The sequence below is a fragment of the Cornus florida genome, unplaced genomic scaffold (assembly GCF_030987335.1).
Source record: "Cornus florida cultivar Cherokee Brave unplaced genomic scaffold, ASM3098733v1 CherokeeBrave_3.0.0_Hap2_Chr11, whole genome shotgun sequence".
NCBI lineage: Eukaryota > Viridiplantae > Streptophyta > Magnoliopsida > Cornales > Cornaceae > Cornus > Cornus florida.
This window is the reverse complement of record NW_026775581.1, coordinates 101,556,965-101,701,143: the sequence shown is the minus strand read 5'-3', so window position 1 is coordinate 101,701,143 and position 144,179 is coordinate 101,556,965. Positions and strand designations below refer to the sequence as shown.

Here is a 144,179-nt window from a genome sequence, read left to right as displayed (position 1 = left end):
ACCAATAAACAATTCAAAACCAGAAATTCAATTAAAATAAATAAAAATACTCTTAAATAACCTCACTAAACAAACCACCCAATTTAAATACAATAATTAAAACAAAATTTTAATTTAAACAAATTAGTTAAACACACCTTTAATTAAATTCAACACAAACTATAAAATCATCTAAACACCTAACCACATAAGCACCTCAAATTCAAAAATATAAAAATTAAATCCCAATTATATCCTTTTGAAACTAGGGGTATTACAGCACTGATCCCATACACCCACCCATTGTTAAGCCTACAACTGGTAGACCTAAAAAGGTAAGGAAGAAGACAGTTGGTGAGGTTAGTAAATCTAATATACTTAGCAAAAAAGGGTAACATGTTAGATGTACCAAGTGTGGGGAAACAAGACACAACATTCGTACTTGCAAAGTAACTGGGGTAACACCTAAACCTAGGGTCAAGTAAAAGGTAAATGAGGTAGACCTAGATTGCCTCCTACTTTTGGTATACCAGGTGTGTTGCCAGACATTGATGGGACTGCAAATGGTCCTAGAGAAAGAGTTGAACTTGGGGCTGCTAGTGGAAAAAATGATAGAAGTGTTGCAAGAGGAAGAGGTGATAGTGCTGTAATAGAAGGGCTATTGGCAGTGCTATAAGAGGAGATACTGCCAGTGCTGCTGTAAGAGGAGATGTTGTTGGTGTTAAAAGAGGAAGAGTTATTGGTAGTGATATAAGAGGAAAAGGAAGAGAATGTGGAAGTAATGAAAGACAACTGCAAGAGGTATGCACAATGCTAATGCTAATGTCATTGTATTTATCCTTAAATTATGAGTCATTTAAACAAAATGCTAATGACATTGTATTTTTTTTTATCTACCATAGGTGATTTCCATACCATCAAGGTATGGAAATATGTTGAACAGCTTATCTCAGTCTTCTTCTGTGGATTTGAATGTTTTGTGGAGTAGTCAGACTTCATCCTCAAGGTATAAAATATTATTGGCTAGTAATTGTGAGGCCCCAATTATAAAATATAGTGTATTAGTCATAGTAGTTCTGAAATGGAGCATTTAATTGTGTTGTCACTTGAATAATAGTTTTTGTTTAATATTATTCTTTATTGCAAGCCCAATACACTGGACCTATCATTTTAGACAACAACAGATTACAACATATTTTATTTTTTGGTGTAAGAAAAGGAAAGGAAAGATGTAAATTGTCTTTAGACAACAACAGATTGCAGGAAACACTTTTTGTTTTTTGGTGTTTCCTATTTTTTGGGTTTTGTTGAAATGTTTAGACAATATCAACTATTTTTTGTCTTTAAACATCTCTTTACACGTGTTTGGTGTAAGGACTTGTTGAACTTGGTTGTTGGTTGCTATATGTGGATATTATGTTGTTGTTGAAAGGCAATAATATTATGGCCTAATGGCTGTTTATGTTTTGATGAAGTGACACTTGGTATATAACTGTGTATGTTATTGGGATTGCAGAGTTATAATGATTATGGTGTAATGGTATTTTATGTTGCTGTTGAAGGGTTATAATGATTGTGGTATAATGGTAGTTTATGTTTTTTATGATGATTTAGTTATAATGCTACGCTATTAGGTTTTTAGTGCATTATTTTTATGTTTTTATTTACAATCCAAATTTGATTCATGTATGCATGCACAATCTTATGATAGCTAAGAAATAGGTACTTCCATTACATTAATTTACCATTACATTGGTTTAAATAACCACACAATCAACATTGCAACAACACATGAAAAAAAAAACCAACATGAATACAACAATGTAACTTGTTCCACCATTCATGGTCCTCATAGTTGTGACAGGTTATGCGCCAACATAGTTGATACTGTCATCATTGTGCAAAGGTTCCAACTCAGCACTTCTCATAGCAACTTGAGCTCTCAAAGTTGAAATGGTCTGCATTGTCATCTCTCTCTCCATACGGTTCCAATGAAGTTCTCTTTGAACTTTATTGTGTTGGGGATCAATCCATCTAAAAAATTTACAATATCTCATAGGATAACTTCCACATCCATAAAATTTGCGCCCTAGATTTTCATGTGTTGTTGTTGTTCTCAAAGGTGATTTCAATCCACAATAGCAATGCAAATTATTATATCTACCATGATGTGATACATTAACAGAGTTTCTTGATGTCATTGAGGGCTTCATATTCCTACAACAACAATAGAGAGAGAAAATAATAATAATAATAAAGATATATAATAATAGCATGCACATGTCATACACTATATAAAATACTATATACCAATATATAACAATGCAATATATATATATATATATATATATATATATATATATATAGCAATACAAATAAATATACTGACCTGAGAGAACAAGGGTAGAGAGAGAGCAGAGGGAATAAATGGGGCTGAAATGGGTTTGGTATGGGGAGAGGCCAAACATTTATAAACAACATTGAAGGGCATAATGGTCATCATGGAGGGCAGTTTTGGCATTCTAATAAAGTAATCAATCACGTGCATCACTTGCTTACCAGAAAGAGGAATCAAGCGTCTACAGGAGAGCAATATGCTCCATTTCAGAACTACTATAACTGAATTGCTCATTTTTTTGCTTTAGGGGGGTATTTTGCACTTTTGCCTTATGAAAATTATGACTCTTAATTGGTAATTAAGAGATTTCGTAAATCTTGATTTCCATCTGTCTTGGTTAAGTGACAATGGTTTCAAATAAGAGTAATTAAGAAAAATTACATGTCAATTCTAAGATTGATCACGGATCGGATCGATTCGATTTGGAGGTAAAATTCAATTCAATCCGATTCTCATAGATTGATGAAATTTGAAACTGAACCGATCTGTGAAGACCTTCAATCCGATCCAAACTGATCTGTGAAATAACGGATCGGATCGTTTCGGTTTCTATAGATTGGGCTTTTCAAACAGCCCAATATGATTACACTCTATGGCCATTAAAATTTCAAATTAGTAATTAAAAAACTATAATGACTAATGACTTTGGTGACTTAGTGTTAATTTTTAAAGTCATAAATAATGAATTAAAAAAAATAGAAATACAGTAAGTATATATATAGTTATATATATATATAGATAACATATTAATATATAATTAAGGTAACGAATCGGATCGATTTTTTCAGGACCCAATCCGTTAACCGAACCGCGAATAGTGGATTACTATTTTTCTAAACTATCACCGAATTATGAGATCTGAAAACTAAACCAAATCACACGGATCAAATTGGTTCGGACCGGATTGACAGAATATTTGCTCACCCCTAGGGAATTCCATTATTTGAAAAGAACATAATTAATTTGTTTTGGAAAAATATTTAGTAAACATTTTACAAACAATAATTTTTGGAGAATTTCAAATATTCAAAAAAGGCACATTTTGATGACTTAAGAAATTTTTAACAAAACTTTAATGCTGCGTTGGAATAAAAATCCATTCCACAACTAAACCTATTGAATGGCCATTCCATTCCCAAATAATTTTTTTAAAAAAATCAATTTCCCAAAAAACACTTATGTTAAGCCTAAAAACCATCACTACTTTCCACCACAACCACCTCCGCTTTTCAGCACCACCACCACCGACTTCCACCACTACTACCGCCTTCCACCACCACCACCACCGCCATCGACTTTCTCCACCGCCTTTCACCACGCCACCACCACCACATTCCACCACTACCACCGCTATCGCCTTCCACCGCTACCACTTTCCATCACCACCACCACTGCCTCCTTTCATCACCACCACAGCCTTCCGTTGCTACCACCTTCCATCACCTCCTTTCACCACCGTCATTGCCTTCCACCGCCATTACTTTCCACCGCCATCACTGCCTTCCACCACCACCACCATCATTGCCTTCCATCACCACCACCACCACCACCACCACCACCGTCACCGCATTCCACCATCACCATCGCCACTGTCTTTCACCACCACCACCGTCAACACCTTCTACCACCTCCATTGCCTTTCACCACTACTATCACCGCCACTGCCTTCTATAACCACCACCACCTCCACTACCTTCCACCACCACCACATTCACCTCTATTGGCTTTCACCACCTTCACCTACACCACTATCTCCTTCCACCACCACCATCACCACATTACTGCCACTACCTTCCACCATTGCCACCACCGCCACCTTCCAACACCACCAATTACACCACTACCGCTTTCCACCTCCACCACCGCCACTGCCACCATTTATTTTTAAAAAAATTATAAAAGAATGTCATTTTGTTAATTTAATTTATTTGATCCTAAGAGAGATATTTTGAAGAACTCAAATTAAAAATTATTCCATTTTAAATTTTAAATTGGTCCAACCAAACACTATAATGGTTATTATCATTTCATTCCGACACATTTCATATTTACAACCAAACAATAAAATGAGAATGGTCATTTCATTCCATTCCATTCCTGTACAATTATGTATAATTATGTATTGTACTATTTTTTCACTTATGTATAATTATGTATTGTACTATTTTTTTCTCGTTCTTATTTCTTTTTATCGATGACACTTGTGATTGTATTTAATTAAAATATTATTAATTAATATTTTGATTCTTATATTTGTAAAGTTGTAAAGTATATATTTTTTTCACCGTACTTATTTAGCATATTATTTTACAATTTTTTTTTCTTTGCCTTTTAATTTTAAAAAGTTATATTTGTTATACTTGTAATTTTTTTTTTTTTTTTCTTCAATAAGTGCACTGTGCCCCTCTTAAATAAAATCATGACTTCGCCTTTAAATGTTGTTCTCACGCTTTTGGGTATACCCTCGCTTTAATTTTTATTCGGTGTTAACTTAAATTTTTTTTTTACGCTCTTGCTCTCAAATCCCTCGGGCTTCGTGTGACTTAAAATACGACCAAAACCTAGCATGTGACTCAAAATAAAAAATGACTATAATTATGTTCCGGGACGAAATCAATGAACAATGCAATGACGGCTCTAAACCTCTTCCACATGCATGGTATGCATGATTACTAGCTCCCAGTTGGTATTTATTGTGGGTTTTCTTGTTTGCCTCGTGTTAAATTTGTTTCATTTTTTGTCTGCCTCTATTTGTTGTATAGTTATTTTTTATTTACCGAAAAAATAATCATAAAACAAAAAAATACTACTTGAAAAAAAAACTATTTAATCACAAAAGTGACACTTCTCAAAAAGGTTTTTGCGATTTCTAGGGAAAAAAAAAAAAAGAAAAGAAAAAGAAAAAGAAAAGGGAAAAATTATTAATGAACAAAGTGAAAAATAAATACACACTTATCTTGATAGATGTGTGAGATGTATTAAGGGAGTTTGGACAAAAGTCATTTAAGTAACGCCATGCTCCACCTTTATTACTTGCTTATCTCTCTCCATCTCTATATCTCTGGCTTCAGATCACAACGTCTTTAACCCAAGCTAAGCAAGCATGTTTTTTTCCCGGTGGCCAAACAGCCGGAAAATGCCGCTAAGGAGGCGGAGATTGCTAATACTCCGCCTGGGAGGGAAGAAGTCCGGCCGAGGACTCTTTGGGGTAAGGCTGTTCCGGCGAGTCCTACCACCGTGGCTGAAATTGAAGCTGTCGTGCATGCTCATGAAAAAGCTCAAGAAATACTATCAATCGGTGGTGAATGACATGGTGGAAACAGGTGGGACGATTGAACGCTACCACAATTTGATTTTAATGGAGGCTTCCTTCGCCATTCCGGTCATGGCTGTTCCTTTCTCTAGTAATTGGCCTAGGTAACGCCTTTGATGTGTAACGAACATATAGCAAAAGTAAGTTCATTATTATATGTGTGTGATTGTAATTAATCTTATGAAATAATATAAATAAGTCTTCTCTGCTGGCTATATATTATATATATATGGGTTTATGTATGTGTTCTTGTATATGTTGCTCTAAATGGATGGATGCGACTGTTTGTTGCCATGGGAAAAATCTAATAGTATAAAAACATTCATATATATACACATTTTTATATGCATGTATATTTATTTATTTGTGTCTGTGTGTAGTTATTTGCGTCCTCAAATGGACCAGATGCAAACCAGCATCCTTAATTTGTTTGCAATAAGGATCGCAATTTCGTAAAAGAGGCAATTTTTTTTTTTCTTAGGATAGAGGAATGGATTATTTGTTTGCAATATGCAATACGTAGAATAATCATTGTTGGGCTTTAGGATTATCAAACCCAACTTTTAGGCGTACACATCAGGCCCATTTTTTAGTCCAACCCATGCTTCTTTAGACCTTCGCGAATCCACAGCTTTTCGGCAAGTTGTTTTACACTCACTGTGTTTCGAACGAGACTTAATGCCATAGAGAGCTATGAAAGATTTCAAATTTCCAATAGGTTACTAGTCTGAATGGTTGGCCCAGTCCAATACGTAGAAAGGTTGGCCCAGAGATTTTTAGGCCCAATCTAGACACGAGGCCTTTTGGATTTTAGAAGGACCTATTGGAACATTTCTTCCAGATTAGAGAGTACGGAATGGCTAAAGAGTTGTAGAGACGGAGAGTCTGAAAGCGGTTTATTAATGGTTTGATTATGTCACAATTTTTGAAACTGTACAAATATGATTTGATCATGGTTTAAAGTCCTTTAAAATCAAACCGAACCGTTAAGATATACATATAATATAATATAATTTTACAATAGCTAAATGTTGTTGATTTTCTGAATTGTGGTGTTTGTTGTTGAATTTGTAGTTCTACATGTATTAGGCTATTAGCAATTCTGAACATACTCACTAATTCTCTTCAGTTTCAGAAGTGACAGAGAATGATGAATATATTATTAATTTTGAATGTATTGACTTATGTTCTAGAAGTATTAAGGAAAAAAAAACTTATGTTTTAGAAGTGAATGTATTAACAATTCTGAATGTGTTGATTAACTTGTTTTATAGTTGTACATTTGAATTTTAAAATATGACTAATTTCTGTAATACAAAAAAATAATAATAATTAATTAATTAATTAATTAATTATAAAAAGAGGAATCTTGAAACCGATCCAAATTAAATCGGTGTTTTACGGTTTTGTTTGGTTCGGTTCTTTTGGTCAAATGGTTTGGTTCGATTCAGTTTGATTCTAGATTTTCTAAAATCATTAGGAATGCTTTCATTCAAAAAAAACTTGCAAACCGATCTCAACCGAACCAAGTATACTTTTACAAAATACACCATATGTGAAAGAGGAAAGAAAATTTGAGAAAAAAAGAAGAAGGTAATGTAGAGTTAGAATTTAAAAATTCTAATGAAATTTAAATAATTAATTGATTGATCGCTTTGATGCATTGATGATCAGTGGGATGCCATTTGCCCATATGCGAAATGGCATAGACAAAGCTTTATATATTGGGAAAAATGCAATATGTGCATGCTCCACTAATCCTTGCAAAGAATGTAATTAAGATTGTGTTATATATATATATATAAAAGGAGTAAGAGTACTTGTCTCTTGCTTTTGGTAAAATAAGAAAAAAATTTCGTATTTTTTATAGTGATTATTAGATTAGATCTAATGGTCACATTCCAAACCAATCTATATGCTTTCCTTTTAACACAAAATCAGTACCATTATTTATTATTTTCAAAATTTTCGATACTTTCCTTTTAATATAAAACCACTATCACTCTTCACTTCTGGAAATCACGTCTCATCACTAATAGGATTTTGTTTTCTTTGAAAAAAAAGAATTATAAGTGTTAAAAAATTATTGTATACCTCCATAAATGCATCCTATTTAAAAATTAAAAATTTAATTTATTTTTCTCAGACCCTTTGTTACAAATTGTCTCATCTTCCTTATTATTATTATTATTATTTTCAGATTTTAACTAGTTGTAAACACATTTCAATTACTCATCAATATCATAATAAGTCGCACAATATCCTGTTTCTAATTCTACTATAATAACAAAAATTTATTGACGTAATGAGGAGATTAATTACAAAACATACTATTATTCTATTAAATTTTATATTTCCTTTGTAAATTAGTTTGTTTTCTTTAATATTGTTATTATTATACTATCATTACTATTATTTTTCATTATCATCAAAAATTAATTTTTTTTATTTATCATTATTAAGTGATAGAAACAATTTTCTAACATTTTTTTTTTTTTCAAAGAAAACAAAAATTCGAATTAGTGGTGGTGATACGTGATTTCCAAAGGTAAACAAATTTTTATTTTTATTTTTTTGGTACTTACCTTTTATTATTATAATTAGTAATAGTGGTAAATATTAAATAATGATAAATAATGATAAATATTAAATTTGAAAATTATAAATAATGATAGTAGTTATGTATTAAAAGGAAAATATATAGGTGGGTTTGGAATGTGACCATTAGATCTAATCTAATGGTCAATATAGAAAGTGTGGAAAAAATTTCTTACTCCACAGGGAGCAAGAGATCAGTACTCCACGCAGTAATATACATACATATATACTTTCTCTGCCTTATTATAAATGTCCACATTCAAAATTCACACATTTTAAGACACTAGTTTTTATTACATTGGCTTCTAAATTTATCCCTTTTAAATGTTATTCTTTGATGGGGTCCACCATTTTGACACTTTAATGTATTTTATCTTTTAGGAATAAATTGAAAATGTTAATAAAAATAGTTCAATAATTTTTGAAATGGGACAATTATTATGGGGCAACCAAAAATAAAAAAATAGACTATTAATATAAGAGAGCAGGAGTATATTGATAGCTTTTGATCATTGAGCTTTAGAATTAAGAACTGGATCGAAAGAAGGATTTTCATATTATGTTATTGACAGGAATCAAACAATGAAAACGTGATTCCTTTGATGCTAAATGTTAAAAAGGATATCCAAAAAAATGTTAAAAAGGCACATATCTCTGTGCGCGCGCGCGTGGGGGGTGGGGGAGATTGTGGGGTATATCTAGCTTGAATAAGCCATACGGGTAGTTTAATAACTTCAGTGGTACTCCACGGACCACAATGAATCCTCAGAATCCCATCTAAAAGTTGGTTTTATGGAGTTATTTTATTTATTTTATTTAAAAATATATATATATATACACACATGAGTTCATATACCAGATTCATTTGAGTCGTACATATTATACATATGTTAGTGCGTATTACGCAAATATCATTCGAATGAGCCGGTACACTGTGTCTTTTGTACCAAATATCTATTCATAAATCAAGTGTAATATATTGTAGGACGTTCAGCTTTGATACAAATATCAAACTTGTTTCTACACAATGATACAAAATAATTATAGGGGAGTGACTTTTGAAGGGAGAGCAGGCAAATAAAGGTTGTTCATTGAATGCACTTAGAGGAAACTCATAAATAAAGTACCATTTTTCTAACACAAGTCTCTTTGAGTCGCATGTTGTATAACTATTTTTTTTTTCCTGATTTATATATTTATTCAGAGAAAGATTTCAAATTGTACAAAAATGCTCTTTACAATATGAATAAGTAGGAAAAGGAAGAAGAGAGAATTTACCAAAAAAAAAAAAAAAGAGGAAGAAGAGAAAATAATTATAAAATATTTTAATAATATGTAAATATTATATATTACGAAATTAAATAATATATGTTTGAAATATAATATAATGTATTATGTCGAATCGAATTGACCACAATTCATATTCGTTTTGTTTAGTTAACAAATTTTCATATTCTTATCATCAAGAATTATCGAATTAAATATTTAGTTCATATTCGAGTTATTTAGTTAGCTTTAGATCAAAATATATCTTACCTGTTGACAGGTCAAACCCTAATTGATGGCTTAAAATGCTACATATAAATCATATTGCAATATTTATTATTATTACTTCTTTGGAGTGGGTGGACATTCTCTCTTTGGATAAGGCCATATATTTAGTTTATTCTAAAATTCGTCTGTGTTTGGGGAAAGATTAGCCATCACTCAACAAATACTATTTTGAGTGCAAAAGTTTTTAGAAAGTCATATATGACCTAAGAAGCCTTTGATGACGAACTTATAGATTAATTAGGCAGCAGTTTTGTTGTCGTTTCTACCCTTTCCTAGAGTGATTTATGCTGTGTTTACAAATGGTCTGAAAAAATTATTTTAAAATTTATATAAACAAAGAAACAGAATTAGAGCTAAAAATAATGCTTGGATTATTGTTTTTTTTCTTTATTTTAATGTCAAACCTCCAAAGAAAGGGATGAATCTACTAAATAAACACTAACAATTGTGTTATTAAATCGTTTAACATTAAATACATGTATGTTCTGTACATGTGTATAATATATATAATAAATCTCATACATGAAGTAAAACATTGGGTTCCCAATCTTCCCACTAATAATTTCACACTAAAAAGAGAATTTTTATATTTAAATATAATATATTTTCCGTCCTGCACTAAGCTCTTTGTCTCGAACGATCTGGAAAGCTACTATTGCTTGCCGCTATCAAAAATTGTGAAAAAGTAAACTATGTCCAATCCAAGCACACTGGACTAACGGGACCATAAGTAATTGTCGTTATCAATCCCACTTCCCACGTTGGTTGATGCAAAAAATAATTGTGCCTTCTAGGGATGGCAACGGGGCGAGTTTGGAGCGGGTTCCCCTAAATCCCGCTCCGCCCTTTTTAATTTTTGTCAAGTTTATACCCGCCCCGAGACCCGCGACGGGTTGAATTTTCATATCCAACCCCGCCCCGTTAGGAAATACTGTACCCCCGTGCCCGCCCCACTAACAAATTTTTTTCTCCCACTTTTTAGAACTTAAACTCCTGCTATTTAAATGTGCAAAGCCTAGGAATGACACAACATAAATAAAATTATGTATTCTAACAAAAATAAAAAAAATAACATGCACATAACATAATTCAAAGAACATAATAAACAAAAATAAAAATTTAATACAACCAAATCACAAGAAGTTCTAAGCTCCAACTTCCACCATAACCAAAACAAAAGCAAATTTAATACCAAGTTTACATCCCAAATTAGGATTGTAAGAGATGGGTTGGGTAAGCCGCTAAAATAACTTATTAATATATATATATATATATATATATATATTAAATATAGTTATATGCGGGGCGGGGCGGGGCCCCTAGGATATGTATATTGAACCCTTACCCGCCCCGTGACCCTCGACGGGTACAAAATTTGTATCCATGTCCGCCCCAACGGTATAATAAGTGTTCCCATATCCGTTATTAACGGGGCAGGGCCCCGGCGGGGCGGTAAAAATTGAAATCCCTAGTGCCTCCTCCTATCAACAACATTGTTTCCATACTTTTAAATATAAAAAAAAAAAAAAAAAAAAAAAAAAAAACATTGTCTCTATACGTCCTATCAATTACTTCTCATTAATCACATTTTTCATGCACACCCATTTCATTTCATGAACAGTGTGGACCAAAAACCCTATTCTAGGGCATAAAACGTGATACACGTTGCTGCAATATCTGGATTTTAGGAGGTATGGAAATTACGAGTTCGAAATAAATAAAAAAAATATATCTGTGGTGTATATTTATTCTTCTAAGAACTTGTAATAGTGACAGTCTTGTGCACCAAATTTGTCATTTTTTTAATTACGAACTAACGGTTATATTACGTGCAATGCGTGTACTCTGTTTAAAGCTAGATGCATAATATAGTTCACTATATATCTCTTATAAAAATTCTGAAACTATGCTCATATGGACCATTGGGAAAATATAATAGATTGAACCACGTAATTCTTTCATATATGATACTTACAACACAACAATTTTTTTTTTTTCTTAAGTAAATATATAACACAATTTATTTAATTATGAATTGCTTAAGAATTAATCTCATCCCTTAATGACAAGAGTCTAGATCTTAGACTATTTAGTAGGAGAAAAAAACAAACAAAAGTGTGACTGTAATTCAAAAATGAAAACCGCCACACAATCGAATTGTGGATCTTTAAGTGAAATTTGGACTACCACATAAAGAATGGACCATATCATACAAATATGGCGTGTTGTTGAAGTGGGTCCTACCAACCGATTTTTCTTTTGTTGGCATCCCTTTGATTGATGCCGATCACTGCACAGTGCATCGATCAATCAAAGTGGGTCCAAAAAATCTATTGGGTCCACTTTGTCACTAACCAGAGAAGTGGTTGTAGGTCCAGGGTTAGGACGGTGGACCGTCCCGCTGTATATTATTTATGGTAGACAGAGCAAAGGGTATTTTTCCCGCCATGGACCGTGTTGTGTGCGGGGTTTGGTATATGTTTGACTTTTCTGGTCAGCAAAGCTGAAACGGTCAGTTGTTTTGATTGGTCAGTGAGTGGGTCAATATTTGAACTTTTGAAACATGAGCAAGGAAGATTCGGAAAAGTAGTAGAAGAATAGCTAATCCATCGACAAATCATTTGTTAACCTGTGTTCTAACCCAACGCTGCTCTGAGTTGAAAATTCCCTATATTTTAACTTCAATTGAACTCAGTAACTCAAATTGAATATGCATTTAGACAATTCAAGTGGAAGATGAGCTATATATATATAAGTCTATATATGTGTGTATATATAAATATAATATATTATTAAGTAGACTTTACTTTTTAGCAGCTTGTTTGTGTTTCAACTTTCAAGTGTATATGAATCAAGCCCACTGAATATGAAACTAACCGCTTTAGACCTCTGAATGGATTTCAAAAAAAAAAAAATTGTATTGGACAATTTGAATTCCATGATATATATATATATATATATATATATATACACACACACTTAGTTTGTTAGGTCAACGTTCAAATGAAATTAGTCAGTGCTCAATGGCTAATTAAAACACTCAATGTGAATATTATTGGTGGTCAAAAGTTTAGACTTGTGACAAGTTTCGTGTTTATCGACAGACCATTTTATTCTATGGTCAGACTGGAACAAGCATTCCAATAATCTATTTCGTGTACCTCAATTGAGAGAAGCAAAAATTCAATAACACTACCTTTGGTTAACCTCTATTTGAAGTGAATATTTCAAAATAAAGAAGTTGAATTGATTGTCTCAGACTAATGAACATATATGTTTTTTCTTCTGGGCTAGCTTCGTACACACCTTCACGGCCCAGATTTAATAATGTACTAGTCAAGATCAGGGGAGAAAAAAAAAAAAAAAATTAAGTAGGTGAATGTGTTTGTAGTTTCAAAGAGGACTGAGGAGAGAGAAATTAACGGTGATTACAAATTGGATTAGGGTTCTTATTTATGATAAAGAGAATTAAAAATTAAGATTCACTTCAAATTAAAAAAATATATATATTAATATTATTGAGTTATATTGGGATTTGAATTCTACAAAGAGTTAGCTATTTTTTCCCTTTATCCTATATTCTCTTGAGAAATTTGTTTTTAAAATACAAAGTTGTTAAATAAGTGCCACCTAATTCGAGATATTATATTACAAATTATATTTTTAGAGTTTAGCATTTTTTGGATTTTATGATATGGGCATGCACATGAAAAGAGAGAAAATTTGAATATATATATAAAGATATATATTATAAGAGAAAGTAATTTCACATAATCTCACTGTCCTCAAGTTTTACAAATTAAAAACAATAAAATTTGTAGTCTAACCTCAAAAGAGTGGAATGTTGGTTCAATTTGTCTTACGTAGTAGAAATTAGGGTTTAAAGACCATGGTGGATTTGGTTTCCGGGATCTTGAAGCGTTCAATTTGGCTTTGCTGGCAAATTATGCTTGGAATTTTCAAGTTACTAAGAAGGGTTTGGCATATCAATTACTCAAGTTAAAATACTTTCCAAATTGCTCTTCTTTGGAGGCGAAAGTGAGATCAAATCCGTCATGGGGATTGGGGTAGTATTTGGTCATTCCAAATTCTTTTGCATCAAGGGATACGATGGGCGGTGGGTAATGACAAATCCATTAATATATGGTCTAATAAATGGGTCTCTGGCTTATAATATAATGTAGCCCCAAGGTCTGGTGCAACTTCGTTATATCATGTTGCTGACTTTATTGATGGTAATCATAAAACTTGGCGTATGGATGTTCTCCAACAATGCTTTGCCTCTCATGAAGTACATGTTATTTGTCGCATTACTTTTAGCCATTGGAATAAAGAAGATACACAAATTTGGGCTTTTGAAAAATCAAGGCGATTTTTTGTCAAGTCCGCGTATTATTTGGTATTTTCATTTTCTGGTGATTTAAGGGGCGCGGCAACTTGTATGGTACCTAGTCAATACAATGATAGGACGATTTGGTAGTCGGTGTGGAAATGTACATAATGTTGTATCTAAAATTCAGCATTTTATTTGGCGATGTTGTACAATGCATTACCTACCTCAACAACTCTTTGTCGTAGGGAAAACTTGGAAGATCCATTCTATCCTCGTTGTGGTTTAGTGGAAGAAAACATTATTCATCTTTTTTTCTGTTGTACTTTCTTTATACAAGTTTGGAAGCTTATTCCCCTTCGATTTGATTTCTCTTGTTTTCTATTTTCTTCTTCTGTAGAGTGGCGGTCTCATGTTTCTCACCAGGAGAATTATTCACAAGAAAAAACTTGTTTTTTAAGCTTGGCATCTTTCTACATTTGGGCCATATGGAAGGCTCGAAATAAGAAGATATTTGATAATGTTGTATGGAATCCATTGATTGTTACAAATTGGGCAGTGGAGCATTTTTGGGAGCTTATGGAAGTGCAGTAAAAATGCAAAACTTTTTCCCTAATCTCCAAGGAGTTTTCATCTTCTGATCTTTGGTCTCGCCCTGTGGATGGTCTTATTAATGTAATGTTGATGTCAGTTTCTCTAAAACTTTTATGATGGGAGGAGGAAATGTTGTTTATAGGGATTCGTCCAGCTCAATTCTTTGGGTTGTGGTTTTTAAGCCTTTTCCAACCTCTTGGTTGGCGTCAGCGAAAACTTTTTGCTTTCGAAGTGCAATGTGTTGGGCTTAATCATTCAACTTTCTGACAGTGTGCTTTAAGTATAATGCTAAGATCGTTGTGGATGCTTTGATTGATGATAGGGTCATTACCACGGAGATTTATTGTATAATTTTTTATATTCTTGTTGAACTGCAATCTTTCTCCTGGTTTTCGAATTCTCATGTGCGACGCAACGGTAATAAGGTGGCTTATTGTCACGATCCAATTCCTAACGACGCCATGAGCATAGAAGATACGCATGCTGGTTGGCTAAAAACATTCATTGACTGGGAATGGTTCCAGGGAAGGGGCGTGCAGGACCACAGGATGGTACCTCTTCAGAGTTCAGGCAGGTCGACTCGGTTCAGTTCGAGGTGCTTATCGCTAGTCTTGGACTTGACTATGAAGAAGGGAGTTGGCCATCCCTGCACAAACTGGTCGGGAGCTGGAGCCGTTCCCCTGACGAGGCCATGGCAGGCCGAAACCAGTCAGCATGTATCATTGGGAGGGCAGGTCGTGGTGGCTGACCAGGGCGCTTGCGCGAGCTGAAGCAACGCCTTGGTGCCGCACGGGCCGTGCCGCTGCGCCAAATCTCTAGGCCCGTGACAAATGGTATCAGAGCAGGACTTGGGGAAAAGCATAAAGGTGTGCCCCCTTGTCGATCCGGGGGTCTTGAGAATGAAGACGGTGCACTAAAGCGTCGGTGGGCAATCAATGCTGTTGGAGGAGAGCCTCCATCTCCCCATGAAGACGCGTCCTTTGAAGCCGGAGGGCCGCGGGCATCGGATGGCCGGAGGGCCGCGTGCACCAAAGTTCTTGCAAGTTCAAGAGGCGTGCAAACCGTTGTGAAGGGCGGGTATCAAGTCAGCCGGAGGGCGCTTGTTTGCTCGGGGTGTCGCGGAGGCGACATAACGTGGGGTTGCGTCCCGAAGAAGTGGGCGTCCCTTTAGCCCGAAACCCTATCATTGGGCGAGTGCAGCCAAGGGTTGTACAAGGAAGCGATGGTGGGCAGGCGAGCATACCACTTGGAAGAGAGAGACTTTGGAATGTTGGACGCAGCGGAGTCAGCGCCGCACTGCGACGAGGGCATCGCAGGATTTGGGTGGGGGAGAATGTCACGATCCGATTCCTAACGACGCCATGAACATAGAAGACACGCATGCTGGTTGGCTAAGAACATTCATAGACTGGGAATGGTTCCAGGGAAGGGGCGTGCAGGACCACAGGATGGTACCTCTTCAGAGTTCAGGCAGGTCGACTCGGTTCAGTTCGAGGTGCTTGTCGCTGGTCGTGGACTTGACTATGAAGAAGGGAGTTGGCCATCCCTGCACAAACTGGTCGGGAGTTGAGGCCGTTCCCCTGATGAGGCCATGGCAGGCCGAAACCAGTCGGCATGTATCCTTGGGAGGGCAGGTCGTGGTGGCTGACCAGGGCGCTTGCGCGAGCTGAAGTAACGCCTTGGTGCCGCACGGGCCGTGCCGCTGCGCCAAATCTCTAGGCCCGTGACATTATGCACTTGTTTCTTTCTTGCAGAATGGGTTGAACTTGGATATGGTTTTATCTCATACCCTTTCTTCAGTTTTACAGCTAGCTAGGCAAGAAGGGTGTGCTACTGTGTAGTATGCTTATGTTTTGCCTTTGTAAATCTCAGGAAAAAATTTTCATTATTATATATACATATAAAGCAGTCTACATAATATAAAGAACAAATTATTTGGTGACCTTGTGGGTGGGTATACGTAAGCGTGTGTAGGTAGCACCAGTAGGCTACCACACTAGGCGAGTTACAGATGCACAATTCCACATCGCCTGGGTGTGGATGAGGCAAGTGATATATGTAGATTCAATACCCTTCTTTGACAGAAAGTGTTTTAAAGCTGTGATGGTTATGAACCCACAAAAACTCCAGAGTTAAGTATGTTTAACCTGGAGTAGTACCAAAATGGGTGACCCCTTGAAAAGTCTCTGGTCCGGAAAAGCAAAAAATGGACAATATCGTGTCTGACTAGAGTGAGTGTTGTTACAAAATTAGTTGATATATATTCAAAGAACCACCAACTTTTTCTGCCAATGTACTTTTAAAGTAATGCTATGTTTGGCGACATCGAACTGGCATCTTGAATTTAGAAATAGAAAAAATTTAATACAAAATTTTAACTAAACTTTATTCAATCTCAAATCAAAGACACCAATTCGATACTCCCAAACATAACATAAATATCACACAGGGCCACATTAGAAAGCTTGTCTCCACAACAACAATTAAGGATGAGGCCCACACAACTTTTCTCTAATCATATAACACATTATTTTTTGTGCATCCACAAAAGAAAGGGTAATGTAGCTATTTTCTTCCTCCCAACATGTATACAAACACACAATTCTTCTAGTTCTTGAGTTAGTTCAAAATAACCTTCCTTGAGATTTGGACAAATTTTAGAGAGGTAAATTGTTCAACGTTTATTACTTTAACCTCCCATAAACTTGTTTGTCGGTTATTAAAAGGTGACTTTAAATATAAAAAGTTAATAATAACCTGATTTTAATAGGGGGCAAAATTTCCACACAAGAGAATAGCAAAATTAGCATGTGTAAAAATTTGGTCAATAATTATGTCGAAAAGAAAACAGTAAGAGTGTCGTTGAGCACACCCTATATTTTAGGGGAAATTAAAGTAATAAACGCTCAACAGTTTTACCCGCATGTGATTTGCTCAAATTTTAAAGAAAGTTAATGTAATTTATTCAAATTTTAATGGAGATTGAATATAAACGAAAAGATATTAAATACGTTGGACATGCCACTTCATTTCCTATTTATATTAATTTCCATTAGCTTTGCATACCAATAACATTCTCAATATAAAGGAAGATTAATTTCACTGTTTATATTTGTTATAACTTAATTTTGTACATTTTAAAGAGATGAGTAACTTCTTTTTTTAAGAAACATTACCCGACCACTTACACATATTCAAATTGAATAGAATGATCCTGGAAATTCTTCAGAAGACCAAGATTAAGATATCTTAATCAAGTCTAAGAAATTAAAAACAAGCTTATATGTTGCTGCCAAACTGGCGGCAAGTGAGATACGTAGTCAAACCTAATGCATACCATTAATATCCCTCTCAATAAAGAGAATTCTCTCACGACTTACTTTTTGCTATTTCTTATTACCATTACCATTACAAAAATCGAACCACCCCCCGTACCCTCATCTTTATCTGTATTGGCAATTTCATCCCCATCCCTCCAACGCCAAAGTGAGGATAAAAGAGAGTTTATTAATTGTTACCACAAGTTCGACTTTTACGAACGACATTTGCAGTTACAATAAATTGATGAAAGAATAGGAGTTTCATTTTGAGAGAAGTCACCGTGAGTAAGATTACGTTAGGTACGGACAAATATTCACATATATACGGTGCCCTAGTAATTTATTCATTTATTTGGATTCAAGAAATTTTACTTTATACACTGTAGGTTCGAAGCTGGGAATAATCAAAATTCTTTCTTACACAATAATAAATCGATTCTCTTTAATTAGTGATGTAGTAAAAAAACATTTGAATATAAATTTAACATCACAATAATTTTTTACCATTATAATATTTTCTTAATGTACAACACCAACTTAATTTACTGACGCGTTAATTTTAGTCCGGCAGGAACTAGCTCGGGTAGAGTGGAACTCAACCATTAATTGTACATTAACCCTTGCTGGATCAATCCAACTGTGTCTTGTGACGATTCCACTTGTCAAGTTCAGACTCGATCAGTTTTGTCTTGGCTTCATTGGACAAGATTCCGATCAACTGTTGTATGTCATAATTTTAAAGGGGTACTAATTGGTCTATCATTTCTCGACAAGACAAAAAGGGATTTTATGCTTTAACATTTTCTGTGTGCCAGAGAGACCCATCAACCATTGATTGACAACACAACGTGTTCCCCACTAATTATTATTTTATTATTATCATTTATAAATCAAAAATCAATTCCACCAACACTCGTGCAAATTCCGTCTATTTTCAGATTATTTCCAAATCTCAAATGAATGTGTGAGTTATTGTTACTCATTGTTTGACTATATATTATATCTAAAAGCCATGAATATGAATATAACAAAATACAGAGAGAACTTACAAGACAAATCTTGAAAAAAAAACAAAATGTATACAATAGTTATACAATAAAAAAATAATAGTATAATATATATATATATATATATATTTTAAAAATTATTTATTTTATTCACTTTATAATGAATAAAATGAGCAATTCATATCTGAGTTAGATGAATGTTGTTTGCTGTTTTCAAAAATTTTATATTATTATTTTTTATTAGTCCCTAATATAATTTGAAATCGCATTGAAATCGCATTCTTGTAAGAAGAAAAATCGTAAAAAGTATCGTGTTGTTTCTTAAAGTGTTCCAAAAGTGTCCTCATTAAAATTTTCTAATCATTTTCAACTATAAAAAATATATTTAAAATGTGAAATACTTTTAAATCATATTCGAGTGTCGGTCTGTATCAATGTTTGTGTCTGATATAGACACAATGAGTAATTATTATATAATCCTAAGATCATTTATCATTACCAATTAACATGTAAGCAAAAAGATCAAAAAAAAAAATTTGACACAATTTGTACCTTTACTCACTTGTCGATTGGCATAGAACAGTTCCCGATCATACAATAGTTTCTCAGACACCGCAACCTAAAATAAGTGTCCGGGCTTGCTAGAATGGGTACAATTATATTTGGGTAAGTTTGCTAGCATAAATAACTTGCAGTTGCAGCCATGCAAGATGCAACTTTTACACGAACAGGACTTGATTGCCATTCTTGTAAAAGACAAGGAGATCAAGGACCATTGACAATTAATATTCCCACTTTCGCCATGGCTTCCCCCACAGGACCACACCGCGTCTTTACTCGGAAACCTGAAACTCGTTTTGACTCAGCAGCCTAAAAAAAACGAACATAAATAAAAGGTGCAACACACAGAGACAAGTCGCGAGAACAAAATGTAAAACGTGTGGACGGTAATGAGATCTTATGTTAATACACCTTTTCTCTCTCCTCCTATATATATTCGTACCATCAGATCCACCATACACCATCCCCCACTAGCTTCGTCATCAGCTTTTCTTTCTCTCTTTTCACTCTTCTCTCTCTCCCTCTCTCTCTCTCCCCAACAACAAAGAACAAACACATACATCTACTTCAATATTTAGAGAGAGCTAGTGTGTGGTAAATTAAAGAGATTTGAGATGGCACTGACTAAAGAAATTATGGGTTCTTCTTTGATGGACAGATCTTCATTTCTTGTTTCATCAAGAGTGGTTTTGAAGCATAACCAGTTCTTGATCAACCCAGTTCTGGTTCCTATGGAGAAAAGACGTTTGAGATTGAAGAAAGTTGTGAGAGGGCCTGTGGCGGCTATTAGTGAGAACTTGAGCTTGGTGAAAATTGTGCCTGAAAAGGCAGTCAAATTCAAGGTCAGAGCTGTGGTGACTGTCAGGAACAAGCATAAGGAGGATTTGAAGGAGACATTTGTGAAGCATTTGGATGCTTTCACTGACAAAATCGGAAGGAATGTTGTGTTGGAGCTTCTCAGCACAGAAGTTGATCCAAGTAAGCCAGTCTCTCTTTCTGCTAAAGTTTGCTAATTTCTTGTCCAAACAAGCCAATTTAGTCAAATTTTGATCCAGTAGTCAATTTTTTTAATGGTTTGTTTTGGGTAAGTTTATGATCAAATGTCTAAGTGACTCGTAATAAGGGCTTTTTAGCACTGATTTGATTGAATTAGTTAGTGATCTTTCCTGGGTTTGTTTTTTGTTATGTATTGTATTGAATTGGGTTTTTTTTATTTATGTGATGAAGAAACCAAAGGTCCAAAGAAAAGCAATGGAGCTGTGTTGAAGGATTGGGCAAAGAAATCAAATGTGAAAGCAGAGAGGGTTAATTATATAGCAGAGTTCACAGTGGACTCCAACTTTGGGATTCCCGGAGCAATCACAGTGACCAACAAGCACCAGAAAGAGTTCTTCTTGGAGACTATAACCATTGAAGGGTTTGCTTGTGGTCCAGTCCATTTCCCCTGCAGTTCATGGGTGCAATCTAAGAAAGATCATCCTGGGAAAAGGGTTTTCTTTTCAAATCAGGTATGAATTCTCTTCCTTTCCATTATTTCACCTTTTTTTTCAACTTTCTAGACTTCTAAGAAAATCATACTGGTATTTTTCTTTTTTCCTCCTATTTTATTATTTTAGTCATTCAATTATACATTTTCCCCAAGTCAAACCATACTTTCTTGCTTCAAATTTTGGCAAAGTAAACCTATGTTGACTATTCATAGCACCCTATTTTGAATTGTCATCTCTCTCTCTCTCTCTCTCTCCCGGTGCTTGGTTTATGACAGTTCTCAACTGCTTCTTTTAATGCAATGTCAACACTTCTGCCATTGTTGTACTACAACTGCAATCAATTAATAACTTTGTTAACCATCGCAAGCATTATTTAATGCTTGAAAGTTGAAATAATTAAATTATCATACAAGTGGTTTGGGCCTGAATTGTTGGAGTAAATTACTGAAATATCCAACTAGCTTTGCCTAAATTAGATATTTTTCCTTTTATTGTTGACAAGTTCACTTGCCTGCCTTGGCAATGGTTTTGTTTAGGCATATTGGGAAGCTTGTTAAATTGGTATGATTTATACTGTACTTTTTCTCCAAAAAAACATGTCTTTTACGTAAGGGCTGCCATAGAATCAATTTCATTTCTTTGATGATAATGAGTATTAAAGATAAGGTTCAGATATATCAATTTGGCCTTTTCTTAATTTAAACCAATTGAGGTTTGATTTTCTAATCTTTGTGTCACTAATTAAGATTTACTGTTATGGTCAAATGGACCACATCATGGGCCAGATTGGGTCATGCTCTTTAAAGCCAGTACCAACCAAAACTACTAGTAATCTTAGGCTATTAAAAAGCTTAGTAAAAGACACTGATTTTTTCCAGACTTGTGAAAACTGATCTTTTGATTTTTTTTTTTCATTTGAACAGCCATATCTACCTAATGAGACACCGGCCGGATTGAAAGCACTGAGAGAAAAGGACTTGAGAGATTTGAGGGGTGACGGCAAAGGTGTCAGAAAATTATCGGACGGGATATACGATTTTGATATTTACAATGATCTAGGAAATCCGGATAGAGGAATTGATTTTGCTCGGCCAAAACTTGGAGGTGAAAAAATTCCGTATCCTAGGCGGTGTCGCACCGGTCGTCTTCCAAGTGATACTGGTAAGTCTCCTTTCTCCAATTCTATTCTATTCTGGTGTCCATGGTTTATGATAATTCTGACATTAATGAGACAACAATTTTTTTTTTTTAAGTTGAGACAGAAAGGCATATAGATTTTTGGTTAAATAATTAGTTCATATAACATTGTTCTATAGTTTGATAAACAAGCGTGGGTAAAATTGCTCTTTGCTTCACTAAATGAAGCTGAGATTAAAATGATCATGTTATACTTGAAACGAAGAAGAGGAGTGAGCATGTCGCCAAGTATAGTTTACTTCTTTAGTTTAAGTTGTCTTGTCTCAAATTTATACAAATGTTTGATGAAAAAATCTACTGTCTGTGCTTCAGACATGCATGCAGAGAGTCGTGTGGAGAAGCCACTGCCAATGTACGTTCCAAGGGACGAACAATTCGAGGAGTCCAAACAAAACGCATTCTCATCCGGGAGGCTCAAAGCAGTGCTTCATAACTTGATACCTCAATTGATGGCCAATTTGTCATCAAACAACCATGATTTTAAAGGTTTCTCCGACATCGACAGCCTCTACAGTGAGGGTCTCCTCCTCAAACTAGGGCTGCAGGATGAGCTCTTGAAGAAACTACCATTTCCCAAAACAGTAACCAAAATACAAGAAACAAGCCAGGGTGGTCTTCTCAAATATGACATTCCCAAGATATTATCAAGTGAGTAATCTTGAAACCTCCAGTGCAACTAAAATCGAGTTATTTAGAGTCTGTTTGGTTTTTCATTTAGTAAAGATCTTAAATTTAGAACAAAGATGGACAATTATACCTAATTCACATTTCTCACGTGATAAACTAACATGTAATCGAATCTGACAGAGGACAAGTTTGCATGGCTGAGAGATGACGAATTTGGCCGCCAAGCAGTAGCAGGAGTAAATCCCGTCAACATAGAGAGGCTTGAAGTATTCCCACCAGTGAGCAAGCTTGATCACGAAATCTACGGTCCACAAGAGTCCGCCCTTAAAGAAGAACACATTTTGGGCAATCTCAATGGCATGACTGTACAACAGGTAACCATCGATCTCCTTGAGTTTTTAATCTCAACTCATGATCAAACAACACTATCATGGTCCTTATTCTACTCCATTCCTGCTCTTAACGTCCGTACTTGTACCTTTTTGTAATTTCAACAGGCCTTGGACGAAAATAAGCTATTCATGGTGGATCACCACGACGCGTACCTTCCCTTCCTTGACCGTATAAATGCCCTTGATGGGCGCAAATCATATGCCACTCGGACCATCTTTTTCTTGACACCATTGGGCACTCTCAAGCCCATTGCCATTGAGCTCAGCCTTCCACCGGCCGGACCTAGTTCCCGGTCAAAGAGTGTCATCACGCCGCCAGTCGACGCTACCAACAATTGGAAGTGGCAGCTGGCCAAAGCCCATGTATGCTCCAATGACGCCGGTGTGCATCAACTTGTTAATCACTGGTAAGCATAGCGCCCCTTCCATTCATAAACATTTGGACCCAACTCTTAAAAAATTTAATTCAGGACAATGCTGTTCATTCTCGTTTCTTTATTAAATAAATAAACCAAATTCGAATTTCAATTACTAGTCAAGATTGAAGTACACTAGAATCAACTAAGTTGAGCAAGTTCAATTCAGTTTACAAAAAAAATTCGAGCTGAAACTTTTTGAACTTTGAGTGAATTTACTGAATTATCCTTTTTCATGACAGGTTAAGGACCCACGCGTGCTTGGAACCCTTTATATTAGCAGCGCATAGGCAAATGAGTGCGATGCACCCAATATTCAAGCTTCTGGACCCACACATGAGATACACGCTGGAGATCAATGCCTTGGCTCGCCAGAACTTAATCAACGCTGATGGTGTGATCGAGTCTTGTTTCACTCCTGGTCGCTACTGCATGGAGATCAGTGCTGCTGCGTATAAGAATTTCTGGCGCTTTGATTTAGAGGGCCTCCCAGCAGATCTCATCCGTAGGTAAGAAAATCACCATTTAATTACTAATTCATGATTAATATAAGATGTATGAATTTACGCAACAGTCAGATATTGATTGAATTGAATTAACGGTTCTGATTTAATTTATGCAGAGGTATGGCAGTACCGGACTCCACACAACCACATGGGCTGAAGCTCCTACTTGAGGACTACCCATATGCAGCTGATGGGCTTTTGATCTGGGGCTCTATCGAGAACTGGGTCCGAACCTACGTGACCCATTATTACCCAGATGCGGCCCTAATCCGCAACGACAGAGAGCTCCAAGCCTGGTACTCCGAGTCCATCAACGTGGGCCACGCCGATCTCCGCCACGAGTCCTGGTGGCCCAGTCTATGCAACGGTGACGATCTCGTCTCCATCCTCACCACCATCATCTGGCTTGCCTCTGCGCAGCACGCCGCGCTCAACTTCGGTCAGTACCCCTACGGTGGTTACGTTCCCAACCGACCGCCACTCATGCGCCGATTAATTCCCGAGGAGAACGACCCCGAGTACGCCGTATTCCTCAACGATCCACAGAAGTACTTCCTCTGTGCGTTGCCGAGTTTGTTGCAGTCAACGAAGTTTATGGCTGTGGTCGACACGCTCTCGACTCACTCGCCGGACGAGGAGTACATTGGCGAGCGACACCAGCCGTCGATCTGGTCCGGTGATGCGGAGATGGTGGAAGCGTTTTACGGATTCTCGGCAGAGATCGGACGGATAGAGAAGGAGATAGAGAGAAGGAATGGTGATCCTAGGCTGAAGAATAGGTGTGGGGCTGGAGTGTTACCGTACGAGCTACTTGCTCCGAGTTCAGAACCTGGGGTCACATGTAGAGGTGTTCCCAACAGTGTGTCCATTTGAGCTCAATAGCCCAAGCCCAAACTAGGCCCTACATATAATTTCATGGGCCATTGAGAGTTTGTTTTGAAGTGGGTTCATTTCACTACTACATTAATTAATGTTGTATTATAGGTTGTATATGGAGTATTTACCAAAATAGAGGTTGTATAATGTATATGCAGAGAGGTCATAATTGTAACCATAGTGCAGTATGCATATAAATAATTATTCAGTTAAGAGTTTTTCACCCATCCTAATGTAGTATGTATGAATTCCATTTAATCGGTGTTGAATTTTTATTTACACAAGGTGGTGAAATCTCCAACACATGATATTAATTCGCATAAAATGATTGTTTCTAATTTAAACACTTCGACAAGGAGAAGTCATTCCATTAGGCTAGAGAACGACCCCGGGGAGGGGGGGACAAGTCTAATATGGACATCCATAAATATTAGGGGAGGGGGGGACAAGTCTAATATGGACATCCATAAATATTAGTGTCGGAACTTTGATAGTATAATAGTAAAGCTCTCACTATTTATTAAGCTTAGAGAGTTCGATTTCTTTAAAATGACTTTCAAAAAAAATTTCTCAATAATTGTCTGGTGCAAGTGGAATTATAGTACTTTCTTTAAAGCCCCAAAGCATTTGGTGAATGAGTGGGAACTTATTCCAATAACATCAAACCTAATTTTCTCATTTGCTGCATGAAGAATATCTATAAATTTTGGTTAGTCTCATTTTCCTCATTAATGAATTTTATCCACATATATGCCCATTGATTCTTCCCTTCTAGTAAAGGTTCTCAATAGGGATTCCATTCGGATGAGTGAAATTTTCAACATGATTTGATGTGCTTCTTTTTGTACGGGGAAACAAACTTTCAATTTGTCACTAAGATTCCTCTTGAAACTAAACCAGTGGAGGGCATGTTGTTCACTTAGACAAAAACATTTTGTTTCATGTAAAAGCAACCACGTAGAAAATAATATCACTTTTTTTTTTTTTTTTTTTTTTTTATTATGAAATTTTCAAGCGACTGAATATATATAGAGAATAATTACGAGATAGCCCATTTGACCAAACAGTCCATTAGACTAAGCGTGCAAGCCCAAGAGAGAAGCCCAAAAGAATATACAAAACTAATAACCTACATTAACATTATTGATTGACCGTTAATGAAAGTTGTTAGTGCGCAATTCCGGTGAGGAGCCTCAGCAGGATGCGGTAATTTGCCGGCGTGGGTTAGTCCGGTGGTCTCGGAGGTGGACGGCAGCAAGAGGGAGATAGGTTTCAGTCCGATAGGACTCTTCTTGATGCAGAGCAATCATGTAAGAAGCCCAATTTCAAGATTAAAGAGACAGTGGTGCAAATTCTCTAATGAACGATCCTCTGAGTAGATTTCGCCCAAAAGTTACACATGAATATTCCCCATGGGTCTTAGAAGTTGGCCCGGTGGTACCATCGCTTCGAGGAGTAAATATTCGTTGTGTCCAGTGCAATAGGCACATCATAACCGTGCGTGCATAATATGTTTAGATGAGTGATATGCACGTGCGAGCATGAGCGGTTGTGATGTGCTCGGTACAAATATTTATTCCTCCTTCCCAAAAAAAATGCTTTACCCTAAAAAAAATAATCCAAAACAAATCACAACTAAAAATACAAGAATATACATGGTTTTGATTAGGGGTGGCAAAATAGGTCAAAAACCATCAACTACCCCATATTCGTCCGCTTTTTAATGGTTATGGGTGAACCATATTTAGTTTGAGAATCAAGATGGGTTGGGTAATTTTTAACCACTTTACTTGAGGATCGAGATGGGTTGAATATGGTTAATTATATTCAACCCATCTTTCACCCATCACATAATAAACACACAATACACATTTATTCTATATTACACTCAACTCATTTCTATTTCTAAAATTCTCTCACTCACAAATCTCTCTCTATATTTGTCTCTCATCAATCCCCTCTCTTTAAGTTTCTCTCTCTACAAATTTCTTCTAAAAAAAATAAATAATTAAAACATAATTTTAATAATTAAAAATAATAATTAAAAATAATTTTAAATAATTAAAAAAATTAAAAAATTATTTTAAAATTTTAAAACCTTTTGAAAAAAAAAAATAATTTAAAATTAAAAATACTTAAAAAAAAATTCAAAAAAAATTTAAAACAAATTTAACGGCAACGCGAATGAGGTGCATTTCAGGGGTGTACGTAAGAGGCCGTGGGGGAGATACGCCGCCGAGATTCGAGATCCGGGGAAGAAGAGCCGTGTGTGGTTGGGGACGTTCGACACGGCGCCGGAGGCATAGCTCGATTTGGCTCCGTCGTGAGGTTTCTGTTTTTGCAGCAGCAGTTTCATGTTTCTCCGGTAACCGGAATTTTGCCGCCGGCAAGTCAGGTTGTCTATTTTGACCGGATCCTGCGGCCTGAGACGATGAATCAAGACTATCTCTGTCAGCTTCAGAATCAGCGGCTGATGTTCAATCACACGGCGGCGACTTTCCGAGGCCGACGCACACTGCGGTGGTGGGGTCGAGAGTGACTCCGACTCGTCCTCTGTAATTGACTTGAACCAGAGCGACGTCAAGCCAAACACAGCTCGCGACTTCAATCTCAACTTTCCCCAGCCGGAAAACGCCTGATGCCACCGCCGGTGGAGGCGGGAATTTTTTTTTTTACTGTCTTCTATTTAATTTTTTATTTTTCAATTTTCCCTTTTCTTCTGTTTTTTGAAATAGGGATAAGATGAGGTATTAGAGAAATATTGGAGCTTCGGTGAAAATTTTTTTTAACAAAAAAAATATATATATTTTAAAAAAAAAATTTAAATAATAATTAATGAGTCCACAAATCATAGCGGGTTGATTCTACCCATTTTTAACCCGTTATGAATAAATTGAATATGGATCTTAACCCATATTAACTAACCCATTTTCAACCAAATTTAAACCCGGTCCAATCCGCCCATTTGTCATCCCTTGACATACCTTCTATTCTATATTTAAATTTATGGACTAACAGGCAAGAGATTAGTCTATTATTTTTGACGTGGAAGATTGTTCATCATTCATAAATTTAATCACATTTATATGTGAAATTATTACCCTGACCTCCAAAAGTTTTTGTCCAAAGATCTCTTACATACGTTTGAAACAGTTCCAAAGTTTAGGATCTATTTAATTCAGTTCTCTAAGTTATTTTAACATAATTATAAAAAAACATTTGACTTTTTAAATGAATTTTCAAAAAAAAGTTTTTAAAAAATTTCAACCAAATAATGGCCTTGCATCTGTGTTTTTCAAATTGTATATAAGCTTTCAATTTCTACCCTATTATTCACAAAATGACCCCTTTTTAATCACTTATTGGCGACTCAATTTTCTCTTTCACTCTTTTTTTTTTTTAATTATTTTTTAATAAGAATTTATCTTTCTTTCCACCAGCACCAAATATGTATTTTAAATTTTCTTCATTCTCCATCGTCTTTCAAAATTCCTCAAGGAAGATAACGTATTTACTTATATGACTTAGATTATATGTTTCTATTACTATTTAAAAAGTAATTTATGTATATAAAAAAAATATGCGTTGCGTGAATAATATATAATGTATTCTAATAATTTGGTCAATATTCAAGAAATTCAGAACAGTCAAAACATTTGCTCCTAAAGCAAAAACTTAGTCAAAGTCTAATATATTTAAGGGTAAATTGCACTCATTCTCTCAATTTGGGTAAAAATGTAGTAGTTACAACTTAGATTTTTTTTTTTTGGGGCAATGACATCCCAAAGTTTAATGAATTAAACAATAATATCTCAAATCAAGGTAAAAGTACCTTATTACCTATTGACTTATGAATTGACTTATTTAAATTATGAATTTACCATTTTAACTTTCTCAAAGTATTTTAATGGATAAAATTATCCTTCACAGTATAATTTTATTTTGACAATTATGATCATTGATCTTGGGGAAACTATATATCCACACTCTTTTGATTATTTTGGATTATATGATTTTTATTTGCCAATAAACTCTCATAAGTCCTAGACTATCCATAATAATTAGCCAATAAGTAAAGACATTTTTTTTTTTGGCAAGAAACTTATGCACCTAAATTTTATAACAAATTTATAATGTTATTATAATTAGTATAAATTATATACTAATAAAAGTATTATTATTCACAAAAATATTCATTGTCTATTTTTTATATGGTTTTTGGGTTTGTTACGAATTTGATTTCTGCAATTAAACTAAAGATACAAGAAAAATACTCTCTATTTAGAAAGGATAATTCTATACTTCAATAAATTTTCCAACTCCTTTTTCCTTTATTTTCAGTCTATTTATAGACTGTTACAAATCTTCTAGAAGTTTCTTAACTAACTCCTTGCATTGGGCTGGCCTTCTGGGCTTTTCTTGGTTGTAGGCCCAATTCATTTTATCTGAAATCGGGCTTCCTACATAATTTTCCGGTCCTGGGCTTGACTAGTGAAGACTTGGTTCGGAGCGGTTGCTCTTGCCTGACCCGTTCTTAGCAATCTGGATCGTGCTTGGTCCAATCCATTTTTGGTGTCTTCATCTGCCCCAATAATCTCTCCCTAATTAATTAGGGTGAGATTATCGAAAGGACATAATCATGATGTGACAGCTCGAAATGATGACGTGGGGAAGCGAACGGTTAGTTCAGAGACCGGTGCTTTGAGATTTGCTGCGCCATTATTGTTGTGGTTTCATGGGCATTAAGTCATTTCCTCTTTAAAAGCCTTAACCTCCCATTGCTTATCTTTCTTCCATCTCTCTTGTGATATCCCCGGATTTCCAAATACGGATTGGTCAGGTCCACGCCCAAACACCCGAGGATATCAAAAATAAATGACAATAATCGAACACAGAATACAATTATGATAAATAGGAATAAATAAAATTGTTGAAAGAAAACTAAAACGATAATCCTTTAATGAAAACCTCAGAATAAACTTTTATATATAAGAACTATTCTGCTACATCCAAAACTTCCATGACAAAAACAACTCAGAAATTCATCTAGTGGAACCCTATTCAAAACCCAACTGAAGATAAACTAAATTAAAAAGAAATCCAAAACTAAATATAAATAGCAGTCCTACGCAGTCGGAAGAATGAGTGACCGTCTCTACTCAGCATGAACAAGCTCTAAGACTGGAACCGTCCGATACTTGAAAAATAATAGTGGGTCAGACCCACAAACAAGTTCTATCCTGATTACAATCCAAACAGAGACCCGATACGCAGATACATCCTAGATATCTCAACAATATATATCTAGTCCATACATATATATATCCACACTAAGGGACATTTACTGGACTACATAGGGGGTCTCAACCTGAATAGAAGGAAATATGCAAAATGCACCTGAGTGGGCATGAGTACCTAAGCCTAACAGGGTACACCTCAACCTATCATAGCCAGCTACTGCGTATATGCACCCTAACCATCGACTCTGAGACTCAAGCTCATATTGTGGTACCATAAATATATATTTAAAGTCCGTCCAAAATCAAAGTACATCATTAAATTGTTCATTGATCTAACATAAGATTAACTAATCCAGTTAGCCACTCAACTTATTCAGTTGATCTGACTTAACCACAAATAACCAATCATCCAATAAGTCACTCAACTTTATGCATGTGACACCCCCACATTTTCCATGCATAAGTTGATCAGGCTTATACACGAAAAACGAGGGATATCAAAAACAATTGGCAACATACAAGCATGGAATACAAAATGATAATAATAAAAGAATTTAGACAGGAAAGGAACACTAAATAATACAACATCCATCCATCCTTTACTTAATACAGTACTCCATTACAACTTGGAAATCCTATGTCAAGGATCCCTAAATATAAACCTGAGAGTTCAACGTCAAAAGTAAATAAAAACTGAAACTGAAGTAATACATAAAACTTCTACCATGTACTTGATCGTAAGAGTAGATGAGTTCGGATGGTGGTCCCACACTACTAACCTCAACCTTGGAACGGGTACTGACCGTATCCTGAAATAACAACAATGGTGGGTCAACCCCACGAGTAAGTCCTCTCTACTGTGACTCAAATAAGAGAATCAAATAAATTAATCATTATGAATTGGATGAGTACTATATCTGTATACATCCTAAGGGAACTACCCAATGTATAATATGACCTCAACCAGAATAGACGGTGATCACTTAGACTCACACTAGGTGGTTAAGTGTCGCCTTTCCCTACCCGGGAAATCAGCTATTATACATGGTGCACGGTACTGACAACACAGACTAGAACGAACTACACAGTGATAACACCTCTCAAAGTACTGATGAATATACTGAGCATATAAATTAGGCAACACATGCCAATAATTTTACTAAATATACTGAGTACGTCAATTAGGCAACACATGCCAATAATATTAAACCACATACCCCGACAGCCACACATCTGTCGAATGCATAAGGTATAAATGAATCTAAACTTATTAGCCAGCTCACATGGTTCTATATGGCAACACATCCAAATAATATAAATGCGACATAATTAAACAGTCCATTTATTTCCTGAAATGCACACAGCATAATAATCATGGTTTATATATCATTTAACAGTATAAACATCCCATAAGATATCATGGATAATTTATATGACTAAAACCATGACATTATTTAATTTAACAGTAATGTTTGATACCATTTAATAAGATAATAGCACTATTTATATTTAACAATGTCGTTAAATAAATCACATTCATATCCGTACTGTAAACGAGCCAATAAATGCTTAGAAAAGATTAATCGGCCATAAGAATAATTAACGGGTAATAAAATAATAATTTCGTGGCCCATCAAACCCGTAAATACCAACACAGGCCCTAAAAAATCAAAATTTAAGGTTCTGAAATTCACAAAAATGGCCCTAGGGGTAGTCTGGTAATTTCCAACAGCTGAAAGGGCCCTTCACGCGCCCCCACGCGACGCGCCGCCCTAAGCTTCCCCACGCGCAGCCCAACTTTCCCCACTCTCCCACGCGCCTCCACGCGCGTCTGGCATCAGCCACGCGCGCGCACGCTCTCCCACGCGCGCGTTTAAGTCTCCTGCAGACGTGGCACCTCCTGGTTGGTTGGCTGTATTGACTTGCTGTGGGTGCGCTACACAGGATCACTTCATCTCATCTCACCTAATCCAAGGGTCAATGATCCGGGTGTACCGCGGTAACATGGACCGCGAAGCACCGGATCAATCAGATTCATCTAAGGCCCAGGATGCGCGCGCACGCTACCCTAAAGTACGCCGTATCACACCGGATCACTCCGGTCATCTCCCCCACATTCGGTGGCCGGAAACCTCGCCGGAGTCTCACCGGAAATTGCAGAAAAGCCTCGGAAAAAATCTAGAAAATTCTAAAAAAAATCCCTAAAGACTTATTTAATTATTTTCAGCCTTTAATAATTTCATAGGATAATAAATAAATATATACCATCCCATAAAATTAAAATTTCATTCATTTAATAAACTAAAATTAATAATTTATTAACCTCCTAACTTGGTCTCTATGCATATAAATAAACTAAACAATTAATTTATTAATTCAAAGGGGAAAAGTAGATAATAACTTGCCTTTTGGATTTAAAATAAATCCGCCGGTTGCGCGTAATTGGGTAAATTTCTCCTACACCGATCCAAGCTCCTTTCTTTCTCTCTCTTCCTTTCCACACTTTTACAATGGCTCACTGAAAGCTATAACTTTTTCTAACTCCCGTCCATTACTTCTAAGGTAGGCTAACTAATTTATATACAATTTATATAATATAAATATTACAAATATCTAATTTTACATTTAACTAACCACATTCCCAACCATATGGCTTCAAGTCATGTAACCACATTCTTAACCATATGGCTTCAAGTCTACCCATAAACATTAATGAAATCCTATCATAATCTCTAATTTCATCATGACATTATGATTTAATACTATTATTATTATTATAACTTTTATTATTATTATTACTAATATTATTATTATTATTATTATTATTATTATTATTTTTTATAGTTACATAAGAATACATTACAATCATAATCATACTTTACCATATGAATATACTACTTTAAGTAACTAATACTGCTTAATACAAACCTTACCGATAAATAAAAAATAAAAAATATGAATACATGCACAATTAAATTAATTTAATTTAATACATTAACATACACAATAATAGATGAATAATTATCACATTAAATATACAGAAATAATTTAATTTAATTTAAATAAGCCCTTTTTAAACTACGGGGTATTACAATGCAGCTGATCTGACTTAAATATAAATAATAAGTAATCCAGTAAGTCACTCAACTTTATGCAGCTGATCTGACTTAAGTATAAGTAGGATTTATTTTATAATCCATTCCCTTATTCCAGAATAGGTAGGATTTAGTATTTTGAAACTAATCCGTCCCTAATATGCCACCGTCCCATACCGGTGCATACAATCCATACATCCAGCAGTTAATAATACAGACCATGAATGTAAATATCAACTAATCCATAAACCAACAATTGATAATAAAAATATTAAATATAAACATCAATTGTTCCATAATAAGCATAACAAAGTATATAAGTCAATATGTTTATTTGATACTACTCCAACAATGTCCATATAATTGATAACACATATAAAGTATATAAATATCAATTAATTCCTAATAAGCATAATAGAAATTATATGAATCAACATGCTTATTTTATCTACAAATTCAACCAATAATTGATGAAACAGATAAAGCAGTTCAACAATTAAAATCCAGAATAACATACATTTAATTAACGGAACAGAATTTAATAGTTCATTAATTAAAATCCAACCTAAGTACAAATAAAGTCTAACAGATACATGACCCTATTATGCATCCAATATAGATTTAAAAATCATATATCAGTTATTTAAATTGCTACATCAAATTAAGCAATTAAATTCTCTTTATCCGTTAACAGCATGCAACTTGTTTTAAACTTCTATACTGTTCAAAATCTTTAGCATATAGCTCAAATTATGAATCCTAGGGTTGTAATACATCATGAATTAATATTTAGAACCCTCTTAATCTCCAAAAACAATTCGGGAACCTCAACTTGTCCAAACATTACCCAAATAACTCCAGGACGCACTAAAACAAGAGAATCTACTCTCAAAACTGGAGAGCAGGCTCACAACACACATGGAGCCAGCTCCCTAGACCTTGGAGCCGGCTCTATACAAAGGGAAGCCGGCTCCCCATCACCTAGAGCAGGCTCCCACTTCCATGGAGCCGGCTCTCTCCCACTCTGAGAGCCCTGTCACCCGTTCCTCTTGTTCTACTTCTTCATCCCCGTCTCCGGCATGTATAAACTCCTCTATAAGTTTTTAGTATAGTTCCTAGGAGTTCAATATATGCCCAAATTTATTCTAGAACACTTAAACACAGTATGTTTTATTTACCATAATTCAGAGTAATAAATAATATATCAGTTTATGTGATAACAAATTTCGATTCAAAACAGAGAATAAATTTAAACACTGAATTAAAATCATACAAGTTCCGTTTTAAAGTCTGAATTAGTCTTGGAGATCATCTAAGCATGCAAAGAATACAGATCAAAGAGAAGGAACAAGGAATAGAACTTGCCTCTAGGTTTCGATTTGAAACATTTAACCGTCCTCTGCCTAGACTTTGGGCGATCTCTGATTGTTGTCAAGCCTTTTACTGCTTCGATTCTATTCCACAAATAGACCCTCTTCATTCTTCCTTGGTCCGGCCTTTCAACCCTTGGCCAAAACCCTAGCTTCCTCTCTCTGTTTTTCTTCTCAGACCTCACTGTTCGTGCATAGGGTTTTGTTGCTTCTAAACCCTAAGCAGCCGTAATATTATATTTATCTAAGCTTAATGCAAAACCTAATTCTAATTCAAATTCTAAGAGGAAACAGAAAACAAAAAGAAAATAAAATAAAATATAAAATAAAAATATATAAGTCGGCTACGGAGTAGTCCATGAGACCCAAACGGTTGGTCCATCATTACTGTCCAAGCCCAACTCCATTAACAAATAAAAACATAAATAAATAAATATTTAATTTAACATTTACTTTAAGTTCATTTAAATATCAAATTTGAACTAAACAAATAAATCAATTACTGAAATGTCACATAAGCACACAATTCAATTACAACAATTAATTCAAATCAATAAAAATATGCAACCATATAAACACATAACCACATAAGCACCCAAAACACAATAAAATAAAATACTTAAATTTCAATTATATCCTTTTTAAAAGTAGGGGTATTACATCTCTCACATTTATCCTCAAGCTCCATCTTTTTCGATTATCTCTGTCAACCCCCAGTCTCTTCCGGCGAACTTCCCCTTTGTGATTCTTCAACTTTCAAGGTATACTCTGCAAACTTCTTTTCCAAGGTTAGTTCCTTTCTCTTGCTATTCTCTTTAGAAGAAAGGAATTTTACACTTAAAAAAATTCTTCCCTCTTTTTAATGGCTGCCCTTGATTTGGATGTTATTCGTTCAAGGAACAACATCCCAAATACTGTTTTCCTTCGAGTATACCCTACTGACCTGGATGAGAAGTCCGGGGAGGGTCTCCTTCCTGGCGAGATCCTATTTTTGGTTCTCCATTTAAATGTAATTAGATTTCCCCTACACCCATTTTCTGTTATGTCTTTAGGCGATTAGGGCTTTCCTCTCTTCAAGTCAACCCCAACTTTCTTAAAGTAATATTAATTCTTCTGCTCCTGAACCGTGACTGGAACCTAGATCTAGATATCATAGATCTTCTTCTTTGCTATAGAGTCTCTAAAATCCAAACCAACAAGATGTACTTTCACTTCTTTCCCATTAAGAAACAGTCTATATGTACGGACAAACTCTCATCTGAAAAGGGTTGAAGGAAAAACTTAATCAGGGTCAGTGGAGATTGGCAAACTCCTCTCGGTTTGACTTTCCCTATCCCAACCACTTTCGGAGTGCTCTATCCCTCTGTATAATAAATATAAAAAACATCCGATCGATTGCCCCTATGAAATTTTCCTTCCTCGTTTCTGCACTTTTTTTTGTCATTACCTTCACATCGATCATGACGAATTGGTTTTTAGCATTTGTGTAATACCCCTAATTTTAAAAGGATAGTCTCGGTATTTATTTATTTGTTTTAATTGTATTTTTTAATTATTTGACTAATTGCTTATGTGTTTAATTGAATTAGGTATTACTTGATTATTTGATTATGTGTTTATTTATTATTTGTATTTGTCTATGTGTTAATTGTTTAATTAGATTACGTGCTTAAATGGTGTTTTGATTAATTGTAAATTAAATGTTTTCTTTTCTTTTATTATTTTATTTTATTTTTCTTTTATGGTTATGGTTAGTAGTAATGGGCCAACCAATTGGGTCCCATGGATTACTTGGATAGGAGGTTGGATGTGTATGAATTATTACCCATGGATAATGTATGTATATATATAGATATATATTATATACATATATAAAAAGGAAAGTAATTTATTAATTATTTTTATGGTAACTTGGGTAGTAATATTTAATCTGATGTATATGTTTTATATTTAAATAATAAAAATATACATAGATTTGATACGTGTTATGTTTTAAGTTACTTTATAATATTATGGTAACTTAAGTATTATTGGATAATCCATTAATAAATAATGGAATGTGTATAATTTATTTATTTAATAAACATATACATAAATTATATACGTAACATATTTTACTTACCTTTTTAATATATATATAAAAGAGAAAGTAATTTATTAATTACTTTTATGATAATTTGAGTAGTAATATTTAATCTGATGTATATGTTTATTTAAATAATAAAAATATACATAGATTTGATACGTGTTATGTTTTAAGTTACTTTATAATATTATGGTAACTTAAATATTATTGGATAATCCATTAATAAATAATGGAATGTGTATAATTTATTTATTTAATAAACATATACATAAATTATATACGTAACATATTTTGCTTACCTTTTTAATATTATTATTTTCATTTTTTTTTAGTTGACTTGGATTGGGAAAAGGGTTAGGGTTATTTTATTTAGCCTATAAATATATAGCTATAGGTTGTAAAAAGGGGTTAGAAATATTCACCTGATATATACTGGAGAGATAGTGTTAGAGAGGGAAGGAGGAAAATGAAGGAATGAGGAGAAAAACCCTATTAAGAGAAGATTAAGGAAGAAGAAGTTTAACTTTCGATCCGAAAGTTTAAGGCAAGTTCTTCTTCTATCTCTTTCCCTTTGATTCGTGTTTCTGTACATGCATAGGAAATTCCAAGATTTATTAAACACATAAAATTAAATAATTATGCATGTTTAATTGGGTTAGAACATAGGTTTTATGAAATTGGTTCATATCTGTTCTTGTGTTATGAATTGATAAAATGCATGATTTTGATTTGATTTCTTATGTGAATTTTTACATGTTTAAATTATATATTTTTCATATCTGTGGAATGATGGAACGTAGAAACATGCCTAGGATTCCTGAACATAAAATAGGGACTAGGTTTGGGTTTTAATAAATTTAAATAGACTCAATCATAATGATGCTTGCTATTTGAATGTTTTAAACAAACGAATGGATTTAATCTTTTAAAATATTTTAGCAATTGAGATTAAATGTGTAGGATGAATTGGATATAGAGAATCCTTATTTAACGGTATAATAAAATATCATCATGTATAAGATTCAGTTTGTGTAGGACATATGATATAAGAAGTTTAAAGAAATAATAAGTCATTCCTATTATGTGATAACTTGATATCATATTTATCATAGTTATTTATGGAATGTTTGATGTATTTCCTTAATTGTTGCATCAATTGTTGGATTGTGTGGTTTAATGCACCGATATGGGACGGTGGCATTCTAGGGATGGATTAACTTGTCAGTTAAGTCCTACCTATTTTATATAAGGGAATGGATTAACAAAAATGTTAAGTCCTACTTATATTTAAGTCAGGTCAGCTGAACAAGTTGAATGACTTATGGAGGATTAATTTATTATATAAGGGAATGGATTAACTAAAATGTTAAGTCCTACTTATATTCAAGTCAGATCAGCTGAACAAGTTGAATGACTTATGGATGATTAATTTATACTGGATATGATGGTTACTAGATTTTTTATATATAAGTATGGTGCCATGATATGAGCTTGAGTCTCAGGATCAATGGTTAGGGCGCGTATATCGCCAGGGATGTGTAGCTAGATATAGTGTAGTTGTGTACCCTGGTAGGTTTAGGTACTCATGCCCACTATATGTGCGTTTTGCATGTTGCCTACTATTCAGGTTGAGACAACCCTATAGTCTAGTGAGGTTCCTTTAGTGTGTATATATACATATATACGGACTACTAGTTACTGTTGGATTGATTAGGATGTATACGTGTATCGGATTTCTGCTTGGACTGTAGTAGAGTAGAACTTGTTTGTGGACCTGACCCACCATTATTTTTCAGGTGTTCGTCACGAGTAGAGGTTGTTCGTGCTGAGCGGGGATCAGTTTACTTCATTCTTCCGATGCTATACAGGAGTTTCTTTATGATTCAGTTTCTTGTTTTAGATTACTGTCATTTGTTTAGTTTGGATTTTCTAGGGGTCCACACAGTATGGATTCCCGAGTTGTATTTTGGAGGATCAGTTGTATCAGAAGAGTTTATTAATTAATGGAAATATATTATGAGGTTTATTATTAGATTATCATTTTAGTTTCTTGTCAGCATTTTATTTATTCTTCTTTATTCTTTTGTACTCTGTGTTCGTTTATTATCAATTTATTTTGATATCCTCGAGTATTCGGGCGTGGGCCTGGCCAACCCGCATTCGAAAATTCGGGGGTATCACAGTTGGTATCAGAGCACTCCAGGTTCAAGTGTCCTTAGGAGTGTCTTTCGTTATGTGACTTCCGCGTTGCGTCTCTTATAACTTAGAGCCCATATTAGGATTCGTTGTACTTTATTTACGGTTTGTTAGGAGGAGCTGATGTCAATTATATTCTGTAGTCATAGAATGGTTGGCACTAGAAAAAGGATGGGTTCAAGGCGAAAGTAATAAAGACCCAAATAAGTAGAGGAGTATGTTATCGATTTCATTACCAGAAGGCAGAGTTAAGGATTGACGGTTTAGGTTCGTTTGGCGTTACTTTAAAAGTATAAGCCAATGAAGGATTTAGGTGTACGTGATAGGTCACCGCATATTGGGACCAACACGATTTCAGCTGATCTCAAAAAGGAAACAAGCAAGGAGTAGGAGCCAAAGAGGATCCTAATGAAGGAGATTTATGTGTATCCAATAGAGAGGGTACTAAATTTTGAAGAGGGATGATTGCGTGAGGTGATCTAAATTGCTAGTAGTATAGCGAATGTTATTAGTAGAATTGGGGTTGATCAATCTACAAATAATTAAATCTTTCTTATCATCTCTAAAAGAGGTATAAAAGAAGTATTGTTCAGGAGTTTGGGGATCGGATGTGTTCTTATCAGAACGAAATACATAGTTTTTAAATCACATACAAAAAGGCATTGGTATTATGTTGTGACGTTCTAATTCGATTTATAAACCCAAGTTAGATAGTTTACATTCAGCGTGTAAGGAGGATGAGGGTTAAGCCCTTAATATTTGCTTAGGCAAACATATGTTACTTTTAAGCTCTGTTTAAAAGATATGTTTCGAGGTTAGATGATTACCTACGAAACTATAAATGAAAATTGTGAAACAATTTGGTAGTGTTGATTTCAAATGAGACTTTCTTTTCTAGAAAGAACGATGTCCTAAGTAGGAGTATATTTTATGCTAGTGTGTTTGTCATACGTGTTTTATTTTCGTTGATTATTTCGGTTAATGGTATATGGTTTAGTTGGGGACACAAGTATGTGATCAGCCAACTATTGTTTTTAATAATATGGAGTAATAGCGCTATTTACGCTAGATTTGTGAGCATGCGGTCGTAGGATATGGTAGATACACATAATTCTAACCAATCTATTAGACCTGGACATGCGTCATTCTAGTATATTGTTTGGGATGGGATAGTTAAACCATCACTGTGAGTCAAATAATCTAGTATGATTAGTTTGATTTACTTTACTCTAGGTATGGATTTGTGTCATATTACAACGCCATGATAATGGTGGTTGTTAATATTTTGGGATACGTGAGATGGTAGTAAATAAAGATCACTGTAACACCACGATGATTTATCTGAGGTGCCAGATTTGCTGAACATCTTGAAAAATTTCGGAAGTTGTTGCTAAGTCGAAAGGAGGATTTAGTACGGGTTTAGGTACTTATTAGAATGACACCGATTGAAGATAGTAGTAGACTGAATAAATATTCATCAGTCTATTCTTAATCAAGAATATTATTCGTGAGGATGTGTCATTAGGAGGAATTTGCCGGTGTTGCACATGGAGGAGGAAACTAAGTCTCTTCATTTCCATAAATAATATGGAATTATTTTTTTAGTCACAATTTGCAACAATTAGCTATTACAAGGAAATTGATAACTTATGTAGAGGATGGGAAGATTTCATATTCTTTTGAAGTTAGATAAAGAAGTCGGATTGTCATTAACTTGTCTTAAAGAAGCAGGGTGTGTCAAAGACAAGATGGTGAGACCAAATACTTATATAAAGATGAGGTGCATGGCATGTATGGAAAGGTCGTAGTTTGTTGACTTTTGTTGAGTTAAAGTCATAGTTAACTATTGATAAATTGAATTACCGATTGATTTTTAATATCGGCAAGTTTATCACGGATCAGTGGTGGATAGATTTAGTTACAGAATTCGCTTTTGAAGATGGTCCAATTTAAACAATGGGTACAGACGAAAGCTGGTGGTACCGGACTAACGGTACTTTTTGTAGACAAATTTGATGGAGGATGCAAGGATTGAGTTTCACAACTCTTAGTTCTTTATTCACCCTAGTAGAAACATGATGCTTCACAGTATAAAGCAGATGTTTGGAGGACATGCAGGAAGAGGAATATAGTGTTTTTTTTCTCTAAGTCTAATATTTATTATATAGTAGAGATGGACCATCAGAGATCACTGGATTCTTGCAACTATTTTCTATACTGAAGTGGAAATGACAGAGCATTTTCACAGATTTAGTTGAGGGATTGCTGATTTGATGCAAGGGTCAGGATTCTAGATGGGATATTGGTTGACTGATAAAATTAAATCAGTTTCATTTTGTCTATTTTGATCGAGCTGGTAAGATATCAGTTCATACGAATATAACGGATCACGAGACGGCTTAGATGGATGCAAAGTGTGAATAATAACACTTGTTATTACCAAGGTAGTTCAGGAGGTCAATTTTGAATATCGGAGCTGACCCTAGAGAAGGTGTTACCTTACTCAGATGGAGTTTAAGGTACTGGAGGAGGAGTTAGTAGTTTCTATAAATAGTGATATGACTGTCGGGCGACTGAGATGGAAATTTATAATTTTTCTTGGTACACCCAAACAGTTAGAAGGTACATCACGACATCAAATGTCAGTTTTGGTGAACAGGTACAGATAGGGACGTGTATATAATTGCCCTAAGTGTAAAACCTGCTACAAAGGTGGAAAGTTGATCATTAGATATCATAGGAATCTTTAGCCACTTCCTATAACAAATATGAAAGTTAAACTAAACAGGAGTGATAGTTGGTGGAAAGGATCGACATTGATTTGGAATTTCAATTTTCCATATGGAATCCGAGTGGTGGATTGAGAAAGATCGCTTGAGGACATAAATTTGAGTGATGCTTATTTTAGAACTTCATAGTAGTTATATAGTTCAGTGATAGTGGTGTTATAGCATGTGGATGTCCATATTAGTGGATGCAAAGTGCTATTTCGAAGGAGCTTTATGAAGATTTTAGAGCAGCAGCTCTACTTCATATATATAGACGGAGGAATTAATCGAGAGATTAAATTAGATCATAAAGGATATGTTTGAGGCGTATATCCTAGATTTTCATGGATTGTTGGAAGTGTTTACTTCACTTGTCGGAATTTTGTCTGTGATATTGTTGGCACAAGGAGGTTAGTGTAACAACTTTGGAGGTTTTGTATCTTTCACAATGCATACCTCTCATTTGTTGGTTGGAAATGGAAGTAAGGGTTGTACAATCAGACCTCGACTTCATTTAAAAATATGTCGAAAATAGATACTTCCCTTATATTGAACTGCGCGCGGTTGGGAGGCAACAGTAGGATGTTGTAAATAGTTGAACTCGTATACTAGAGTTTTTCTATCAGGGAGTAGTTTACTCGTTCTGTTTTCTATGTAGGAAGAAAGACGATTTTTGGAGAAAGGTCAATTTTACTTATTACATTGACTTTTAGACGATTGTGTTTCGCAATTGAGGCAGTCACCTCTGAATTAGCGTTACCAAATTATTAGCGCTGGGTGCATAGGAGTTTGTGCGTATATTCTATGGCACTTGGAGGTATGTAGATCATTCCCTTATCGACATAGGAGGATTACGTTGTTATTTGATACAACCTACGCATTGTAAAATTATTGTGTTTCTTAAAATATAGGAACTCTGTATACCACTGGGTATATTGGAGTTAAGTGGAGTCCTTATAGTGAGGTTGCGTTTATTTGGGAATATGAGGATGTTTTTTGCTCACAGTTTCCAAGCATAATGGAAGAAAGTAAGGGCGAATTTCGAGGACGGAATTCCTTTTATTAGGGGAGAAGAATGTAATACCCCTAATTTTAAAAAGATAGTCTCGGTATTTATTTATTTGTTTTAATTGTATTTTTTAATTATTTGACTAATTGCTTATGTGTTTAATTGAATTAGGTATTACTTGATTATTTGATTATGTGTTTATGTATTATTTGTATTTGTCTATGTGTTAATTGTTTAATTAGATTACGTGCTTAAATGGTGTTTTGATTAATTGTAAATTAAATGTTTTCTTTTCTTTTATTATTTTATTTTATATTTCTTTTATGGTTATGGTTAGTAGTAATGGGCCAACCAATTGGGTCCCATGGACTACTTGGATAGGAGGTTGGATGTGTATGGATTATTACCCATGGATAATGTATGTATATATATAGATATATATTATATACATATATAAAAAGGAAAGTAATTTATTAATTATTTTTATGGTAACTTGGGTAGTAATATTTAATCTGATGTATATGTTTTATATTTAAATAATAAAAATATACATAGATTTGATACGTGTTATGTTTTAAGTTACTTTATAATATTATGGTAACTTAAGTATTATTGGATAATCCATTAATAAATAATGGAATGTGTATAATTTATTTATTTAATAAACATATACATAAATTATATACGTAACATATTTTACTTACCTTTTTAATATATATATAAAAGAGAAAGTAATTTATTAATTACTTTTATGGTAATTTGGGTAGTAATATTTAATCTGATGTATATGTTTATTTAAATAATAAAAATATACATAGATTTGATACGTGTTATGTTTTAAGTTACTTTATAATATTATGGTAACTTAAATATTATTGGATAATCCATTAATAAATAATGGAATGTGTATAATTTATTTATTTAATAAACATATACATAAATTATATACGTAACATATTTTGCTTACCTTTTTAATATTTTTATTTTCATTTTTTTTTTAGTTGACTTGGATTGGGAAAAGGGTTAGGGTTATTTTATTTAGCCTATAAATATATAGCTATAGGTTGTAAAAAAGGGTTAGAAATATTCACCTGATATATACTGGAGAGATAGTGTTAGAGAGGGAAGGAGGAAAATGAAGGAATGAGGAGAAAAACCCTATTGAGAGAAGATCAAGGAAGAAGAAGTTTAACTTTCGATCCGAAAGTTTAAGACAAGTTCTTCTTCTATCTCTTTCCCTTTGATTCGTGTTTCTGTACATGCCTAGGAAATTCCAGGATTTATTAAACACATAAAATTAAATAATTATGCATGTTTAATTGGGTTAGAACATAGGTTTTATGAAATTGGTTCATATCTGTTCTTGTGTTATGAATTGATAAAATGCATGATTTTGATTTGATTTCTTATGTGAATTTTTACATGTTTAAATTATGTATTTTTCATATCTGTGGAATGATGGAACGTAGAAACATGCCTAGGATTCCTGAACATTAAATAGGGACTAGGTTTGGGTTTTAATAAATTTAAATAGACTCAATCATAATGATGCTTGCTATTTGAATGTTTTAAACAAACGAATGGATTTAATCTTTTAAAATATTTTAGCAATTGAGATTAAATGTGTAGGATGAATTGGATATAGAGAATCCTTATTTAACGGTATAATAAAATATCATCATGTATAAGATTCAGTTTGTGTAGGACATATGATATAGGAAGTTTAAAGAAATAATAAGTCATTCCTATTATGTGATAACTTGATATCATATTTATCATAGTTATTTATGGAATGTTTGATGTATTTCCTTAATTGTTGCATCAATTGTTGGATTGTGTGGTTTAATGCACCGATATAGGACGGTGGCATTCTAGGGATGGATTAACTTGTCAGTTAAGTCCTACCTATTTTATATAAGGGAATGGATTAACAAAAATGTTAAGTCCTACTTATATTTAAGTCAGGTCAGCTGAACAAGTTGAATGACTTATGGAGGATTAATTTATTATATAAGGGAATGGATTAACTAAAATGTTAAGTCCTACTTATATTCAAGTCAGGTCAGCTGAACAAGTTGAATGGCTTATGGAGGATTAATTTATACTGGATAGGATGGTTACTAGATTTTATATATATAAGTATGGTGCCATGATATGAGCTTTAGTCTCAGGATCAATGGTTAGGGCGCGTATATCGCCAGGGATGTGTAGCTAGATATATTGTAGTTGTGTACCCTGGTAGGTCTAGGTACTCATGCCCACTATATGTGCGTTTTGCATGTTGCCTACTATTCAGGTTGAGACAACCCTATAGTCTAGTGAGGTTCCTTTAGTGTGTATATATATATATACGGACTACTAGTTACTGTTGGATTGACTAGGATGTATACGTGTATCGGATTTCTGCTTGGACTGTAGTAGAGTAGAACTTGTTTGTGAGCCTGACCCACCATTATTTTTCAGGTGTTCGTCACGAGTAGAGGTTGTTCGTGCTGAGTGGGGATCAGTCTACTTCATTCTTCCGATGCTACACAGGAGTTCCTTTATGATTCAGTTTCCTGTTTTAGATTACTGTCATTTGTTTAGTTTGGATTTTCTAGGAGTCCACACAGTATGGATTCCTGAGTTGTATTTTGGAGGATCAGTTGTATCAAAAGAGTTTATTAATTAATGGAAATATATTATGAGGTTTATTATTAGATTATCATTTTAGTTTCTTGTCAGCATTTTATTTATTCTTCTTTATTCTTTTGTACTCTGTATTCGTTTATTATCAATTTATTTTGATATCCTGGGGTATTCGGGCGTGGGCCTGGCCAACCCGCATTCGGAAATTCGGGGGTATCACAATTTGCAGTGCCAGACTTAACCTTCTGGGGGAGAGAGTTCTAAACGACATCCCCTCTGCCACCGACCTGCTCACCTTGGACAACCTTTCTGACCTATCCATTCTCGAAACCACCAAGGAAAATGTCCAGATTCCTTCTTTCAGCAGGAGGAGGCATTCTACAGCCATTCCTGCTGCTGTTCCAACCACTCCTGTGGCCACTTCGACCGTCCCAGTTATGACTCAGAATGATGAGCGGCCTACCACTGAACCTTCGTCATCCACCTTGGCTAAAATTCAACCTGAACTGTCGAGCAATGCACCTTTTGAGCACCCCAATGAAACTTCTCCTAATGATGCTCTGAACGTTGAGGGTTCTTCTCCAAATGTTGTGGGTTCTCCCATTGCCCGAACTCGTGTTTCAGATAAGAGCCTAGGCAAGAGACCTCAGCCTGAGGGTGGCCATGATTAAAGGTGTTCAAAAAATCCGGTAAACCGAAAAATCGGACCGGATCGTACTGAATTGGACGGTTTGGACTAGTTGTATAGCAGTTTGGTCCGGTCCTGGGCTCAAAATTATGGAACCGTAATTTTTCGATTCGGTCCTGGTTTAGGGTCATGCTGGACTGGACCGAACCGAACTGTTATTATGTTATATAATATATATTTATATATGTAAATCATATCCTAAACCCTAAATCAATTAAAGTTCTCACGTACTCCTTTTCTTTTTTTTGTTCTTTAAATTCCTTATAAATTTCTTTTAAAAAAAGTCATATTTCCCTTTTCAAATATATTTCAATTTTCTTTCCTTTCCTTTCAAATATATCTAAATTTTCTTTCCTTTTTTTCTTCTTAAAATTCTTTTTTTTTTTTGTTTGAAACTTTGCCCCCTCAAAATTAAAATAAAATAAAAAGAAAATCAACTGAGATCAGCAAACTGAACTGAACCAAACCGGTTTTTCGTGGTTTGGTTTGGTTTGGTTCCATGAATATTATGGTTCGGTCTGGTTTCAAAAATAGTGAAACCGTTATAAATGGTTTGGTCTTAAAATACTCATAATCCGGTCCAAACCGGACCGTGTGCACCCCTAGCCATGATCAAAGCGCTCTTCCTCGGGCCCAAAGGGCTCGATCTTTCAGGGTCACAACAACTCTTCCTTCCCCCCAGATAACCATTCCAGAGGGTGAAGCTGCCAGAACCTCTACCACTCCATGGCGTCCCTTGCTCAGACGTGAAGACGGGTTAGTCGTTTCCCCCACAAACTCTCTGTTCAAAGACACAGTCACCTCATTTGCTTTTTACAAGGGCATTTGGACCCCTAAGGACATTGAGGTTCAGAACAAAATGACCTTCAATGAGATGTACCAACGCTTTTCAGCGGTTGTTGTTGAGGTAATTATTTCTTCTTATTTTTATTTTTACCTTCTGTACCGTCCTTTCTTTGTTTTTCCTATTATGATTATCTAGCACTTGTATTTTCTTAAACACTTGTGTCTTTGTGCAAACTCTCTTTGGGATGTTCACATTCAGGAAGAGCATTGAACATGCCAATAAGAAAATTAAGTCCTTCTCTGCTAGTCTCAAAAGATCTGTTGACTCAGAAAGGATAACCGAAGCCAAAAACACAGAGCTGCTGGTTAAACTAAACGAGTTAGAGAAGGAAATGGACGCTCTAAAAGCTGAGAGGGATACTCTAAAGGCCAAACGAGATTCTCTTCAAGACGAGGTAGACGTTCTGAAGAAAGAGAAGAACGTTGCTTAGATAGAAAGGGATACTCTGACGGTTGAGAAGGGGGACCTTCAACGCACTCTAATTGCTGAACGGTTGACCCATACTGTTTCTGCAGATAAATTCTCGAACGAGCCTACCGATCTGCTAAACGTCATAGGCAGAGTTGATGGAGGCATAAGGGCTCTTCACGCTCGCTTTTCCAAGATCGGGGCTCTCAGATACGCCGAGGGATATAGAGATGGTTTTGTTGGCCGTTCTCCTATTGAAGGCGAATCAAGCTCATATGCAGGTCCGGATAAGCTGGATGTCTCTATGGACATTGACCCACCGAGCGTGTACAAAGATTCATCCCCTACTCCTGCTAAAAAATCTTCATTGAGTGCAATGAGATTGCATCTTTAGGGGTCATCCCACCTGTTCGTCCTCTGAACGTTCCTCCCATCACCACCATTAATCCGGTCACTGCTGCTGCCATTGACAGAGCTTTACCAACTGATGAGGTCATTCATCTTGACTCTCCCTCCAGAGGGGATGAAACAGCCAAGGATGATGGAACATGCAACGGACCAGGTATAGGAGAGAATGCAGCAGAGTAGAGTTCTGTTGGCCTTTGTATTTATTTTCTTTTTATTTCAATGTCACTTCATGTACTTCGAGAACTATTTTGTGATGAATGAAATGACAATTCTGTTTTGCAAAGCTTCCATACTTCAACCTGTACTTGAATGAATACTTTAACCTGTATTTGAATGAGTTGATAGTTTAATTTTTCTATTAGTGTTTGGCGTTCGGCTCATAGTGCCATTTGCCACTTACTTAGCTAAGTGCTTAACGCTCGACTAGAATGCCACTTGCCACTTTATCTTTTTATTTTTGCGCAAGTGTCTGGCGTTCGGCTTGTAATGTCATTTGCCACTTACTTGGCTAAGTGTTTGACGCTCGGCTAGAATGCCACTTGCTACTTGGCTTTTATTTTACGCAAAGTGTTTGGCGTTCGGCTCTTAGTGTCATTTGCCACTTACTTGGCTAAGTGTTTGGCGCTCGGCTAGAATGCCACTTGCCACTTTATTTTTATATTTTTGCGCAAGTGTCTGGCGTTCGGCTTGTAGTGTCATTTGCCACTTACTTGGCTAAATACTTGGCGCTCGGTTAGAATGCCACTTGCCGCTTGGCTTTTATTTTGCACAAAGTGTTTAACGTTCGGTTCTTAGTGCCATTTGCCACTTACTTGGCTAAGTGTTTGGCGCTCGGCTAGAATGCCACTTACCACTTTACTTTTTTATTTTTGTGCAAGTGTCTAGCGTTTGGCTTGTAATGCCATTTGCCGCTTACTTGACTAAGTATTTGGCGCTCAGCTAGAATGCCACTTGTCGCTTAGTTTTTATTTTGCGCAAAGTGTTTGGCGTTCAGCTCTTAGTGCCATTTGCCACTTACTTGGCTAAGTGCCTAGCGCTCGGCTAGCATGCCACTTGCCACTTGGCTTTTATTTTGTGCAAGTATTTGGCATTCGGCTCTTAGTGCCATTTGCCACTTACTTGGCTAAGTGTCTGGCGCTCGGTTAGAATGCCATTAGCCATTTGGCTTTTAATTTGCGCAAGTGTTTGGTGTTTGGCTCTTAGTGCCATTTGCCACTTACTTGGCTAAGTGCCTAGCACTCGGCTAAAATGCCACTTGATTTTTATTTTGCGCAAGTGTTTGACGTTCGGCTCTTAGTACCATTTGCCACTTACTTGGCTAAGTGCGTGGCGCTCAGCTAGAATGTCACTTGCCACTTAGCTAAGTGTCTAGCACTCAGCTAGAATGCCACTTGCCACTTGGCTTTTCTTTTTCTTTTTCTTTTTTTTTTTGTGCAAGTGTCTGGTGTTCGGCTTGTAGTGCCATTTGCCAAATTTTTCAACCCATTTTCCCTCTATTTTCAGTCTATTTATAAACTATTACAAATCTTTTAGAAGCTTCCTAACTAACTCCTTGCGTTGGGCTGACCTTCTGGGCTTTTCTTGATTATGGGCCCAATTCCTTTTATCTGAAATCGGGCTTCTTACATGATTTTTCGGTCCTGGGCTTGACAAGTGAAGACTTGGTTTAGAGCGGTTGCTCTTACCCGACCTGGTCTTAGCAATCTGGATCGCGCTCGGCCCAGTCCATTTTTGGTGTCTTCATAAACATATATGGTTTGAAGTTAAGCCAAAATGATGCTATTATAATCTTATCTATCACTTCTCAATGTCAATATTTTTATTTTTAATCAGAGATTGATAAAATTTAATATTTAATAATTCTATCAATTAATAAATTTTGCATCTAACCAATGCAATTGTTTATTCATGTTTGCAGAGTTAACTTATTCATTTTGCCAACATGGTGTTTTTTGTTGACAAACTATATTTTGTAACTAATTTAATGCAGAGTAAATTGTGGAATGTATCTTATTCATAAGCTTTTTATTGGACAAAATTAAAATGTTTTGAGAAAGTTAAAATGATAAATTCATAATTCAAATAAGTGGATGGACAATAAGACACTTTTACCTAGAGGGTGTGAGTGCAATGTACCCTATATTTAAAATGGTAAGGAGCCTTGTTTGGGAAGTGAGAAAATGAGACACACATTCTGCTAGAAACTTCTCCGAATTTTTCCACTGGTAAAAGGTCCTAGTCTTGATTAAGAATTTATTGACTTTGACCAACCAACCTTCATCTACTTTCAACTTTTAAATGCCCTTAATGATTGGAATTTTTGAAAACTTTGATGACTTCCAACTAAAAATTTAGTTTATGAAAAAAAAAAAAAATTGATTGTATGATTTTTCAGTCTGTTTCTTTTAAGAACACGTCAGTTAGAATGTTCTAGTGAATGATATAAGCTTCTTCCATCTGGGTTTTTTCAAGTAGCTGAGAAGAAAAATAAAATGAACTACCTTTTTTTGTTTTTTTTTTTGGTTGGGGGGGGGGGGGGGGGGGGGGGGGTGCTAATCTGATAACTATAATGATATACATAAGATAACTATAATGATATATATGTATATATATGTATAAATGATTAAAATTTATCTATAGAGTTTGTTATATTGAGTTATTGACGCCTTCAACCATGTTTTACAACATATAAAGCATAAGCAGGACTATATTTGGTGAGAATAGAGAGGTTTCATACTTCTTTTTAGTCTAAAAGTTATAAAGTGAAAAAAAGTGAGAATTAACGTTAGAGATGGCTTTTTAGATGCTTTCATAATCACAAGTACATGGCATTAAACATTTTCAAAACACGGCAAAGTGCCAAAATAATTTTAGCAATGATAGATAAGCTCTATTTAGGGCTAAAACTACCTTGTTGGTGGTCTTTTCTTAAAAAAACTCCATAAGAAAATGATTTTCAATCTACATTGTAATTTAAAGGTCACGAATTTTGATGAACCAAACGTTCTGATTTTATCTTTTATAAAAGTGATCACATTTAAACATGATTTGACCTAGTATACTCTTTAGGCATAGCATCAATATTTCTTAGAAATTCTTTTTATTTTTTTACATTTACCGTTTGACATGCGTTTTGTTTTTGTTGTTTTTGTTTTTGGACTATTATAATGTCGATTTTGGTAATAAAAATATATTTGGTGCGGCCTTATTTTATTTTATACAGTGTTAAAATACTTCGTGAATAGTGGGCTAAAACCAAAATACCAAAAAATTATTTTTTATTGTTTTGACAACTGTTCATGACTCAAAACCATAACATAGTCCAATACCGGCCAAAAACAAAACACCTAAACCATAGTTCCCAAACGTGCTTCGATTTTTTTTTCAAAACATTCCTACAGCAAAAATTGAGAAAGAGTGAGAAATAAAGATATTGATCAATTTCTATTTTAGCCAAAAACAAAACGTCTAAAACAAAACGCATGCCAAGCATACCATTGGATTGCAATTTATATATATATATTTTGTTTGGACGGTTCATTTATGACGTAAGGCTTAGAAAATTGTAAAGCATCAGCAATGTGACAAACAAAAAAGCAGAGACTTTGACTTGAATAGGAACGGGGGCCATTTGTTTCAAAGCGTGAGCTCATGGCCCAGCCCGTCAAACAAGGAAAAATGGAATTGACGCCGTTATATTTTTTTGTGTTAGGAGTTTGGTTTGTCACAAAGAAACATTGCCAGTTTGCTCTCCATTGATTTACTTCATATGCTCTATATATTTAATTATAAAATCAAGTATAACTTAATTTCTTTTTAAATTTATATGTATATATATATATATACATATTTTGGAGTATTTTGTTTCTTTTATCGAAAAAGAAAACATACGACACACTTAACATAAGCTGGGTAACAAAGAGATTAAAGCTAATAATATAGGTCACGCCACAATTTAGAGCAATATGTATTATGTAACCCACCGAGATTAGTGCTCTCAACATAACTCGCAGGGACAAGACACCTCTCGTACCACTAATCTAACAAATAATTGGAAAATGAAAAGGAAAACTAGGAGCCATTGAAGTTTTGTACTTTCTTTCGTATTGTATTTAGTTGAGTTGAAAAAAAAAAAAAAAAGAAGAATATAAGCAATACTATGGGCGTGTTTTGTTTGTAATTTTAAAAATAATTTTTAAAAAATAAAAAATATATATAATACTATTTTCAGATAATTGTAAAAGACATGTGTACATTTTTTTTAATTTTCACTTCTCTGAAAACAAAAAATTGTTTCTAGAGTGATAAACAAGCAAGTACTATGATTTGACTATTATACTATTCTATTACCAAAGACAATGTAACGTACTAATATTTTTTTGCATTCTAAAATAAAAGGTCAATAGTTCAAGTACCCATAAGGCAACATGAGTGTTTGAGAGTGTTCCTTATTAATTAAAACAAAAAAAAAAAAAATGTATGAGGGAATTTTTTGATAGGATAAGAATGATAAAAGAAACGAGAAAAGGCTTTTGAGAAGAAGAGATAGGTGGGAAAGAAAGACACATTCTACATGCAGAATTAAAATTGCGAACTCTACAATAATGGGAGTCTTTACATGTCTAACCCTTTTAAAATAGTTGAGAGAAGCTTTCCTCCTCTCTCTTTCCCTTTCTTCTTTCCCTCTGCCAAAAAGAAAGACCATCTATCCATCCCCTTTCCTTCCTCTCCATTTCTTACAACTTTTCCTCCATTCCGACTAGCTCTAACTTCTCTTTTCATTTTTGAATGCTTTTTCAACGTTTGTCACGTTTCCTTTTCCAGAAGTTTCCTCAGGAATATCCATCAAAGGAACAATGCATCTTGAAAAAGTAAAGGGAATATGCATTTTAGATAAAACAGGCCCTCCACTTATAAACTTCTTGTCCTTAACTCCCATAAATAAAAATCAGAAGGAAACACATACTTTACAAAAAGGAAACTAGCAAGAAATGGTAGAAGCCCTTAAAAGTAATTTTTCAACACCGACCTATTCAATTTTCAAAGTCAAGGGACACCCTTTGCCATTTAACTCTCGAATCTATAAATTAGAGCTAAGTACTCAATATTAACATAAATAGAGTACCATTCTCATCATTCTAGAGTCAGAAGATTTCCATATTGTCAAACACAAGAATATATTGGTAAGCAAAGAAAAAACTGGTGGTTGGTTACCACTATAGGTCACAAGTCCTCTTATTTTCCAAGTCATCTGAACCACAACCCTTTTCACCAAATACATATATAATCCTCTCTCACCTTTCTCATTAATTTGCTTCACCCTCAACAGTCCAAATCATACCATTACTGTTCTATTCAACATGGTTCTCAAACACGCAATGAGAGCCATCCTACCTTGTTGTTTCAAAGCTAAAAAGAGCTCGCCGTTGAAGCAGAAAAAAAACCAAGTTTCGAAAGAAAATTCTCTCCAGAGGATCTCACTTTCAGATTTAAGTGACCCCGGATCCCCACTTTCAGCCAGTGACATCTCAAATTCTCTCATTGGATCAAACCTTCATATCTTTACGCTCACCGAGCTGAAAGCAATCACGCGGGACTTCTCCGGTAGTAATTATCTGGGAGAAGGCGGGTTTGGACCGGTGTACAAAGGGTTCATTGATGACAAGATTAGACCGGGGTTGGAGGCTCAAACTGTTGCAGTTAAGTTGCTGGATTTGGATGGCACACAAGGCCACAGGGAATGGCTGGTAAGCATTTCATTGTCTGTCTTAGACACACACACAACACACACACGACATATGCCTAGCTTGAAATATCACTTTAAATGTGTAGGCTGAAGTCATCTTCCTTGGGCAATTGAGGCATCCCCATCTGGTGAAACTGATAGGATATTGCTGCGAGGATGAGCACAGGCTTCTTGTGTATGAGTACATGGCACGTGGCAACCTCGACAATCAACTATTTAGAAGTAATATTTTTACCTATATCTTACTGATTTTCCATCATGTGATGTGATTTCAAGAGGGAAAATTATAATTATAATGCATTCTAACTTATGCAGGATACTCGGTTCCCTTGCCATGGTCAACGAGGATACAAATCGCAGTTGGTGCTGCAAAAGGCCTTGCTTTCCTCCATGAAGAAGAGAAACCAGTAATCTATAGGGATTTTAAAGCTTCAAACATCTTATTAGACTCGGTAATCTCTTTCTCTTTTTGAACTTCATTCGATATGTGTGTTTTACTAGGTGTTCAAAAGAACATGTTGTCTCTGTTCCTATGTGCAAGACCATCCCATGTAGCATGAAAAGAAGCTAAGGAATTAACCAAGACTTGTTCTCTTTCCAGGATTACACTGCCAAGCTCTCTGACTTTGGGCTGGCAACCGACGGTCCAGAAGGAGATGACACACATGTCTCGACTCGTGTCATGGGCACACGAGGCTACGCTGCCCCCGAGTACATCATGACAGGTAAAAGTTCATTTTTCATTATTGGTTCCGCCTATCCATTATTTTGCACAAAGTGACTACTGATTAAAAACCTATATACCTTCTTTTAAGCATAATTACTTTAATTGGTAGTGCTAAAATATATAACCTTCTAAGTTTTGTTGTCTTTCAGGTCATTTGACAGCTATGAGCGATGTTTACAGCTTCGGGGTAGTTTTCCTAGAACTCCTAACGGGGAGACGTGCCATGGACAAGACTCGCCCCGGTAGAGAGCAATGCCTGGTAGAATGGGCACGGCCTCTTTTGAAGGATCCCCAGAAGCTTGAAAAAATAATGGACCCAAGACTTGAAGGACAATACTCCATACAAGGGGCTAAGAAAGCAGCCTTATTGGCCTACCAGTGCTTGAGCCACCACCCGAAGTCCAGACCATCAATGAGCAACGTGGTCAAGACTTTGGAGCCTTTGGCGAACTTAGATGACATCCCAGCAGGGTTCTTTGTATACATTGTTCCTACTGAAACCGGGAAGGGAAACAATTTTCAAGAGAAAGGAAATAAGGATGAAGAGAAGGTGGCCGACAACAAAGAGAAGGGAATTGAAGGGAAAGAAAAGGAGGAAGCAAAGAGAGAGAATGGCTGCCACCAGCACCGCAATGGTTACAGGCATAGGCATCATATAAGGTCGATCAGACCACGCGCCGTCTACTCCGATACTGCTTTATATAAGACTCTTAGGAATGATTTGAAGTCTCCCAACCACAGGGGATGAACAAGTGTTAATCATACTGTATATGGAGTTCTTCCTCATAAAAATAAAAAAAAAAAAAAAAAAAAGTTTCAGTTGTGTATGAACAAAAAAATCTACAGTTTTTAATTTACAGCAAAAAGTAATTTGCAAATTTACTGGTAAAAATTTCACCGCAAAGTTCAATTAGTTCATAACTCTGGGTGGATTTAAAAATCAGTCAAATTTGATGGTTGATGTATGAACAACATTACATGTTATCCAATTTTACATCAAAATTTATTCATTCAATTATTACATAGAATTGGTGGTGTATCAAAAAAGTCATTATCAAGTGTTCCTTTCAATAAAGAAAGAGTTACAAAAAAAAGCCATTCTTTTCCTTTCTGCCTACCAATCTCAGATATAAAGAGAAAGAGTTACAATTATCATTACTTCTCTTATACTTTTTTTATTTTTTAGCGGTTCAAATTTAATTGACACAATTCTTTTCAATAAGTGTCACTCTCATGTTCCGAGCACGCTATCGCTCAAATTTTCACTATTTGTGACTTAACTTTGCCGCTCTTGCACTTTCATTCTTGTTCAAATTCTCACTATTTATGATTTAATTTTGCCAGTCTTGCGCTCCCGCTCTTAAATTAATGATTATTTAAAACGCTCAACTTATAATTGACGTTAACATTTTAACCAGAATTTATTTTTATTTCATTTCTCTCTCCTACGTCTCGGAAAACAGTGCATTATTATTCGTACAACGTTATAATCGAACAATGTTCTTTTTTCGTAAGTTCCTGGACTTTTACTGCTGAAATTTATTTTATTTTATTGAATTAGGTTTATTGAACTTATGTAAGATTATAATTTCAACAATATATGTGATGAGTCTACTTAGTTTTGTACGGTTGTTAAGTAGTAACGGGTGAGGAAGGGCATGTTCAATGTAAGGAAATTTCCATTGCTGCTTGCTATATAATTTTTCTTTCAAACATGTACACTTACTAGTTCTCAAAGTCCACAAATACAGATGTAACTCTATCGTTGAATATTGAATAATAGTAAGCTTAATGTAGACAGAAAAACCCAACCACCACATTTAATCAAAGAAGATCCACAAAATCACACACACAAACACACACAATGTATACACAGTTTAGCAACTTTAGAGCCGCAGCATCCTACAATTTAACAACCTCTAGCTAACATTAGAATTTAGAAGATTTATGAAGTTGGAAAGCAACAAATTCTCTTTTTCCCCCTTTTTTTTATTTTATTATTATTATTTTTTTAGTGCAAGAATGTATAAAGTCAATGAACTAATACATCATCAAATAATACCCAATCTAAATCTACCTCTAACATTATGCGTGTGTTTCCACAACACGAGAAAAAACTGGTTAACTGAGAGCATAGACACTATTGTAAGGGTGGGTGCATGGGTTGTGTCAGACACATTTTTAGCATGGATATTGGACACTCAGTGAAATATGGTCAGGATACATGTGGTGGCTAGGAGTGTTCTAACCTTGAAATTTGAATATATTTTGTTCCTAGTTAGATATGACTCGGACGTGCTTAGAATATAAAAAGGTAGTTTTGTAATTATTTATTTATTTATTTTAAAATGAAATTCACATTCAATTTCAAAATATATTGTGAATTAATTAGAAAAATAATATAAAATTTTAGAAGACAATATACGTCAATCCAACTCTAAGCTCCAAATTAGTGATTATATTCATGATAATGTAGATAAATGAACATAAATCAATTTTTGTATATAAAAAAAAGACGTATCTCTATTGTGTCCATGTCTTACTTTTTTCAAATTTGACATAGTGTCGCATCTATATCGTATAATTACCCGTACTTCAGAGGTGGTCAAGGATCTCCGCGTCTCGCTTAATATTATTATAATAATTAAGGATTCAGAAATCAACCATGGTGTGAAGACTCTTGTCTTGCCATCATCAGATGTGAAAAGAAAAACAACTTGGTTGAATACATGTAAAACAACTTGCAGAAACTGTTGACAAACAAGTTTAATCATCATAACTTGGAAATAATACCATTTTAAACATGGATTTTAACTTGTTTTCTTCAATTACTTGTTACATTTTCAAACCTCCTTGGAGGAAAGTAAGTGTGAAATTTTATACTGGAGTTGAAACTGAAAAAGGAAATGCAGAAACTGCATTCATGGGATAAAAATGCTGCAAGTGCAGCAGTTTGAACGCGCTAATGCTTCCTTCGGTGGGAAGGAAAGAAGAAATGTGGAGAGAAAATAAGAAGGAAGAAAACTTCCTTCATTTGGTAGAGGCAGAGATGATACAAGGAAATAAATGATAATCGGTTCTATCAAGCTAAAATAAATGATAATAGGTTCTGTCAAGCTAGCGATATACTAAGTATTTATCAACGATTTCCACATAAAGCGGTGAGATGATATCTTGAGCAGTTACATATTCGGAACCCTTGACACAAATAAACGTGACACAAATAAACGCGGCACAAGTTCCATATAGAGTACTTCTCAATACAATTTCTTTTAAATTCATTAAAATTTCATGTACTAATTCTTGAATACCTACTACGATAGAATATTCGTGTCATATTTTCTCAGATTTTGGGCATCTGATACACGTTCCTTCTATTTCTCCCAGCAATGCCTAGTGTATTTCTCCCAGCAATGCTCTTCGCATCGCAATGCCTAGTGTGTCAGCTTGGCCATTCATAGGAAACAGAACAAAGCATCCATAATAAAGACGCTTACTATCTGCTCTTTATTCAACACACTTCCACTGTAGTCATCCTTTCTCCTTTACAAATTTTCATCCATCCAAAAATAGGCAAAAGAGATAAGGAAATTTTTAATTAAATACTATCCTAAATTATATAAGTTGTAAATTACACTACTATCCTCTATAAATTACAATATTATAGATTTTACTAGATATAATGGTAAAAATGTTTTAAAACTTTTTCTTTTCTTCTCTCCAACAAAACATAGTTAATTGTGAGGTTATTCTCTTCTTTAACATCCAACCTAACGATGTCTCGTCATCCTGAACTGAAGCATAAGAGATTACATATAATGTGATCTAAAATCAAGCACAACCATAATAAGCTCATGCTCAGCAAATCAAGAAGACATATATAACAAAGATATGGACCATGTTATTAAAACAAACGGGGAGTAAATATTAACCATGGTAAGATTCAATCAATCTCACCTAGTGTGACCACCAAAAGAGAAGAACAAGCAACAGCCGAGCCTTTATGGGAATAATAACACTAAGTGGCCATACCTCCGAGGCTCATTTTGAGGATGACAAAAAAGCAAATGCAGTTTGGGGATCAAACATTATCTCGATGCTGCTTGAGGAACGTTTTGAAGTCGGATAATACTTCCCACTTTGTTTATAGTTGAACAGTACTTAGCCCTGGCTCTCACTAGGTTCTGTTCTCCAACCACTGGTGATGAGTTAGTCTCTTTAAGAAGGAAGCATCACATTGTTCAGTTGCTGTAATCCTCCACCAGGCAGTAATCTTGTGCATCCAAAACGAGCTCTAAGTTTTCTCCAGGAAGGTTCAGAGTCACACCAAGTTAAACATTTTTGCTAGAGCTGTATCGCTTCCAGATATCCTTGATAGACTCAAAACCTCACCAATAAGAACCGGAATGAATCCAAGTAACCAACCAATTGCAGTCCCAATTACGTTGTATCTCATGTGCAATTGTGGTAGGACAGAAAAAATGTTGTCCTTGTTTAAGAATTTTAGCAAGATGTCATATCTTATGCGACCGGGACATCAATTCCATAAAGTTAGATTCTCTTTTCTTTTCTTTTCTTTTCTTTTCTTCTGGCTTTCCTTGAGTGAGCTTTTGTCGGACCTTTGTCATCATCATGAACACGTAGCCAGTCTGAGTGGTACTTCTCATCATATGGAACGACCTCGCCATCAACAAATGGTTCTCCTTCAAGAAATACAAAGCAATTTTCGAATAACAATCATGAGATAGACCTAAACTTATTTAAAAATCCCAAGTCCTTAAAAACACATTTTTCATGAAGCTGGGATAAGCAGGAGAGCTCAGAATGTGTCAAAAATTAAAATTTATCTGTGCCGTAATCAAAACGAGAAAATTCCATGTCCTGCCATCATGTGAAAATTTTATGTCTATATGCAGCAAAACTGATCGAGCTTATTTGAATAATGAATTCAAACATCAATTTAGTTTGCTGGATGAAGTTGGGACGAAACTGACGGTTGATTTGATTCCTATTTCTAATTAAGCTCCTTGAGAAAAATACAGATAAACTATTCAACTCTTGCACAAGAAAATCCCTCCCTCCCTCTTCTTTTTTCGATGGGAGGTGAGGGAAATAATAGCTGAAAAGTGTAGTCTTTTTAATACCATCTTCGTTGTTATACATGCTAAATTGGGCAGTTTTCAGTAAATCAAGCTATGGGGGTTGCCTCCCGAATATCTGTGACGATGGGCATTTGTTTGTAGCCCGTCGTCCTTTATTCAGTTCCTCTAATGCCATTGCAGTTTTTCGCTTAACAAAATGCTTTAAATTAATTAATAAATAAAAAAGAATTGTTCAATCTACGCTACACTTAATGCAAATTAAGTGAATTGATCTATGGGATTTTCTCACGAAATAGGCAAGAGAGTGCGTGTTTGTAGCCCATTATTCTGTCTTCAGTTCTTTTAATGCCACCGTGGCTTGTTGCTTTGCCACTCATGCTTCAAATTAACAAATTTTATTTCTGGTCTACTATGATTTATTTGCACTTAAAAAATAAACTAACTGGCTAAATGCAAAGTCGCACATAAATGATACGCATGCATCAACTATCATTAGAACAAGAATATTCAGTGTTCTTAAATATTGATGTACTGTATATATTGAACAAGGAGCGATACAACAGACACGGAATTGTCATTTGAAGATGCAAAGGGAGAACAAAGCAGAAATAGTACCTCCATACTCATTTTCACCAGGATACAAATGAGAATCTGGTAGAACCCATCTCACATTGGGCAGGGCTGCAACAAAAGAAGTGTGTACTAAAAACAGATTAAAAGCTATAAACAAAAAAGAAACTAAATGCACAGTTAAACAAGCAAATGAAAAGGGGCTTAGTTAAATAACGTTACATTTGATCATGTGAGTCATACTTTCTGGAATTTTGCAACTAAATGCATAGTAGTACTTGGTAGAAACTGAGTAAATTGTTTTTTTAGCTTTCTCCTCACTGCAAAAAACCAGTGTAACTTATCCAAAAAAAAAAAAAAAGTGTGTAAATTCCTAATATAAGCAAATCATAGGGTTGTCACAAAGGCACAACAAAAAAAATTAACCCCTCTTGGGGGGAAAAAAAAAAATTTAACCCCTCAGAAGAACTTGAAACTACCATCAATGTTCTGCTTGGCTGCTGGGAAAATTAAAAGGAAGTAAAAGTGTTAATTTTGAATTTTAGTCTTTTCATTATTTGGGACCCAAGAAAATGAAGAAAAAAAAACCAACCGAAATATGCCTTGTAAGGGTAAATTGTCATTGAGTAATATGAAGATAATATATTTAAATCTCATACAAATGTAATTCTTGTTTATTAGAGAATTTGGTCTATTTATAAAATGAGAGCTCTAATAACTGGACTGTAGAAAATGACTAATTACGATCTTCAGTCAAGCATTTAAGTTTCTAATTTTACCCCTTTGTATTAAAAATTCAATAACCTAAACCTATTTGAGAAAATTCTCTCTTTGGATTGCTATATGTAAAACAGTGTTCGACTTGCCGAGCATGCCAAATTTTCATTATACACATGAACATCTAAATTGATAGAGATTTTAAAAATAAATTTAATTTTCATTATACACGTGAACATCTAAATTCATAGAGATTTTTTGAAAAAAAAAAATTAAAATATAATTGTTACAGGTCACTTACCAAAGTGTAATATTGAAAGATTTCATTTTGTAAGGATAAATGATAAATGCACTCCACTTTTAATGTGAAATGACAGCATCATCATTCAATTAATCAAGTATAATGAGTATTACGTTTTTTAGTTTAAGAAAAACAAAATTAACAAAAAATGAGTACATTTATATATTGTGTGTGTGTGTGTGTGTGTGTGTGTGTGTGAAGTGCATTTATCACTTCTCTTTTGTACATAGAAGTTGATTTTATATTAAAATATAATTAAATTTGAAACATACATCATCATCATCCATCATGGATTTTCTTTTTCCACTCATTACTATCATAGGTCATATCCTCTACTAGATTTAAGTTTTTGAAATCATTTCTTATCACTTCACAACTTTTGGTCAACCTTTTTGTCTCTTACCCTCTATGCAAATCAATATCTCTTTTCACAGATGCATCGTTGAATATGCCCATTACACCCAAGTCTACTTTCTCTTATTCTCTCCCTAACAGACGCCACTCCTAGTCACTTCCTAATTCGTTGATTATTAATCATATATTTCCTAGTTATTCCTAGTCCATCTTAACATCCGCATTTCATCACATGGATGTGTTGTTCGTGTTTCTTTCTTAGAGCCCAACATTTCGTCTCATATAACATAGCCAGTCTAATAATTGTCCTATATACTTTCCCTTTTAATTTATTTAGCATTCATTTCTCACATAGAACCCCACTAGCTTTCCTCCACTTTGGCCAACCTATTCCAATTCTACTATTTACATCATCATCAATCTCTCCATCCTTTTGTACAATTGATACTTTTGTACAATTGATCCTAAGTATCGAAAGAAATTACTTTGAGTAATATTTTGGTTTTGAATCTTTATCACTATATTATAGTTTCTAATATTACTACAAATTTACATTCCATGTATTCCGTTTTAGTTCTTCTAATTTTTAAGCCTAGGGCCAAATTTGAAAGATACATCAAATTATAAATAAATAAATCCTAAAAAAAAATTGGAGTGAGTAAAAGCCAATCCATATGCATTAGACCCAAAAAAGGAAATTACACAATGTAAATTTATTCATGTACATTGGGCAGGGCTGCAACAAAACAAGTGTATACTAAAAACAGATTAAAAGCTATAAACAAAAAAGAAACTAAATGCACAGTTAAACAAGTAAATAAAAAGGGGCTTAGTTAAATAACGTTAAATTTGATCATGTGAGTCATACTTTCTGGGATTTTGCAACTAAATGCATAGTAGTACTTGGTAGAAACTGAGTAAATTGTTTTTTTAGCTTTCTCCTCACTAAAAAAAACCAGTGTAACTTATCCAAAAAAAAAAAAAAGTGCGAAAATTCCTAATATAAACAAATCATAGGGCAGGGCTGCAACTAAACAAGTGTGTACTAAAAACAGATTAAAAGCTATAAACAAAAAAGAAACTAAATGCACAGTTAAACAAGTAAATAAAAAGGGGCTTAGTTAAATAACGTTACATTTGATCATGTGAGTCATTTATTCATTTATTCACAGTAAAAGCCAATCCACAATGTAAATTTATTCATGTACATTGGGCAGGGCTGCAACAAAACAAGTGTGTACTAAAAACAGATTAAAAGCTATAAACAAAAAAGAAACTAAATGCACAGTTAAACAAGTAAATAAAAAGGGGCTTAGTTAAATAACGTTACATTTGATCATGTGAGTCATACTTTATAGGATTTTGCAACTAAATGCATAGTAGTACTTGGTAGAAACTGAGTAAATTGTTTTTTTAGCTTTCTCGTCACTGCAAAAAAACATTGTAGCTTATCCAAAAGTGTAAATTCCTAATATAAACAAATCATAGGGTTGTCACAAAGGCACAACAAAAAAAATTAACCCCACTTGGGGGAAAAAAATTAAAAAATTAACCCTCAGAAGAACTTGAAACTAACATCAATGTTCTGTTTGGCTGCTGGGAAAATTTAAAAGAAGTAAAAGGGTTAATTTTGAATTTTAGTCTTTTCATTATTTGGGACCCAAGAAAATGAAAAAAAAAAAAAAAAAGAAAAGAAAAAAAGAAAAACCACCGAAATGTGCCTTGTACTATTTGATAAGGGTAAATTGTCATTGAATAATATGAAGATAATATATTTAAATCTCATACAAATGTAATTATCTTTTATTAGAGAATTTGGTCTATTTATAAAATGAGAGCTCTAATAACTAGACTGTAGAAAATGACTAATTATGATCTTCAGTCAAGCATTTAAATTTCTAATTTTACCCCTTTATATTAAAAAATCAATAACCTAAACCTATTTGAGCAAATTTTCTCTTTGGATTGCTTTATGTAAAATAGAGTTTGACATGCCGAGCATGCCAAATTTTCATTATACACATGAACATCTAAATTGATAGAGATTTAAAAAAAAATAATAATAATTTTCATTATACACATGAACATCTAAATTCATAGAGATTTAAAATATATATATATATATATATATATATATATATATATATAATTGTCCAAAGTATAATATTGAAAGATTTCATCTTGTAAGGATAAATGATAAATGCACTCCACTTTTAATGTGAAATGACAACATCATCATTCAATTAATCAAGTATAATGAGTATTTACGTTTTTTAGTTTAAGAAAAACAAATTTAACAAAAAATGAGTGCATTTATATATGTGTGTGTGTGTGAAGTGCATTTATCACTTCTCTTTTGTGCATAGAAGTTGATTTTATATTAAAATATAATTAAATTTGAAACATACATCATCATCATCCATCATGGATTTTCTTTTTCCACTCTTTCATCATAGGTCATATTTTCTACTAGATTTAAGTTTTTGAAATCATTTCTTATCAGTTCATACCATGTTACTTTTGGTCAACCTTTTTGTCTCTTACCCTCTATGCAAATCAATATCTCTTTTCACAGATGCATCGTTAAATATGCCAATTACACCTAACTCTACTTTCTCTTATTCCCTCCCTAACAGAGGCCACTCCTGTTCACTTCCTAATTTGTTGATTATTAATCATATCTTTCCTTGTTATTCCTAACATTCCGCATTTCATCACATGGATGTGTTGTTCATGTTTCTTTCTTAGAGCCCAACATTTCGACTCATATAACATAGCCAGTCTAATAATTGTCCTATATACTTTCCCTTTTAATTTATTTAGCATTCATTTCTCACATAGAACCCCACTAGCTTTCCTCCACTTTGGCCAACCTATTCCAATTCTACTATTTACATCATCATCAATCTCTCCATCCTTTTGTACAATTGATACTTTTGTACAATTGATCCTAAGTATCGAAAGAAATTACTTTGAGTAATATTTTGGTTTTGAATCTTTATTACTATATTATCATTTCTAATATTACTACAAATTTACATTCCATGTATTCCGTTTTAGTTCTTCTAATTTTTAAGCCTAGGGCCAAATTTGAAAGATACGTCAAATTATAAATAAATAAATCCTAAAAAATAAATTGGAGTGAGTAAAAGCCGATCCATATGCATAAGTCCCATAAAAGGAAATTAACGTTTAGTAACAGAGCATAGAAATGAGTCAGCAAGTCTAAACTCAGTTCTAAAGCACCGAGTCAAAGAATATAGATATACCTTCCCAAAGCCATAGCTAGGGTTTCGATATATCGTCGGACGATCTGGTCTCGTTGTGGGTAACCATCAGGAGGCTCCATGAACACGACCCAGTGCCCGTAGTCGCAACCGTCTAGAAGATTCGCCACCCGGGTTAAGTCGGAGCCCTGAGTCGCCGGCGAATCGTTGCTTGAAAAAAATCTGAAAAGAGAAGTAAACTGATGGTGACGGTGACGGCAACAAGGAGTAGCGGAGAGGGCCGAGGTGAAATGGGGTTTGAGGTACAGGGTAACGGCAGCCGTTAAGTTTGACGGTTTTCGTATGATGCTTCGAATCATTGTTTTTCCACATAAACCCTTCTGGGAAATCTGTTTACGGAGGTTCAAGACGATAAGAGTATGAAAAGGGCAGAGAGGGAGGGGTAGGTATCGGATGCTACGGTAACCCTGAAGTTTGATGTGCTGGTATCCAAGGAGATTGATGTATTTAGTGGACTAGTCTCAGCTGGGCCAATTGAGGCCCACTGGGTCGATAAAATCGAAGGAAGTTGACGGGAGATAAGCCCAATTGTTATTAAACAATGAAGAGGATTAATGAACCTTTTTATAAGACATTTAAAATTATTAGTGAAATTGTATGTGTGTTGATTTGTAAACCATGTCAGTGGAACTCGCATGGGTGGGCCAGTGGTTTAGGGTCTGATAGTACGAGTCTAAACTCGGGAGTTTTTTAATAATACGAGTCCTGTTTTGAATTGTATCAAAAGTCACCAGATCGAAAGTGCTCTTCGTTATTTTTTCACCACTTTAAAAACCCTTTTAAGAAATGACCTTCAATTGAACAATTTGAAGCGAGAAATGACTTGAAATTACTTAACTTAATTACATACAAAAGACCAGTAAATCTTACATCGTTTACGTAACTTTCAAAAGTTTCCTTGACTATGTTATATTCAGTCTTCCCCGAGCAGTGTTATAATCTCGGACGAAGTCACAGCGGAATTAAAACGCCATTTTGTGTTTTCAAAATCAAATTTTCAAAGCGTTCTACCGGAAGCTTTAATTTGAAGGTAAAAGTTACACGTTGTCATAAAAGAGGTTTGTTATCCACGCACTGATAAACTTAGTTTAGAAATAATAGGTCCACCCTTTCACCATTTTAGATTATGAATTTCTCGGTGCAAAGAAAAAATAAATAAAAAATTGAATTTCTCCAGTGAGTAAAAATTGGTAAATAAATTCACCAGTAAAATTCACCATTTAAAGTATTGAAGAAATTTTTGAAGTACCAAGACAAAAAATATCAAGTTAATGCAAAATTGAAAATGGAAGCTGTGTCATGATATATATAGCTAATGAGCATAAAACCAAATGTTGGCTCAATATTCATTCTTCAAATAAAACTACATCAAGTAACCCCTTTCTAAATGTGGTTCCATTAACAACCTCAAAACTTGCTTCTCTTAATTTTTTTTTTTTCTCTTCTTTCTTTTTTTCCCCTCAATTCATTCCTCCTCGTATCGCACAGTAAGAAAACAAAACAAAAGTCATCTGCCTACAGAATAGGAGACATAATTTCGTCATCCTCAACCTTTAAAAACTGGAGAAATATTTTGACACAAAAAAATGAGGGGCAAAAAACTGAATTAAACAGGAAATTATCAAAAAAAAAAAAAAAAAAAGAAGAAGAAGAAAAAATGATATAGACAATCGCTCTCGCTGAGACCTTTGACATTATACTTGGCACCAAAAACCCGATCGTAATAATAAACAGCTTCCGCCAATTTACACCTGCTGAACTAAAGCATAAAAACAAATTACTCAACCAAGGGAGAACTTAGATATCCAAGAGATAAATAAAATAAAATTTGTACCGAGTTATAGTGTGTTCATCCGTACCTCACTGGCTATGGAATAAGCCCACACAAGTTATTTACACACAGAGGAAAACCCTGCAATATTTACAAATATAAATGCATTATACAATATTTTGGAGAGACTGAATTTGATGGAACACAAGAAGTTACTGGTACCCCACCTATGGTCGAACAAAAACAAATTGCCACAACTGGTTGCAGTAGAAAAACATGTGAACCGTTTAGCAATCATAATGATCGTGTCTATATATTCTGACAATGCTATCTGAATACAAGGCTTCCATTCTGCTGGAGTCTCAAATTTTCAATTAGTGACAGATAGAATGACTTCAGCGCCTTGATATCATTACCCTGACAACCAAAACATCATCAGAGACGGCAAAGATAAGCAATTAGCACCACATAGTTCAGCTGGCCAAGAATTTTGGATCCTTTCAAAGATAAAGCACAAATATGGTCTATTCAGAAATAGGCCATAGATAGCCCTTGACCAGACTAGACCTCTACATTCCAAGCTGAGCTCGGAACTTGAACAGGTGCCACAAAAATTCCAGCTAAAGAAAATGCTTCAGGAATTCCCTAAGATTGGGCATCATTCCTATAAACAGTAGATCCTAGATTGGGTATCATTCCAGCCTCAAGCACAGCTCGACGACCCAATCCAAGTTTCATCTGACCTTTAACAGGCTAAGCCCAGCTGATCCCGAGGAAAACCATGACTGACTAAACATACAAAGTAGACTGGATTTTTGAACATGAATATTATCTCAAGTAAATGGGGGGAAAAATTACGAACACAATTAAATCAAAAAATTGTTAGCAAATCAAACATTTCCACTGGTGTGATAAGAATTATTTTTTACTGAATTAATGCCAGCGTTAATTATGATACCTGCAACTTTTGACAATATTGCTCTGCCAAATGTTGAGGGCAATGTGCATCTGTGAAACCTTTCAATACAAAATGTCCAAGAAAATCATTGCCAAATTTCTCGTACATGATCTTCTGAGCCACCACTATCTCTCCAAACAAAACAAGCTGCCATACAAATCCAAAAACACAATTGGAAAATTAGTTAGTCAGAAATAACAAAATCAGCAAGTTCTTCCACCAAACTACATAAAACCAAACTGCACATCCAAATATTATCTATTCAGTCATCAAATATCAAATAAATATCCATGCTAACAATCCATTTCTCTCCCCACTCTTCTAATCCCAGCTTCCAGCAATAGTTGTCGATTCACATACTAAAGAATGAACAAAATGAAACAAGGAAGAACTTCGAGTGCAAGCAAAATGAAATTGGTGGTATGGCACAAGGCTGATTTGGCCTAATATAATTGAGACATCGTAACAAGGATCATCACGTGGTGCCATGATAAAAGCTTGGGATGATAAACATGAGGACATCAAGAATACAACATTAAAATGAATAATCCACAGGCAGCCACTTTGGAAGGTAAATCCAGTTGAGATGAAGCATAAGTGGTTTAGTGACTCCGTTATCATGTGAAAAAAAAAAGATGAGGAATAACATGAACATGTCAGATAAATTAATCTGAACTAGTTCAGAAAGATTAATCTAGCAAACAAAACTGCCCAAACCCATATTTGTCCTTCTTGTCAATGCTGGTTGTGTCAGGCCTCTTAGAGCACCCCATAATCCACCACCGGGTACATGCCGTCCCCCAGTCCCACATGCACCAAGCAATTACCAGGAAAATTCCCTAGGGGGTTCGTTTGGTTAGCGTAAAGTAACTAGAAAAGAAAAGAAAATTAAATTAAAATTTTTAAATTTTGTAAGTGTTTGGTTAGAGTGAAAAATAAAATTTTTGGGAAAATAGGATTCCCATAACTAGTTAATTTTCCACAAAATGATTCTCGCATAAAACACAGGAAAGTTTTACTTTCTCGCAAGAGTGGTGCATTTATTTCTTAATTTCCAATTATGCCCCTAATCCAAAGATATCCTATTGTTGTACAATCATATGCAAACACAAATAGTTTAAAATTATGAAACATGCAACTCAACAAAGTATTGTTTCAAAATCCAAACACCTTAAAATATTTATCTTTATCACAATCTATTAGTCTTATAATTCTGTACTCTTGTATAATATTTGAACATCAAAACTTTTGTACCAATCTCCACAGCTGAACTATCTTTCTCATGAGTTCCACCTTTAAAAAAATATTATCCAGCTTTATTTTAAGTATAAATAATTTGAATATATATATAAGCAATTATATTATTATTTTTAATAATATATCATTTTACTATTTTGTTGCCTATAAAAGAGGGTTCATCTAACACAAATTCCTTTTTTTTTTAGTATTTGAAATAATAAGGGTAATTTTGGAAAGTAAATAATTTTCTTTTCAGTTTCATGCTATCCAAACTAACAAAATATGATTTTCTCACAACTTTCTTGAAAAAATTTCCTACAAACCAAATGCATACTAGAAACTTGATTCTCCTTTTTTTCACTTTATTTTCTTTCACTTTCACTTTCCATCATAATTATCCATCTAACCAAACCAACCCTAGGGGTGGCCCCAAGGGTATTAAAACTCCCGACCTACCCAAACCCAGGTTCACCTGATACTACTTATTCACATATAGAGATGGATAGAAAGATAGATAACAGGATCACAACTGCACATACACATTAATGTGTTTATTCTTCTGTCCTCCCTTTTTCTTAATCTGTGATTCATCAGAAAGTTCCACCATTCAAGCCAACTTGCACTTCCTCTTTCAACACACATACACAAACACACAAAACTAGCTGGCTAACAGGACTAGTAATCAGGTCAAAAGGACAACACTATTAAACCATAGAGGGGGGAGATTTTGCTGCATAAACTCTGGTCCAATTGTGGAACAGACCGATCAAACCACCTAAATTCTATTTCGATAGGATGTACCATTCAACCATAATGTAGATATTAATTCAAACATTATCCATTCATGGGGATTTATAACTTCTGGTACACCTAGTTAATCTGAATTCCAAAAAAAAAAAAAAAAAAAAGCCATAAAAGACCCAAATAAGGTACTAAAACTTGACTTCCAGCACTTCAACTAAAGAAGGCATATATTATAGTATAAATTCCAAACATTTTAGAGGCAGCAATTTATAAGATGTCATATTATCTCCAACAATTATAAAAATAATAATTTTCTTCTAAATTATTTAAATATGTTCATTATGTTTGATGCAGACTCACTACAGATCAAAAAACAAGGTGGATTTGCTTCAACAAGATGCTCATCATTTCAAGTAAAAATTCCAAACATTTTAGAGGCCGCAATTTATAAGATGTCATATTATCTCCAACAATTATAAAAAAAATTAATTTTCTTCTAAATTATTTAAATATGTTCATGATGTTTTGATGCAAACTGACTACAGATCTAAAAAACAAGGTGGATTTGCTTCAACAAGATGCTCATAATTTCAAGTAAAATTTTCCAAGTCCAATAATTGAAATTATAAAAAACCGGGGGGGAAAAAAAAAAAAAAAAAGGGGTCTCTCATACATACAAAAGTATGCTGCCTGACCAATCTCATATCCCCCCCCCCCCCCCCCCCCCCCCCCAAAAAAAAAAAAAAAAAAAAAAAAAAAATCTCCCACCCAGGCATCCAAAAAACACTAGGCATCTAAAATAAATCTAGCCACATAGCAACTAATTCAACAATTGTTTCCTTCTCAGTAAAATGTCAACTTACAGTATTTGCATCACGGAACTCGAAGGACTTGTCAAGCACACTGTATAGACAACAATTAATCGCGAAGGCCTCAATAACGAATTTCTGGAAACCAGGTACCTGAAAACTTTCAATGCTTTATTACAACAAGACAATTCTCACTGCATTAAAGAGAGGGAATTTACCAACGGGCCAGTGGCCTAGTGGTATCAGGCCCTTACTTCCCAAAGGGAGGTCAGGGGTTCAAGCCTCAGTAGAGGCATCTGTGTGTGAGTACCAACTAAGAACAAAAAAAAAAAAGGGGGGGGGGGGGGGGGGGGGGGGGGGGGGGTGGTGTGGAATTTAAAGGGAAAATTACCTTCTCTTCGCCATAAGGCCTGGTGCACCAATCTTTAATTAGTCTAGTAAATATCTGTACACATGCCTAAACAAAATAGAAAATATGTTAGATTAAGCTTATCGGTATATATATTCTACAGGTTCTACGTTAAGTACTCATAACAATTATACAAACCTTTCTTGCAAGGGTATCCTTGTGATTACAGGATGTGTTCAATAGAAACTGCATCATTGGATCCAAGTAGCCCCTGCTTTTGGGAGAAAGGAACACTGAAGACAGATCATGTGTTGTTACCACGTGGAGAAATGTGCATAGTGTTCGTTGAAGCTCTTGTAATTCACGGATTTCCTACAATAGAAAGAAGAAAACATGATATACACATAATGTTAGTCATAAACTTATCCCCTGAGTGGGACAAGAAAGTTGAGGTTGAAACTTAGGGTGAACAATGAATGCTTATTGCAGATTCCAATTTCATTGATGTCACGATCAATGTTCCATGTGTATATTTAGACTTTCACAACTATGTGGAGGGAGGGAGGGAGGGGAAAAGTGATGAAACAAAAGCAAACGTAGTTTGTCATTAAAGAAGTATAAGAAAAATAAAAGACATATACATGCATCTAGTTCAATTTAACTATGAAGTTTCCAATTTGCATATCCAATGTTGACTATTTTCACTGCCAATTTAAATCCTGTTCTATTTTTATTTTTATTTTTTTCATTTTTCTTCACTGTTATTACACTTGATGGTAAATTCAAGTACAACATTTCATTTTACCAGTAGAAGATACGTAAAGTGAGCAGTAACAGAAGTGAAAAGAAAAAGAGAGGACAAATAAAAAGTTCTGGCATTTGTTCAAAACAAGAACAGGAAGATAGTAACTGAATGTCTGTGTGATTCATATGATCGCGGATTGACCATAGTAACAAGTGTATAATAACAGACATCGTTATGGTGTTTGCCCAAATGGAATGATAATAACTGACTGTCTGTGTCACTCATAAATCGCATATTGACCATTGTAACAAGATGTATATATAAGATTTAGATTAGTAATATATTAAGCTCATAACAGATTATAACCAAATTCTTGTTGCGTATAGTAGCAAATAAGAGAGAAATTATTATTCTCAAACTACTACAAAAGATACACAAGCATTGAGGCTACAAAAACCAGTGTACGAAATTAGTGCTCCTAAAGCCCCAAAAAAATGACATAAAGCACCTGTATGAAATGACACTCATAGTTGCACATTTCCATACCTCAGTAATGCCTCCAGGTCCTGAAGGAATCACATCCCTTGGAAGAACATTAAATATCCTACTAACAATAGCAGGATATACTTCCTCCAATATGTCACGAACTGCTGTGTTAAATTTGCAGATAAGCTGGTTCATTAATACCAGAAAACCCACCATTTCTTTTGGCTGCAACAAAGAAAAACTAAGATTAAGTTTTGATATCACGGAAATAAGTGCAATCGTGCAGAATAATATAAAATCAAATGCTAATGAGATAAAGAAAACTATCATAAATGAATTACAATACAAATCCACGAAACATTCCTTCAAGAAACAAAAAAGGACAAGGCTTCCTTGCTACAGAAAAAATACTGTAGCTAACAAATAAAATAAACCTTTAAAGGATAGAGTCAGAAATTCCTTCCGACCAGTCAAATTTGATGGTAGAGAGCGAGCGAGAGAGAGAGAGAGACTTTTATGCTCTCCCCATAAAGCAATATGGAGGCATTTGATAGAAAAGAAGACAATAATAATAATAATAATAATAATAATAATAAATAATTCAAAAGACACAACCTTCCGTATTTGTTTCTTGGGCAAATTACACTGACACCCTTCGAGTTAAGTCAAATCTCACATAGATGGACATTTTAATTTTAACTTTCACTCACACTTTAAAGAGTTGATCCGTATTTCGCTCACACCCCAAAAGTTAATTTTGAGTGGTGTCAGAACACTTTTTACATGTAAAATGACAATACTACCCTTTTGACTTTGTGTTGACTTTGTTTCATGAATAAAATGACTTAATTACCCAAGAGACCTAACCACTCCAACTTCCATCTCTCTTCCCTTCACGTTGTCTGCAAACTAGACAACCCTAATAGAAACATGCCCAAACCACGCCGCCGGTGGATGCAATGAGAACTACGGCTAGAGGGGAGGTTGAGGAGATCAGATGGAGTTAACTCCGGTGTCCTCTCCAGATCCGCAAAGGCCACGTCGTCCTCCTCCTCTCCCCCAACTCCATCTTCTTCCCTTGGTTTACCTCTCCGTCATGTCTCTCGGCACCACTACCACCACCAATCCTCTGAACACCAGTCGCGAAATCACCAAACAAATCGCCGATTCCAAACCGGTTCTCGCCTTCACCAACACCACCATCCACCTAGTGAACCACCACCGCCAACCACCACTCTCTCTCTCTACTCACTTTCTCTCTCTACATTATAATACCCCTCACCTATAGCTATAATCCTAATTAACTTTCTCAAAAATAATGAACCACCGCCGCCACCCCTGCCACCACCACCATCTATCTCTAATAACACCACCTACAATACCCATAAGCCACAAATGACCAATTCCAAGCAAAATGATGGATAACAATCTTCAATTTCTCCACAAACTATATATATACACACACACAAACCCAGAATCTGCATAGGTTGTGTGGATGTTGCCGAAGGGGTCAAAAGGGGAGGCGATGGCAAGTATTATATATCTAATGTTCTGTAGTTTAATTTGAATTGTCTTTGCTCTGGCGGTGGGGGTTGATGGTGGCGGTGGTGGTGGATTTGTAAGAGTCCGGGAAGGATTTTAAAGAAAGAGAGAGGAGAAGCGGCGGAGGTGGTGGTTGGGTGGTATTTTCCGGCAAGCATACAACTTTGTGAAAATTCTTCACCGGTGCATACCCAATTTTTTTGTTGCAGCTTTCTTGATTTATTTCGCCACAATCAATGGATGGTTTTTCTCCTGGTACTTTGGTCGCTGCAGCTGTTATATCGGCATACTAATACCAATCTTACTGAAAAAATGAAAAGGATGAAATCAATGGATGGTTTTGGTTTTCCATTATTGCTTCGCTTCCTAATTGAATTCCCCTTTTTAAGAGTGGTGGGACGTGACTTTTTAAGTGGATTGCAGAAGGAAAGACTTCGTTTACTTCCTGCCATTTGCTTGGGTATTGGTGATGGCGGAGGTCCTCACTGATAATTGTTACATTTATCCACCAATTACCCACCAGCAGGAACCTATGACAGCTAGTTGAATATACATTTATCCATTACTTTTCCCACCATACAAGCTTTTGGGTCTGGTACTCTGGTTTGTATCCACCTTAGTTAATCAGTGGTTATATATATATATATTTGCTAATGGGCTTGGTGATGATGGTAGCGGTGGTGGTGGTGATATCAAGAGAGTGAATAGGGGCATTTTTGTCATTTAAGATTATAACTATTTTTTTAAAAATTGTATCAAAAAAAGGGGGGGTAATGGGTCAATTTGCATGTGTCAGAGCCCTAAAAGTAATTTGGGTTGTAATTGAAAGTTAAAACCAAAATATACATGTATGTGAGATTTGATCTAACCTGCAGGGGTGTCAGTGTAATTTACCCTCGTTTTTTTCCTATATATTCTGGGCAAATAAACCGATGATAAGTAAAATTGCCTTCACCAGGAGCAAGATAGTTTTATAGAGCAGAACCAAATGACCCACATGATACAAGCCATATTTAGCACAAAAGGTGAAAATAATCTGCTTTTTTTTCCCCTGAATGAATGGATTTTATTCAACACTGGATATACAATAATGTACAAAAAGAAACACTGGCAGACAAAGCTTAACCACTAGAAAGCCACAACAAAGAAAATGGAACCTTGCCAAGCAGCAAAAACAAAAGAAACAAAAAACAGTTTCTCAAAATATAGATCTAAAATCTGTCAAAGAAAGGCCAAGAGCTGAGAGGCCGTCAAACCAAGCTTCTATGAAAACGAGCGCCGTTGCCGGGAATCGAACCCGGGTCACCCGCGTGACAGGCGGGAATACTTACCACTATACTACAACGATCTGCTTCTTATTTTAGATCATTTACTGAGTGATATATAGGTTTAATTTTATGTCTGAAATCCATACACTTTTATTAGAGAAAATAAACTGAAGTCTATGGAGTTTGCAATTGAAACTGAAAAATATAGTCATAAATATGATATAAGTAAGGAGGAGATCCAATTCTAACAATCAAAAATTGTCACCATATATTGAGTGAAAACAAGTGTCTGTATTCAAATGGAAGGGCATCTTTCATTAGCAAGCTCATAAATAGTTTATTGATGTAAAAGTAAGGATTACATAAAGGAATTCAAATGAAACTATTTTGTACCTCACTTTCTGCAAGCAGTTGCTTCAATGATTTTGGGAGATAAGGAAATACAGATGATCCTAAAGTATCCACCATACGGTGAATAAATGATTTGACCTGAACAGTAAAGAAGCTATCATTAGTTATAGAGTACTCATTATAGTGCAAGAATTAGGCCTGTTAATCATTCAGGGTTTTTTATCCAAATTCAAACAGACGGTCCAGATAAGTTAAAATGAGTTTCATCTGATAGGCCCAAATACAATCCGAATTCAATATATCCAACATGTGATTAGTGATGGTCTGATCAACTAACAATCTGCTCCATTTTCGGATTAAGATATAATATATATTTATATATAATATAATTAACTGTTGAAAATTGGTAATCCAACAGTGCCAATTATACATGTAAGAAACTAATTAATTATTCCTTTGGCGTGATAGATGAAAACCTGATAGCCCTCCCTCCCTCCCTGTGCTTACCTGATCATAATATATAACAGAGTTAATTATTTAAGTTTCCCCATATGACAGCTGAAAGCCTGATAGTCATTCCTCACTCCCTCTCTATGGTCAAGGCTGGAAGGTCATTCAGGTTTGACTTATCAGAAGATATATTTTTCACATTTGATTTGAAATTTCCTTTCAATGTGAAACCCTAGTTTCAATCCTCCTAGGTTAATTTTTAATTTCAAGTTTCTTCTGTAGAATAACAAAGGGTTCTTAATTTTGAAATTGTTTCACATGTTGGCATACAAGATTCTGCTAGTTCTAAATTAAAATAGAATAATTAGGGTCTTGTTTTTGAGTTATTCAAAAAAAAAAAATCATTAGATAATCGGATTGAATCATATAATCCGATCAGATATCAGATTTGTAACAAACTCGCATTCGGATAGAAACATGAACTTCCCTCGGATGATCAAATCAATTTGGATGTTTTGCTAAATGGATCAAATTAAGATCAGCCCCTAACTGGTCCAAAGTCGGACCGTTTACAAGCCTAGCAAGAGCAAAGTGTTCCAACTCTTACCTTAAACCGCAAGGATTCTGTCTTTGGAAATACAACAAGAATTTGAAGGAGAACATCCAATGTCTAGATCAAGAAGAAAACAGAAAGAAAATTAGTGCACATGTCATGAAATAACGAAAACAATCACCAAAGTCTTTCTCCCAACTACTTGGGGTTGGCTAAAATGACATGGAATAATGACAAAGTTAAATCTAGAGCTATCAAAGAGATCATGTATCACGAAGCATGATGCAGCATCAAATTTCAAAACATCAACTCATCTCCCATCTTCATGGTATATAACCACGAATATAGCCATTCAAGCTGATCTCATAATACATAACCAAAAAGAAATACTGATCAATCACACACCCCAAGTCAACCCACCTTGTTCATTGGAAAAAAATAGATCTGAAATAAGTAAATGCATGATGGATTGTTGGACATGGATTTTTTTATTTTTTTATCTTACAATATGTAACCAACAAGATATACTGATCAATCACCATGGATAATAAATATATATATATATATATATATATATATATATATTGGGCGGGTGGGTGTGTAGGGGGTTTATGAAACACTTACACACCCAGTTTGTCCTTTCACAGACTCAAACCCTCAAACTATTGCTTGGTGATAAAACTTAGACATCATACTAGTGCTGCATTAAATCATGGACATCTAAAAGTGGAAAGTTGATAAAACTTTGATATGGTACCAGTGCATTAAATCGTTACGCTCTCTACAATCACCTGGCTTCAGTTTATTATAGAAAGTTAACCATTAAGCTGATGTAATAAATTAAATGACAAAACTGATGGTGCCTTGGATAGAAAACACACACACACAAAAATAGATAAATAAAGAATGAAAAGAAGATTAACAACATTCATCTAGTATGTGTACTTTAAGTAACCCAAACAACCGAGAGATTGAGAATACCAACCTGCTTGAACATGAGACCAATTGCAGGTCGACTAGCAGTCACAAGACGCTCGCTGAAGCCCTGGAGTACAAAGAAATTAAGGATAAATGAGAAAAACACAGACATATGAGGAAAACAGTCAAATACAAAATACTGCAGCCAAGACTCCAAGTAATAACTTCAAAACATTGTGATAAGAGTATCAGCAAAAATAAATTTGACTTCAAACTTGTAACTTAGATGCTAATTTAAGAGTTAAGTATGCAGGTTCAAGATCATTTTGGATCCTGAGAAGACATATTAATACCTTAAGAAATGTATAGAAAATCAAACAAACAATTGTAGAAAGCAAAAACAGAAAATTACTACAAGTAGACTTTGCATATCTAACTTATATAAAGAGAATCATTGGTCAAATTAGGGGAAGTGTTACCCCTTTCCCAAATAGGGCTATAACATTGGCCAGATTCAACCCAACGGGAGCTTTGAGAGGGCTTGGAGTAGTCTTTCATTGCTCAGGTTGGGCTTGGATTCAGATTTCTCAATCGCACCTCAACGTGGGTTGGGTTGGGTTTGGGTTGAATAGTCGACGCAAGCCCCAGCTATTACATTAGTATATGCTATTTTTATTGTTGTTAAAAATGGATGATTAACTTGGCCATCCCTTTTCTGTCCAACGGCAGAACCTAGCCCCAGGGATAGAGAGAGAAACCCTATCGCCACTGCCATTTTTCTTTTGCCTCACCCTGCCACCAGTCACCACCCCATCTCACCTCAATGTATACAATGCATCGTCATCTCAGTCTCGCTGTCTCACCTTCTCATCAACAGGCTGCCAGATCTAATGATAGTTTGTAACCATAAAACCACTGTACACCTCTCTCTCCCATTTCGTGTAATGATCTTGTACATCTCTCTCTCATATTTGTCAAGGAGCTGGACCAAAGTGTGAACCATTTTGTTTATCCAAAGCTAGAATGTTTATATTTATCTTCTAATTTAAAGAAGCCATCGTTGGGTAACAAAAGCTAATGCTTTTTTCGTCAAATCCACTATCTTTGTAGAAAAGATCAAGGGAGTATTTTCCTTTTAAGTATTTCCACTGTCTTTGTAGTGTTTCAGGAAAGTGTCAACCAGTTTGTTGTGTGTCACTATTTCTATTGTTTGATCTACATTTTTTTTTTTTTTTTTTTTTTGCCTCCTTTTTTGTTGTACTGATTTAAAAAATAATAATAAAAAAAATAATAATAAAATAGAAAATAAAAAATACCCAACCTAACCAACTAGCCCCAGTTTTTGAAAAACTGCTCGGGTTGACGCCAAACTCGCTCGAGTTGCACCACTATTCCCATGTATGCCCTGACCTTGAGATTTTTCATTTCTTAATCTGGGAAAATGGAAGTATCTCATATGGGGTACCTTATAAAACTACCACCACCTGAAATCCTCTATTACTTCGACACAGCTTAGTTTAAAAAATATTTTCCCCACTCAAGTTCGTGCACCTCCCTCACCACCTTTTGTTTGCCCAAGAAGCACCTCTTGCTCAAATAGTCTTTCACTACAAGGTTAAAATCCAGCACTTTACCTTTTGGAATTAACTAAAGGCCAAATTGCAGTAAACCCCCCTGTGCTTTCAAAAGGTGGCAAAATACCGCACTGTGCTATTTTTGTCGCAAAATAACTCCCATGTGGTGGAGTGGGTCATTACACAGAGGTAACGGAGATGTGAAGATACTGATAGTTAAGACACTTTGAAGCTTCTCGAACAATATATATATATATATAGAGAGAGAGAGAGAGAGGGCGGGGATTATAGAGACAGAGAGAAGGGTAGCTGTAGAAAGAGATAATGGGAGAGAATAGAGGACTAAAAAAGAAATTTTAATAGGTTCATACCACAATTAATTTTAATAGAAAAGGGTAAAATAGTCATGCAAAATGCAATTTTTGTCAAAATATTCAATAAATGTGTTAGAGGGGGGCACTTTGCAACTTTTGAAAGCACAAGAGAGTTATTTGGTGACAAAAATAGCACAGGGTGGTATTTTGCCACTTTTTGAAAGCTACAAAGATTATGTCCATAATCAGAAAGTGGCAAACATGTAATACCGTGTTTCAGTATCTGTACTAATGCAGATTGTGATTATCGTTAGTAGTTAAGTCACCATCAGATTGTGACTATCTTTAGTAGCTAAGGCACCGTTTTCATTGTTTAGCTATGAGCTATTCCCTTTTTAGTATCAAATAATAGAATGCTATGCCAGCATTATGCCAACTTTAAGTTGCTCTTATTGGTAAAAAAACAAGCGCCAACTCTAGAGAAAATTAACAATTCAATCGATCAGAGATCACTCAACTTTTGCCATTAAAAATTCAGAATGAGAACCTTCTACAATCTTCTATCCAACTTTTGGGTAATTGGTTTGACATCCGTATAAAATCAAACGAGTAAAAGTTCCTGGACCGTTCCACCAGGGAAACACTTGATAGTGTTTTCCTTTTGATTTCCCTCAAGTATTTCGAGTATAACAAGCAAAAGAAAGTGTGCGGCAGAAAAGACAACAATCCATCAAAAATGGAAGTTCAAAAAAGGAAAACTGTGAACAGAAAAGCAAGTCTACGCCTATCTGGTTAAATTTTTCCTTTCATAATATGGTATTGTAAATATATTTTTGTAAAATTTCCACTCTGGTTAACTAATTAATCTGATATTTGAAGAAGAGTAGTTTCCCATCATGATTAAATATGGTACCAACATTTTAAGGTGAACTCTAGTAGTCAACGGAACAATGGTTGATGGAATCCTTAGACCAAATCTGAATAAGAATATAAGCAACAGGGCATAAAAATATATATTTATATTGATTTTTTTTAGATCCAACGGAACATGAGCATATTCTTAAGTCATTATCATGGCTGAAATACGTTGTGAGAGCTGACAAGAAGGATTAATCACAATTCACGAGATGCATGGTAACTAAAATGCTAAGTAGTGGTGAGTGACCAGATCATCAGAAGGTAATGTCCCAAGGAAAACTCTTAAGTTATAGTTGATAATATAGCAAGTCTTCCATTAATGGTATTGACTTTAATTCAGAACATAATCCTTTTGATGAGTTCATGGATTAAAATTTGGTTATATAACCAACTAATTACAATCGATTAGTGCACCTTGCACGCATCAAAACCTCAACATGCCCGTGACACATGGATGGTCAAGCAGTACTATAATAAATGGGAAAGGAAGAACAAGAACCTTGCTAAGGGCATTAATTGCCATGATGATTAGCTGGATATTTGCAATCTTTGCAGAAGAGTCTTCTAAATTGTGTCCTTTGGCATTTAAGAGCAGAGCTTCAACCTGATTGAAGTGTGACAATCTTAGTTGAAATTCCTCAACCAAAAAATTGACACTCTGAACAACTTCCTCACAAACTATATGGAAAATAGTGCACATACCCAAAATGTATCTATAGATGCACATGCACACGCATGTAAACTTATAAAGATTTTCAACCTAACCTGCTGACAAAGAGGAGTGAGCAATGCTGAAAGGTAATCAGATTGCTTTTCTGGTGGTACATCTTCCATCCCAATCAGCAATCCAATTGCCTGTGAAGTGTTGATATAAAATCAAACCAAAGAAGCAGCAAAAACTACTGAGATATCTTACTTCCACTTAAAGATATTTACTGAAATGCATGAAATGAAGCAATTACCTCAAAAATGTGACTACCATCTTCAGATCCTGAAAGCTCTTTTGATGTACAACCAATACTTGTAAATTGAGCAATTGTATTTTGCAAACTCTGAAAATACATTGAGCAAGAAAAATAAACAGAGAGATAGGGAATAAATAGCAAGACTAAATTTTATTAACAACAGGTAATAGAAAGAAAGAAATGATAATGATAATGATAAAGATTAGATACCTGCAAAATTGTCTCTATGAAAGGCACAAGCTTTGATTTGAGCAATTTCACAACCCTCATGAAAAGATAACTTGCCCTTCTACTTACATTGGCATTTGGATGGTGTATACCTCTTTCGTCAAGAAAGGCAGCTAGAACCATAGGTATATATTCAGTATTCTCCTGAAGAAACTTCATGTATCTTGTTATTGTTTCCAAATATACAAGAGCTACAATCCTATTAGAATGACAAGGAAACCTAGTTGACAAGAGCAAAGGCATCAGTTCTCCCAGGAGACCATTTCCAGTTCTCATCACCTCATCACTTATTGACTCTCCAAGTGCATAGAAAAGAGAGAGTGCAGCTTCTACCTCTTCAACATTCCTATCAGCATAAGATGCAACGTTAGCTAATGAATTTCTGATAAATATCTGGGTAACATCAGGTGCTACACGACCCACATTACGAAGCAACACAAACAGATCCTTCCGGAACTCTGCCATCCTGTCCTCCTCTTCTCTCCCAATCTCATCCATCTTGTCAAGATTATCACGATAAATAGGATCATAGCATATCTGTGCACGAATCACTTCCAATATCTGACCCACATGAAGCAGTTGTTTCTCTCTCAGTAGAGAGGCACTCTTCATTGTGGCAACATAACATGAAAGGAACTGCACTATATTGAATGCCATATCGACCTCACAATTTTGCATTACGTAAAAAACCGATGGCAAAACCTCATCCAGAAGCTCCATTGAAACTCCCTTAGCATCCTCAGAACTCAAACACTTGAAGCAATCCAGGACCTCAGTGGCGTATCCTGTGAGTAATGCAGCTACTTCTGAAACCAACTCAGAATCATTGTTCTCAGCTACTAAACCAAAAACCCTACTTATCTGAAGGCTCTGCAGAAGGGAAAGTTTGGATTGTGGATCCATTCGCTTAGAAACTACCGCAAGGACACAACCGGTAGCAGCACCCCGGAGTTGATCCAGCATTCCGTCGACCAAAATTAGCTCAAATAAAAGTGGAATAAAAGCATCATTCACAATCAACCCAATGTCAATCCAAGAAACATATCTCCTCATTGAATGTAAAACACTAGTACATAGTTCTGGATTAGAACTTTTATACATAGAGACAATATCATACCACGATCTAACGATCTGGGCGACACATTGCTGCCTTATTGCATCCTTAACTCGAGCAGCAGTAGCCAATTCTTCAGCATTTCGTGGATAGTCCGAACTGATCAACTCGTCATCCAATGCATTCAAAACCCGACAAAACATATCTATAACCAACGCACCTTTGCTCAGGTGAGGGAGGAAATCAACGAAAACCGAAGGCCAAATTAGAGGGTACTCAAAGTAAATTAAAGTAACAAGAATCTGAGCAAGCTTGTTCTTGATAAATGCAGGACTTTCCAAAACCCTAACGGAGTTCTTATCATCAATCCCCCCAAAACATGCGACTGAAAACACCGACCTCCGAATGAAAGATTTCTCTTCTGGACTCACTGACGAGTACCGAACACGAATCACATCATGTAGACACTGTAAGCACCAGAACTGGACTTGAACTAGTTTAGAAAAGCACAAACGTTCAATACATATACTACATATAGATGGGTTCTCCTTAATTTGCTGACAAAAAGCAACTGCCTGTGATTTCAGTACCGAATCGGTTGTCCCTGATTCATCGAAGCTGATGACTATTGCCTTTTCAAGATCGTCCATGGAAATTCTGAGATTGCAAGGACTCTAAAAAAGAAACCCTTTTAAAACCTCACTCAGATTACCTTGAAAAACAACTTAATGAGATTGAATCTTTGTTGTTTTCGTGTTCTTTCGCAAGTCCAAAGACTTCGTAAACTGATTAATTAATCAGTCCCTCAAAACTAACAAAGAATTGAAAAGAAAATGTTGAGAAATTGACTAGGTTACTCTTCTTCTTCTTTTTAATGTTGTTCGCAAAAAAGGATTACAGTGAGATGTAATGAATTCAATATAAATGGACTGAATCTGTAAATCCTTACCTTGTATTGAGAAAGGGAAGAAGAAGAAGAAGAAGAAGAAGAAGAATACAGCCAGGGTTTCTTTGGTTAGAAGAATTGAGGAAACCAACCTAGGGTTTCTTTGGTTCGGTTTTTATACGGTTTTTTTAATCTGAAGGCAGTGAGGAGGCATGAAAGTTTGGAAGAAGGCTGATCTCACGTAATGTACAGCACTTGATGATCATCAAAAACATCTATTTTTTATTTTTATATTATATTTTCAATATTACTTTTCTGGGTAAATTATAATTATCACCACTGAAGTTTGTTCGAAATACAAATCTGTCTTTCAAGTTTTGAAAATTTACACTTTATTCTATTTTTAAAAAGATTTTTTTTCATAATTTTGTATAAGTTTTGACATTAATCCTATTTTTTAAAAATATTTTAGATAGAGTTGCTAAATTTTAACCCAAATCACATAATTCATTAACAAAATTATTGGGAAGCCAGACCCAATTTGACTTGGATTAGGTTCAAGTGGCTTAAGTTACAAGTCTAATAGTAATTTTAAAAAAGAAAATTTTACACAAACAAACTATTTTATAACATAAGTCAACTTAAACCCCAAAAAACAATATAAGTCTTCCTATTTCGACTATTTTACTCAAGAATGATAGTTATAATGAAAATTTTCAGGAGTCACAAAAATTTCTTACAAGTCTGTCTATCTAACATCTTATTTAAGTAAATAAAAGTTACCATGTCAATGGTGTAGCCATGTTTAGCCTCGCTAAACTTTTTTGTTATTTTAATTTTGCATATCCATCTTGAAATAATTGTATAAATACCCTTACAAAATAATAAAAATACCCTACCCAACACAAAGATGAAGAGAGAAGAAGAAAAGGAAGGAAGAAGAACTTTACGCAACTTGAACGTGTGAAAAATGAAAATTAATACAATTATAAATGTATTAAATGAAAATATTATCAATTAACATTTATATTTTTGTATTTGTTATCTTGATTCAAATTTTTTATTATTATTATTATTATTGTTCACGCTCCCACTTTTTTTTTTCGACGATATTATAATTTTTGACGTGTCATTTAAATGATTTTCTTACGTCTGGTGTCTAAGGTATCACCTGAAACCTTAAGTATAAATCACAAGTAAACTACCAACTTAGCTACTACATTCTTGTGATTTAAGTATAATTATAAATATATATAATATTTTCGAGCTCGGGTTAGGCTTCGGGCTTCATCCATATCAACCCAAGTCCAGCCCGAATTGAATTCGGGCTTAAAATATATAGCCCAGGCCCAAACCGAAATTAGAAAAACATTGACCAAGCCCACAAAATTTCAAGCTAGGCTCGAGTTATTTCGGGTTGGGCCCGCCCGAGTTGCAGCCCTATCCAAAATGATAAGTGCTTAAATGTTGCACATTTCAGCACCTAAGCTAGGATATTTAAGTCCTTGCATCTATATTACTTTCATGTTTTAGTTCTAATTTATGTTTTTGTCAATTTCAAGTCAATAAGGTTCAAATGGACTAATTTCGGTTCATTAAAACATTTTTGGAGTCAAGTAAATACAGTTGAAAAAAGTTTATAAAGTGACAAAAATAGGTCGCAGCCATTGTTCGTATAGTGTGCTTATTATTCAAAAGCGGTCAATTCTACGTTTTTCGGACCTTTGATGATGTTCCAAAAGATGAAGAAGCAAACGAATTAGCCCGAGGCCAAAATGGAGCTAAATAAGGCTTAAAGGAAATTTCCAACTCTGGAGGATCGATCCACCACTATTCACATAACTAAAAATGCCTTTGGGGGATCGATCCCCTAGCCCCTAGCAGCATTGCGGGATTGATGTTTACTTGGCTATGGGATTTTCTTGTTTTGGACTTATTTTGTAACTTATTGGTCTCCAATAAGGTTTATATTTAAGGAAACCAATACCCATTAGTTTGGGGGAGTTTTTTTTATTATTTTAAGATATTATTTTATTTCTCGGTAATCGATATATCGATATTCTCTTTGAAAAACGCGAAAGAGAATACACGAAGAACAGGCTAAGGCTTGAAAGAAAAGATCAAAGATGATGAATTCAATAATAGAGATTGTTTTGTCTTCAACTCCATCAACCATGAGTGGCTAATTCTTCTACTTAGGGTTGGATAAACCCTAAGCATGTAACTTATTCTCTCTCTCTCTTCATACTTTTTAGGGATTTAGTATGTAATTATTGTATAGGCTTGAAATATATGAATCAATTATTCCAATTGTTTATTTGTGTTAATCATGTGTTGTCCTATGTGTGGTTGATGAATAAACAAGCTTTACATTTGAATTCTTTGTAAATTGATTATTGTGATGTCTATGCATGTGGCTAATCAGTTGTATTTGTATTCCAATTTGATGGATATTGCTTTTACTAGATAGATGGTACTACATAATTAGGTTAATTCATTGTTTAATTAGTTTAATTTCATACTTAGTTAGTTCAATTTAATTTTAAGTAGTTTAATTGCACTTGATTCCTAGGTAAGTAGACCATCCATGCCTGTGTTTGAATTTCATGCTTATTGTCATAAATACATTATCCTCTAGATTAATGTAGGCTAGAATTGTAATTTGAATTGATGGACCATTCTTTGGATAGGTGAATTGCACTACATTTAGTTTATTTGTCATTAGGTAGGCAATTCAAGCTCGAAATTGATGCTTCATACTTTTTTTTTGCAAGTATTAGCTATATTAGAATTACATTTAATTATTTCCCCAATTAGTTGAAAGTTAGCGAGTTAGGGAATGTGCTTAGTGGTGAATCCTACACCCTAAGTCTCTTTCCAATCTTTTAAATTCCATTATTTTATTGCAGTCACTTAAGTTAAATTAGTTCTAATCACAAAACAAAACCCTTTTTAGCAATCACATAAGCACTAAAGTAGAATTCAATTCTGAAAACCTATAATTATTATAAGTGTTTAGTGGTTTATAAATTATAAAATATGATGTCCACTTGACATTATTTCTAAACCTAAAGTGTTGTGCATTATTTTGTGCACACGCTCGGTCGCATCATAGTTTTGGCACCGTTGCCGGGGATCAAACGGTTTTTAAAAAAATTGAATTAGACATTAGTTCTTTGTTGATTGTTTACTTTTAAGTCATTTTAATTTTTATTTTCTCATTTGATTTGTCAATTAGGTACTTGAAGCAAAGTGGAGCAACCGCTGGACTTAGAAGCAATTAAAAAAAAAAAAAAATTTGAAATTGTTTAAGGACCTTCTGTAAGTTCTCTTTAATTTTAGTACTTTAATTGTTTACCATCTTGCATACTTTGGACAGCCCAATTGGAGGCTTAATTTGAATTGTTTTATTTTTAAGTCTAAGCATACCTTATTGTATAAAGCATCGGCCCGTGTGGAGGCATTTATTTGTTTTAAGTGTATTGATGTTATTTAGGAGTTTAGGAACATCATATGTGGAGATTGAAAATTGAAGTGTTGGTGTGTTGACTTATTATAGTGCATGCATGGTCGTAGATCACTTAATCGTCCTCTTGTTTTTGTAAATCAAAATTTCAAAATTTCTCTTCGGCGTTTAAGAGGTTGTACTAGGGATAGTCATCATAATCTTCCAAATTTTGATCTTCCATCACCTTTAATGGAAGACCCAATAGATCCAATTGTAGATCCCATTGAAGATATTGGTTGTGTGGATCATAATGGTGGGCACCATCCACAACAAGATCATATTGTGGATCCTCAAGGTGTGCATCCACCCTTGGTAATGCCACGACCAATTAATCATGTGGTGCAACAACCTAATCTAGGGATGCCAAGGCCAAATGTTATTCCCCCAATTAGTGAATAACAACAACAATATGTTCAAATGGCATACCCTCAACAAGGTCAAATGGCATATCATCAACAAGGTCAAATGCCATATCCTCCTCTTAATCCTCCAATGGTCCTTAGGGATCGTTATACTCCAAATCAATATAATGCACCCAATTGCATTCAATTGCCAAATTTTCGTACCCATCATTATGAGATCAAGGCTTCCACCATTAACATGTGCCCTTTTTCTATGGGTTGAGCAATGAAGAGCCTTATAAACATTTAGATGAGTTCTTGGAAGTTTGTTCCACCGTGAAAATCACCAATGTTCCGAAAGAAGTCCTAAAAATGAAGCTTTTCCCATTCACTCTTTGGGATAAAACTAAATATTGGTTCAACAACTTGCAATCAAATACAATCACCTCTTGGGCACAATTGCAACAAGAGTTCCTAAAAAAGTACTATCCGGCAAGTCGAATCGATTTAATGAGAATTTCCATTCGTGAATTTGCACAAGAAGAAGGAGAACCCCTTCATGAAGCATGTGAACGTTTGAATGACTTGCTAAAGAAGTGTCCACATCATGACATTTCTAAGTGGTAATTAGTTCAATGTTTCTTTTCAAGTTTATCCGATGCTAATAAGGGCATTGTTGATGTTTCCTGTAGCGGAAGCTACATAGAAAGATATGAAATGAAATTTGGCGTCTCTTTGAAAAAACTTTCGAAAATTACTTTCACCCATACTGCAAATGTTTGTTCCGTTTTTCACTCACACCCCAACCGTCACATGCAGAGCTCTGACACCATGTAAATTAACTAAAATACCCTTTGACTTTGTCAAAATAGTTCTTTGACCTACAAAACTAGATTAAAAGACTAAATTATCCCTAAATGCTTTTCAATTTACAATTATATATATATATATACAGAAAAGCTATTGTACAAAACTACCCCCACTAAAATCTACCACCTCATAAAAATTATGGGTGTTTATGTAATTTTAAAAACCAAACCACTCATCTCTCACGCGCATTTTTCTTTTCCCTTCATATTGTTTGCAAACCTTGACCCACGTCGGCGATGGAGGTTGTGGAGATCAAATAACCCAATTGTGAATTTAAAAAAACCCAACTGAGTAATTCTCTCATACACAAATCAATCAATCACAAACTAATTCAATAAAAGAAAAAATTAAGACCATTCATTAACGAATTTGAAACCATAGCAAACAGAGTCTATCGCTTGGCCGGCGTTGTCCCAAATCTGGGCCGTCTGAAATTCCACTTTGATTATGGCCTTGGAGTGCGAGCGTAACGTGACAAGAGATTTGCTTGGCCGGCGGTGTCCCAAATCTGGGCCTGACTTCCTCCTTAATCTATTGAATCTCTCAGTCCACTGGGAGAAGAAATTTTTTTTTTTTCCCAAATTCCTCTGGTGATTTTTATGTAGTTTGTCTTTTATAGTTGACAGAAAGAATTAGCATTATTGGTGCCACATTGTTATTTGTTGTGTTTTCATGATGAATTGAATGGAAAGAATAAAGATGCGCTTTTTCCATTATGGCGTTGGTTTCGGAACAGTGACAGTTTTGGAAATGCAAGCTTGGATCACTGATGCCAGATCTATCAAATATCTATACGTTTAGTTCCGTCACCGTCGCCGTCGCCATCGCAGTCGTCGTCGCCGCCGTCGTTGTTGCTGGAAGGCCACTGAGCCTATATATATATATATATATATATATATATATATATATAAATACACATAATTTTTAAAGAGAGAAACTGTTGGGGGCAATGTTGCCTTTTAAAATTTATTGATATTTTAGCTTAAATTGAATTTTAAAAATAAGGGTAGATTTGTCTTTTCGCACTTTTTTAACGGTGTTAATGACGAAAAAGTAAAATTGGACCTAAGTGATAATAATTTTCAAAAGTTGTTTCAGAGTGATATTTAGCCAAACTTGAGGGGGTGTTAGTGAAATTAACCCTAAATAATATATATACTAGCTTTTTTTTTTTTTCTTTTTCTTTTTTAAATAAATAAAGAAGAACATATATTATTAGCTGTCCAAATTGGTAAAACTTGACCCAATAAAAATTTTGATTACAAAAGGATATAGAAGTCATTAAGTTGATATATATGTTACACGTTATATAAAATTCCGCGACTTTTTTTAACTCCAAGCATACGGCAGGCCCATTTAAAACATTTTATGAAACCACTTTTGTCAAATTATAAGTACAAAGAGGTTAATTACAAAAAAAAAAAAAAAATTAATAGTCCCACAAAAAGTTTTTTTTTAGTTCACAATTGTATTAACTATATATATATATATATATATATATATATATATATTTTTTTTTTTTTAATATAAAGATTATATGATTTTTTTTATTTATTTATTTCCTTCTGTACTCCTTATCGGGGTTCAAGAGTAAGATCGTCCACCCATTCAGTATAATTATGTTAAACTATCTATTACATCTAAATCTAAATATTATAAAGAGATGATATTCTTACGTTTTGCTTGAGTTTTTGTACTTGGACCTAGTTTGCTTGTTTGTAAACTCCCCTGCACAATTGATATAATGCAACTACCCTCCTATAAAACACATATATACTTTTAATTTCGTGCAAATATTGACTATGCCCTCTTGTCAATGGAATGAAATAATATTTAAAAAATTAAGTAATGTAAAATGACCATTTTAGACAATTCCCTGATAGGGGGTCATTGTGTACAAAACTTAGTGTAAGAGATTTTTTTTGCATTTAACAGTCTTAACCGAAGAAAAAATAAATGATAATTTGATTATTGTGTTAATTAATATTATATGATATCATAGTGTAGTATGTATAACAAATAATATATTTTATATGATTAAATAATATAATTTATAACTCTATTAATTTATTATAAAGGTCCGGATAACGATGTTGGTATAATAATATTTATGTAATTAATTAATGACATAATCACAAATTTTATATGAAAAATTGTGATGATAAACATAATTAAGTAACTATTTATCATTAGTTAGTATGTAAAATAAATTTTGGTAAATAATATAAGGTAAATTACAAGGACCTCCTCTATGGTTTGTCATAATTACAAGAACCTCCTCTTTGTTTTGGAAAATTACTCGAACCTCCCATAAAAATTAAACCATCCTACACAAACCTCTCTTATGTGCGACGGACCATCAAGTGCATTAACAGACCTATTAAATTTACTGAAATGCCCTCACATTTCTATGTTAAATTACTAAAGTACCATTAACTCATATCAGTTATACAACTAATAGAAAATTTCCATTAAGTATTTCTCTTTCTAAGACAGATATGTCATTTCATATGCCTTAATGATAATGAAATCGTAAGTTAGGGTTTTTGTATTTCAACGCATTGAGAAAGAGATTATATGCTTTATGTGAAACCCTCATATTTAGGGTTTCTATACCATCGATTCAACTGAAGATTGCCATCTTATTGAATTTAGGAGTGATTATTTGATGTTGGTGTTCATGACTCTGTTATTTTACTTTGTGTTCATGACTTTGTTATGATTCCAGAATTTTGAGCCCTAAGTTGCAGATGATGTTTTCTCCATTTTCATCGTTTTCTTTCAAATTCTTGACACAATCTTCTTCTACTTTTCAAAAACGTACCCCAGAAGACTTGATTTGCAGATGAACTCTTATACCCATAATTTTGAGCCCTAAGTTGCAGAAGATATCTTCTCCATCTTCATCATTCTTCTTCAAATTCTTCACATAATCTTCTACTTCTTATTTTCCAAAACGTACCTAGAAGAATTGATTTGCAGATGAAATCTTCTTTTGGATGAACTATGCAGAGTTACACCTAAATTTGAGCCCTAATAATGACACAAAATTGGACCATTGTCAAGCAACAATTATATATATATATATATATATATATATAATGGTAAGGATAAGGGTATTTATGGATATTTAACTTAATTAAGTGGATGATATCAACATAATTCGTCGTTGGCTAGCGTTAACCGTTGTTGGAAAAATATATGCTTAATGTGACTTTTAAGATATAACAACCCTTATACTAATATGTCATAAGATAATTAATAATATGCTAAGAAATCATTAATTAAATATGCAACTCTATATTTAATTAAATATGAAAAATAAAGCAATAAAGTAATAATAATATACAAGGAATGAACCTGGACCGAGGCTAGTATTGGATACTATGTCCTTAAGACAGATTCGCCCCGCTATGGTGCTAACGGACTCAGTGGCGTCTATCTCCCAGGATACAACGGTCTACATCCACCAGTAGCAGCACTACAAACTCGTGAATACGGCGAACCTTCTCCGTGTAATACTCTCTCTGACTCAAAAATGCATCTATATGCTATATAAATGCTGAATTGGATGTAATCTAAACCAAATGGTTCAGACCAATCTTAATATGGCTCGATGAAATTGGATTAGGGTTCAAGTGGCTCGAACCACTTAACCTATGGTTTGAACCCACTTGGGTTGGGTTCAAGTCTAGAGAGGGAGATAGAAGAAAATGAAAATGAATTAATTGCAAATGATTCAAAGGGGGGTATTTATAGAAACAGAAATGCTTATTTCGGATTGGGTGTATCTCTTCATTATTGGACACAACCATTGCAATAGATTGCAATGGTTCACATGGTGTCTGTTCACCACTAGACACATCTATTCCAATAGGTTGCAATGGTTCACATGGTGTCTGTTCACCAATAGACATATCCATTCCAATAGGTTGCAATGTGCCTTTTCGAGTGGGTGCAACTATGGGTTATGATGGTTCGGAAAAATGTGTAACCCTTTGAAAAAACTAAAAAGTGGTTTTTTAATTTAAAAGGTGTAACCCTTTAGAAAAACTAAAATATAGTTTTTTAATTTAAAAGGGGTAACCTTTTAGAAAAACTAAAAATATAGTTTTTTAATTTAAAAGGTGTAACCTTTTAGAAAAACTAAAAGGTAGTTTTTTTTAATTCAAAAAACCAACCACCCAAAAAACCCACCCATTTGTGAAATCCATTTAAATAAGCCCAGCCCAAAATTAGGCCTAATCCAAAATTCCAAAAAAGAATTATCTGGACTTTACAACTAGGCCCAAGCCCAAGCCCAAGCCCAAATCCTAAACTCAGCTTATTTAAATTTCAATTTGTTTCAACATTTTTTCCATGTGGGACAAACACTTCCCACATTTTGCATACCCATTTAGGCTCACCAAAACACCACACTTTGGAGCTAATTTCTCATTCATCCGGAAACGGATTTCAGAAAGTAAATATACCACATTTATCTCCTTGCAGAGAGAAACGCGCTTGTCTACAGATCCGTAAAAAATTATTAGCGGAATTTATTTCAAATCTCATCCAAAGTTTATGTTTTTAATGCCCCCGTTTCCAACAACCGCAACAAAAGGGAGGTCCGTGTAGGATAGTTTCATTTTTTTGAAAAGTATGAGTAATTTCCCTAAACAGACGGGAAGTCCCTACAATTATGACACACCATAAGGGAGGTCTATGTAATTTACCCTAATAACATACATTATATTAAAAGAATATTAAATTTGATAAATAATATAACATATTTATTAAAGAAGATAATAATGCATATAATTAATTTTGGTACCATTCACTAATATTATATATTTTAATATATGAACATAAATATATTATTTATTATACCCACTACGATATGATATTATATAATACTAATTAAGTTATGTTATTTATTTATCATATTTAGTTCTAAAATATCATATATTGTTTCTTACTTGCTTAAAAAAAAATTATTATATAATGTTGTGCTAGAAAAAGGGACTGGCAATAGGTTCTACTTGGGAGAGGGCGAGAGAGGGGCAAAATGGGTAGGGAGGGGATTATAACGCAAGGGGGCAAAGGACAAAAATGAGTTTTATGATTTACTTTATGTCAATTTTGTTGTTAAAAGGGTAGTCGAGGAGGAGGAGTATTTGCACCATCCTAAAAAAAATAGAAGTTGATTTGCACTTTTTTTTAAGATAAAAAATATGGACAGACACGCTAACTTTTGAAAAAAAACTTTTAAAAAAAGAGGGTTCATTGTGGACCAAACCTATAGTGGCCTAGGGGAATTTCTTCGGTGGTGTACACACATAGACACTACAAACTCATTGGTTGTGTGTTGGAGCCGATTAATACCATTGGTTCATGAAATTTTTAAATATTTTTGTTAATTTCAATTTATGTTTTTATTAATTATTTCATTGTAAATTTTCATCCATCAGTTCTGTGTCTAACTAATTGTTATTATGAATTTTTACTATTATCATTCACGTTGTCCTTTTGTTTCCAGAATAAATAAATTTGTTGAATCATACGATTTATGAGTATATATATTCTGTAAAATTATTAAATACAAATGAAACTGAACTTTTTCTCTAGCACAATTTTCCTTGAATATATTTTTTCCATCCCTTTTACTTTGTCGTCCATCCACCAACATATATACATTCAGGAAATCTGATGTATGAGTTTAAGATTAATCATTTTGTATGAGTTTCTTGGATAATTTTGGCTTTATGGAAATTAAAATACAAATAAAAAATAAAGTCGCCGAGGACCGTCCGATTTCCTGAATTTAAGATTAATCATTTTGTATGAGTTTCTTGGATGACTTTGACTTATGAGAATTGAAATACAATTCAAAAATCAAGTCTTTATCCAAGCCCAAAGCGGTGTATATGTCTATATATATATACACACACACATATGTTTATACTTTATACAAGCAAACAAATTGGAACAGATCTAAGACAAATCAAGAATTCACAAAGAACTAACTAATGAGACACAACAAGATCATGTCCCTAGTCACTGTTTCTGCTACTTGGAGAGAAGGTGAAGATTCATTGAATAATTTAAGGATTATTTGGTACGTAGTGTTTTTTAATGAGTGACAGATTTAAGGAAATGCAGAGATAACTGATTCGGAATAATCCCACAAATAGAAACTTATCCAAACATTCTTATCAACAGAAACTATCAAACACATAGGCATTTGGAATAAGGAAAATTGAACATTGTGTGCTTGATAATTAATAATTAATAATTAACTGCATTAGCTCTTCTATGTTCTGCCTATGTGAGATGTTTAGAGGAGATAATTGAAAACAAACTAACCTTCGATATTATTTTGATGAGCAGTGAGTTCGAGATGTCTATCACAAAAAATGCAAAGGATGTCGTTTGCAAATAATGTCTTTGAGGGCCCACCCACAAGGTGAGTTTGTCTTTGATCCAAAACACTTTTGAGTTTCTATTTATAAACTCTCAGTAACAAAATAGAGATTGAAGGTATGATTCGACCCTCTTTGAATTTTTTGTTTTTATTTTGAACTTCATAGTTAAGATATCTCTAGACACTCTAAACTCATAATGATATGTCTAAACTCTCTGTATCGAAATATTTGGTGAGACTGAAGATTTGATCCAACACTTGGTCTCTGTTTAAGCAATTGGCTTTTAAAGAAGGGAAAGAGCAAGAGAATCCAAGTCTCGTGGAAATAGGGAAGCAAATTATGAAGGAGTGTGCAAGAGTTCCTCTAGCCATAAGGGTTTTGGGAAGCCGTAACACGGAAGAGTGGTTGACTTTTAGAAATAAAGATAAGACAAAAATAGCTCGAGAGACAAAAATTCAACCAATATTGAAGTTGAACTATGATCACCTTTCCTCGTATATAAAACAATGTTGGCATTTTGTCGTTTATATTCTAAAAATCATGTGATTGATAAACAAAAATTGATCTAAATAGTGGACTGCACATGAATTTATTCACTCGTCAAATAAAAATCCATGACATAAAAGATATAGGAGATTTGTAGTTTATGAACTTATTGTGGAGATCATTCTTATGGCACAATCACCAAAATAGTTGAAGACCAGGTTAAAAGGCCCAATTCTGCCGGTCTGTTAGGTCTTCTCATGTTCCTGGCCCAATAGTTCAAACAAACCAATGGCTCAGCGACAACTTCAATTATCATATGAAAAGATTGTAAAACAAAGGCCTAGATTGTTATCCTTCGACCTACCTGAAAATTTATTTAATATTTCATTATGCTTAATACTAATTTTATTAAATTGATTCAGAGAAGTCCTAAATTTCACTTTTGAATCCATAATTGATTTGAAGAAACAAGTTCCGCATGGATGTATTAGGGCTATAAATAAATTACATCACCATTTGAGCTCAAATAAAAATAAAAAAAAATAAAAAAAAAAAAACAAAAAAAAAAAAAACATTGATGGTAAGAGTTTGGGATGTTGAACTCGTTTTTAAGAAGAGAAATATACTGACGCACATACTTTTTGTTCTTATGGAGGTTTAAATTCTTAACCTTCTACTTTGGAAGGTAAAAATATAAAACAAAGGCTCCACAACTAACTCATTTATCTTGATGAGTTATGCTTAAATCTTACTTTAGATAATGATAAATTAATTTAAAAAAAAATTATAATTACCATGTTAATGAGTTCTTTCTCAAAATCCTAACAAGGTTAAGCTTTGTTAATGTGCCAGTATTTCAAGTATTTTACAACATCAGTTTAATAATTTATTTTAAATTGAGATATTGAATATAAGTTTTTGAGTAAAGTACAGCCACACCCCTTGAGGTTTGGTAAAAGGACACTCAGAGGAAATTTACCTATTTTTTGGACAAAGACACCCCCTGAAGGTTAAAAAACGGACAAAGACACCCCTTTACATGAAAAATTGACCAAATTACCCTTTAACAGTTTAGGAAACTTTTTTAACTTTACAATTTAATAAATTGGACCAATCTACTCTCATGAATAATTTATGCATAAAAAAAAAGTAAAAAAAAAACTTTACATTGTTCACTCTTTTTTTTTTTTTTTAAATGTCCCAACTTCTTAAAAATGTAAACATCTAAAATGATTTTTTGATTCAATACATATATTTCAAATAAATTATATTTTGTTATTAATTCTTTTCTTTTTCTTTTTTATTTTTAAATTAAAATGCTTAATTCTTTCATCTAAAAAAGTTAAACTAATCACTTTTCCTTAAAACTAAAAAATATGGTACCATTATTACTTTATGCATCTTAAATTATATATCAAATATTATGCATTTCTCAATATAAAAGAAAATAGGTACCAATATAACTTTATGCATGCCTTTGTTGTGTATTTTTTTTTTTGGGAAATGCATAATAGTTGATATATAATTTAAGATGCATAAAGTTATATGGTTTAAATTTTTTAGACGAAAGAATTAAGCATCTTAATTTTAAAATAAAAAAGAAAAAAAAAGAAGTAATAACAAAATATAATTTATTTGAAATATATATATTGGATCAAAAAATCATTTTAGACATCTATATTTTATAGAATTTAGGACATTTACAAAGTAAAAAAAAAAAAAAAAAACAATATAAAGTTTTTTTTTTTTGTTACTTTTTTTTTTTATGCATAAATTGTTCATAAGGGTAGATTGGTCCAATTTATTAAATGGTAAAGTTAAAAAAGTCTCTTAAATGGTCAAAGGGTAATTTGGTCAATTTCTCATGTAAAGGGGGTGTCTTTATCCATTTTTGAACCTTGAGATGGTGTCTTTGTCCAAAAAATAGGTAAATTTCATCTAAATGTCTTTTTACTAAATCTCAAAGGGTGTGACTGTACTCTACCCTAAGTTTTTTAAGTGTATGTGTGACCAAATTTGGGGTATATTATTATACATATAATCCATCCTTATTAGCAATTTATCATAATATCAACATGGCTTGTAATTCATGGGTTTTTTTTTTTTTTTTAAAGGTAAAAGTAATTCATGGGTTTTTCAAGAGTCATGTAACCAAAAATAGACTTCTTGCAACTCTTTTTGACTCATTGGACCAGAACCCATTCCTGATTCTCCACAGACCAGAAAAGTCATAAACTCATCCCCACCGTCGGATGGCAAATTTTCAGAGATGATGGAAGACCAAGTCAGCATTCCAAACAACGTGAACAGAGTATGACAGCTCCCATAGGCCATAGCCGTCAAACGAAAAGCACACGCCGTAACCGCGGCTCACGTGCCCGCAAATGGCAGACCATCATACGTCACGTGCCAATTACAAACGTTGTGGGGATTGAATTCCGTACGAAATATCAAAAACCTGAATCAATTTAGAGGAAGATTCATTGAATGACTCAACAGTCAACACAAGCACATTGTCCATAATACCCCCAACAATTTTGTTTCAGTGGAACCCTTTTAACTAAAGAAAACAAAAAAAAAAAAAGCCAGTCTTTGGACCTTGTATGAAATGCCTACACAGTAATTCTTGAACAGTGAACAATAATAGTTCAGATATTCATAATAAAATAAATGAGTGAATTCTCTTTTTAACAAGTTATGAAAGAAGAAGAAATGTTAAAAGACAATGTATACTATTAAATTCATAATTCCATTGTCTATTAAATTCATAATTCCATTGTTAACATGACTATCTCATTTCCAACAAATTGAAATAAAATAATATAAGATGTAGATAATGTTTTCTTTTCCCTAGACTCTTATAAAAAGTATTACTATTAATCAAAATTCTATATGAAGATTTAGTTTTGGAACTTGGGATGCACATGATAAATTCGTCTCGTGTACTGTTAACATGAATATGCGTGCGCGTGTAAAATATTACAAAGTGTGTAATTGAGAATTAGAAATAATGTGAAATCAAATAAAACAAATCAACCATGATTTGGTTAATAATATTTGTTGTCTCACTCAAAACCTTGATGGAAAGGATTGTCCAGTTGTCGATTTGTTTTAATTCATTTATAAAAGATTATTGGAATTCAAAATTTTACAGAATTAATTGCCAATAACCACTATAAATTTAAGAATCTCCAATCCTATTATAGCTTGGACAAAAATCCAATGACACTTCTGAATATCAACGATTTTCACTAAAATAAAAAGATGAATTAGTACCGCAGTACAAACCTTTTTTATATTATTAGTATTTATTATCTAATTTTCAGTTTTATATAAAAAAGATCGTTATTTTTTACAGTCTTTGAATATAACTTAGGAACTCACATAAAAAATTCAAAAAATATCAAATTATTCTTTCATTATGATAAAAGATTTCAATAACTTTATATTTTGACATAAAATATTATTAAAATGCAATGTATCATTTTTCATACCAATTTCATAATTTAAAATTTTACAAAAGTAAATAAATTTTTTTTTTTTTTTTCTGTTAATGACATTTCATTAGGTTTATTCTTAGGTACTATTATATAGTATTTACAAAAAGAAAAAAAGAAAAAAAAAAAAAGCAATAGAGTCTTTTGATTGATATAATTTTTTTTATTAAATTACATAAAGGTATGAAAACCATTTCAGAGTTTTATAAGCAGGTAAAAGTAATAAAAGACCAGCATGTCTGGAACCTGTAATTATAGGATATTTGTCACAGCACGAGAAGTAAATAAAGAAAGGTTTTTTCCGTTATTTTAGGTATTTGTGTAGGACAGCCGCGTAATTTCAATATTTCTTTTGTCCGGCCGGTTAGCATAAATAATAAGAGGAGTTGGAGATTCTCAGAAAAAAAATCATCCAAGACGAAGAATTAAGCCTGAAAATCTCTCTCTCTCTCTCTATATATATACATATACACATATATACATATATCTAAATATTATACCGAAATTGAAAGCGTGTTTGACTCTTTCTTCGAAAAATTAGAATTAAATTTGTAAATTTTCTTCAAAAGTATACATTTCTATTTTCCAGAACTTAAACCCCTTTCTCTTCTTTTTATTATTTTGGTTGGCACCTTTCTCTACTTTTTATGAAGATCAAAGTTTTAATCAGATCTCTATAAATTTGTTCATACTGAAATTGATTTCAATTTCTCACACATCTTATCTGCTTTATTTCCTTCACATTCCTTTCTTTTAGGTTTTCTTCCCAACTAATGATTCATTGTGTATATATGAATCACAATCTAGGGTTTTAGACAAAAATTTATACAATCAGTGTATTTTAGGTAGCTTTGTTCTTAGGTTTTTTTGATTTTTTTTTGGATAATTCAGATCTGAAAATTTCAAACTTCAGAGGTCTGTTTTCTAGAAATCATGGCGGTTCCGTCAATAGCTTTATATGCGAGCCCGTCGGGTAGCATGTGTGCCGCACAAAACTCTTGCCAGATCAATTCACATGCGTCCTGCGATTTCGATTTGAACGGACGACCTTCGTTCTCGTCGCCGTCCACTGCTTCGCCGTCCCAAAAGCCGATCGTTGGCGGGCTTTCTTGCCTGTTTTCGTCGCCATTGGTAAAACACGCATCGTCGTCAAGCTATTCCGGTAGCGGCGAGGAATTGGGGTCGTTGTGGCACGATAGAGGTGAAGAATTGGGTAGTTCTGTTTGTTACTCAAAGTACCCTTCGTTGGGTTCGTCTCTGAAAAGAGATCAGAGTCCGGTATCGGTGTTCCAAGGACCAGTTTCGTGTAGTAGTAGTGGGGTGGGTTCGTCGATAAGTTCACCGATGAGAATTGGGCGCGAGAGGAACGGCGGGGATGTGAATTTTAATTGTTCAATACGGGCAGGGGCTAGTGGATTGTTTAATGGGTTTTTGCGACAGGCACTGGGTTCTTGTATTGATTATGATCCCCCAAGTTTGCAAGTACAGGGTGGTTCCATCGATGTAGATTCATCATCTATTATAATGGATGAACTTACATTTAATATGGAGGATAATTTTAGGGATTCCCGTTCAGAAACATATGCTAAAGATTTGCTTTTGGGTGCACAATTGAGACACAAGATATTCTGTGAAGATTTTGTTGTTAATGCTTTTTATGAAGCTGAGAAAGCTCACAGAGGGCAGGTGTGTGTGTATATTTGAATTTTTTGTAAATTGAATTTCTGGTTTAGAATTGGATCTTTGTATTCAGAATTTTTTGCATGGTTTTTGTAGATGCGGGCAAGCGGGGATCCTTATTTACAGCATTGTGTAGAGACGGCGGTTTTGCTTGCAATGATTGGTGCTAACTCCACAGTAGTTGCTGCAGGGCTTCTACATGACACACTTGATGATTCTTTTATTGCTTATGATTATATTTTTGGAACATTTGGAGCTGGGGTTGCTGATTTGGTTGAAGGGGTAAGAGGCATCAATTTTGATTTAATTATTTGTTATTGAATGCTTAAGATTATTAACTGTTGTTTGGGTTTGCTAGTTCAAAATTGGTCTATGATATGGGGATTGTATAATATAATATCAATGAGCTCTGCTAATTTTATAATCTAAATTAAAATTTAGTATCAATTATGTACAAAACTTTTTATTCATGTTATTTTTAGTTGAACTTTGAATGAATTGGATATGAACCAAACTTCAATAACTCGAAACTTGGACTCGACTGGAGATTGAGTTGTGTTAACATGAAGACTCAATCAAGTAAAAAAGTCAGGACTAGGTTGTATATGTTCTGTTATATGTATAAATATATATCGTGTATAAATATATACGTGGTCAAAACATTTTGGTATATAGTAAGTAAACTGAAAGGATTGGCACTTGAGCATAAAGATCATAATATGACATACTACACATAGAAATAGTATTTGACATGATTTTTAAATTTGAAATATCAAGTATTATGGTAAATATGATGTCCTGAGACTTGCTTGTATTTTGGGTCACTCAAAGCAGCCAAGCACTCACTTTATCTTGGAGGGTGAAATGAGTCAACTATAACTCGGATATATCTGGGTTTTTATTATTTGATTGATATAGTCATTTCGGCTTTACTTGACAGAGTCAAATTATGTTTTTTAAAAATAAAAAAGTATATGGACTATTATATGTTCTAAAACAATCACCTAAATTAGTCAAACATGTATGTATGGCATTTGTTGTTTTTTGCCTTGCCTAAGCTATTTTGCCAAGGTTGCTTTTGACAAGCCTTTACTGGGTCTTCAGTGAAGACGGGAGGGAAGTGGGGGTGGGCAATAAAATTATTGTGTGTTAACCGTAAAAGTGATTTTTTCTAATTTTAATGAACATCTATTACGGTACACTTCAGCTGAAGTTACAGATGGTGTAATTAGTTTTTTGTTTTTCGTCATTTTTCTACTGCACTGAAAGCTAGATTGGCTCTAGTTTTATCGATCTTTTTTCAAGTCTCTTCATTTTTTTTTTTTTTTTTTTTTTCCGGTTCCAAAATCCTTCAATATTTTGCGATATAAAATGCGTGATGCATGCATTCCAGAAATAATAATAATAATTGGTGGCACAATGAACTTCTTCTTTCTGCACTTGATGAATCAAAACCTAATAAAGCATGACATGAAAGATAGGAGCATCAAGGAGCAATGACCATTACACTTCAGGAGACCAAACAAATAGGAAATGCATGTTTTATGCCCTTACATGAGTAATTCACGTCAATCGTACTTATGGAAGTGACTAAAACCTGCTGCTTCTGAAACAAATTTTGTTTTCTCATCTCTGCTCCATGAAAGAAACAGTTGCTGCACTTGCGATTACCTCATCTACATTTTAACTAACGCTAAACAATCTCTAAATTAACTCTAAATCATTTGCTTGTTTCTTTTCAGTGGATTGAAGAGATTAACATAAAAATAAACTCCAAATCTTCCTATTTCTTCCTTGATTTTTGATTGCAACTTATTTTTTCTCTTTAAGGTAAAATTTGTAGAATTAGGTTCATATATATGTGAATCATTTGATTGTCCTACTGATTTGCCATTACTTCAAAACTGGTATAGATGCCTTACACTAGCATTTTGCTCCAGAGGTTGATTAGAATATGACCTTTTGTAGAAGATATATAATTGTCAAGTACATGAACTTTTCTTTTCTGTAAAAAGGAAATAAATGCATAAATATTTTCGGGTGCTCATTAGTTTGTGAAGTTTTATATTTTTCCATATCTCTTTGGTGGTTTTATTTTGGTAACTGTTCTGATGAGAAGATTTAATCATTATAAATTGGTAATACAATTTGGCATTTTTAGGTGTCTAAGCTAAGTCGACTGAGCAAGCTTGCACGTGAAAACAATACAGCAAGTAAAACTCTTGAGGCAGATCGCCTCCACACCATGTTCCTTGCGATGGCAGATCCCAGGGCTGTCCTCATAAAACTGGCTGATCGATTACATAATATGATGACACTAGAAGCATTATCGGTGGCCAAGCAACAGAGGTTTGCTAAAGAAACTTTGGAGATATTTGCTCCTTTGGCCAACCGATTAGGGATTTCTAGTTGGAAGGACCAGCTAGAAAACATCTGCTTTAAATATCTCAATGCAGATCTGCACAGAGAACTCTTTGAACTTGCAAAGTCTTTTGATGAGGCAGTGATTACTTCTGCTGTAGAGAAGTTAGAGCAAGCACTTAAAGATGGAGCCATTTCTTACCATGTCCTGTCAGGGAGGCACAAAAGCTTGTATAGCATCTACCGCAAAATGTTGAAGTAAGCTCTCTCTCTCTCTCTCCAAACTTTGCAAATGTACTTGGAGAGGTTAAGAACTTCAAGGAAATGTTTTGTATATGGTTGATCTTTATATTATCAAAATTCTCTTCAAGGTAGTGATGGTATTAAATCTTGTGTAGAAAAGGGCTGCCCATAGATAAAATCCATGACATTCATGGGCTACGATTGATCGTTGAAAATGAGGAAGACTGTTATAAAGCGTTGAGAGTTGTTCATGAATTATGGTCTGAAGTACCTGGAAAGTTCAAGGACTACATAAATCATCCCAAGTTTAATGGGTATGTTATATCTCAAAGTGATGGCATGTCATTGACAATATTTTACTTTTCTTTTCCCTAAATCTGATCTTAATTTCCAGGTACCAATCTCTACACACAGTAGTTATGGGAGAGGGCATGGTTCCACTAGAAGTTCAGATTCGGACAAAGGAGATGCATTTACAGGCTGAGTTTGGATTTGCAGCTCACTGGAGATACAAGGAAGGTGGTTGTAAATATTCTTCTTTTGTGCTTCAGATGGTGGAGTGGGCTCAGTGGGTTGTTACCTGGCACTGTGAGACAATGAGTAAAGATCGACTGTCCACTGGCTACAAAAATTCTGTTAAGTCTCACTGCGTGTTCCCTTCTCATTCTGAAGATTGCCCATATTCTTATAGACCTCACTCTGGCACTGAAGGACCTGTCTTTGTCATCATGCTTGAAAATGATAAGGTTTGTTCCTGAGAAATTATCATAATTTATATGTCTGTTTTCATTAGATCCAACTAGTTCTAAAAAGTAAAATATTTAGGGTCCTGGTTTGCCACTTGCCCGATTTGTCAGTTTGGCTATGCTCTTTTAAACACGGCCTTGGTGATTTAGAGTTGTTTCTACCTATTTAGACTTGTTAGATTGAGCAGTTTTTTTCCTACCAGTGTGCATCAGGCGTCATTTGGTTCTTTTAAGACGTGCATTTTGCGCAAGTCCTTTGTGCCCGTGCCCTTTCTTCTTTCAGTGTCAATAATAGTTTAAAGAAGAAAGTATAAAGAGTCAGCATGGTGGTATATTGCTATTTTCAATGCTTCATTATATATACACCTTAATATACATGCAATTGCAAAGCTTTATCTTGTTTGGCACTTTTAGTTTACGTGGTCAATCCGTTGGTTCAGTAGCTTACAGAACTTGTCACTGTGTTTGGGTGCTACAGATGTCAGTGGAGGAGTTCCCAGCAAATGCAACAATGCTGGACCTATTGGAAAGAGTTGGTCATGGAAGCTCTAGATGGACACCTTCTGGATTTTCTTTGAAGGACGAATTGAGACCAATGCTGAATCATGAACCTGTGAGTGATCCCACCTGCAAGCTGAAAAATGGGGATGTGGTGGAGGTAACTCCATCCATACTTGACAAGTCATTGACGGAATACAGGGAGGAGATCCAGCGTATGTATGATCGAGGCCTCCCTGCATCAAGCACTGAGCCTGCCGCTAGTGGTTTGGTTGGCTGGAGGTGACCCTTCCATGGTTTTCTCTTTTTTATAATAATACAACACGAAATGAAATCTGATATTCTTGTAAATACGTGACAAATATTTGTATAGAACAGCTTTATGGCTCTGGTGCGAATAACTGAGAAAAATTGGATTCAACAAAGAGCAAAAAGTTTGATTATACTGCTAATATTGTTTATGCAGCCTCTTCTTCCAGTTTGGTTTTCCTGTTTTAAATTATGAATGTCCAATGGGAAGCTCTGTGAGAGAAGATTTCTGTTTGTTTCTTTTACCTTCTTGGAACAAGTTGCCTACTGATTTGAAAATAAAAAAGGGTGTTAGCATTGGATTCTTGGAGGTAACAATACTGCAGCCATAGTTTCTTATCGGGTTTCATAAGACTAAGATTCCACACCTAGTTGTCATGTATGTATGTAGTATAAGATATGGTTGGGCTTAAATGAAGTTCATGGTTGTGCAAGTTGATATTTAATTGTGTCTACAAATGCATTTATTGTTTGAATTCCTTCCCAATTAAGGAAAAATTGCTTTATGCTGCATTATGTATGTAAAGCAACGGAAATACACAGGATGTCAATATACTTGAAATAGGAGAACTATCTGCTGAATAAACATCCTTCTTTTAACAGTATAAAGCTGCTAAATCTATAAACCTTGTGACTTTCTTGTTCATTCTCATATCATTGTACTTCGATGCAAAACCATAGCACTTCCAGATATACTTGAAAAACCCTCATCTGAGACTTGAAAAACCCTCATCTGAGACTACTGGATCCAAGGCTGGATACTCGTTGACGATCATTATTTAGCATTAGGATCAACATTCACTTCTACCGCAGTTTCTTCCTCTTCTTCTTCTTGGTTGGCGTGGTTCTTTAGGATGTCAAGTTTATAATTTGGGCTGATTAATGTACCCTGAACAGGCGGAAGTGGGATTCCATGCTTAGGTGGCTTTGGCAATGGGATACTGTTTACTCTCCAAGCCGACTGTAGCATGACCTGAAATGATTGGTTGCTTAGGTGGTTTGTACATTTCATATCAAATACGAGTTATATCAAAGAATTCAAACATACAATATGAAAACACATCCACACACTGTTTCTATTCTAAAACATTTAAGTCTTGTGACTGAAGAACAGTTTATGCTGGTGGAAACTAGTATAAAACATTCAAATAATTTGTACAGATCCAGAAAACATTCAAACTAGTGAAATTTACCTCTCTAGATTGGGATGGGGGCCGGGGGAAGCTGGATTTGGCTTTAGACTGAATAGCAAGATTGAGATCATCGCAGTCGATTGCAGTCTTATCAGCATGCTCTGAGTAAACCTTTGTATCATTCAACATATTAACATTGTACCTGTGATAAAATTTTTAGAATTTTCGACACCCATTGATCTTAGAAGTTCCTTAACAATCTTTTCACTACTCGGCAAGTTCTCACCTCCCTCCGCCATTTCCTCTCCAATGTTTCCTACCTGTGTCAAAAGGGGGGAAAAAAAAAAAAATAGCATTTCTCTGAGCAGCTAGACATTCAGCAGAACATGCTGATATTATGATTGACCTAAAGTATATATACTACAGCATTTTCATGAAACCTATTCTATTTCCAAAACTAAGAGGTTTATTTTATTATTTTACTTTGCTTAATGAAAGTTGTAACAAGAATTGTTAGTCCTCGATCGTTAATAAGGATAACATTCCCTTCCCATATATCACCAAATAAAAGATACTTCTATTTATTATTATTATTATTATTATTATTTCTTTGTTTTGCTAAGAAAAATCGATTAAACTGTTGTGGGTGAAAATGGAGTTGCTCTTCTAAATGGAAACAAGGATGGGACAGAGCTCCTGACCTCAAACTCCTCCTTTGTCATGACTACAATGTCAAATCAACATTCTAATAGGGAAGATCAATATAATTTCTGAAATTATATATAGGAAAAATTGGTGTAATCTTATTTAAATTCACAAAAATGGGTTTAATTCAGCTGTTAAAAAAAAAAACAAACAAACCCAGTCAAATCAGCTGTTATAAATTAAGAACACAAATTTTCTACATATTACATCAAAACATATTGGCCAAGCATATATTTCCATTTAATAAAAGTCCAAATAGTATTACAATGACCAACACCACCAGATTACATTTTTTTTTATCGAAAGGTAACACCACCAGATTACATTATTCACCTAGTACATTAAAGTGATGGAGCTAGTGTCCGGTGTCCTCCTATCTCCATAAGAAGTGTTGAACAGAGTCTTGCCATGAAAGCACGAGCATAAGCATGCCCAAAACCCCAGCTAGTCCCCAAGACGAACCCCCAATCCTAAGCACCCACGAAGGATCATTGGAACGAGGCAATACTGTAGCTCTCTGATTCGACGACAAAGATGAATAAGAAGAAGAAGAAGATGATGATGAGCTACTAGTGGTTTTGATGGCAATTATTAGGCCTGCAAGAACCATAGGCAGAACAAATCCTGAACCCCATCTTGTATGATCATAATAATGTGTATCGTTGGTTCGCGTCGTGTACAAGGGTGAAAGCACCACCGCAGAGGCCAGGGCTAGTGCCATAGCCACTGCTCTCCTGCCGGAAGAGTTTTGGGTTGTATAAGCAGCAGCATAGGTGGTGACCATTTCAGGGACTTGAATTGAAGTGTCAGAGGTTGGTTTTCTTGTTATATATATATATATATATATATATTATATGATGCATTTACAAGACAGCCAACAACTTGATAGTGAAGAATGGAATGAGCATGGTAGAGGATTTATAGATGGAATTAAGAAGATAATGTGGTAAAGGGATCTAGTTGGAAAGGTGTAATGTAATGACAAAAGTGATTCATAGACAGCCGTCCAAAAAGCAAAAGGAGATGAAGGGAGATTAATTGGTGAACACATCATGTAGAAGGTGTGAAAGGAAGGTAATTTAAACTTCACAAGTAAGGAATCTTTTAAGTGTGTGTTTGGATAGACACGGAGAGAAAAGAAAAAAAATGACAATTTTAGTTAGGTGGGAAAAGAAATGATAGTATAATTTTTATTCGTATTTGGATAGATAGGGGAGGAAAAAAAAATGAAAGAATAGTTATTTTTGTTTGAATAAGATATAGGAGAGAAAATAAAAGAAAGGATAGTGACCAAATTACTGTCCTACCATTTCATAACTACTTCACACATTATCCATTTCCAAAATCTCACATAGGATATTTTGGAATGTTTCTTTAGTTCAATGCAATGGGTTTAGTTCAATGCAATGGGTAAAAACAAAAGTAAGAAAGAAAAATAAAAAATAAAAAAATAAAATAATGGATGAAAACAAAATTAGGACATAAATGGAATAATTCTTATATTGATTTGTGGAGAGTATTTTTGGTATTATCAATTAATCACTTACTCCACTATCCTATCTCTTCCTATCTTCTCAAATTAGGAGAGAAACCAAATGAGGTATAGGGAGGGAGCTATTCCTACCTATCCTTTCTTTTCTCTCCACTTAACCCACCCACACACAATCCCACCCCATCCTTTTTTTTCTCTTCTCTCCCTATCCCTCCAAATCAACCATACCAAACACACCCTAAGTCTATATCAACAGTGTGATCATATTTGGCCTTTAAAATCAAGGGCGGTACCCTTAGTGGTCATTTCTCGCTTTTCAAAGTTAATTGTCTAGGTTCTAGTCCCAGCAGTGGATGGGTGAGCATATTTTCTACCAAGGTTATAAAAAGAATAAGAAAGAATGGCATTGAAAATGCTCTCCCCCTGAGGAAATCCTTTTTCCCTTATCATTTTTTTTTTCATTGACAAAAAACACACTTGCTCATTTATTTCAATAGAGACTTATTTTCATACATTTCACTTTAAATTAGGTAGAGGAATATATGCTACTTTGGTATTCCAACATTTATAGTGAGACGTACTACTAATAACTTGCAAAAAAGGGGGACAGAAATTAGGTTTTAGATTATGACGGGATGCATAACGTGCAGTTTTAAGTTTGAAACTAGTCCATTTGTGTAAAAATATAAAACATCTATTCTGGGATTTTCCTCTTTAAAAGACTTAAAAGAGGAAAATCCTACTATTACAGTTTTTGGTATTCCAATATTTATAGTCAGATTACTAAGAACTTGCATAAAAAGGGGACTGGAATTAGGTTTTGAAGTCATCATAGATTATGACCGGGGTAGAGTCAGGATTTAATTTCAGGGGGCGTAATATACTTGACTAATTTTTCTTCTTTTTTTATTTTTATTTTATTTATTATTATTATTTTTTTCAAATAACATGATAAATTTAGTTTTATTTTGAAATGAATGCATGAAATTAAACACATTGAGTTCATAAAATTACAACAATAAATGTAAATAAGAAGAGGGAAAAAAAAAAAGGTTACATACATCATATACAAGTGCAAAAAGAAGAATTTTAAGAAGTGAAAAAATAAAAAGAAGAAAAAAAAGAAAAGAAAAAGAGATAGAACTTTGAAGAGCGAAAAATTAAGATTTAATTGACTAAAGGGAAATAGGAATGTAACTTTTTTTTTTTATAAAAGGAAATGGGATAATTCCAAAAAAATGGTAATTTGGTGGCTAAATGCCAAAAAGGTGGAGTCAAACCCAAGTTTTCCAAATTAATAGAGTTTTATCAAATACTGACTTGGACATGGAAATTTATTGTAGATTTTCTTTTGATTCTCAAAATGCCTATCCTATTGTTGTGAAATTATACTACTACCATTATCAACTCTACTAATTAACTTCATAATTATACGTCTGTATCTCGTCATTACATATCACACTGTGTCTTTGATTTTCATTACTTTTGTTTATATTTTTTTTCCTAATGTGTGGTTTTTATTCAACAAATAAATTACATGAAAAAACCCTAGAAATTGGACCGAACATAAATAGGAAGAATTAAAAAAGTGGACATGAAAATTTATTGTAGATTTTCTTTTGATTCCCAAATTGCCCATCCTATTGTTGTGAAATTATACTACTACCCTTACCAACTCTACTAATTGACTTCACAATTATACATCTGTATCTCGCCATTACATATCAGACTGTGTCTTTGATTTTCATTACTTTTGTTTATATATTTTTTTTCCTAATGTGTGGTTTTTATTCAACAAATAAAACAAATAAATTACATGAAAAAATCCCTAGAAATTGAATCGAACATAAATAGGAAGAATTAAAAAAGTAATGAAATTAGTAATACAAACTATAATGAAATCATCAAATAGTCAGCACGTAGACACAAAACAATAATGGGTTTTCATAATAAAATAGGATTACTGATAACAATACAAAGTTCTGGACTTAAATCAACAATGGCGAGGTAGAGAGGCATCGACAATAACTCAATAAGAACCTTAAAGTAATAAAGAGTGATGAAGAGAGAGAGCAATCACTTGAATGGATAATTGGGTCATTTCGCAATAGGGCAGTTTAGGAATTAAAAGAAAATAAAAGAAAATCTACAATAAATTTCCATGTCTATGTCAGCATTTCATAAAACTCCATTAATTTAGAAAACTTGAGTTTGATTCCACCTTTTTGACATTTGACCACCAAAATATTATTTTTTTAGAATTATCCCAAAGGAAATTATAGGAATTTGAAAAGTAAAAGAAGGGAAAAAGAAGAAGGAAATAAGGTATAATTTTAGTAAATGAAGATTTTAGGGGGTGCATTCTATAAAATTTCTCCTAGTATGGTAAAAAAAAAACATCATCCTCTATGGTTTTAGATAATCAAGATGGCCATGCATTCTACTAAAAATCAGTGGTTTTTTTTATGAGCACCCCAGTTTCTAATGTTGTGAGCAACCTTATTAGAGGATCTAGGAGTCTAATGAAGACAGAGAATGTAAAGAGAGTTGGGTGCGTTTATAAATAGAGGTAGTTGTCTTCAAGTTTGTAGAGATGGGTTATCAAGTAACTCTGATCAACCGCGCTTTAACTACATATATACATATTGTGCTATATGTATAGATACATCATACACTATATATTAGTGGCAATAGTGGCAATGGTACAATGGAAATGGGTCAGAGAATAAGACAAAATACTGAACAATATAAATAAATATAAACTGTCTATATTAGTTGAAAAAGAAGTTGATCAACTGTGAACTCATTTTTGTATAGCAAGCCAAAGAATAAGAAAAAATCCAAAATTTAATTCTTACATCCTTTTGGTGGTTTTTCATAATAGATATCTGGAAATATTACTTAAATAATGAGTACCTTCCAGAAAGAAAAGAAAAAAAAATGATTGGAGTAGCGATTTGTTATTTGAAAGCCATTATAAGTACGAAATAATTGAGCACTTCATAAAAGTTTTTATTATTATTTTAAAATTAGTGTTGAGTTTTTTAAAAACAGTTTCAGGTTAACAAATATGTTTTTCTGTTTATTGTTTTTAAAATAAGATAAATATTTTTACGTTATCAATGTATCTTGTTTATTGATAAATAAAAGTTACACACAAACAATCATTATGTTTAAGCTTAAATGATAAACAAAAAACAAAAATGGTTACTAACAAGGCCTACTTTTGTTTCCAAAACTAATAGGTTTATTTTATTATTTTATTTTGTTTAAGGAATACTTTAACAAGAATTCTTACTCCTCGATCATTAAATAAATATAACATTACATAGTTTTCAAAATATCCAATTATTTTGGGAGGACACTTCTATTTTATTTATTTATTTATTATTATTATTTTGTGAAAACCGGATGGGACAGAGGCCCTTGTCCTCAAACTTGTCCTTTGTCATGATTACAATGTCAAATCAACGTTCTAATAAGGAAGATCCATATAATTTCTAAAAATATATATAGGAAAATACCACCACCACCACCACCACTACCTTTCGCTACCACCACCACCGCCATCGTGACCTTCCACCACTACCGTCACCATGACCGTCCACCAACTTTGCCATTGCCACCTTCCACCACCGCCACATCACCCTCCACTATAATTGTCACCGCCTTCCACCACTACGTACCACCGTCACCTTTTACCACCGTTGCCACCGTGACCTTCTACCACTACCACCACCATCACCTTCCACCGCCACTGTCACCACCACCGCCACCGCCACCGCCACCGTCGCCTTCAACCGTAATCTTCCACCACTGCCAACATTGTCACATTCCACCACCACCACCCTCAATAGCCACCTTCCACTGTAAGATTATTTATTAATTGTGTGGCCTATATGTTTTGGACATGTAATATATTTCATTAATTAGTGGTTAAGTAAATAGGTATCAGATTAATATTATATTATTTGATTAACTTATAAATTACTTTTATGGTAATTAATTATTGGAGAAGTGTTTTCCTATCTATTCCTTACTTTAATGGAAAGTGGAATTAAGGTTACTAAAAAAGAAAATTGGTCCTCTCTATATGCCTTTATAAAAATGCATATTCCCATTAGTTATGTACGCTAATGAAAACAACACGTATAATATTTATGTGTGCAAAAGGCCAAGAGAGGGAAATCGGTTTTCACGCTTTGGTTATTACAGTTTAGCATGTTGTTCGTTCCGCATAAAGGATCTCGACGTTCGTCTTGATCTCAAAAAGATCTGCAATTACAGGTCGAGGTATTTATATCTAACTACTTTATTTATGCATTATAGCAATGTAATGATAATAAAATTGTAAGATATTAGGATTCATGTTTATTTGTTATTAATGATTTGCACGAATAATTATAGTTTACATGTGGTATCAAAGCTAATAGTTTAGGAACTCATTATTTTCCTTTGAAGTTGCATAAATAATATGTATCTATTTAAAATATAATTTGTATAGTCTATTTGTTAGGAATCACCCCCACACATATGTATGGACACATGCTATGTATGTTTTAATTATTGTTATATGTATGTCCCCTGATGCATGTCACCCGAAAAGAATTAGTAATGTTTTTTGGCAGCAAAGAATTTTGACTTGCTTATCTCGATTTTTGCGTTTAATGAATTTCGTAGAAGTTAACTTACCTTTACATGGGAGTTACTGATAGATTACATATGTATGCATAATTGATATATATTTTTTCATTGTCCATGAATAGATGACAATGAATGTCCTTAAAGATTTGATTGGTTACTGGACTTTGTCAAACACGTGATTAAATATGAATATTTTAATTTTAATTTTTTTTAAATAATTAAAATTAAAGTTATTAAATACATAAAATATATGTATTTATTTATTTATTTTAGAAATTTAAATTTCTAGAATAATTTGTGAGTTTAAAAATTTAATCTAATATTATTGGACATGCAAATAACTTATTATTTTGTATCCAAACATATGTACATAAAGGAAAATCAATTTTATATTGTTTCAATTATGATCTCTAAGTCCGAAAATAAAAAAATAATGTGTTTTATTATATATATAAAGTAAAATGATATTTTATTGAATTTTTGGACTATTAAATTTCTGGTATCGAACCTACCTAAATTTAGATCGATCAATATGAGTATGTGTGTATAGTGTTAAATGGATAACTTAATGATGAATTAATCATTGTCTAATTTAATATTCATATTATGTGAGGGTTGGTAGCTACCAAAGTGGCCCAATTATAATGATTGATGAATATTAATTTTGTAGTAGACATATTAATGATAAATTAATTACTAGCTAATTTAATATTCATATTATGTAAAGGTTGGTAGCTACCAAAATGGCCCAACCATAATGGTTGATGAATATTAATTTTGTTGGTAAACATAATTGCAATATTTCATTAATTATGATGCTTACGATTTTTTATGATATTCACGAATATTGAGTTTATTTGACCATGAGAAAAAATTCTCTAAAGGGAATTTATTTTCAAGTGATTAAATAAAAAATTAAGGGGTTGTATATATTTTTTAATTAGGTAGATATAGGATATCCAAAGGTAACTTATCTGTTTAATTAAATAATGTATCACCAATGAATGTATACATATAAATACACGTAAGCATCATTATTAGTATTTTATAGTTGCCACCCAAAGGGATACTATATTTATACAATGTATTTATATTTTAAGTTATACATACGTGTTGTTAACTCAAAGTATTATTGTTGTGAGTATTTTATCTTATTATGTTTGTTTTATTACATCCCTCAATTTGCATGTTACATCTCTTCTGATTCTCAATATGACTAACTTCTCATAATGAAATGAGTAAGTTAAGTTCAAAATTTAGGTGTGCTGAATCTTAATTTAGCATTTTAAATTGAGAAACCTACTGTTATTACTGATAAAGACAGTGAGGAAGAAAAGATATTCCATAAAGCTTGGGAGAGATCGAGTAGATTAAGCATTATGGTTATGCGAATAATTGTTCTCCATAGTGATAGTGGTGGAATATTTGACTAGAAGAATGTTTTCGTATTGTAGATAAATATCTAAAACGAAAATTATTAATTTATATCACTACTATGTATTTTTGTTGTTACTCTTATCATGTATGGGTATGTTCTTAAGATGACTAATGTTGCTACAAAATTGAGAACCTTATGGATGATTTATGGATGAGAATTTTCTTATTCAATTTATTCTCAATTTTTTGTCTACTCAGTATGGGTATTTAGAATTAACACTATTAAGATGAGTGGAAAGTGAAAGAATTAACCATTATGTTAATTTAGGAGGAGACAAGTCTTAAGCAGCAGGTAATCATTATGTTCATCTCATGACTCAAGAAGTTATAAAGAAATTTGGGAATAAGCCTGAAAGGGCATTAAGTGAGCAACCCCAAAAATTAAAAGATTTAGGTCAATCTACTAAAAGAAAGGAATGTAATAATGTAAAAGTGTCATCTATGTATTGAACACTTTTAAAAAGATTACATGAAATATAAAGAATGATTCGAAAAAAAAAAGATAAGTTTTTTGACGTTTGTATGTTTCGAATCACTTATTGATATTCTTTCTAATACATGATAGATTGACTTAAGTACTAATGTTTATGTTTCTAATAGATGCAAGGATTTCTTATGGCCTAAACCACAAATTCAAATGAGAATTTCTTATTTATGAGAATTGGAAAAAAGTTTTGTTCAAACCATTAAGACATTTTGTTTAGTCTTAGACAATGGATTTTATTTAAATTGTTTTAAACTCTTTATATTTAATCAATTTCTCATAATTTGATTTAATTTCAAAACTTTATGTTAATGATTTTGCCTATAAGTTTGATAATGATGCTTATTTAATAAATTTTAATTTGTGAGTTGTGGTATTATTGTTGATGATCTCTATAAATTCAAACTTGATAATTTATTTGTTAAAACCCTTTTGACCTTGCATCATAATGTTAGAATTAAATATAGCTCAATTAATGAAAATTCATTTATCTTGTGGCATAAAAGACTGGATAATATTCAGTGAAAGGTTAGAAAAATTAGTAAAGAATGTGATTCTTCTGTATCTAAACTTTACTGATTTTGGTGTGTGTGTGTAGATTATAGTAAGGGTAAATAAACCAAACACACAAATAAATGAGCCACAAGAAGTATAGAGTTTCTTGAAATTATTCATACAGACATTTGTAGACCTTCTGATGCTCCATCTTTTGGTGGAGAAAAGTATTTTATCGCCTTTATAGTTAATTTTTTTTACATTATGGATATATCTATTTGTTGCATGAAAAATCTTAAGCAGTGGGTACTCTTGAAGTATAAATAAATGAGGTTGAAAAATAACTAGATAGAAAAGTGAAAATCATAAGGTTATATAAGGTGGTGAATACTATGGAAAGTATGATGAAACAGGTTAATACTCTAAACGGGTTAACTCCTTGAAATGCATGTCATTTGTGCTCAATACACTATGTCAGGCATGCTACAGCAGAAGCGTGTAGCTGAAAGGTGTAATCGTATTCTTATGGATATGGTTAGAAATATGTTAACTAATTTCTTGTTACCTATAATCTAAAGGGTACAAGTTTTACTATTCTAAACATAGTACGAGAATTGTTAAAACTGGAAATGTCAGATTCATTGAGAATGGTGAAGTCAGCGGGAGTGATAAAAACAAGAATGTGATCACTCATGAAGTTATGGTATAAATTTCTTTATCCATAACTTCTAAGGAAATAATTGTTCCTTCAGTTGTTGAATCGTATAACAACGAAGAACAATTAAATGATTAACAATTCCATAATAAGATTGTCACCAATAAATAGATTGTAGAAGAATCATAACGAATAATATTAAGACGATTTCAAAGAGAAAGGAGATCTGCTATTCCGGATGACTATGTGATATATCTACAAGAATCTGATTTTGATATATAGTGAGATATATACGGATCCGGTTACATATTCACAAGCCATTAACAGTAATATTTTTATTAAATGGATTAGTGCCATGAATGAAGAGATTATAAAGAAACTTTCTCTCCAGTATCTAGGAAGTAATCTTTTAAAATATCATGGCATTAGTAGCTTATTACGATTTAGAATTACATCAAATGGATGTAAATACTAAAGGCTTCACATTAGAGGGTAAAGAATTCATGGTCTATAAACTTAAGATGTCAATATATGGATTTAAGCAAGCTTCCTAACAATGGTATATTAAGTTTAATAATACCATTATTTCTTTTGGTTTTAAGGAAAACACTGTTGAACAGTGTATATACTAGAAAGTTAGTGGGAGTAAGTTTATATTTATGATTCTATATATTGATGATATTTTGTTTGCTAGTAGTGATCTTAGTTTATTATGTGAAACTAAAAGTTATCTATAAGAACTTTGAAATAAAATATATGAATGAGGCATCCTACGTGATATGAATAGAAATATTCTATAATAAATCACGTGAATTTTTAGGACTATCTCAGAAAACATATATTGAAAGAGTTTTAGAAAGATTTGGTATGTAAAATTATTCAACCAGTATTGTTCCATACATAAAAGGGGATAAATTCAGCCTAATGCAATCCCAAATAATGAGTTAGTTAGAAGGTAAAGAAACGAAAAATATTCCTTATGCATATATTGTGGAGTTTGATGTATATACAAGTTAGTAGGGGATAAAAGATTATATACTCACACTTAGGAAGACATTTTTATAAATATGTGGATAATAATTAGTTCACAATTGGTTATTTGTTCCTTTTGGCTGGAAGAACAATATTATGAAAAAGTACAAAGTAATTTATTATTATTTTGACTAGTATGAATTTTTTAATTTGTAGCATGTTTTGAGGTTATAATTTATGGTTGCAGAATTTAGGGTTAAGTGCATTAAACTCCCCTGAGCTTTATTCTCTCTCTCCAAAAACCCCCCTGAACTATCAAAAAGACATTTAACCCCCTAAACTTTTCCATTTGTTGCAAAAATTCCAAAACCGTTAGTTTGCCGTCTGAAATCTTATGTACAAGAAGGCACGTGACACATGTGACATATGTAAAAATTTAAAAAGACAAAAATAGCCTTATGACCATTAAATGAATTATATATACAAATACATATATACATATACGTCTCTCTCTTCCCTGAATCGTCTTCCACAGCCCCTCTCTCCATGTAATACCCCTAATTTAAAAAGGAATATAATTGAAATTTTACTGTTTATTTTATTATTTTCATTATTTTTTTTTATTATTATTTTTGGGAGCTTACGTGGCTATGTGTTGATGTGTTAATTTAATTTAATTAATTATTGATTTGCATTTATTATTTGCGATTTGAATTACTTAGATGGATTTAATTGCTTTATGTGAATTATTTGAATTATTCAAATTGTTAATTGTATTGTTTTATTTCTTTTTCAACTATGGTAAGATTAGGTTAGGGTTTTAGTATTATTATCACCCTCAATTATGCAGCCGACGTTGGTATAATATAGGTTGGTTTATGGGCCGGATAAATCATTTAGGGTTTAATGGAACCTAGAATTGGTGGTCTATAAATATACCAGTGATGTTCTGCCTAGGGCTGAGGGTTATATTCACGATATAGAAAAGGCAGAAGAAATTTGGGAGAAGTCTAGGAAGCAACAGAGACGGAAGAAACAAAGAGGGTTGGCCGGAGACTTTAGGACGATGTCGGTGTAAGGCAAGTTCTAATCCTATCTCTATTCCTTAGACTTGTGTTCTTTGCATGTCTAATTCAACTCCAGGATTAAATAAGAATCAGACTTAAACTGGATTACATGTCTCTGTTATATTTCACTGAAGGTAGCCATGAGTTATACTACTTGTTTTATGGTTTTACGTATTTTAACACATAAAATAATTCACGAAACGGGATGTATGATGCATGTGAATTAATATACAAGGAATTAAATTAGCTTGTAACACTGGAAAGTATTAATTTTAAACTGTTTGCATGTTTAGGATCGTTTGCAACTGTATACATTTTTCATGTTTCGTATTGGCTTGTTTTACTTCGTTCTTGAATTTTTCTGTCCTAATTAGGATGGATTTAAGATTAAAGGTTTTAACAGATCTGGGGCATTGGAACTTAATTTTAATCAGTAGAAATCATTAGAGTTAAGGACTGATCAAACAAGACGTCACCAGAGAAGATATAGTTGACGAGATGAAGCAGAGAGGAGGGTAGAAGTTGGAGGCGGCTCCAAAAGGTTTTGGAGCCGACTCAAAGTAACTTGGAGGCGGATCCAAGTGGTTTTGGAGCCGGCTCCATCTAGGTTAGAGGCGGCTCCAACTTGTTTGTAGCAGCCTCTTTTCAGTTTTTCAGTTTCCTGAGTTTTTGGGCGACTGTTTGGGCTGTGGTGCTCAGATTTTGGGATTTTTAAGTTCTGGCAGGAGCTATATTGAGGTGTTTTGAGATGATCTAAGTTCATATTATAACTTTCAAGAGTTGATTACTGAGTATTAAAACACCATTGTTCAGGGTGATACAGAACATAAGTCGGAATATGAAAATCCGGATACTGTCAATGGAGATGAAGAGTTTAATCGCTTAAAAAACTAATTTAGCAGATTACTATGGATGGTTACAATATGTTAATCATGGAACAGTGGTAGGAACAAGTATGTTTAAGTTTTAAATTACTGCTAGCTACGGATTAACTGACATATAGAATTTAACTCGTTTCAGTTATTGAGCATAAAGACATGTTAAGTCGATTGTTGTTTTGATGTCGTATTTAATTCCAATTGTTGTTTTTAAGCCATTGGCATGCTATTTGGTATTAATAAGACCCTTAGGATCAGTTTTAGAAACCAACTGAAGGGTAGAAAGTAGCCGGGGTCGAAGCAGATCATCGGAAACGAAGAAGGAAGCGGACCAGTGGGCTTCCCCCTCTTGGAGGCGGCTCCAAGCACTTTGAGCCTGCTCCAAAAGTTTTTGGAGCCGGCTCAATGTTGGTTTGAGCCTACTCTATTTTTTTTTTAGAGCAGACTCTTTCCATTTTAATGCGTACTGTAGGTTTTCAGCTACTGTTTGGGCACTTGGGGTTTCTGAACAGTTTTGAAACTTTAATGGGGTTTTCAATAATTATTTTAGGATGAAATTAAGGTCTTATATTGCATAACATACCCTCTTTGTATTAATAGAATTAACAGTACGCTATTTAATAACTTTACATGCGGTTAACGGCTGGAAGGAGATTTACTGATTAGTTTTAATCTGACAGTTTAGGGTGCTATAAAATGATTCTAAATTTATTTTAAATGCACTGTGAAGTCTTTTAAATAATAAATTGGACTTGTGGCATAAGTTGTGGTTCTGTGCTAAAAGATAAAACAGAAGATAAGTATACAACTTAATACGCTGTTACCGGATGGAAGGAATTAAATTGCTTAAATTAATTTAGCGATTTATTGGACTATAATATGATTATAGAACTTATTTTAAATACATGATAGAGTCATTGTTATATTAAATTGGAACCATGCATGTTCTGGATGTTAATTGTTAGAATATTAAATTCTTTGATGCAATTACATGGATTAATATTGGATTTTAATTGCGAGATTTTTAATCTTCTTTCTGCAATTATTTGGATTTTGGTTTTGGATTGTAAATTGCTAAACTGTTATGTATCGATTGTAATTTACATAGTTTTGGATTTAAATTGCTGAAATACTAAATACTCTTCTGGAATGGTAGGAATATTTGGTTTTGGACTGTAAATTACTGGCTTATTATTTATTGTAATTTACACGGATATGGAGGATTGTATGCACCGGTATGGGACGGTGACATACTAGGTATGGTTTAGCTCAAAGCACTAATTCCTACCTTATGGATGTTAATTGGTGAACAGTTTTACCTGTTCTATCAATTATATGGATTTTGTGGATTGTATGCGCCGGTATGGGACGGTGGTATACTAGGGACCGACTGATTCAAAATACTTAGTCCAACCTATTTTGGAATAAGGGCACGGGTTATTAAATAAAATCCTCCTTATATTTATGAGTCGGTGCGGTTGAATACGCTGAACGACTTATTGGATTTATTGTGGATGGTTAGGAACGGAGTTCAAATATAGTTTTATGATACCGTGATGTGAGCTTGAGTCTCAGCGTCGACGGTTAGGGTGCATATATGCAATAGGAATCATAACTGGCTGTGAGGGTTGAGGTATGCCCTGTTTAGGTTTAGGTACTCATGCCCACCTATGGGTGCATTTTCGCATGTTGCCTTCTATTCAGGTTGAGACCCTCTTCATAGCCCAGTGAGAGTCCTGTAGTGTGAATATATATACGTATGGACTATTAGCTATGGTTGAGTTGGTTAGAATGTATATGCGTATCGAGCCTCTGCTTGAATTGTAGTAGGTTAGAACTTGTTCGTGGGCCTGACCTACTACTATTTTTTCAGGTACTCATCAGTTCCAGACTTAGACTTGTTCGTGCTGAGCAGAGACGGTCACTCACTCTATCAACGACGTATGAGTATTCCTCATGGTTTAGCATTTGATTTCTTTTCAGTTGTTCATTTTTCAGTATTGGATTTTTAGTAGGGGTCCACGAGTTGGATTCCCGAGTTGTATTAGAAGTGGAGAAGAAGTTGGATGTATCAAACTAGTTCTTATTTATAAATTTTTATTTCTAAGGATTTTCAATAAAGGATATTCGTTTTAGTTTCTTTTCAGCAAAATTTTTATTCGTTCCTATTATATTAATTGTATTCTGTGTTTGTTAATTGCTAATTGGTTTGATGTCCTCGGGTAATCGGGCGTGGGCCTGGCTAACCCGCATCCGGGGGTATCACACTCCAAGCACCTTTACCATCGTCCATGGCCGCAACAGCAACTGCCACCAATCTCTCTCCCTCCAAAATATTCTTCTTCCCTCACAACCACCCCACTGTCCACGGTTGCCACCACTCCCTCTCTCAGTCCACCTCTATTATTTTTTTTTTTTTTACTTTGATGACGACAAGAAAGACGAGGAGGTGGAAAATCATTAAAGAAAGATTTGCTTTTGTTGATGAGATCCGCCGACCTTTGTCGCCGAAGATGTGGCAACGAGTGTTAGAAGGGGAATTGATTGAAAGAATAGTATGTAAGAAACTGCAAATATTGTGCTCTGAGATCGAATCGCCATTGCAGATTGTTAAACTACGAGATTGATAAATTAGGGTCTAAATTGGCTTTAATGACAAATTGGGGGCGGAAATTACTCACTCAACTTTTTTATTCATATATACACATATCAGGTCAAAAATTTCTAGGGTTTCAATTTGCAGGGGTGAGTGTTGAAACCATTTCAATTTGCATATCTACAGTGGTGCTTTGATCGTAGTTTTGACTTTTGATTAGTCACCTTACCCTTTAAGTATATTGTTGTTCTTCGTTTTTACTGAATTAAATTCCAAACGCACCAAAAAGCTATAATTCCCCTTGTTCCTTTCTAATCTTTCTCTAAAATCACTAAACACGAACTTGCAAAAATCCTTGACAAAAAATCATGAAGAACAAGTTATTGCTCTATTTCTGGCCGTCCACGAAACAAAGATAGAGACCAGTGCTTTGATTGTCCCCAGAGGTTATATATGTACATATATCTCCTAACATAAACAATAGTATTTGAACCAGAGGAGAGAGCTTGGTATATACGTGTTGTCATTTTACTAGATTTGGAATTTCTTTTGCCATGTCAGCAACTGAGATTAGAAAATACTTTAAACGGCATCGTTTAACTCATGGATAAAAACGTAATTTTAATTTTTCGTTAACGGTGATTGACCTTTTGTCTTGAATTGCAACAATCTTAAAGTTTAGGGGGTTATTTTTAGTTCAGGGGGGTTTAATGCACTTAACCCCAGAATTTATTTCAGGATTTGGAGTTACAGGTACCATTTTCAGATTGTTGAAAATTTATGCTGTAATTGTTGATCTTTTTGTAAGAAAAATGATAGGTATTCTAAAGTTGAAATACTTTATCATTAAAGAAGATGTTTAGAAACAACAAATATCTATTAAACATATAAGCACACAACTTATGATTGCAATCCATTAATGCATGGACTACCACCTAAGACATTTATGGAACATGTTGAAAGAATGGGTCTTGAATGTAGTCAATGTTGATTATTTTTTAATTGTGGATTGCTTAACAGTGCTTATATATATTTGACATTTTGAGCTCATTAAATGTGTTTATGAAATTTTCTATTAATTAATGTACATGTACGTATTGCTTTAATAAGTGATAATAGGAATAGTCTTGGAAAAAACATTATTGTTAGATCATTATTGATACTTCTCATTTAGTGATATATAACCACCATGACTCGCATTGGTAATTTATTTACCATGGTATTTATGATGACCAACTTAAGGACTCAATCTGATTTATAGTGCACACTAATAACTATTTTACTAAACCATTACAGAAGTTATCATATGGGCCAAGTGGAAGGATGTAAGATTATTTATTAATTGTGTGGCCCACATATTTTGGACATGTGATATATTTCATTAATTAGTGGTTAAGTAAATAGGTATCAGATTAATATTATATTATTTGGTCAACTTATAAATTACTTTTATGGTAATTAATTATTGGAGAAGTGTTTTCCAATTTATTCCTTACTTTGATGGAAAATGGAATTAAGGTTACTAAAAAGGAAAACTGATCCTCTCTTTGCCTTTATAAAAGTGCATATTCCCATCAGTTATGTACACTAATGAAAACAACACGTATGATATTTATATGTGCAAAAGGTCAAGAGAGAGAAATCGGTTTCCACGCTTTGGCTATTACAGTTTAGCATGTTGTTCGTTCCGCAGAAAGGATCTTGACGTTTGTCTTAATCTCAATAAGATTTGCAATTACAAATCGAGGTATTTATATCTAACTACTTTATTTATGCATTATAGTAATGTGAAGATAATGAAGTTCTAAGATCTTAGGATTCATATTTATTTGTTATTAATGATTTGCACGAATAATTATAGTTTACATCCACCACCACCACAACTGCCTTCTACCACCACCACCAACAACATTGCCATCGCCTTCACACTTTTTATTAGAGATTTGCAATAATTGTTAAGGATATAGCCTTATAGGATATTTCTATTAAAAAAAAAAAAAAAAAAATCTAGAAGTTAAAAGTAAATTTAAGAGATGTGTTTGCCAATTATCTTTTTCTTTTCATTTCGTTTTAATAAAATTCCTTTCATGAAAGCCTTTATCAATGAAGGACTTTTAATATGAGAAAGCTCCCCAAACGGGCCTAGTTTTTGAAAGCATCATTTCTATATGCGAGACTCATGAGCTTCAACTCTCAAGCTCAGCTGCTTTTGTAGTGAGCTTTAGCGGAACATGGAAAAATTAAAATAGAAACAAATTCGAATATGACTAATCTGAGAAGGGAACAAGTGAAATTGAAAAACTGATGAATGGCTTATGGAAAGGAAATAAAGAACGTCCTTATATAAAATTTAATAGTGATAAATGTATATAAAAATGGGATGCTATATTCACATTCTACTTTTCTACACTTACACTATATATATATATATATTTTTAAAGTAAATGACAAAAAAAAAAAAAAAATCCTAAACTAATTAATGCATCATCTCTTATTTCGTTATACCCTAACTACCCTTTGCATTATAAACTTTTTTTTTACTTACTTTAATGCTTTTTATTTTTTTATTTATTTTTAAGGAGCCTAAAATCAACTGTAATCCATTACAAGCCTCTCCCTCGCCACTTTCTACCCAATTTGCAGACAACACAAGTTCCCTTCTTTTTTTTTTCCTGAATGAACACAAGTTCTTTTTCCCCCTTATTATTTTTAATTAAATTTTTGAAGGAGATGATTTTTATTTCCTTGGATATGGTCTAAAACATTTTTTTTTTTTTTTTACTCTCAAATACACATCCACATTATGATTAGGGTTTTGTTTTCAAATATTTCCTCACTTCTATTTTTTTTTTTTTTTTTTTTTTTTTTTCAATTTCCACAGCATATTACTTACGCTTTAAATAAGGCGGCCTATGTGGAAAGAGGAGAATATGAAGTGGAAATTGGAAGAAAAAAAAATTGTATCTCCAAAAGACATTCTTGAACTTTAGTGGCCCAGATTTTAGCCACCAACGGTAAAAATAGAGTCTCCAAGCTTTATTTGAAGATGGACATCTGAAGCCTTTCAACCTCGTCCTCTACCTAAGCTGCTTCCTCTTGATTTCGGTGAGGGCCGGGTGAAGTAAGGCCTTGTTGAGATCTTCAAGGCTTGATGAGTACTTAATTAAAGTACTTTGAGCAACCTCCTTAATTCCATGAGAAGAGAATTTACACAACTAAAATTATTAGAATGATGGATTAGTGCTAAACTTAATGACAAAATAGTGAAAATTATTGACCAAAAAAGATAGTAAGACATTGTGCGTGTGTGGAGGAGACTAATAAGAGAGGAAAATGAAAAAAGAAGAGATGTTGACACATCACTCTAATTCAATGGCAATAAGTGTAACATCTATTTCTTCCATATATCATATGCATTTTATTAACTGCAACTTATTTTTTCTTTGTCATTTAGTTTGCTATTATAACCCTTTTTTTTAAAATTGATATTTAGTTCGTAGCTATGTGGCTACATAATTTTACAAGAACAGTGCTTGCCTTAGGCCGCATAAGAAAGAACTTCTTTCTTATGATGAGGTGGCCCAATAAAATATCAATAGGTGTTTAAGTTTTAAAAGAAAAAAAAAAATGATGATTACAAGCAATAGAAACTGACCATTCCCTCTTTCTCTCTCAAACAGAGATATATATTTTGTGTTTTGAATCTAAAATCAAACATTGTTCTAATACACACACACACACACACACACACACACACACACACAACATATTATAAAGAATGGGGGAATGACCCTAGGCCTAAGGCTCTATCATGATTGATGATGTTCTCTCTCTCTCAAATACATAATTACATGTTATATACAATGTATGAACGACACATTATACCAAATTAAATAACTTTTTCGATAGAAAAATTTAATAGATCTATTTTTATTGTTTTTATTTGGTGATAATCATCTTTAAACAATTAAATTTGGATGCGAAGTTTGTAATTAGATACAAAAGAAAAGAAGATGAACATGGAATGTTTTGAAATTTAGGAGAGATTAGGCTGAGAAAAGAAAAGGAAAGAAAAAGAAAGGAAGATGAACATGAAAAGTTTTATATATAAGCGAAAGAAAAACAAAATGAAAAATTTTAATTTCTAAATCAACGAAAAAAACCTAGAAAATAATTTTAATTTTAATTTTTCATGAATTTATAGTGATTATTTGTCTCTGAAATATATATATATATCCGGAACAATGTTTGATTTTAGATTCAAAACACAGAAAATAATATATATCGCTGCTGCGTGAGAGAGAAAGAGGGAAGGGTCCGTTTCTATTGCCTGTAGTTGTCATTTTTTTTTTTTTTTTTTTTTTTTTTTCTTTTAAAACTTAAACACCTGTTGATATTTTATTAGACCACCTTATCATAAGAAGGAGCACTCTAAGGCAAACATTGTTCATTTTACAATGCCTAAATTGAATGAAGAAGATAGAAACGTTAATTAGGGAGAGAGAAGGAGAGACGAAAATATCTTTCCATAACTGAAAGGGTAATTATGGTATTCTAAAAAAAAATTATTTATTTATAAATTTAGGAATAGAAGTGTCATTTCTTTTAATACTGTACTGTTAGTATAGAGAAGTGGAGTTTCCCTCCCTATAAAAATATGCATATAATCCAGCTTAATAAACCATATTTCCTAAATAAAGAAAAAGGAGCAGGAACAAAGATAAGCATGCATGCCTGCTGATGTCTGAAACTATAAGCTACCGTTGCAATCCTTCATGACTGATTTAATAGAGACGAAGCTGGGGTTAAAAGAAGTAGCATGGAATGACTTTGGAATCCCTGGAATCACCAATTTGTTGAAGTACTTAGAAAATGGTATGTACTCCACAAGGTTGTTCTCGTCATAGTCTCCCAGCTGCAAACCAGCTATCTGTAGACTGTAGCAACATCTTGTCGGGATGTGCCATACAAACCAGTGACCGGAAACAGCGGGCATTCCAAGGCACCTCCATGTTATGTGGCTTAAATGCAAAATAAATAAGGCCATTATCCGGCCATAGTCCAAATGCCCATATATTCAATAACTGGCCATCATACTCAAGAAGAAGCACAAACCTTCCAAAAGTCTGCAACTGCAAATTCCATGTGGGGAAATCAGGCTTATACCCGGGAGCCTTGATGGAGGGAGGAAATGAAAAGACCCAAAAATGTCTCACTCGTTAGATCAAAATAAAGAACCAACCCCCTGTTAAAGGGGGGATCCGCTTTTTTGTTTGTGATCCACCACATTTTCCCGTTCAAGAAAACTGGCACCAGACAACCCATATGAAGACTTCTAATCTGTAACTCGCTAAGATATCTCCAAGTACTTTCCCCGAGGGTAATAATTTCACATCTGAAAGACTCAGCCCAGGTAATGGGGTCGTAATAATCATATATCCGGACCACTTTATATTTCTTGATTGAAGAATCAAAACCGATACCAACTTGGTGACCAAATACAGACAAGCTGTCTTGCCCTGTTTTTGGCAAAACCACGTGTTCCCTAGTTATGGGATTGTAGATCACAACCGGATAGATAGTCATCTTTGGTGCCATGCAAAGTAAGCCATCCAAAGAACTCATAATAGTAAGGTGTCCTTCCACCAAGTCCACATGCTGATTAAGAACTAGTGGAATCTCTGGAATCACTCTAGCTTTGTGCATTTCAGCATCCACCATATAAGATCTACTTATTGCACCACCCTTCTTCTCCATTGATTGAAGGATAATTCGTTTAGGCTGATCATTTGCTCTTTTCAGTTGCAAGTCCACAAAAAAAGGATCTCGTGTCAACTTGTTCCAAGTCTTGCATACACTCCTGCATCTCAAGATCGACTCAATGGGCAACCTGGACAGGATATCTAAAATGATTTCGGATGGCAGATGCACATCTTCCCCTCGACATCTGTAATTTTTTCCATTTTTTCCACTTCCATTCAACCCCACCATTTGAGAAGCAATGCCGCCGTAGAAATAATAATTATTGGATTGTCCACAAAACTAACCTGACATGTAAAACGATGTTAAAGTTACAACATTTGCACCTTGAGGAGTGGAATTGGTAAAGAATAAAACAAGTTATAAAAGAGGAAGGTCCGACTTATTTCTCTAACTTTTCAAACTAATTCGAATCTCTACAATGGCCGAAAGCTGATTTTGGACTAAAATTGACCCAAGCATGTAAGGGTATGCTTTTTGATATTTAGTTTAGGACATATGACATCAAATTAGCAGCATGCATCAGGGAAATATGTCCCAACTATTTTCTTTTTCCAATACGAGGAGCAAAAAAAAAAAAACATTAAAAGAAAAAGAAAAACACCTTGTCCTCGAACTATTTTGGGAGGACACTTCTATTTTATTTATTTATTATTATTATTATTACTTCGTGGAAACAGGATGGCACAGAGGCCCTTGTCCTCAAGCTTGTCCCGTGTCATGACTACAATGTCAAATTAACATTTTAATAAGGAAAATCGATATAATTTCTAAAAATATATATATAGGAAAATACCACCACCACCGCCGCCATTGTGACCATCCACCACCACCATTGCCACCTCCACCATCACCACCGTGACTGTCCACCACCAGCCCCATTGCCATTGCCATTGCCACCTTTTACCACCGCCACATCACCCTCCACTACAACCGCCACCGCCTTCCACCACTACCACTGTCACCTTCCACCACTATTGCCATCGTGACCTTCTACCACCACCATCACCTTCCACTACTACCACCACCGCCCTCAACCGTGATTTTCCACCACTGCCACAAGGGGCGGCTCAATATAATTTGAGGCCTTAAGTGAAAAAAAATAAAATGGCCTTTTAATATAGTCTACCTATATGTTCATGCTAGTAATATACTCATTATTTGTTTTGTGATTTTTAAGCTTAGTATTTAAAAAAATTCAATCTCTAATTTTATCGTTAACTAATTGACTATGTAATTTCTTGAAGAAATATTCAAGAATTTAAATAAAAATGATTACTCAAAAACAAAATAAATTATTTTATGATAACAAAATTTAATAAAACTATAAACTAATTGAAGTTATAGAACAATAGAAACTGATTTCGAAGAATTGGTCCAATACCCCAAAAAAATTCTTTAATAGAATAAAAGATCATTCAAAGTCTTGCGACGGAATGAAGTTCTAAATTGTAAGAGCGGACAAGATGAAAATAAATAAATAAAAATTATAATGAGAGGAGAAAAAAATAAGTAGTAGAGAAAAAAATTTGTGAAGAATAAGAAAAAAAAAAAGAGAAAATAAAAGTTAATAGGTGTCTTAAAAAAATTTAGAAAGTTTCACAAGTCCCACCACAATGTATAATATTTATGGTTGGTGTAATGATAAGAAGGAATAATACATATGTATATGTGTGTATACGTTCATATAATAAAGGATGAGAGAGACAGAGAAAAAGTAATATTTTAGGTCACTCTTAAATCCCTCTATTTGTTGTTGTTTAATACAGAGTAATTAACATAATTATTTTACGAAAGTTATAATATATAAAGAAATAAAAAATTATGAGGCCTTCTTATTGGCTGGGGGCCTTCCACCACCGCCTTCACACTTTTTATAGGAGATTTGCAATAATTGTTAAGGATATATATAGAATATTACTGTAAAAAAAAATAATAATGTAAAAGTTAAAAGTAAATTTAAGAGATGTGCTTGTAAATCGTCTTTTTCTTTTCAATTGGTTTTAACAAAATTCCTTTCATGAAAGCCTTTATCAATGAAGGACTTTTAATATGAGAAAGCTCCCCAAACGTGCCCTAGTTTTTGAAAGCATCGTTTTTATATGATGCTGAGATTCATGAAGCTTCAACTCTCAAGCTCAGCTGCTTCTGTAGTGAGCTTTAGTGGAACATGGAGAAAATGAAACAGAAACAAATTCGAATTGAGAAGGGAACAAGTAAAATTGAAAAACTGATGACTGGCTTATGGAAAGGAAAAAAAGGACGTCCTTATATAACATTTAATAGTGATTAGTATAAATGTGTATAAAAATATGCATATAATCCAACTTAATAAACTATGTTTCCTAAATAAAGAAAAAGGAACAGGAACAAAGATCAGCATGCATGAATGCCTGCTGATGTGTGAAACCGTTTCAATCCTTCCTGACTGATTTAATAGAGATGAAGCTGGGGTTAAAAGAAGTAGCATGGAATGACTTTGGAATCCCTGGAATCACCAATTTCTTAAAGTACTTAGAAAATGGTATGTACTCCACAAGGTTGTTCTCGTCATAGTCTCCCAGCTGCAAACCAGCTATCTGTAGACTGTAGCAACATCTTGTCGGGATGTGCCATACAAACCAGTGACCGGAAACAGCGGGCATTCCAAGGCACCTCCATGTTATGTGGCTTAAATGCAAAATAAATAAGGCCATTATCCGGCCATAGTCCAAATGCCCATATATTCAATAACTGGCCATCATACTCAAGAAGAAGCACAAACCTTCCAAAAGTCTGCAACTGCAAATTCCATGTGGGGAAATCAGGCTTATACCCGGGAGCCTTGATGGAGGGAGGAAATGAAAAGACCCAAAAATGTCTCACTCGTTAGATCAAAATAAAGAACCAACCCCCTGTTAAAGGGGGGATCCGCTTTTTTGTTTGTGACCCACCACATTTTCCCGTACAAGAAAACTGGCCCCAGACAACCCATATGAAGAATTCTAGTCTGTAACCTGCTAAGATATCTCCAAGTACTTTCCCCGAGGGTAATAATTTCACATCTGAAAAACTCAGCCCAGGTAATGGGGTCGTAATAATCATATATCCGAACCACTTTATATTTCTTGATTGAAGAATCAAAACCGATACCAACTTGGTGACCAAATACAGACAAGCAGTCTTGCTCTGTTTTTGGCAAAACCACGTGTTCCCTAGTTATGGGATTGTAGATCACAACCGGATAGATAGTCGTCTTTGGGGCCATGCAAAGTAAGCCATCCAAAGAACTCATAATACTAAGGTGTCCTTCCACCAAGTCCACATGCTGATTAAGAACTAGTGGAATCTCTGGAATCACTCTAGCTTTGTGCATTTCAGCATCCACCAAATAAGATCTGCTTATTGCACCACCCTTCTTCTCCATTGATTGAAGGATAATTCGTCTAGGCTGATCATTTGCTCTTTTCAGTTGCAAGTCCACAAAAAAAGGATCTCGTGTCAACTTGTTCCAAGTCTTGCATACACTCCTGCATCTCAAGATGACTCAATGGGCAACCTGGACAGGATATCTAAAATGATTTCGGATGGCAGATGCACATCTTCCCCTCGACATCTGTAATTTTTTCCACTTCCATTCAACCCCACCATTTGAGAAGCAACGCCGCCGTAGATATAATAATTATTGGACTGTCCACAAAACTAACCTGACATGTAAAACGATGTTAAAGTTACAACATTTGCACCTTGAGGAGTGGAATTGGTAAAGAATAAAACAAGTTATAAAAGAGGAAGTTCCAACTTATTTCTCTAACTTTTCAAACTATTTTGAATCTCTACAATGGCCAAACGCTGATTTTGGCAAGCATGTAAGGGTATGCTTTTTGATATTTAGTTTAGGACATATAACATCAAATTAGCAGCATGCATCAGGGAAATATGTCCCAACTATTTCCTTTTTCCCATACAAGGAGCAAAAAAAAAAAAAAAACAAACACACACCTTTACTTTTCATAACTTTGTATATAGAACCTCAAAACATGTATGTAGGAGTTAATCCTACAGAGGATCCAGATAACTAAATTAAAATATCGTCCATCTGATTAAATCTTCTACATGGGTCTACGTCCAAGAACTGGTTGAGGATCTTCTCATGATTTCTTCTCTAGCACTAATGAATCTTGCCTTGTCGAATTACCATAAGATCAAAGGGAAACAGTTGGAATGATGTGTGAATTACCATATGAATGTATCTGTTGAACATATTTGTTTGGGATGTCTGGTTGGATTCATTTTTATACTAAACAACTATAAGGAATAGCAAGATGTAGATCTGTTACTGTCTCGGATTTGTTTTGTTCCCAGTAGGAGGGTTGTAATTTGGGAGGATTTCACTTCAGAATCAGTTCAGATGTCCTTGACATCTCTTTATTGGAATTCTTACATGTCTAGCAAAGATTAGAACACCATAAATAATAAGTTCTATAATATAAATAAACAGAGTTCTAGATTAACTTCAAAAATCTGAACTTGTTTACAATGTATATAACTTCAAATCAATTTTCTGAAAGCCACTGAATTAATTTTAGTACTTTTTTGAATTTGGAGGCTGATATATAATTGCAACTCAAATCATTAGATTTGTGCGTCTTCTCTCTCTCACACACAATATATAGATAAGAACAACTGAGTTTAAGAACAGAGACGACCCACTTTTTCACTGTTTAATTAAGAAGGGAAAAAAAAAAAAAACACACACACACACATTGTATATATAGTATTTACAAGGATATTCAGAGAATGTCTAACCTGATTCACGAATTTGAGTACAATTACTGCAAATTTAGAAAATTGGGAAGTTATAATTTGAGAACTAAATTAATATACGCATATAATTGGGATTGGTCAACATAAATTCAATATGAAATCACATACCCACAAATCGGTGTGTAAATAATCAGAACCCCTAATGCGTTATCGAAAGCATAGGGTGTACTGACCTTGTGTGTGTGTGTCTGAGAGAGTGAGAGAGAGAGAGAGAGAGAGAGAGAGAGAGAGAGTTTTACCTTCGACACAGTCGGACATGGGGGCTTTTCGATCAGAGAACACAAAAAAGCGGAGTTACCTTCGACACTGGCATTTAGGGGAACAATAGGGAGAAAATAGTAATACTATCCCCTCAAAATAGATGGTGAAGACAGACTTGCACCTCCTAGATGCTTATAAGGGGACATATAATTGACATATTCGTTTTGTGTTTGTGTCCATAAATAAATCAAACACTCTTCCCTGTAAGCGTAGGGATGTCAAGGGACCGTTTCGGAACGACAATGTTTTATTAGATAGGAAAATTTTCAAGGAAGGTTAATTGGAAAATTTTCAAGACAAATAAATCTTACTTTGGAAAATTATTTCTGAATAAGTTCAGAATTTGTGAATAATGTGTGTGTGTATATATATATTTATTTATTTATATAAAGTACAATATTTCTCTCTACTTTTAATATTTTGTAAATAATTATTTTTATAAAAAAATTATTTGTTACCAAAATAAATAATCCTAAAAAATTTAATAAAGTACTTCGAATACATTTTTAGTAAATATTCACATGTTAAAAAAGAATGGAAATTTAAGTAGAAAATTTAAAAAGAATGGAATTAATTCATTTGTTATTCATAAATATGAAAAGTTTTTTTTATTGTATTTTAACATGTGAGTATTTACGAAAAGTGTATTTGAAATACTTTATTAATTTTTTAGGATTATTTATTTTGGTAACAAAATAATTTTTTTATAAAAGTAATTAGTTACAAAATATTGAAAGTAAAAAAAAAAAACAAACAGTAATGGCAACTTTGCAATAAAGGGAATTACTGAAAAAAAATATCCCTTATTCACATAATGGATAATATTTTTCCAAAGTGTTACTTCTTTGTCTTTGTGAATATTTCATAGGCCTTATTGGTCTTTAGAACTAAAAAGTACGACCAATTATGAAAATTTTCAAGTTAATATTGATTTTTTTTTTTTTTTTTTTTTTTTGTGATAATCTTGTGGGACCATTTTTTTAATATGAGAGTCTAGATTTAACTAGTTCACCAAGAATGGATCACGACAAACAATTTTTGGTGGGTTGAGTATATCAAGTCATTGATATGCCCAATCCATTATAATGCACCATTTAAATTGTTTGGTATTCCACTGGACCCAAAAGTTTTGGTTTGTTGTTAGGGTTTGTGATTATGAGTGTTTTTGTTAGGGTTGAGAGGACGGAAGAGATGGAGTGATCTTGTTAATGTCATTTGGTTTCTGTTCCGTACTCATATTGTGAACGTGTTAATGCAGTTTTACTTGTACCCATTGGCATGGTTGATTTGCCAAGTATGATTGGGTTGCTTGGGTAGGTGATTTGATTTATTGGTATGGTTGAGTTGTCTATTATTTTATGCTTAAATATGTTGATCACATGTTTATGAGTATCTTGTTTATTGGGTTAGTTTTGGTTAGAGATAATGGACTTGTTCAAGAGTTTAACCCACCTTTTGTTTTAGCCCACCTTTTGTTGGTTTCAGTTCTCGTTCCAGTCACATGGTTGAGGACTCAGCACTCCTTAACTTATCATAAATTCATGATCATCAGGCCGAGGTCTTCCCCCTCTTCCCCCCACTCTCCTTTCCCTAATATTCACCTTGTCATCAAAGCCTTTCTGACTCGGCCTGGCCCGGTCGCCCTTTGAATCTTCAGTAGTGACCTTTATGTCTTTTGATGTGAGTCGGGGTCTCGAGATCTATTTTTTAAGTTATTTCACTGTAGGGACTCATTATTATTTTATATAGTCTTTCTCTCGAGATCGGATGGTATTTTATGATTTTAGATTTAGGAGTCCTTATTTTACTGGATCCCGAATTATATGAAATGGAGTTTTAAGAATATGGATGTTTGAGATTTATTTGGTTCTAGTATTTTCATCATTTTTCATTAAACATGAACTCTTATATTTTTAACAATATAAATAAAGGGTTTTTATCAACACCAACCTTATTTTTCAAGTGATAAATACAATCTTTAACACAAACTCTTCAAATAATATAGAAAATTAATTTTAAAAGATACCTAATTAAAAAAAGTAATTAAAAGTAAATTTTATTAATTTTCCATTGTATTTCCTTCTCTATCAACCACTATTTATTTATTACTATGCATTATATTTGAACTAAATAATTAATTTTTTATTTAATAATTTTTTTTAATTAAACATCTAGTTGAAAAAATAAAAATATTAAAGTTACTAATTAATTATTTACTAAATAAATTTGAAAATACTTTAAAGCATATAATATATTTTATAAATGTTTCATATATCATATTTTTTTAGAGTAGTGCTAGTCATAGTTGCAGAAACTACTGTCCTTCCACATTGGTTTAAAAACTAACCATAAAAGCGATAATTAATATCTACTTGCTATTTTGGTCGAACTTTACAACTTAACTTTTTAGGACTAAATTACCCGCTTCCTTTTTTGTTCAATGCCTTATATATATATATATATATATGCTCACTTGAAAAATCAATTATAAAAATTATCATTAATGTAGCTTTCCTATTTTTATGAAATTTTAGAACTTAAACTATTAGGACCAAATTAACCTTCTAAATTCTTTCCCCCTTTTTTTCTCTCCCGCGTGTCATAATTATGAAGCATGGACACGGACACGGACACGGACACGTAATACGGGTACCACACAGATACGACGACATGACAAATTTTAAAAAAATAGGATACGGCAGGGATACAACTATAAAATAATATATATATATATTGAAAATATAATTACTAGAACCTTGCACATTAATTTTCTTAATAACAAACAAGTATATATAAATACAAAATTACAAATAAAACAACAACAAATAACATGACCAATTTCAATAATTTCATCTGTGTCATAATAAAAACATAGCCAAGAGAAAACCTAAAATAAATGAAAAATAAAGTTGATCCAAATTCCAAACGAAGATGTGCATGAATATACTATAATGGACTAAATATGTACATGAATATATTTTCAGTCTTTCACAAAGTCTTGTTCATGTAACTTAAAAAAAAAAAAAAAAAAAATCTTGTTCATGTACAGAGATAATTGAAGAAGAGGAGAGACTGAGACAGGAAGTGAGAGAAAATAAATTTTTTGTCTACTATTCTGTTGTCTGTAGTTATTTTTTTTATTTTTTCAAAATTTTACTTTTAAACTTCAAAAATTAGTAAATTACATTAAGTACCTCATTTATCTTAAAAAAAAATTACAAAATATACCCCGCCGTGTCCCCCGCGTGTCTGAGCCGTGTCCAATAAAAAATAATTTCTAGACACTTCACAGAAGTGTCGGACAAGTGTCCGAGCCTCGGACATTCATGTCCGTGTCCGAAAAGTGTCTGACATTGGTACAGGACCCTGGGAGGAGTGTTCGTGCTTCATAGATGTTATGTAACCTTCATTCTTCGTTTTGTTTTTTCAATTGTTTTCAATTATATATATATATATATATATATATATATATATATATATATATATATATGTATAACCACTGTTGTTACTATATATATATATATATATAAAAATTTAAAAGGGACCATACAGTCTAAATAGACTTGCATTTGAATACGGGGAAATCATCCAAAAGCCAACTCTTAGACTTAGTAGCTGGGACATTTTCTTGGCTAGCTGGATGTGAGGATGGTGTTGAAGTAGGTTGTGCAGGGATTTCTGCTTCGTTAGCTGGTTGTGAATGGGAATGATTGTGAATGCATTCTAATAAACCCCAATAATTTTTTAGAAACTAGTCCATCTGTGTAAATAATATCAAACATTAGGTTTGTCCATTAAAAGACTTGCTCACTTTAGAAGGCAGAGGAATTATATACTACTATTACAGTTTTTGGTATTCCAATATTTATAGTCAGATTGTGAAAAAAAAAAAAAAAAAAAACACAAAATATTTATAGTCAGATTACTAATAACTTAGCATAAAAAGGGGACTGAAATTAGGTTTTGACGTCATCATAGATTATGATCGGGCGGAGCCAGGATTTAATTTCAGGGAGCATAATATACTTGATTATTATTATTATTATTTTTCAAATAACATGACAAATTTAGTTTTATTTTGAAATCAATGCATGAAATTAAACACATTGAGGTCATAAAATTATAACAATAAATGTAAATAAGAAGAGGAAAAAAAAAGAAGGTTACATAAATCATATACAAGTGCAAAAAGAAGAATTTTAAGAAGTGAAAAAAAAAAAGAAGAAAAGAAAGAAAGAAAAAGAGTTATAACTTTGAAGAGAGAAAAATTAGGATTTAATTGGAAATAGGAATGTAACTTCTTTTTTTTTATAAAAGGAAATTATAGGAATTTGAAGAGTAAAAGAAAAAAAGAAAAAAGGAAATAAGATATAATTTTAGTAAATGGAGATTTTAGGGGGGCATTCTATAAAATTTCTCCTACATATGAAAAAAAAAAAAAAAACACAGAGAGTGAAAAAAGCAAAACAAACATCATCCTCTATGGTTTTAGATAATCAAGAGGGCCATACATTCCACTAAAGATCAGTGATTTTTTTTATGAGCACCCCATTTGCTAATGTTGTGAGCAACCTTATTATAAGATCTAGGAGTCCAATGAAGACCGAGAAAGTAAAAAGAGTTGGGTGTTTATATATATATATATGTGTGTGTGTGTGTATTTAGAGGTACTTGACTTAAAGTCTATAAAGATGGGCTACCAAGTAACTCTGATCAACAGCGTCAAAACTTTATGTATAAGCTTCAAATACAAATATACATATTGTCCTATATGTATAGGTCCGTCATACACTATATATTAGTGGCAATAGTGGCAGTGGTCCAATGGAAGTGGGTCAAAGAATGAGACAAAATACTGAACAATATAGATAAATATAAACGGTCTATATTAGTTGAAACAGAAGTGGATCAACTGTGAACTTATTTTTGTATATCAAGCTAAAGAACAAGAAAAAATCATAAGTTTCATTCTTACATCCTTTTGGTGGTTCTTCGTAATAGATATCTTGAAATATTACTTAAGTAATGAGTATCTTTCATAAAGAAAAATAAAATAAAAAATTGATTGACATCCCCTAATAATGAAACGTTGAATGTGTTCAAATTACATGCCTATTTAATTCTTGAAGACATTATTTTGAAGCAGTTGAGATAATGTATGTGATAAAACAATAACTATTTGCCTAAAAACATATATAGTTGGTATATAGGGAACATGATTTGACCAGCTGGCAATGCTCATTATTTTGGGAAGTTGTTCCATTTTATGCAGTGATAACTTGATCTTCAATCTCCTGTTATGCAGGTAAAGTTACTAAAACTAGGTATAGATTTGTTATAAATTGTAGAGGAAATGTCCTAGAGGAAAACGATTTTTCATTTTATCTCTAGTTTAGGGATGGTATTGTGAATATTCAATATTTATATAACATAATATTCAAGTTTTTGTTTTTGGTTTTTTTTTTCACTTCAAGTTCTTAAGATTACCTTGCTTTTACCCAAAGGCAACTTCCTGAACCATAAAGAATTGGACGACCCTACCCTCTGCACTTTGGGGGAAAATCAGCTCTAGTCACACAATGCACAATTTCCTCCATTTTGGAATGAATGGAGGACAAATGGCCACGTCACTTAAAAATGTGGGTTAAAAAAAAGTAACTGCACACTGTTGAAGTTGTATTAAATGTGTGTAATAATATTATATATTTGTGTAATAATACGGTATAGGTTATATTTATACGGCATATTGTTCATTTAGCCCTTACTTATTGTATAGAATTGTCCATTTAGCCCCTAACCCTTACTTTACAGAATTTGTAAAGAATGCAAAGAAGAGAAAGAAGGAAGAAGGTTTGCGTGGGAAGAAGGTGCTTTGTTGCATGAAGAAGGTCTGTGTGCTAAAAATGGTGGTTGAAGGATAGTCCACAAACAAGGCTCCACTATTTGATTTGGATCCAACTATTATGATTTTTCTGCTTCAAAGGGAACCTAGAAAAGGCCATGGAGAGGAGAAGAAATATGGTTGCACTAAAAATAACTTCGAGCCTTTAGCTCAAGTGTACTCATCTCCTCCTCCCACTTGGGAGGTTGAGGGTTCAAATCTTCGTAGAGGCAATAGTGGTTGTTTGTTTAACCTAGAGAGAGAGAGAGAGAGAGAAATTTACAACAAAATTTTATGTAATATCTGATAGGTCTGATTAAAATTCAAGAGACGTCAGACAAGCCCCATAGCAACTAACACCACAATTTGCTAAAAAATATGTAGCCCAAGAAAACCCATTCTTGATTTCCCAATTCTAAAAGCGGCAAGAAATATGAATTCATTTCCGAGTACAGAGGTTAAAGACAACATGCATACCAAGTGTCACTAAATTCCGTGTATTAAAAAAAAATATAGAAGTAATGCAATTTTTATTGAAATTTATCAGGTGACAGTTTCTAATAGAATAAATTGTAAAAGAAAATACTGAAACATTATCCGAGGTGCAACCTACAAATGATTCAGTTTCTAACCCACAAAGCTGATAGTGGGTAAGCTCAGACTAAAAGTTCAAAAAATCCAAGAGAAGGCTGAGACAGTGAAAGGTGAATATTGGTACCTCGTCGCCTTCAGTATATTTATTGAGAGGAACACCAACTGGTCTGGCTGATCCAAAGTCTGCAAGCTTCAGGAATTTTTCACTGGAGTTTATCAGCAAATTCTGTGGTTTAAGATCTCGGTGCACAATTTTGTAAGAATGACAATAGGCAAGACCACTGAGTATGATGCAGAAACCTCTGCAGGGAAAAAGAACATGAGAACCAACAGGCCTATGGCCTAGCGGTACAATGCTCCTACTTTTCAAAGGGATGTCAGGAGTAACATGAGAAAGTAAATCATAAAATTAACTGTTGGCATCCCTTATTATCATCATTATCACCTTCACAGGGAAAACTAGGTAAATTTTAGTACTTAATAGGGCATTAAGATGCTACATGAAAAATTATATCATCTCATATGTTATGCATGGCATATGAAATATTCTTTTCCTTTTGTTGTTTCTGTTGAACTAGTCTATCAGTACTTGTTATACTTTTTATTTTTATTTTTTATTTTTGAGGGGGGAGGGGCGGGTCCACATACGTTGTACTCATTTCTGTTTCCCACCAGTAATATGTGTTAAAATGCTTTGGAAATAAACATCAATTAAGTACATCCAAACACCCTAGAAAAAGGAAAAATGCCAAGTACATGTGCTTACATAATTCACAATAACTACAAATAGTGAGGTCAATATGAGTCAAGATACAAACAACATTACACTTATCCAGGAATCATTAGCTAAAATATTTCAGATGGTTGATAAATTTTATCTTGTTCATTGGAGCAACTAAGCTTATAAGCTACAGAGTAGAAGAGTAGTAATAACTTTGAAATCATTTACATATTAACAACGAGGAAAATGTCACCCACTTTTATCAAATGTGGATCCTTGGCAGTCTCTGAACGAGTATCCATGAAATCCTTCAGATCAACATCCATATACTCAAAAATAAGAAACACTTCATTCGTTCCACTCTATACAGCTACATCTAACAACCTGTAAGCCGTAAGTCCATCAATTGATTTCTTACCTAAACCAAGATGTACATAACTTAATCGGTAAACACAGCCAGTGACTCAAAGTCAATAGTCAACTTACAAATCCGTAAAACCAATATCATAATCTGAGTTAGAAGGATTTTTCTCTCAATATATATTACTTATTGTTTCGTAAAATTGCTAATATTTTTTCAGTGTGCAAACATGGAGGTGCAGGTTATGATTTTGCAAACGCGTAAGGTGTTTACTGCTGAAAGTAAAACATTTGTAGGAAATTATTTCAAAACTTCATCATATGAACAAAATTTAACTACCAAAATCAAAACTCAAAACCTAGTTGATGAAATCATCAATTTTCAAACTAAATTTTATATCACAAAACATAAGCCTGAGCAGTGTTATTCATCGTGTTAGTATAAAGATGCTAGTACCTCATTATGTTGTTTAGAAATGTATACATATGAGCAAGCAGGTCACCTAGTGGGACCTATTATCAATTTATGATGGCTTCCTGTCTGTAACTCAAAAAAGAATGGATACCCAAGCTCAATATTGAGACTTGGCAGATGTAAGGTGGAGATGACTGAAACTATTCTAACTGAACCTGAGAGATAGGCAAGTAAATTTGTCACCTACAATATTAAATTCTTAAATTTGTTGACAAGGCCTTCATACAAGAGATTAAGTCCACCATCAATACATGTCACAAAAAAATTTCCTAGATTAAAATTAACACGTGGTATTGAAGCTTGCCATGCATTCGTAGGGGGCTAGTCTCATCCAAATGGTGGAGACACCCCACTCTAGTCACCAAACAAGAAAGAAATAAAAGAAACTTCACCATCAATACGCATCCATGTTTTATCTTAAATTTGTTAAAAGGCCTTCATACAAGAGTTGCGTCCACTGTCAAAGGAAAGGATTTCATACAAGAGATGAAGTCCACTATCAATACGTGTCACAAAAAAAATTCCTAGATTAAAATTAACATATGGTATTGGAGCTTGCCATGCATCTGTAGGGAGCTAGTCTCACCCAAATGGTGGAGACACCCCACTCTAGTCACCAAAAAAGAAAGAAATAAAAAAGAAACTTCACCATCAATACACATCCATGTTCAATCAATCTTACCACGAAAATTGGCTGCTTCCTCCTAATCATATCTTCTTGATATATATTTTTCAATCAATCGTAACACTATAATATACTTTTCTAAACTGCTCTTTTGAATGGATCTCTATCATGATTTAACTTTTGGAAAACTATAAGTTGCCAACATTAAAATGTTCTTTAAGCCACATAAGAAGAGAGGTCAGGGTTACCTCATACACAATCTGAATGAGACTAAATTTAATTTTCTTTTCCTTGGTTAAAGTTAATTTGGAAAATGAGAGCAGTGAGAGTTGTGATCAGATACCTCATGGCAGGTGTTATTATTTTTCCAAGTTTAATCTCCAGTTATTATATTTCATATTTTCATCTTATAATTTGTAATTTTTAACTGTAAACCAACAGAAATATTGGGGGAATTACTACCTGACAACATTGCTATGCTTCATCTCTCTCAGCAAAGAGATTTCTCTAATTATTGAACCCGCCACGCCTTCAAATTTGTCAAAAACATGAAGCCCTTTTAAAGCAACAGTTTCATTTGTCTCACAGTTGTAGGCCTTGTAAACTGACGCAAAGGTTCCGACTCCAATATTCTCAAGTATCTCGTACTGTCAATTCATCATCATTGTGACATTTTAGAAGCAAAAACTAATGGAACAATTTCAGATAATACACACTAGATCATATCTTTTACCTTCTCCATACTTATCAGGTCTCACTGCCCTGTCATAGAAATAAAATACAACGACTATGATTTAGATTTTACAAATATGAAATCATATTTAAAAAAATTAAAAATCATAATCTGTAGAGTAATTGTCTTATGACTATGTTTGAATTGTTTATGGAGGTCAGTTTCTTGGCAACAGTAACTAAAGCAAGAACATACATACATCTCAAGCAATGCTTTGTTCAACTGCAATTAATTTCCCTCTACTCCATGACTTCTACCTGACTCAATTCGACAGATCCTTATGCCTCTTCGGCCCAGCTACAGCCCTAAATGGATCATGTTTTTGCTCCATCAAGGACCAGCAGCAGAGACCATCGAGTAAAGATGAAACTAATAAAGACGATGAACAAAAAGCTATGTTTGGGAGTACCGACAAGACGCCGATTCGTGCTCCCAAATGCAACACAAGGCACATTTGGGGCTTTAAGACTCATATCAAAGAGATATCAAGAAACTGCAAAGAAATCAAACATGTCACAGTCACACATAAATTGATAGTTAGATCCTCCAATTAACTCCCTCACGCGCGCGCGCGCACACACACTATATCACACACTCTGAAAGTGACATCTTAAAACACGAAGAGAGTTACTAATTTTGACACTGTTGAATATCGAATCTAACACCCAAAACTCTGAAATCAGAATCAGTAAACAAGATCTGAAATTGTAGGGCAAGAATTGATACCACAATGTTATGATGTGTGGCATGCATGAAATGCCAAATCAGTTGATGGTAGGCCTAGACAAGGACTTATCTAAAATTTTAATAACAGCATCAAGACATCAAGACATCAAGGACTCTGAAGTATGCATCAGAACTCTGTATGCAGACCCCTAAGCCCCTTTGTGATTTTCAGCTCCTGGGATCTCCTTTATGATCCTCTCCTTGGTGGTTGCTGTCCTTGTGATCCTTGACAAAGCTTGCTAAGAAGGCATTGATGGCAATTTGAGCGCTAGTATCCAACTCAGCTCCTTGGGGAGCAACATCTTCTTGAGGTAGCTGAGGTAATGTGAGCTCTAAATTGTGCTTTTGAGCACTAGAGGATGGAGGGTGGTTGGGTACACCATCATAAGGAAATTTGATGTGACCACCTGGAGATTTGTCCTCCTCCTTTTTAGCGGGACAATATGTTCCAAGTGTTCCACGTTTTCCACCTAATTGCAATTTATTTTCCCTTAACCTCTTCCATTTGTACTCTTCACTTGTGGTCCTTGTACCATCTTGTGCTTTTTCTTCCTGAAAACACAAAAAAAGAAGAACCATACAAAATAAATAAACTGTTTTTTCCCCCTGAAAAACAATCTTAGCAGATTACAGATTGAAGATATCCCAATAACTTACATGTGATGATGGTGGTTGTGATGATGTTGTTGAAGTAGGTTGTGTGGAATGATTATGATTGCCTTCGTAACGAACCCCAATGACATCTTTTCCATCCGAAGAGGTTAGAACCACCTTCTTGGTTGAACAAGTATGGAATGCACATTTGAAATGTATTTCCTTAATTTCTTTCGTTATGCACAGCGTGTTAGTCCAATTTAATCCATCATTAGTAATTTGCAAAATTTTCTCAGATGATTGTAGAGTCCCATCAAGAAGCACCAAATTTGAGGAGACTGCTTGTTCAGGTTTCCCACCGGAAGGCTCTCCAAAATCTGGTGTGATGCCGTCCTTTAGGAAAGGGGAAATAGGCAGATGCTCCAAAGCATGTGTTGGCATATTGGAATTCCCACTAGAAGACCTTCCAGAATCTGGTGTGATGAACTCCTTTAGGAAAGGGCAAATAGGCATGGACGCATCATAGTTGGATAGTAAGTCGACACTTCCTAAAGTTAAACTAGGAGGAAGTTCCAATTCTGTCAATGCTGAAAAAGTATCATCTTCGGTATCTTGGGGTATCGGACTCTCATGAGTTCCTGGTAAACTAAGAGGAAGTTCCAAAATTGGCAACTCTATTTGACTCTCCTGAGTTGCTGTTTTTTCCTCATCCTGAGTGAAGCAGAGGGTAATAAATATATTTAGTGGGGGTATTTTTGTCTAAAAAAATAGTTTAGAACACCCTGGTTAGTTAAAATCAAAAGGGATGTAAAATAATTACTGATACAAAATTGATGCATAAATAACTAGTATAGAATCTAAATGATACAAAATTCAATTTGCTAAGCATCTAATTTGTCAATATAGCCATTTGTTCAATTTTAAAAATCACAATCCAATTGTGATTCATTTGACTATAGGAACTCGCCACACACGTATATATGAATTGTGAAGCATATAAATGTTTCATTATGAAGTCAAACGTTAAGAGACTTAGTGTTGATTAGGGTGTTTTAAAAAATTTCAGAATGATATTTCGGAAGGTGGAAAGTCAATCGATCCTAATGCCCCATCAAATATTAAATTTAAGTTTCGACTTTAATGACTACAATGTCAAATCAACATTCAAGATCAATATAATTTCTAAAAATATATATATGAAAAATCGGTGTAATCTTATTTTCCTAAAAAAACTTATTCCGATTATAAATTCAGAAAACAATTTTCTATATAGTAGATTAAACTAAACATATTGCCACAATGACCAATACCAGATTACATTGTTCAACTAGTACACTAATTCATAAGAAAAAAATTGAATATTATTATGTAGGACTGTAAGTTGGGCTGGCCCAACCCAGCCCAGTCTCAACTCAACTTCAACCCGAATTAGATTGGGTTGGGCTAACCCAAATTATTCCTAACATGGGTTGTGGTCAAAACCCGAACCGAATATTTTCGGACGAGTTGGGTCGGGTTAACGGTTTGATTTTTTATTTTTTTAAATATAATTTTTTCCGGGGAAATTTATATATATGTATATTATATATATTTGATTATATTATTATTAAAAATATATATATATTTAGGGCAAATCATTTCAGCCTCCATCTCTATTCTGTTCTCAACTCTGAAATTGCCCCCCCCAAATCAACAAGAATCAGAAGTTCAAAACCCATATATTTCAGTTTATCTATCTGTCTGCAAGAATCAAAAGTTCAAAACCTATTACCTATATCAAAACCCATATCGGAAGAAGTGTTGAAACTTATGAAAGCATGTAAAAAAGAGTACTTAAAGACATAAATTTACACAACATATAGATATAATTATACACACCTTAACATTGCAATTCTTTGGTTTAGCAGGAAGCCTAAGAGCGCCTTGTGTGGACCGGTCACTCTCTTTGAGTGTGGGCGTCTTGAACGCTTTTTGGTTTATGTTCGTGGAACCACCACCCTCCGCCGGAATCATCTCATCAACATACGTACTGGCACTGCTACTCGTAACAACAGGAGATTCAAGATTCGAATCAATAATCCACGACGATCTGTTAGTTCCACTACTTCCGGCAGGATATGCAATGGGATCAAAAATCTCAACATTCGGCAGCAGCGGCGGCTTCGACGACGCCGGAGAACAACCACCCTCCGCCGGAATCATCTCATCAACATACGTACTGGCACTGCTACTCGTAACAACAGGAGATTCAAGATTCGAATCAATAATCCACGACGATCTGTTAGTTCCACTACTTCCGGCAGGATATGCAATGC

At 34.0% G+C, this 144,179-nt stretch overlaps 5 protein-coding genes and 2 non-coding genes across 9 annotated transcripts; 3 read left to right on the top strand and 4 right to left on the bottom strand.

Annotated features, from left to right (window-relative positions):
- Positions 1-20,019: 20,019 nt before the first annotated feature.
- Positions 20,020-25,385, top strand: LOC132287063 (linoleate 13S-lipoxygenase 3-1, chloroplastic). The gene is made up of 8 exons (XM_059789540.1): positions 20,020-20,632; positions 20,882-21,162; positions 22,068-22,305; positions 22,654-22,989; positions 23,149-23,342; positions 23,466-23,767; positions 24,019-24,285; positions 24,399-25,385. Exons 1-8 carry the CDS (start codon positions 20,269-20,271, stop codon positions 25,153-25,155), a joined length of 2,739 nt encoding a protein of 912 aa, XP_059645523.1. The 5' UTR covers positions 20,020-20,268; the 3' UTR covers positions 25,156-25,385.
- A 27,648-nt stretch (positions 25,386-53,033) lies between these two features.
- Positions 53,034-55,377, top strand: LOC132286502 (serine/threonine-protein kinase RIPK). The gene is made up of 5 exons (XM_059788851.1): positions 53,034-53,648; positions 53,734-53,869; positions 53,963-54,099; positions 54,249-54,372; positions 54,524-55,377. Exons 1-5 carry the CDS (start codon positions 53,262-53,264, stop codon positions 55,120-55,122), a joined length of 1,383 nt encoding a protein of 460 aa, XP_059644834.1. The 5' UTR covers positions 53,034-53,261; the 3' UTR covers positions 55,123-55,377.
- A 2,787-nt stretch (positions 55,378-58,164) lies between these two features.
- Positions 58,165-65,107, bottom strand: LOC132284273 (multiple organellar RNA editing factor 7, mitochondrial). The gene is made up of 4 exons (XM_059786360.1): positions 64,688-65,107; positions 60,269-60,366; positions 60,092-60,157; positions 58,165-59,077 (listed from the first exon to the last, which is right to left on the bottom strand). Exons 1-4 carry the CDS (start codon positions 65,002-65,004, stop codon positions 58,926-58,928), a joined length of 633 nt encoding a protein of 210 aa, XP_059642343.1. The 5' UTR covers positions 65,005-65,107; the 3' UTR covers positions 58,165-58,925.
- Positions 65,108-65,984: 877 nt separating this feature from the next.
- LOC132282873 (exportin-T) lies at positions 65,985-83,086 on the bottom strand. 3 transcript variants are annotated; one of them, XM_059784683.1, is made up of 15 exons: positions 80,870-83,086; positions 80,657-80,746; positions 80,460-80,549; positions 80,194-80,298; positions 76,956-77,015; positions 76,025-76,087; positions 75,010-75,105; positions 71,867-72,031; positions 70,774-70,947; positions 70,618-70,683; positions 70,281-70,379; positions 67,435-67,581; positions 66,704-66,893; positions 66,565-66,617; positions 65,985-66,464 (listed from the first exon to the last, which is right to left on the bottom strand). In XM_059784683.1, exons 1-13 carry the CDS (start codon positions 82,589-82,591, stop codon positions 66,804-66,806), a joined length of 2,967 nt encoding a protein of 988 aa, XP_059640666.1. In that variant the 5' UTR covers positions 82,592-83,086; the 3' UTR covers positions 65,985-66,464; positions 66,565-66,617; positions 66,704-66,803. The 3 variants fall into 3 exon arrangements, with proteins under 3 accessions (XP_059640666.1, XP_059640667.1, XP_059640668.1); XM_059784684.1 differs by having other exon boundaries at positions 65,985-66,459; XM_059784685.1 differs by having other exon boundaries at positions 65,985-66,456.
- TRNAD-GUC (transfer RNA aspartic acid (anticodon GUC)) lies at positions 74,625-74,696 on the bottom strand. The gene has a single exon. It is a non-coding gene; the product is annotated as a tRNA-Asp (tRNA).
- Positions 83,087-87,183: 4,097 nt separating the features above from the next.
- On the bottom strand, positions 87,184-87,290 carry LOC132287308 (small nucleolar RNA R71). The gene has a single exon (XR_009472990.1). It is a non-coding gene; the product is annotated as a small nucleolar RNA R71 (small nucleolar RNA).
- Positions 87,291-98,331: 11,041 nt separating this feature from the next.
- LOC132283158 (probable GTP diphosphokinase RSH3, chloroplastic) lies at positions 98,332-103,926 on the top strand. The gene is made up of 6 exons (XM_059785074.1): positions 98,332-99,619; positions 99,710-99,895; positions 101,775-102,232; positions 102,373-102,531; positions 102,612-102,963; positions 103,442-103,926. The coding sequence occupies exons 1-6, from the start codon at positions 98,867-98,869 to the stop codon at positions 103,745-103,747; spliced, it is 2,214 nt and encodes a 737-aa protein (XP_059641057.1). The 5' UTR covers positions 98,332-98,866; the 3' UTR covers positions 103,748-103,926.
- The last annotated feature ends 40,253 nt before the right edge of the window (positions 103,927-144,179 follow it).

Coding starts and splice junctions, on each gene's coding strand:
- LOC132282873 (XM_059784683.1), bottom strand. CDS start 82,591: ATGGACGATCTTGAAAAGGCAATAGTCATCAGCTTCGATGAATCAGGG. Junction 70,380..70,617: donor GGCCTTATGGCGAAGAGAAG/GTAATTTTCCCT, acceptor GAAAGTTTTCAG/GTACCTGGTTTCCAGAAATT. Junction 66,894..67,434: donor AATATTGTCAAAAGTTGCAG/GTATCATAATTA, acceptor TTTGGTTGTCAG/GGTAATGATATCAAGGCGCT.
- LOC132283158 (XM_059785074.1), top strand. CDS start 98,867: ATGGCGGTTCCGTCAATAGCTTTATATGCGAGCCCGTCGGGTAGCATG. Junction 99,896..101,774: donor TTGCTGATTTGGTTGAAGGG/GTAAGAGGCATC, acceptor TGGCATTTTTAG/GTGTCTAAGCTAAGTCGACT. Junction 102,233..102,372: donor ATCTACCGCAAAATGTTGAA/GTAAGCTCTCTC, acceptor AATCTTGTGTAG/AAAAGGGCTGCCCATAGATA.
- LOC132287063 (XM_059789540.1), top strand. CDS start 20,269: ATGGCACTGACTAAAGAAATTATGGGTTCTTCTTTGATGGACAGATCT. Junction 22,306..22,653: donor TCGTCTTCCAAGTGATACTG/GTAAGTCTCCTT, acceptor TCTGTGCTTCAG/ACATGCATGCAGAGAGTCGT. Junction 22,990..23,148: donor CATTCCCAAGATATTATCAA/GTGAGTAATCTT, acceptor CGAATCTGACAG/AGGACAAGTTTGCATGGCTG.
- LOC132286502 (XM_059788851.1), top strand. CDS start 53,262: ATGGTTCTCAAACACGCAATGAGAGCCATCCTACCTTGTTGTTTCAAA. Junction 53,870..53,962: donor CGACAATCAACTATTTAGAA/GTAATATTTTTA, acceptor TAACTTATGCAG/GATACTCGGTTCCCTTGCCA. Junction 54,100..54,248: donor CAAACATCTTATTAGACTCG/GTAATCTCTTTC, acceptor TTCTCTTTCCAG/GATTACACTGCCAAGCTCTC.
- LOC132284273 (XM_059786360.1), bottom strand. CDS start 65,004: ATGATTCGAAGCATCATACGAAAACCGTCAAACTTAACGGCTGCCGTT. Junction 60,367..64,687: donor CTAGCTATGGCTTTGGGAAG/GTATATCTATAT, acceptor GGTTTTTTGCAG/TGAGGAGAAAGCTAAAAAAA. Junction 59,078..60,091: donor TGGTGAAAATGAGTATGGAG/GTACTATTTCTG, acceptor TATTTCTTGAAG/GAGAACCATTTGTTGATGGC.